Source organism: Oncorhynchus tshawytscha, linkage group LG08 (genome assembly GCF_018296145.1).
Source record: "Oncorhynchus tshawytscha isolate Ot180627B linkage group LG08, Otsh_v2.0, whole genome shotgun sequence".
In the NCBI taxonomy this organism is placed as follows: domain Eukaryota; kingdom Metazoa; phylum Chordata; class Actinopteri; order Salmoniformes; family Salmonidae; genus Oncorhynchus; species Oncorhynchus tshawytscha.
In genome coordinates, this window is record NC_056436.1 from 40,755,855 (window position 1) to 40,900,033 (window position 144,179).

The window sequence follows — 144,179 nt, forward strand, 5'->3', positions numbered from 1 at the left end:
AAGGGTTTTTCTTTATTCATACTATTTTCTACATTGTAGAATAATAGTGAAGACAGGAAAACTATGAAATAACACATATGGAATCATGTAGTAACCAAAAAGGTGTTAAAGAAAACTAAATATATTTGAGATTCTTCAAATAGCCACATTTTTCCTTGATGACAGCTTTGCACACTCTTGGCATTCTCTCAACCAGCTTCATGAGGTAGTCACCTGGAATGCATTTCAATTAACAGGTGTGCCTTTTTAAAAGTGAATTTGTGGAATTTCTTTCCTTCTTAATGCATAAGAGCCAATCAGTTGTGTTGTGACTAGGTAGGGGTGTTCAACAGAAGAGCCATGTTTGGTAAAAGACTAAGTCCATATTATGGCAAGAACCGCTCAAATAAGCAAAGAGAAATGACAGTCCATCATTACTTTAAGACATGAAGGTCAGTCAATATGGAAATTTCTAAAACTTTAAAATTGTCTTCAAGTGCAGTTGCAAAAACCATCAATCTCTATGATGAAACTGGCTCCCATGAGGACCACCACATGAATGGAAGACCGAGTTAGCTCTGCTGCATAGGATACAGTGGCTTGCGAAAGTATTCACCCCCCTTGGCATTTTTCATATTTTGTTGCCTTACAACCTGGAATTAAAATTTATTATTTTGGGGGCTTTGTATTATTTGATTTACACAACATGCCTACCACTTTGAAGATCAAGAATATGTTTTATTGTGAAACAAACAAGAAATAAGACCCAATTTTTTTAAACTTGAGCGTGCATAACTATTCACCCCCCAAAGTGAATACGTTGTAGAGCCACGTTTTGCAGCAATTACAGCTGCAAGTCTCTTGGTGTATGTCTCTATAAGCTTGGCACATCACAGCAATCTTTAAGTCATACCACAGATTCTCAATTGGATTGAGGTCTGGGCTTTGACTAGGCCATTCCATGACATTTAAATGTTTCCCCTTAAACCACCATATATACTGAGATCATGTGACACTTAGATTGCACACAGGTGGACTTTATTTAACTAATTATGTGACTTCTCAAGGTAATTGGTTGCACCAGATCTTATTTGGGGTCTTCATAGCAAAAGGTGTGAATACATAGCCACGCACCACTTTTTTTTAATTTTTATTTCACAGTTATTTTTTAAATTTCACTTCACTAATTTGGACTATTGTGCACTAATTTGGACTATTTTGTCCATTAGATGAAATACAAATTCAAATCAATTTCAATGACAGGTTGTAATGCAACAAAATAGGAAAAACGCCAAGGGGGATGAATAATTTTGCAAGGCACTGTAAGTTCATTAGAGATACCAGCCTCAAAAATTGCAGCCCAAATCAATTCTTAAGAGAGTTCAACAGACACATCTCAACATCAACTGTTCAGAGGAGACTGTGTGAATCAGGCCTTCGTGGTGGAATTGATGCAAAGAAACCACTACTAAAGGACACCAATAATAAGAAGAGACTTGCTTGTGCCAAGAAGCACGAGCAATAGACATTAGACCAGTGGAAATGTGTCCTTTGGTCTGGAGTCCAAATTGGAGATTTTTGGTTCCAACCACTGTCTTTGTGAGACATGGTGTGGGTGAACGGATGATCTCTGTATGTGTATTTCCCACCGTAAAGCATAGAGCAGGAGGTGTGATGGTATGGGGGTGCTTAGAATTCAAGGCACACTTATCCTGCATGGCTACGACAGCGTTCTGCAGCTATACGCCATCCCATTTGGTTGGCGTTTAGTAGCTCTATCATTTGTTTTTCAACAGGACAATGACCCACCACACCTCCAGGCTGTGTAAGGGCTATTTGACCAAGAAGGAGAGTGATGGAGCGTTGACCTGGCCTCTACAATCTCCCAACCTCAACCTGAGATGTTTTGGGATGAGTCGGACCTCAGAGTGAAGGAAAAGCAGCCAACAAGTGCTCAGCATATGTGGGAACTCCTTCAAGACTGTTGGAAAAGCATTCCAGGTGAAGCTGGTTGAGAGAATGCCAAGTTTGCAAAGCTGTCATCAAGGCAAAGGGTGGCTATTTGAAGAATCTCAAATATAAAATATATTTTTATTTGTTTAACACTTTTTTGGTTACTACATGATTTCATATTTGTTATTTCATAGTTTTGATTGCATCACTATTATTTTGCAATGTAGAAAAAAGTAAACATAAAGAAAGGCCCTTGAATGAGTCAGTGTTCTAAAACTTTTGACCGGTAGTGTATGTTGAAAATGTATGTTAAAAGCAATGTTTGTGTCTTTAAACCGTTACACAGACTTTTTTTAGTTAAGATGCCCAAGTAATAGTTGTATGAACATATGAGACAAGTTGAACAAACACATAATTTGATGTTTACTGATTTTTTTCTAAAGTTGGCGCTAGGTTTGGGCCAACTAAACATTTTAAATTCAGTTAACACTTTAACCGAAAAGGTTAGTAAACTAAAATAGGCTGTGGAACCAGTTACTTAATAATAATTAGTTGAAACAACTGTATATTTTTTTACGGTGTGTCCATCAACTATAAATAGAATAGAGTAAGATCCTTATCTCCGTGTAACAGTTTCACAATGAAAAAGAAACGTACATTCTGTACACACTAGTGTATGCAAAACAAAAACATTAAAAAAACACATCATCATGTGAGGAAATAATCGCATCAAATAAATTAGATTATTGATATGAAAAAAACTGGTTGAATCAACTTTGTGTCCATGTCATTTCAACCCAAAAAATATGTTAGATGGCGTCGAAACAACATGGAAAACTGATTGGATTTGCAAAAAGTCCTCAACGTAAGGGCATTATGCATCCCCCCCCATTTTTAACCTAAATCCAATGACATGGTGAAATGTTTTGTTGATATCATGTTGAATTCACGGTAGTTGACAACTCAACCAACGTAAATCCAAACTAGACGCTTAACTGACGTCTGTGCCCAGTGGAAAATGTCATAGCCAGCCAATGTACAGAAGTAATTGTTTCAGTCGAGTCTGGTTTGGATAGCTCTTACTAATGATGTGTAGCGGATCTGAAATGCAACGGTCAGTCGCGAAGGGAATAACGCGCAATGCGCCGTGAGCCACCATAATCCCCAAATGGGAGCCCTTGCGAAACACAAATAACAAATCAGTTGTATTCACAATTTATTATAATCGGCTTAAGTATATATGACATATTAAATCTGAATTTGAGTATTGCGCAACGTTAGCTACTGTGTAAAAATGGTGTATCCTATACGGTGTCCCCATAATTCCATCATTACATAAAGGTTTATCGTGCCCTAAATTGCATCATATGAATGCATTTACACATATAACACCACACAAGGGTATCTGTATTGTATGCTGTATTGTATAGAGCAATAATGCAAACAAAATAGGAGATGGAAGACATATGTTCAGGATATGCAAAATCTGAAGCGTAAGAGTTTATGGAAAGCTTTTTTAAAGTCATCATTGGACATGGTATATATAATTGGATTGATTAACGAGTTGAGATAACCAAGCCAGGTGAAAAAGTCAAACATCTCGGGGTAAAAACAAGTTTCACAGGCGGCCACCACCAGGGTGTATATGAAAAAGGGCAACCAGCATATAATGTATGCGCCTAATATTATTCCCAATGTTTTGGTCGCTTTCCTCTCTCTAGCAGCTGAGATCTTTTTCTTCTCCAAAAGTGCGTCGGACACGGTTACTTTCACATGGTTCTTACTTGCCAAGGACCCCGTGTCACTGAAGTGGGTATCGTGTATTTTACACTGAGAAGATGATGTCGATGCCACAGATCCAGGGGAGTTGGTGATCAGGTGCGCTGAAGTGAGTCTTTTCCCTACCTTTTTGGGTGACTGTTTCAAAATGATCTTACGTGCTTCTAAGTATATCCTTCCATAAAGCACAATAAGCAGCAGAGTAGGGATGTAGAATGCTCCAAACGTGGAGTAAATAGTGTAGAAAATGTGATCCGTGTTGACATTGCATTCAGTTAACTCCTCCGCTTTCACCTGGCGCCAGAAAAGCGGGGGCAGGGAGATGGAGATAGCGATGACCCAGGTGGTCACGATCATTCCCGCAGCGCGCGCTGGCGTGCGCTTTTTGGAGTACTCAACCGCGTCTGTTATTGCCCAGTATCGATCCAAAGCGATTACGCATAAGTGAAGGATAGAAGCAGTGCAACATGTTATATCTGAGGATAACCAAATGTCACATGTAACTTGTCCCAAAGTCCAAGTGTGACTCACCGTGTACAGGACGCATATTGGCATCACCAGAATGGACACCAAGAGGTCGGTGACAGCTAAAGACGCTATGAGAAAGTTTGCTGGAGTGTGCAATTTCTTAGACTGATAAATCGTTGCAATGACAAATGCGTTGGATAAAGTAGTAGCGAGTGTGACAACGAAGAGAATCACTGCCAACCCGGTTTGATAAGCCAAACTCTCATCATTTTCATCAAGCTCTGGAGATTCTGTCCCATTGGTATCGTTTGTGATATTCATCATTTGTCCATATAATGCAGGCTGGAGTTGACTTGAGGGCTCCATCCCCTTAGTCGTTTTTCTCCATCACTGATTGATTCCTCATTTTGAAACAGTGTGGTCAGTCCAAAGAGAAGGGATATTCTTCTTATGTTGCCAAGTCTCTAACATCCATTTTTTTCTTAATGAATTTCAATCAATCGAGTAAAGTATTTTGGGACAGGAAAACATTGTTGTCCGTTTCTTCTTCATTTTTTTTTCATTGCAGAAGCGACCCTATTATAATTGTTGATGTAAAAAAAAGGATTTTGAAGTAAATATCCATTATGTTCTCTGGAGAATGTATAACAACGTCTGTCCTCAACTGTTTTAACAGTTTAGCTATCTAAACAAAATAAATAGCATGTATATAGAAAGTTTATCAAAATAAACATTGAGACTGATGAAAGACCAATGACTTGCAGCCATTTGACAAATGTTGCAACTGCAAGCTTACCATTTGCATTGTAATCCTTGTCTCCTGGAGTTGTCTTACAGGCTGCTTCAGTTGAATGGTGAGGAGACCTCCACTCTTGGTTTTATACAGCTGCTGCCGCCTGCCTCTGACTGCAAACATTAACATGCAGCATTGATCACAGGGATTCTTCTGGAGAGGTGAGCACATCTCCACTGGGTCATAGTGCCCTGCCATTTCTACCTGTCACCATGAGTCATGTATTTGCCCTTTATCATTAATATCCATGTTTACTAGACCTATATTGAACCTGAACAACACATAAACGATAGACTACTAGAAATAAAACAATTTCAACATAGAATAGATCCATCACTTCCTACATCTGTCAAATAATTGGCCCACTCATGGTCTGAGTAAATACATTACCAGAGGCATTGTATACATTTACTGCATTTAGACAATAGGCCTACATATCACGTCAAATCATTCATTTAATTTCCAACACATATAGTAGGCTACAATGTTCTTAAACATCATAAAAGTCAACACCAGCCAACTCCTCCATTATATGGACATATGATGAATATCACAAACGATACTAATGTGCTGATTGCTGGGCGGTAGTTTGCAGGGGGCTATGCACCCCATCAAGAAGTTGGAGAATTTAGCATTTTCCAAACACCTGAAACAGCTTTTCCTTCAATCTAGAGCCATAATCATTATGCTTAATTCTATGTAAAAAATACATGTATTTTTCTGCATACAGTATCTAAGCATACCTCTTGAGCTGTCTGCATACTCCTGACTGGTGTTTTTTTTTTAAGAAACTAAATATGCTTCTCTTCATCTCTGCTTAAATCTGGGTAAAATACCAACATGTACATGTTTGTGAGAGTATCATCTTTCCATAGAGTGGTCATAGTTGTTTGTAGAACGTTCGGACGCTACAGACGTTTTGTGAGAAGACCAATTTTCGGGATTTTATCCTGGTCTGACAGACACCGCTGTAGATCGACCACCTTCCACTGAGATGCGAAAGGTCAACATTGGCAGATGCTGTGAATTGAGACAGTTACAGTATCTCTGGCTTAAACTGACGGATTTTGATGAGGATTTCTTTATTATGCTAAGTACATTTCCGTGGGGCGCGGAAATCAGCTTTAGGGCGTTTTAAGGAAACTAAATATGCTTCTCTGCATCTCTGCTCCAATCTGGATAAAATATTGAAAGGAATGTGAGTTTTATTCAGTACATTTGGTAAATGCTTGCTTTTCTAAAGTATTTTCTAGACAAACTAGCTACTTTGACTTTATTGATAGTTAGTTATGAGGTTGGAAGATTAGGAACCTATCTTGGCTAGCTAAAGCCAACTTCATAAAATTGCTAGGTGGCTGGTAGTGTCTTGGTCAGTTTCTCCATAATTCAAAAGTTTCGGTGTAATAACAATGTTCATGCTGGTAATAATAAACATGCCCAAGGATCGCTGTGCCCTTTTGGTGCAGATACAATGGATTTATATGGCAATTTAGTTATTCTGTTTCATAATTTGCAGAGACTGAAAACGTCATGTCATGTAAAAAAAGGTCTGGAAGCAAACATTCCAGCATTATTATTTTTTATATTACATTTTTTCCAATACGATATGGACCATTGGGCCTGCAACAAATGTTTATAGTACATGTAATATATTTGTGAAAGGGGGCACATCAAAGGCATAACTTATTGACTTTTTTCAACTAACGTGAATTCAAAGTAAAAATCAACAACAAATGTCACCATGTCATTGGAATTAGGTTTAAAGTGGGGTGAAAAAAATACGGAATGCCCTAACGTTGAGAAGTTTTTGCAAATCCAATCAGTTTTCCACGTTCTTTCAACATCATCATATCGATTTTTTGGGGGTTGAAATGACATGGAAACAACGTGGATTCAACAGGTTTTTGCCCAGTGGGTTATTAAGAGACATTATTGATATTTCTCACATCCCACTGCCAGTGCAGTAGACGAGGATCTGAAGATCAATTCCATCCAGCACATTTATGACCCATGAAGTATATGAACCAGTCATGCCACTGCAGAGATGGAGAGACTGCCTTTCATCACCTTAGATAAAGGCACAAGAGGCATCATGTCAGCCATATTGTGTATATATAGCAGAAAAGTGTTCAAATAGTATGTATTTTCTTTCAAATACTTTAGCTGCCCTTTATTGAGCCTGACTTACGAAATGGAAGCATTGGAATAGTCCCAGAAGTGCAAACCTGTTACCCCAACTATCTGGCATTCCATGCAGGCTCAGTCAAACTTTGCTGATTGACATGTTGATTGTAGACCAAGTTTGAAGTGTACTGGGTAGCTCAAGTATTCAAATGACAATAGAATGGATTGAGCTGCTCTTTCAAGCAGTCTTATTTAACAAGGCCAATTTCTCTGTTCTGAACTAATATATGTCAAGGGGGAAATTACTTTTACATTTCTTCACATTTGGTTCAAAGGTTCAGAGCTCCCTTTGATTTCCTTTAGTCAACTGTTCAAACTCTGGTTTGACCTCTAACAAAAGCATAAGATATTATGGTGGCAAACAAGCCAATGGGAACTTTTTCAAAATTGTTCAGGAATGACAAAGTCGTGCCAAATACATCATAGTTTGTCCACTGGGCACAGACATCAATTCAACGTCTATTCCAAGTTGGTTCAGCGTAATTTCATTGAAATTATGTGGAATCCGCGCTGATTCAACCAGTGTGTGCAGAGCGGATAGTTATCTAATTTCAAGGAGGAACCATAAACGTCTTGACACTGGCTTAGTGCGGAGAATTTAATGAGATTCTCCACACTTTTTGGACTGTCTGCGGTGCATCATAACTGTGAGTACAATTGTAAACTGTACTACGTCTAAGCTACCTTTTTATGACACGAAGGGCATGTTAGTACAAATACAATTCATAAAACAGGTCGCCACAACTTGAACCGACTCACTGGTAACTGTGGCTTAGACGTAGTACAGTGTGTGAGGGCACACACAATGAATTAGCAGCAAGGCAAGAAATAATAGCAAGGATTCAAGACTTAATTGTCAGGACCCGGTAACGAACCCGGGTCTCCGGAGTGAGAAACAGTCACTTAACCAACTGAACCACGAATAGTCGGCAGAACCCAGAAGATAAGGCAGACACAGCAGTACTTGATTGGAGTATTTAATAAAGTAAAAAAGGAAAGTCCTTCAGGCAAACATATAACTCCACAACGTCAAAAGTAATTCCACTAGAACAAAGGTAATCCTCCAAGACAAAAAGGTAAATCCACAGGGTGGTATGTATAGCATGAAAAAACCTCAAAGGATACTCAAAAATGTATAAACAAGAACAAAAACAGAATTCCACAAGAGAGTCCAACGGGAGCAACAAAAGTTCACAGCATACTAGGGCTGGGTGCTAACATACAAACACAGAGCAAAGAACTGAGGAAAACTAAGGGTTTAAATACAATCAGGGGAAACGAGGCACAGGTGCAAATAATAACAGGGAACAAGGGAAAGCAAAAGGGTCAGTCTAGTGACCAAAGACCGGAACAACCCTGGCCAAATCCTGACAGAATCCCCCCCTAGGAACGGCTCCTGACGTTCCTACCAGCTTTCTCGGGGTGGAGGGTCCTGAACTGACGAATGAGGTCAGGGTCCAGTATGTCTTTAGCAGGAACCCAGGAGCGCTCCTCGGGACCGTAGCCTTCCCAGTCCACCAGATACTGCCAGGACCGCTGCACCCGGCGGGAATCCAGTATCCGATGGACGGTATAAGCCGGCTGGCCTCCGATGACATGGGGCGGAGGGGGAGGTCTGTCTGCCGGGACAAGGGGAGAAAAAACAACAGGTTTTAATAAGGAAATGTGAAACGTGGGATTCATCTTAAGGGATCTGGGTAAGTGTAGGCGATATGAAACTGGGTTAACTCTCCTGGCAACCTTAAAGGGACCGATGTATCTTTGGGACAGCTTGCGAGACTCCACCCGTAGTGGTAAGTCTCTTGTGGAGAGCCAGACTCTCTGGCCGGGGCGCAGGGTAGGCCCGGGACGGCGACGTCTGTTGGCTTGTTGTTGGTACCTCTGTGAGGAACGCAGAAGATTAAGACGGGTCTTCCTCCACATAAGCCGACAGCGTCTGACGAACTTCAAGGCTGAAGGCACTCTGACTTCTGCCTCCTGGTCTGGGAACAATGGAGGGGCATAGCCAAACTGACACTCGTGCGGGGACATACCAGTGGAGGAGGAGCGCAAGGTGTTGTGCGCGTATTCGGCCCAAACAATGAAGGACGGCCATGTGGATGGGTTGTTATTAAGAGCCATACATCGGAGGGTGGTTTCCAGCTCTTGATTCATCCTCTCTGTTTGGCCGTTGGACTCCGGGTGGTACCCTGAAGATAGACTGGCAGAGGCCCCCATGAGTTGGCAGAAGGCCTTCCAAAACCTTGAGGCGAACTGGGGACCTCTGTCGGAAACCATATCTTGAGGAATGCCGAAGACTCGGAACACATGGTTAATTACCAACTCAGCCGTTTCCTTGGCAGAAGGTAACTTAGTCAGGGGGACGAACCTGGCCGCCTTTGAAAACCTGTCGATGATGACTAGGATAGTAGTATTGCCATGGGACGGAGGAAGGCCAGTAATAAAGTCCAACGAGATATGGGACCAGGGTCTGTGGGGAACAGGTAAAGGAGTCCTTGAGGGCGGAGGTGAGAAGATTTGCCCTGGCAGCACACGGGGCAGGCCTTGACGAAAGTGGCAACGTCTTCTCTTATGGTGGGCCACCAGAACTTACGCTGGATGAACTCCAAGGTGCGACCTACGCCCGGGTGACAGGTGAGACGAGAGGAGTGCCCCCACAGAAGGACCTGAGTCCTCACTGCCTTGGGGACAATTGGCAGGACCTCCTTTCGGGCCCGGTTCGATAGCTTGAGCTCGTCTCACGGTATCCTCAACTTGCCACGAGATCGGGGCCACGATCTTAGCAGCAGGAAGGACAGGCATGTCCGTGTCGTCTCGAATGGCAGGAGCGTAGACTCGGGACAGGGCATCCGGTTTGAGATTCTTCGACCCGGGCCGATAGGTGAGGATAAACTGGAATCGATTGAAGAAAAGAGACCATCTAGCTTGTCTGGAGTTCAACCGGTTCGCCTGCTGGATATACTCCAGATTTTTGTGGTCCGTAAGCACCTGAAACGGGTGAGAAGCCCTCTCGAGCCAGTGTCTCCATTCCATCAATGCCATCTTAACCGCTAGGAGTTCACGATCCCCCACATCGTAGTTCCTCTCAGCCGGGGTAAGCCGGTGTGAGAAGAAAGCGCACGGGTGGAGCTTCTTGTCTTCACCCCTCTGAGACAGGACAGCTCCAACACCAACCTCTGATGCGTCTACCTCCACCACAAATGGTTCATCCGTAGTCGGTAGTATCAGGATGGGAGCAGAGAGGATGCGCTGCTTGAGTCCTTGGAAGGCCGTCTCAGCTTCTCTTCCCCACAAAAACCTTGCATTGCCACCCTTGGTTAAAGCTGAGAGAGGGGCTGCCACCAAGCTGAAGTTCTTGATGAACTTGCGGTAAAAGTTTGTGAAGCCCAGGAAACGCTGAACCTCTTTAACGGATTTGGGGGTGGGCCAATCCGCTACCGCCCCTACCTTCCTGGAGTCCATTTGGATTCGACCGGGTTCCACTACAAATCCCCGGAATTGTACTCGGGATGAATGGAATTCACATTTTTCCGGCTTAACGTACAGATGGCTGTCTAGGAGGCGTTTGAGTACTTGTCTGACATGCTTTGTGTGTTCTTGAAGGGAGCTCTAAAAGATGAGGATGTCATCCAAGTAAACAAACACAAATATGTTAAGCATATCCCTAAGCACATCGTTTATGAGCGCTTGGAACACAGCTGGGGCGTTGGTCAGGCCGAAGGGCATCACCAAGTATTCGTAGTGACCAGTAGGCGTGTTGAAAGCGGTCTTCCACTCGTCACCAGGTCTGATCCGCACAAGATGGTATGCGTTCCGCAGGTCAAGCTTAGTGAAAACAACTGCTTCCTGGAGCAGCTCGAAGGCTGTGGCCATAAGGGGTAGCGGGTAACGGTTACGGACGGTTATGGCATTGAGTCCCCGGTAGTCGATGCAAGGACGTAATCCACCGTCTTTTTTGGCCACAAAGAAAAACCCTGCTCCCGCCGGGGAGGTGGATGGACGCATGAGGCCTGCTTCCAGAGCTTCCTTGATGTAGGTATCCATAGAAGCTCGTTCGGGAGGAGATAGGGAAAAGATCCGACCCCTGGGGGGGCAAGTGCCCGGAAACAGGTTGATGGGGCAATCGTAAGGTCTATGGGGTGGTAGCATGGTGGCCCCCTGTTTGCTAAATACCAGTTTGAGGTCATGGTAACACTCAGGAACTCGGGACAGGTCGATGGATTCTAAAGACTCGGAAGTAGAACTCGGGGAACTCGGGAAAATACAAGTAGCTTGGCACGTAGGACCCCACTGCTTGATAGTGCCCACAGACCAGTCGATGTGAGGGTTATGGCTGTGAAGCCAGGGGTATCCAAGGACGAGAGGGAACTCGGAACAGGAGATCAGATGAAAGTTCATCAATTCCTGGTGTTGGGAAACTGAAAGTCGCAAGGAGGTAGTGACATGAGTGACAAGTCCAGATCCCAAAGGGCTTCCATCCAATGTAGTAACCCTCATGGGGTCACTTAGAGGTTCAGAGGGAACGCCATTCTCCTTCGCCCAGACACCATCCATGAAGTTACCTGCGGCTCCAGAGTCTACCAAGGCTTGAAGGTGAAGCTTGTGGTTGTCCCAGGAAAGGGTGGCTGGAATGAGCAGACGGGAGTTGGACGGATGGGAGGAGGTTATGTTTCCTGTTACAGTTCCCCCCGGTCTGCACGGGACAGAGCGTTTCCCTGGAGCCCGGGACACGTGGAACGGAAATGGCCCGGTTTGCCGCAATATAGACAGCGTCGCTCCCTCATCCGGCGGTCTCTCTCAGCCTGGGAGATGCGTCCAATCTGCATGGGTTCCGGTGGAGCCAGCGAGGATAAAGGTGGGGACTCGGAGCTGGGACTGATAGGGGCTAGAGGTCTACGGTTGAGTTCTCTCTCTCTCAGACGCTGGTCAATGCGTGAGGCCAACTTGATCAGGGACTCGAGATTGTCCGGTGGTTCCCGAGTGGCCAGTTCATCTTGGATAGTGTCGGAAAGGCCCTTCAGAAAGCACACCGTGAGCGCCTCGTCGTTCCAGCCACTCGCTGCTGCCACCGTGCGGAACTGGATGGCATAGTCCGTCACGCTGCGCTGACCTTGGTGGAGAGTCAGGAGCTGTTTGGCTGAGTCAGGACCACTGCTAGGGCCTTGAAACACTCGTTTGAATTCCTCAGCAAAGGCAGAGTAGCTGGCACAGCAGGGACTATGGGCATCCCACACAGCAGTACCCCAGGCCAGGGCTTTTTCCGACAGCAGGGTGATGATGTATGCGATCTTGGACCGGTCGGTGGGAAACGACGAGGGTTGCAGCTCGAAGGAGAGAGAACATTGGGTGAAAAACCCTTTACAAGCACTCAGATCACCTGAGAACCGTTGGGGAGGTGTAAGACGAGGTTCAGCCAGGGGGTTAACTGCCACGGGTATGTGAATCTGAGGCACTGGGGCGGGAGCTGTTGCCGGGGTAAGTCGATCAGATATCTGCTTTATGGAAGTCAGCATCTCCGACAGAAGATGAGAATGTCTAGCCATGAAGGCCTCTTGCTGAACCAGAGCGGCTTCGTGGTGTTGGACAGTCTCCTCGTGGTGGGACAGCATGGCAACAGCATGTCAGGACCCGGTAACGAACCCTGGTCTCCGGAGTGAGAAACAGTCACTTAACCAACTGAACCACGAATAGTCGGCAGAACCCAGAAGATAAGGCAGACACAGCAGTACTTGATTGGAGTATTTAATAAAGTAAAAAAGGAAAGTCCTTCAGGCAAACATATAACTCCACAACGTCAAAAGTAATTCCACGAAAACAAAGGTAATCCTCCAAGACAAAAAGGTAAATCCACAGGGTGGTAGGTATAGCATGAAAAAACCTCAAAGGATACTCAAAAATGTATAAACAAGAACAAAAACAGAATTCCACAAGAGAGTCCAACGGGAGCAACAAAAGTTCACAGCATCCTACGGGCTGGGTGCTAACATACAAACACAGAGCAAAGAACTGAGGAAAACTAAGGGTTTAAATACAATCAGGGGAAACGAGGCACAGGTGCAAATAATAACAGGGAACAAGGGAAAGCAAAAGGGCCAAAAAGCACAATGGGGGCATCTAGTGACCAAAGACCGGAACAACCCTGGCCAAATCCTGACATTAATCCTTGCTCTTACTAAAAAATATACATTATATGTGTTACGATAAATGAGTGAGGAGGTGTGGAGTCAGGCGCAGAGAGCAAAAGATGTGGGAAAAAACACGCTTTAATGTCCCGGAAACATAACATGAACCAAAAGTAGAAAAACAAATGATCAGAAATATAAACGGACAGCGTGAAACCCAAATACAAACAAAAATACACTCAAACAACAAAACAGACAAACAAGCCCGCACGAAACAGAAGCGGGCTGAACAAACTATATATAACCCTACCCTAACAACCAAACAAGAAACAGGTCATACCAATCAGACAAAACCAAAGGAACACAGAACAACGGATCGGTGATAGCTAGTAGACCGGTGACGACGACCGCCGAGCGCCACCCGAACAAGAAGGGGAGTCACCTTCGGTAATATTCGTGACAATATGGGGGATTGGAAATGATGCAGACAATTACATTGATGCAAGCCACAATTTATCTGCGAAATGAAAGCTGATCCACCCCCTAAAAATACAGATCTTCTTTTTCAAGGCTTTATTGAGATTTATGGGGTATCACACTGTAGAAGGAGCACTGAGTAGCCTTTCAAAGTCATCAAAGGTATTACCAAGAGTGGTGTCTCCTTGATTGGAAAACCAAAGGCTTACCAGTATTGTAGGATTTTCACCACTCGTCCATGACAGATGTGTCTCAATCTAAAGAGATTGCTGTGAAAGATAGGGACAGATCCCGAGTAGACAGCCATACCCTCTGCCCGAGATAATAACGGGAAGCCGGGGTCCGGTGGTGGTCTGCCTGTTGTCGATACCTGGAGGTGGTCTTAAGAAGAGCAGACCGGGCTCTCTTCCAGGTTTGGCGACAGTGGCGTACAAACATCTGGGCCGAAGGTATGCTGACCTCTTCCTCTTGCTCAGGGAAGAATGGGGACTGATAACCCATTGAACACTTGAATGGCGAGAGACCAGTGGCTAAGCAGGGAAGGGTGTTATGGTCATAGTCCACCCACACAAGTTGCTGGCTCCAGGTAGTGGGGTTGGCGGAAATGAGGCAACAAAGTGTTGTCTCCAGGTCCTGATTGGCTCGCTCCGACTGGCCGTTAGACTGGGGGTGAAACCCAGAGGACAGGCTGGCTGATGACCCAATGAGTGTGCAGAACGCCTTCCAGAGCCGGGATGAGAACTGAGGACCGTTGTCGGAGACCATGTCACCGGAAGTCCATGGATCCGGGAGACGTGCTGCACCATGAGCTGGGCCATCTCCTTGGCTGAGGGTAGCTTGGGGAGGGGAATGAAATGGGTTGCTTTGGAAAACCTGTCCATTACCATAAGGATAGTGGTGTTGCCATCATATGGACTGAGACCAGTGACGAAGTCCAGGGATATTTGTGACCAGGGACGGTGAGGGACAGGAAGTGGTTGAAGGAGGCCAGCCGGAGCTTGCAGAGGAGTCTTATTCTGAGCACAGACAGTGCAGGTGGCGACGAACACGGAGACATCAGGAACCATGGTGGGCCACCAAAAGCGTTGTCGCACAAAGGCCATGGTCCGACGGGTGCCAGAGTGGCAGGCAAACCTGGAGAAATGAGCCCATTCCAGAACCAGGGAACGGGCAGCGTCTGGGACAAGCATCTGGTTAGCCGGGCCCACCCCAAGACCCGGTACTCTATTCCCCAGATGAGTTGAATCGAGTGAAAAGCAGCGCCCATCAAGCTTGGAGTTGAGATGCTTTGCGGTGTGGAGATATTCCAGGTTCTTGTGATCCGTCCACATAATGAATGGATGTTCTGCCCCCTCTAACCAGTGCCTCCACTCCTCCAATGCCATCTTCACTGCGAGTAGTTATCGATTTCCCACATCACAATTCTCCATGGCATTAAGATGATAGGAGAAGAAGGGACCTGGATGCAGCTTTAGGTCCAGTGCAGAATGTTGGGACAAGACTGCCCCCACTCCGATGTCCGAAGCATCGACCTCCACTTGGAATTGACGGGAGGGGTCCAGATAGATTAATATGGGTGCTGTGGTGAAGCAATGCTTTAGGTCCAGGAACGCCCGGTCAGCAGCTGGGGACCATCTGAACGGGACCTTGGGAGAGGTGAGTGCTGAAAGGGGGGAAGCCAGGGTGCTGTAAGCCCGGATAAAATGGCGATAGAAATGGGAAAATCCCAGGAAGTGTTACAGCTGCACTCTGGATGTGGGTTGAGGCCAATCCACCACGGCTCTCACCTTTCCGGGATCCATCTGCACATTACCAAGGTCAGAAATCCAGGGAAGTGTCAGAAAGATACAAAATGGCAGGCATGCTCAGGGTCAGGGCAGGCAGAAAGGTAAAAAACGGAGAAACTAGAAAACAGGGATGAGAGAACAGGAGTGTGGGAAAAAATAGGCTGGTAGGCTTGATGAGACAAGACGAACTGGCAACAGACAAACAGAAAACATAAGGACTAAATGCACAGGGGATAATGGGGGAAATGGGTGACACCTGAAGGGGGGTGGAGACAAGCACAAGACAGGTAAAACAGATCAGGGTGTGACAGGCACACTACGTTACCGCAGAATCTACAGGGAGCGCTAGGCAGTTCAAGCCCCCTTGGGTGCTGCCATAGATGTACAGTGCCTTTGGAAAGTATTCAAGACCCCTTGAATTTTTCCACATTCTGTAATTTACAGCCTTATTCTACAATTCATAAAAATAAATAACAAATATTTTGGAATCTACACACAATACCAAAGTAAAAATAGGTTTGTAGAAATGTTTTCAAATGTATTAAACATAAAAAACATAAATATTATTTCTACTTAAGTATTCAGACCCTTTGCTATGAGACTCTAAATAAATTGAGCTCAGGTGCATCCTGTTTCCATTGATCATCCTTGATATGTTTCTACAACTTGATTTCCACCTGTGGTATTTTAAATTGATTGGACATGATTTGGAAATCCACACATCTGTCTGTATAAGGTCCCGCAGTTGACAGTGCATGTCAGAGCAAAAACCAAGCCTTGAGGTTGAAGGAATTGTCCGTATAGCTCTGAGACAGGATTGTGTCAAGGCGAAAAGTACCAAAACATTTCTGCAGCATTGATGGTCACCAAAAACAGTGGCCACAGTGGCCTCCATCATCCTTAAGTTGAAGAAGTTTGAAACCACCAAGACTCTTCTGAGAGCTGGCTATTGTCCTGTAGCCCATCCCAGTCTTGTGCAGGTCAACAATTTTATCCCTGATGTCCTTACACCCTCTCTGGTCTTGGCCATTGTGGAGAGGTTGGAGTCTGTTTGATTGAGTGTGTGGACAGGTGTCTTTTATACAGGTACCAAGTTCAAACAAGTGCAGTTAATACAGGTAATGAGTGCAGAACAGGAGGGCTTCTTAAATTAAAGAAAAACTAACAGGTCTGTGAGAGCCGGAATTCTTACTGGTTGGTAGGTGATCAAATGCTTATGTCATGCAATATAATGCAAATTATTTACTTAAAAATCATACAATGTGATTTTCTGGATATTTGTTTTAGATTCCGTCTCTCACAGTTGAAGTGTACCTATGATAAAAATTACAGACCTCTACATGCTTTGTAAGTAGGAAAACCTGCAAAATCGGCAGTGTATCAAATACTTGTTCTCCCCAATGTATATTTTTTTATTTAACCCTTATTTAACCAGGCAAGTCAGTTAAGCACAAATTCTTATTTACATTGACGGCCTACCCCGGACAACACTGGGCCAATTGGGCTATAGGACTCCCAATCACGGCTGGTTGTGATACAGTATGGAATCAAACCAGGGTATGTAGTGACGCCTCCAGCACTGAGATGCAGTGCCTTAGACCGCTGTGCCACTCGGGTGCCCTTTCCAAGCTTAAAAGGATAAACATTCACACACAACCCCATGGGCCAGAAAAGGTTGAATACATTGGCCATACTGTCAATCCATCATGACTTCTGCCGCGTTCAAAACAACTGGAAACTCGGAACTGGGAAATCTCAGACTTCAGTGAGTTCAAGACAACTGGGAAATCTGAAAAAACAAGCTCTGACTGGGAAAATACATTTTGAATGGTCGATCTCAAGCCTCTTTCTAAAGTTTTGACCTGAAGATCTCTGACGTCATGATTCAACCTTGATGACGAGAAAAGCATCTGGACATCAGACATCAGAAATTACTCACCTCAAATTGGACGAGGAGTCCTTCTTCAATGAGTCGGACTCAAGGGATACTACAGACACCCAACCAGGCCCAGATTCATTGGAAAAGGAAACTTAGGTTTTGCAGAAAGAGATAAGGATGCATTGTGAGGATCAGGCGAGAAGTGGCTAATCTGCCCTTGCCTTCCGTTATGCTAGCTAACTTTCAATCGCTGGAAAATACATGGGACGAACTGAAAGCACGTATATCCAACGGGTCAATTAAAACTGTAATATATTATGTTTCACCGAGTCGTGGCTGAACGACGACATTAAGAACATACAGCTGGCAGGCTATACACTCTATCGGCAGGACAGAACAGCAGCCTCTGGTAAGACACGGGGCGGGGGCCTATTTGTAAACAATAGCTGGTGCACGATATCTAAGGAAGTCTCAGGGTTTTGCTCGCCCGTGGTAGAGTATCTCATGATATGCTGTAGACACAATATGTACCTAGAGAGTTTTCATGTGCATTTTTCGTAGCTGACAACATACCACCACAGACCAAGGCTGGCACTAAAACTGCATCAAAGAGCTGTATTCCGCCGTAAGCAAATAGGACAACGCTCATCCAGGGGCGGTGCTCCTAGTGGCCGGGGACTTTAATGCAGGGAAACTTAAATTAGTTTTACCTCATTTCTATCAGCATGTTAAATGTGCAACCAGGAGGAAAAAAATTCTAGATCACCTTCACACCACACACAGAGACGCGTACAAAGCTCTCCCTCACCCTCCATTTGGCAAGTCTGACCATAACTCTATCCTCCTGATTCCTGCTTACAAGCAAAAATTAAAGAAGGACAATACACTGACTCGGTCTATAACAAAAGTGGTCAGATGAAGCAGATGCTAAACTACAGGACTGTTTTGCTAGCACAGCCTAAAATATGTTCCAGGATTCTTCCGATGGCATTGAGGAGTACACCACATCAGTCGCTGGCTTTATCAATAAGTGCACAGAGGACATCATCCCCACAGTGACTGTACGTACATACCCCAACTAGAAGCCATGGAATACAGGCAACATCTGCACTGAGCTAAAGGGTAGAGCTGCCACTTTCAAGGATCAACTGGCAAGTGTCTGCACTGACATTTTCAACCTATCCTATCCTTGAGTCTGTAATACCAACATGTTTCAAGCAGACCACCATAGTCCCTGTGCCCAAGAACACTCAGGTAATCTGGCTAAATGATTGCCAACCTGCAGCACTCACGTCTGTAGCCATGAAATTCTTTGAAAGGTTGGTCATGGCTCACATCAACACCATTATCCAAGAAACCCCAGACCCACTCCAATTTGCATACCGCACCAACAGATCCACAGATGATGCAATCTCTATTGCACTCCACACTGCCCTTTCCCACCTGGACAAAGGAACACCTTTGTGAGAATGCTATTCATTGACTACAGCTCAGCGTTCAACACCATAGTGCCCTCAAAGCTCATCACTAAGCTTAGGACCCTGGGACTAAACACCTCCCTCTGCAACTTGAAGATGAACTTCCTGACGGGCCACCCCAAGGTGGAAAGGGTGGGTAACAACACATCCTCAACACGGGGGCCCCTCAGGGGTGCGTGCTCAGTCACCTCCTATACTCCCTGTTCACTCCTGACTGCACGGCCAAGCACGACACCAACACCATCATTAAGTTTGCCGAATACACAACAGTGGTAGGCCTGATCACCAACAACGATGAGACAACCTTCGGGAGAAAGTCAAGAAACTCACCGTGTGGTGCAAGGACAACAACCTCTCCCTCAACGTGATCAAGATAAAGGAGATGATTGTGGACTACAGGAAAAGGAGGACAAAGCACGCCCACATTCTCATCGACAAGGCTGTAGTGGAGCAGGTTGAAAGCTTCAAGTTCCTTGGAGTCCACATCACCAACAAACTAACATGGTCCAAGCACACCAAGACAGTCATGAAGAGGGCACAACAAAACCTATTCCCCCTCAGGAGACTGAAAAGATTTGGCATGGGTCCACAGATCCTCAAAAGGTTTTACAGCTGCACCATCGAGAGCATCCTGACAGGTTGCATCACTGCCTGGTATGGCAGCTGCTCGGCCGCCGACTGCAAGGAACTACAAAAGGTAGTGCGTACGACACAGTATATCAAAGGGGCAAAGCTACCTGCCATCCAGGACCTCTATACCAGGCGGTGGAAGGCCAGTCAGAGGAAGGCCCTAAAAATGGTCAAAAACTCCAGCCACCCTAGTCATAGACTGTTCTTTCTGCTACCAGAGCACTAAGTCTAAGTCCAAGAGGCTTCTGAACAGCTTCTATCCCCAAGCCATAAACAGGCTGACTACACCGCTCGCATTGCGTGCGCGAGCGTTGCAAAATAAATTTAGAATTTATTATTATTATAGAATCTATATTATTCAATTATTGCACCCACACTGCTCGCGTGCGCCAATGAGCGTCTGTTTTGCCAAGGGCTGAAATAGAAGTCAGTTCTATTTCTGACGCAGATCGCGGATCATGCTAATCGCAGATCGTGCTGATCGTGCTGCAAGTCCTGCCTCTCCCATCTCCTCACTGGTTTATAGAAGCAGGTTATACACATGTGGGTGACTGAAAGACGAACGAGGTCAGTGGCAGGAATCCACCTAATTTATGAAAGTTGGCAATCGCAATATAAAGTCAAGAGAAGGAAAGGCCTGGAAGGATGAGAGATGACTAGAAACGATTCGGTTGACCGTTTTTTGTGTGGATTAATTGGTGGAGTAGATGACCTTTTGCATTTCAGGTAAAATAACAACTCAATGTTTATATCCCAGGACAAGTTAGCTAGCAACAGCAAGCTAGCAAACCCTAGTTTTGATATCAAGCTGTCACTGTAACAATGAATAAACATTGCATCTTTTCCCAACATTTTGGTATGCCACTCAGTACATCTGAGATGAAGTGGCCATCTTAGCCTGACCTAAAATACACTCTTGTACTCCTGAACAGCTATTTGCATTGCCCCCTTCCCTTACGCTGCTGCTACTCTCTGTTATTATCTATGTATAGCCACTTTAATATCTCTACCTACTGTACATATACATAATTACCTCAATTACCTCGACATTGGTGCCCCCCGCACATTGACACATTGACTCTGTACCGGTACCCCCTGTATATAGTCCTGCTATTGTTATTTACTGCTGCTCTTTAATTATTTGTTATTCTTATCTCTTACTTTTTTAGGGATTTTTCTTAAAACTGCATTGTTGGTTAAGGGCTTGTAAGTAAACATTTCACTGTAAGGTCTACTACACCTGTTGTATTCGGCGCATGTGACAAATAAAAGGACCTCCATGCCACCTTCCTCCACGCCTCCTTCCACCACCTTCCTCTTCAAGTGAGCATAGCACAACAACAGTCAGTTAAAACATTTATTGTTTGCTGCTGCATATATTATGTAATATACCAGGGAGATATGTATATTGTAGCTAAGAAAGTAATACTAAGTGTATGTTGTGTAGTAAACTGTTAGTAGCCCATGTGCCTCTCTAATAACTTGGTCCCTTTCCCCCTCAGAACTTGACTTGGTGGTGCACATGTAGCCTATAGCCTGTTTTAGAGAAATGTCATCATCTAATATTTTAAGAGCCTTCTTTGTCTGCTTATATGCCCACTTTATTTATCCTTCGGTTCTGACTTGGTGTACAGGGAGAATACTGTAAGAACGGCCCATGTTCTAAATTCTGTCACTGAATATTTCAAAGTGCTGAACAGATAGTTGTATTGACTACGTCCATCTTAACTCGCTCATTAATGTCTTAATCGGAATTACAGATTTCCTCTTATCCGCTCATCGTTCCCTTATGCCATAGTTTGTACATCTCAATTGTTATAGGCCTATTGATTATATAGGTGTATCTCATTAGTATCTTATTGATAATTTTAGGCAATGTTGTAATGATTTCATTGTTTTGCTCACTTTGTGTATTATAATTATCTCATGTGCTTTTCTTGATGAGGAGTAGATACTATATAATGTCGTTGGGTCTGTAACCATGTTTGCCAGTGACAGTCTCTTCCCATTCAAATATTTGTTTTCAACAAAAAGTTCAAGCCTTCTAAAATACTTCAAATGGTAGGCTAAACGAGTCTCCCTCCCTCCCTCTCTCTGTGTGTGTGTGTGTGTGGTGACTTAAAGAAGAGTAAAGTTAAGGCCTCAAAATCTTGCTGAATTTATCTGAACTAACATCTATCTGAATTTATGTCGGTGTCCATTTTGAAAGTGCTGAACGAATAGGCCTACCTCGTCGCAGTTCGTTTGCTTGCAGTTGCTTATACTTATAGCTACAGTGCTTCCTCCTTTAGAAGTTGCGTCATACTGCGGCACACCTTGCGAGCTGCTGCAGCATTCTGTGGCACATTATCTGTTTGTCGGACATTTTTTTTGTTAATGCAAGTTATTGCTAGTTTGACCAGAGGGCATCTTTGAGAAGCATTTGATAGTCTTCCATATTGCAGGCACGCGGGAGACCGGGCTTAACTGATTCCATATGTGTTATTTCATAGTTGTCATGTCTTCACTATTATTCCACAATGTAGAAAATAGTAAAAATATAGAAAATCCTGGAATGAGTATGTGTGTCCAATCTTTTGACTGGTACTTGCTTAATTAATTGGATTAATATTATGGTGTTTCTATTCCATGAAAAACAAAAACCCTCTGGGTAAATATGGTGCTGTACAACATGACGGTCGGCAGTACAGTACTGGACTATTTAGCTAAAGTATCCCTGTGTCGTGCGGACAGGAGACCGGAGTTCAATCTCCTGACGGGGAGGAAGGACTAGGCTGTCCTTGTAAATAAGAATCTGTTCTTAACTGATTCCATATGTATCATTTTCATAGTTGTGATGTCTTCACTATTATTCTACAATCTAGAAAATAGTCAAAATAAAGAAAAATCCTGGAATGAGGAGGTGTGTCTAAACTTTTGACTGGTACTTGCTTAATTCATTTGAATAATATTATGGTGTTTCTATTTCATGAAAAACGGAAAACCCGCTGGACGAGAGCACACTGGACGTTCGGGCCGAGGAGTAGGGTTGATTTGAGCGTTCTGGCCTTACAATGGCAGTCAAGCACCCAAGCTAACGTTGGCTAGCTTGCTAGCTACTTCCAGACACAAATGAGACCACTCTGACCATTTTACTCGCCCTAGCAGAACTGGGCGGGACATGGGCTATAAAACTCTTCAAACACGCCCTCCTCTCCCTTCCTATATAAAGCCTTGACGACAATATAACCTCCTGTTCCGAGGATGTGGGGGCGACTGTCCGATGTCCGAATGGTTCAGATAATAACTACAGAACGAAGCCAACATCAGCCTGAGCTTTGGTTGAGAATGGTATGAACTTTGAACTCTTATTCACTACAGAAGTGATACCTCCTAGCCATTGAGTTAGCAACAGCTGCTGCCAACGAGGGTTAGGAAGGAACAGACAGAGTATGCCGTCTATCACACTACGACGTTACTACAACGTATCCAATTGACCGCCAGAGACATTCTTCAAAGGACAAAGGACTCGGTTTGGCAACACGGCCTTCCATCTACCACCAACCTACCGAAGCGCAGCTCAGAGTAAATATTTATTGCATTTTCTTTTTCCAAATGGGCAGTAATTTAGAATGCATAAGATACTGTATTTACGATAGCACAGAGCTTCTTCCTTTGTTACTCAGTCTTCCCGCTCTTTTCACTCAAACCCAGCCCCTTTTCTTTTGTGTAACAAACTGTCATATCTGTTCCGCCCGCTAGGGACGTTTTCCTTTATGACGTAATTTGTAATCAAGTTATGATTTAATTATGTGTATGTGTAATTCTGTGTGATTAGTTAGGTATTTAGTAAATAAATAATTAAACCCAATTTTGTATTGCTGATTCAACTTGTTAGCCAGGGTTCGTGCAGATAACCAAGAATTTACAGCTTTCAGATGAGACTGAATTAAGATGACGATTAATATTGACTGCTATTGATGTAAAATATTACTAGGTCTTTAAGAGTTTATTCGGAAGATAACAGCTCTATAAATATTATTTCGTGGTGCCCCAACTCTCTAGTTAATTACATTTACATGATTAGCTCAATCAGGTAATATTAATTACGGAGAAATTATTATATACAATAGCATGTCATATCACTTAATTCGGCATAGCCAAAGACACGACACTGCTAGGATGTATAATGTCTCCATCAAATCTAAGAAGTTATTTTAACTTTTTTATTCTTACTTATTGGTAGACAAATTTTCAATGATGTATGAAATTGGAGTTGTTCTTCATCAACTGGTAATGCATAAATAAGGTTAATAGGTTAAACATTCCACTTTTAATTCCAATGCTTTTTTTCAAGACACAACATTGTCATCTTTGGCAGTATAGATGGATTTTCAAGGAAGGTAAGTATGTTATTTTGTATGCATATTGCATATTTCCCAACACCTAATGAACAACCACAATAACAGCCTGGTGTTAAGCTTTCTGTGCTTTTTTGACGTATCCTGAAATTGACATCTGCTTCTTTAGATTGAATGGTTATTTCTCAGTTATTGTTTTCATATCTACAAAAAAATAAGCTATTTTCTTTACTTTCAGAGTGCGAGCTGATCAAGGGGTCGAAAATGTAGATATTGCCAGATGTACTATGTTCACTGTCTGAGGAACAGGCCGTGGAAGCTTTATTGCTGGCGAAAGTGTCCATAACCAGAGGTAATTAAACTGTTCTGTGTTCCTTTTCTCTCTTCCTCTCTGCCTGTCTTGTTGTACATGGAACCTGTCTCACATGCATTAATTTAAAAAACCTTAAGATGTCAGCTGCTAATTTTAAGATTTACACCACATCAACACTCAGCTATTTTCACTGGACTATCAAGCCCCTGTTGCTGCCAAATGTATTGTCACTAATACAGATTTGTTTTCTTTTGAGCATTCCAGATTCAGCAGGTGGAGGATCTGCTTTATCAGGAAGGTAATCAGGAATCTGTAAACACTGACAATCGGGTCAGTGTTCCTGACATCCCATGCCTGTCACGCCCTGACCATAGAGAGCCTTTGTTTCTTTATGGTGTAGTAGGTCAGGGCGTGACGAAAGGGGGTGTTCTAGTTTAACAGTTCTATGTTGGTGTTTTGGTTTGGTTCCATATTAGAGGCAGCTGATGATAGTTGCCTCTAATTGGGGATCATATTTAAGTAGCTGTTTTTCCCACCTGTGTTTGTGGGATATTATTTTGTGTTTTGTGCATGTGCATTGTTAGTTGATTGATTTATTGTTTTTGCTAAGTTTCACTTTATAATAAATATGTGGAACTCTACATCCGCTGCGCCTTGATCCGTCTCTCCTCACGTACGTGACAATGCCCCCTGTCTACTGAGAATCTTGCTGTGCTGCAACGTCAAGTGAACCCTACCACTGACTCCTCATCTTTTGGTCAGGACATATACACACATGCTCTTCGATTAGTTATGAGTCTCCAGTCTTTTTAGGTGCAGTCCTCCCACACTATGTCAGATATTGTTTTAGCCCCAGTGCCACTCTTGATAATGGCAAACATTTGTATTTTTTGGAGGAGGGTGAAAGGATTGCAGGCCATGCTGTCAAAGTGAGAGAGTAGGCTATTCTGGATAGAGCAGGTTTTTGCCTTAGCATTACCCAGCTGATTCAAATGATCAAGTCATCAAGCTTCAAGTGGTATTGATATATTCATTTGTGACACTATCCTTGATATGATCCTGCTATTGCCACATGCTACACAAGCACATGTATCTATCTATCCAATGTTATCATGATTTGTTATAAGGGATATCATACTTATATTATACAGGAAGAATTATTAAAGAGATGCTTTACATTGAAATACAGATAGAGATGTAGTAGTACCAGAGTTAATGATCCAAGGTCAGTTTTGCATTTCACCTGATGATGAAGACTGACCGTGTTAGCATGATTAAGCTTTGTTTAAAACAATTCTATCTCTCTATCCATCTGTCTCTCGTCTGCAGGTATGTTTTGATGTGAGAGAGGAAGCCAGTCCCGTCATCGACACCTTCGGGCTGACTGTGAGCCCAAGGCTGATTAGGAGACACCGCAAGAGACACTATGTAATTGTGATGAAGTGAGAGAATATTAGAGTAGCACTGTAAATTCATTAATCATATGCTGTCTTCCCTGCTCCTCTGTTTGACCTCTTTCCTATTCTGTCTTCTACACCTCTTTCCCCACCTCCTCTTTCTTCCTCTGTTTTATAATGCACACCATATGTGCATTGAAGTACAGAATGAACTTGTACTTAGAATATTATATTATTAATTAATCAATTATAATATTTATAATGCATGTATTATGTATTTATAACACCTGGATAATGAACTTTCAATAAAGCATTTCACATTCTCCACTGGTTGAAATGAAGTATCTCATTGGAATACTACACCAAATGTTTGTCTCTACATTAACTAACATATTCCCCTCAATTGTAAATTTTTTTGCCTGACTCGTTATGACGTTAGAACTACTTACATTTGCTCCCACCGTAATGTTTTGCCAGCCGTCTTTGCTGAAGAAAGTCACCAGGGACGTGTGGCTCACGTCAAATTCGTCATTGGAACCACTCGATATGATTGGTTATATAAAAACCTCGGGACCCAAATGCATAATGAGTGCTCTTAACTCCCCCTCGCGGTGGTCTGGTGCAATGAGGCCGTGACGCTGGGTACCTCTAAATCCCATGGTGTAAGCTCGCAACTTTTAAAGGCGGAACCACTGTAAGTGTTAATGATATAAGAATAAGCATTGTGGATTTACTAGAAACATACTGAACATGTAATAATGTTTGTGGATGGTTCAAAAGTCAAAACTCATTTTGCAGTTCGTTATTGTTGAAGGAGATTGCGGTTCTTATCGACTTCACAAGGAGTCAGTAGTAACCATATTTGTTTAAGCAAGGCAGTCATATCAGCTATGGTTTTTAAAACAGGCTGTAAATATGGCTGAATTAGCTGTTTCACTGCCAGACAAGGCTCCGCTGATAGCCAGGTAATGTGGTGGTAATGATTCATTCCATGGTGCTGAAAGGAAAGCCCTGCTGTTGGACAGCTTTATGTAGGCACAAACAGTTTGTGGGCACCATTTGCCACCGTATTAGTGCAATTAATGTATTGTTTAGTCTTGTGCAGTTGCTTTGCTGGCATGCATCTAAAAAACATTTTTTTGTTTGCCCCACCAACATTTACATGCTAAAATCGCCACTGGTTTCAATATAGGTAATTGCTCAGTACATTTCAGACAAATTCACTTGTCAATGGCATCAATGGATGTGATTTGGTTTCCTAGAAAACATCAAAGAATTTTTTTTTCCTTGCAGTCATATGACATTTTGCATTTGAAGTAGGAATACAGTGTAATTTTTCTCCCCACTCTAATTGGCTTTACAACACATAATGATATATTCACGAGGGGAAGACTGGCTTTTAACCCAGAAGAGTCTTACGTTACAGCCTTATTCTAAAATGGATTAAATCCATTTTTCTCCTCATCAATCTACACATAATACCCCATAATGACAATGGAAAAACAGGTTTGTAGAATCTTTTGCAAATGTATGAGAAATGTCAAACAGAAATATCACATTTACATAAGTATTCAGGGCCTTTACTCAGTACTTTGTTGAAGCACCTTTGGCAGCGATTACAGTCAATCAATCAAACAATCAAATGTATTTATAAAGCCCTTCTTACATCAGCTGATGTCACAAAGTGCTGCACAGAAATCCAGCCTAAAACCCTAAACAGCAAGCAATGCAGGTGTAGAAGCACAGTGGCTAGGAAAAACTCCCTAGAAAGGCCGGAACCCAGGAAGAAACCTAGAGAGGAACCAGGCTATGAGGGGTGACCAGTCCTCTTCTGGCTGTGCCGGGTGGAGATTAAAATAGAACATGGCCAAGATGTTCAAATGTTCATAGATGACCAGCAGGGTCAAATAATAACAGTCACAGTGGTTGTAGAGGGTGCAACAGGTCAGCACCTCAGGAGTAAATGTCAGTTGGCTTTTCATAGCTGATCATTCAGAGTATCTCTACCGCTCCTGCTGTTTCTAGAGAGTTGAAAACAGCAGGTCTAGGACAAGGTGGCACGTCCAGTGAACGGGCCAGGGTTCCATAGCCGCAGGCAGAACAGTTAAAACTGGAGCAGCAGCACGACCAGGTGGACTGGGGACCACAATGAGTCATCAGGCCAGGTAGTCCTGAGACATGGTCCTAAGGCTCAGGTCCTCAGAGAGAAAGAAAGAGAGAGAGAGAGAGAGAGAGAAAGAAAGAGAGAGAGAGAGAGAGAGAGAATTAGAGAAAGAGAATTAGAGAGAGCATACTTAAATTCACACAGGACACCGGATAAGACAGCCTTGAGTCTTCTTGGGTATGATACTACAAGCTTGGCACACCTGTATTTGGGGAGTTTCTCCCCTTCTTCTCTGAAGATCCTCTCAAGCTCTGTCAGGTTGGTTGGGGAGCGTCACTACAAAGCACAGCTATTTTCAGGCCTCTCCAGAGATGTTAGATCGGATTTGAGTCCAGGCTCTGGCTGGGCCACTCAAGGACATTCAGAGACATGTCCCGAAGCCACTTCTACTCTGTCTTGGCACAGATCTGGGGTAAGTCCTCACTAGCATGAAAACTAAATACAGGCAGAGACTGTGTGTCGAAAATGTTTTAAGACTGAGATTCTTTCCAATACAACCCTATATTGCAGAGTTATGTGCATCCTTTCAACTACACCCTTCTCATTAAACTGTGGTGAGTTATTCACAATTTTCGATGAACAAATAAGGTTTTATATGTAAGATGGTTAAATAAAGAGATCAATTATTGATTATTATTATATTATTATTTGTGCCCTGGTCCTATAAGAGCTTTTTGTCACTTCCCACGAGCCGGGTTGTGATAAAAACTCATTCGTATGTTTAATAAATGTATCGTATAGTAGTGTGTGTGGCAGGCTTACAATGATGGCAACAACAAAAAAACATTTGAGAGTGGGCTGACCCTGGTGCTAGAGGGGGTACTCAGCTGGAGGTTGAATGTTTGAACTATAAAACGTTTGGGAACCACTGTTTTAGAGGATAATATATACAGAAACATTTTCAGAAACACCATGACATCCCCTCTCTAGTAATGTAATAGGATCCCTATGGTCCAGTCGGTGTTCTGTACCTTGGACACGACAGAGAGCTCATACAGACAAATGTCAATTTGACGTTGAGAGGGACCTTATCTCTTCCCCATGGAGGAAGTGAGATGAGTCTGTCATGGCTATGCCCTCTGGGTGCTCTATGGGGTACCGTCACAAATGTTCCCCGGGCATCTCTTTCTACTCTGCGACAAAGGGTTTTGATACGATCAATATTCTCCCTTTGTTCCTCTAGTGCTGTCACATAAGTGTCTCAATCAAAAGAGACGGCTAAGAAATGAATTGTTTTTAGGACTGAAAGTGTTTTCCTAAAAGGCGAAAATTAAATAGATGTCAGTTGGACTTCTGAGAAACTAGCATGTTGTTCCAATGTAGGTCAATGTAGGTCCGGGAGGGACAGAAAAGGCCCAAGCATCCTCCTACGAAGCCAGAAACTGGACACCTAGCCATGGCCCGGGACTGGAAGATGCTTGTCGATATTGGCCAGAAACTCATTTTTCCACCTGAGATTACTTCTACCAACCTTAGGCCAGACACGGTACTCTGGTCCCCTTCACGAAAGGCTGTATACATCATAGAGCTCACAGTCCCGTGGGAAAATTCTGTTGAAGAGGCCTACGAGCGTAAGACACTGCGTTACACAGAGTTGGCAGCAGACGCAACTCAGCGTGGCTGGAATGCAAAAGTCTGGCCAGTTGAAGTGGGATGCAGAGGATTCGTGGCTTCTTCCACCATCAGGTTGCTGAAAGAACTTGGACTCCATGGACAGGCTCTGCGGCAGACCGTCAGAGCAGTTTCTCAAGCAGCTGAAAGAGGCAGCCAGTGGCTATAACTCCATGACCCCCCACCCCCACCTGAGAACCCAATTCAGATCCCTCCAACTTGAGGAGAGCAAATGAGGTATGCGGTCAGCTGTAGGGCTGGCTCAGGGAAGAGGACGCCCCTGCCTTGCATAGTCCCGTGGGACATCTTAATTGGGCATGGGACACAAGCTAAGGCTTGATCACCCTTTAGCTGGCCACCTTTGATGAGGGTGTTTAGTGATTAAAGGCCGAAACACCCACTGATTCGAAGGCACACTACTGAGGATGTGTCTTAAAATTGACATCTTAACCCAGTCTAATAAATAAACCTCCCATGCCACTCTGTCAACATCACGGCAAATAGTGTGTAGCTCGACCACCTTCCACCGCAAACTGATATCTCTAGTTTAAATTTTTTTGTTTTATGTTACTCAGATTAGACTAAAGATATTAATTAAGTTTGAACAAAAAGAAAAACAAAATAAAATGTATCTAAACCACATTGTCATGACTGTTCTTTCTCATTTGACTCCCCTGCCAGCCTGGACCCGATCCCTTCCCCCAAATCCCTTCCTCTCATTTCCCACTGTGTGAGTGGGACTCATCGTTGTGAACTCATAGTCTCCAGATCTGCAAGGAAGCTTGAAGCCTATGAAGAACTAAAAGGTCCCACAAGCTGTAATTCACAGCCTCAGTCAGCCACGTCATAGGACACATACTGTAGGTATACATTTTATTCAATCTCTGTCCCCACTAAAAGCCCGACAGTATGTAAACAAAGTTGTAACAACAAAGTTGTCTCCTCTGTCCTATATTTCTGCAAGTAATGTACAAAGAAATGTACCTAAAATATCATCTCTCTGGTTATGTTTTGTTTAATATATAAAGGATGAATTTCATGTTTTTACCATCCATTAAGGAAAAAACCCAAGTATCCATGAATCACAAAAAAAATCCTGTGTGTGTACCTAGCTCAGTTGGAAGGTAGGCCTTGGGGAAAGTGACCCACTTCAGGTGCTTTAGTGAGTAGAGTAAAATCACAATGGCTATCTTGGCAATTCACTAAATACATTAGGAGCACAGCAGTCAGAGCAGTAGCATCCACTCTTAGGCAGGATGTAAAAAGTGCTATTTTTAGGGAGGCAGTAACCACATAGAGGCCGAATACAGTTGATTCCCTTAACATTTTTTCCCCGTTTGAGGGATATAACATTTTCATAGCCCTTGTTTAGATTTCTGTATATATTTGCATGAGATTGTTGAAAATACTGTATTATTTTCATTTTGTACATCACGTCTCCAGGCAGGGTTTTTATATACTGAGTGTTCAAAACATTAGGAACACCTGCTCTTTCCCTAGTATAGACTGACCAGGTGAAAATGATGATCCCTTATTGATGTTAGCTGTTAATTCCACTTCAATCAGTGTAGACTAAGGGGAGGAGTCAGGTTAAAGAAGGATTTTTAAGCCTTGAGACAATTGAGACATAGGCTGCGGTCCAAACACTTAAAAGACACACCCTCGTCCATTTATGCCCTTGGGGGAAATCCCCATCGCCGTCTTGGAGGGTGGTCCAAATGATTAGCCAAGCAAGGGAAGTTTGCAACGAAAGCCCCTCATGCCTCGTTTTCAGTCGGCTTTGCGAGTGTACAACTTTGTTCACTCCGGGTCCTGAAACTCCCCATAATTCAATTCGTGACCATTGTACAGTACATCCGCAAAGTCCGCGAAAACTTAAAAACAACATCAATAGAGTTGTCAACATACAAGTGTAAGTAAAAATGAATGCAAATAAGTTAAAAGTACATTTGTTTTTGTTTGGTTAGCTTTTGGAAATTGTAGAAATAAAAATGTTCCTTCTTCAGAAGTTCCAGCTAGTCAGGCTAACTTTAGGTAGCTAATTCATTTGCTAGCTATCATAGGGCAGGCATATATTAATAATTATATACTTAATATAAGTACACACGCACTCATAATTGAATGTAGCGCATATAAAGCACCCACAAGCTACCAGTGGCTGAATACAAATTAAAATCAAATCAAATTTATTTATATAGCCCTTCGTACATCAGCTGATATCTCAAAGTGCTGTACAGAAACCCAGCCTAAAACCCCAAACAGCAAGCAATGCAGGTGTAGAAGCACGGTGGCTAGGATAAACTCCCTAGAAAGGCCAAAACCTAGGAAGAAACCTAGAGAGGAACCAGGCTATGTGGGGTGGCCAGTCCTCTTCTGGCTGTGCCGGGTGGAGATTATAACAGAACATGGCCAAGATGTTCAAATGTTCATAAATGACCAGCATGGTCGTATAATAATAAGGCAGAACAGTTGAAACTGAAGCAGCAGCACGGTCAGGTGGACTGGGGACAGCAAGGAGTCATCATGTCAGGTAGTCCTGGGGCATGGTCCTAGGGCTCAGGTCCTCCGAGAGAGAGAGAGAGAGAGAGAAAGAGAGGATTAGAGAACGCACACTTAGATTCACACAGGACACCGAATAGGACAGGTGAGGTACTCCAGATATAACAAACTGACCCTAGCCCCCCGACACATTAACTACTGCAGCATAAATACTGAATACAAAATCATCGCGGGATGATGAATTTTCGACCAAGTGTGTTCCATTTAAAATGAATTCCTTCGTTCCTTGCCCTGCAAGTGTATACCCGTCAGACATCATGATACGTCATCAGAAGTGTCCACTTAATTTCAGGGCTGAGGGGATAGGGTGTGTATTTTAAGTGTTTGAACCGCAGCCATTGAACCGTGCCATTCATATGGTGAATGGGAAAGAGAAAAAATGGAAGTGCCTTTGAATAGGTTATTGTAGTAGGTGGCAGAGGCACTGGTTTGAGTGTGTCAAGAACTGCCACGCTTCTGGGTATTTCATGCTCAACATTTTCCTGTGTGTATCAAGAATGGTCATCCACCCAAAGGACGTCCAGCCAACTTGACACAACTGTGGGAGGCATTGGAGTCAACATGGGCCAGCATCTCTGTGGAACGCTTTCGACACCTTGTAGAGACCATGCCCAGACAAATTGAGGCTCTGCTGAGGGCAAAGGGGGGTGCAATTCAATATTAGGAAGGTGTTCCTAATGTTTTGTGCACTCAGTGTATTTAGGATGACTTTTTAGTTTTGTTACTGGCTCATGCACATATTGGTTCACAGTTGTAGTGGAATGAATCTAGGTTGAAGAAAACAAAGGTTAAGACAAGATGATTCTAATATCCCATAACTCTTTACATAAATGCGAAAAAATGCTTCCTCATCAGCCTGGCTTCAAACTTAACCCCTAACCCTAACCAGCGTTAGCCACCTAGCTCAGGAATTAATTTGTAAACATTTTAGAAATCTTTTTATTTAACTAGGCAAGTCAGTTAAGAATAAATTCTTATTTACAATGACAGCCTACGCCGGCCAAATCCCTAACCCGGACGACACTGGGCCGATTGTGCGCAGCCCTATGGGACTCCCAATCACAGCTGGTTGGGATACAGCCTGGAATCAAACCAGGGTCTGTAGTGACACCTCTAGTACTGAGATGCTGTGCCTTAGACCGCTGCGCCACTTGGGAGTCCATTACCATGCTAATGGAGGATTGACATTAACAAATGAATACATACCATATGAAAATAAATCTATCATACTACACTGAACAAAAATATAAATGTGTTGGTCCCATGTTTCATGCCAAGATAATCCATCCACCGGACAGGTGTGGCATATCAAGAATCTGATTAAACAGCATGGTCATTACACAGGTGCACCTTGTGCTTTGAACAATAAAAGGCCACTCTGAAATGTTTTGTCACACCACAATGCCAAAATGTCTCAAGTTTTGAAGGAGCATGCAATTGGCATGCTGACTGCAGGAATGTCCACCAGAGCTGTTGCCAGAGACTTGCCAGAGACGTGAATGTTAATTTCTCTACCACTCTACCATAAGCTCCCTCCAACATCATTTTAGAGAATTTGGCAATACGTACAACCGGCCTCACAACCGCAAACCATGTGTAACCACGCCAGCCCACAGCTGGCTTCTTCACCTGCGGAATCGTCTGAGACCAGCCACCCGGACAGCTGATGAAACTGTGGGTTTGCACATCCAAATAATTTCTGCACAAACTGTCAGGGAAGCTCATCTGCGTGCTCGTCGTCCTCACCAGGGTCTTGACCTGACTGCAGTTTGTCGTCGTGACCAACGTCAGTGGGAAAATGCTCACCTTCGATGGCCACTAACACGCTGGAGAAGTGTGCTCTTCACGGATTAATCGCAGTTTCAACTGTACCGGGCAGATGGCAGACATGGCGTTGTGTGGGCGAGCGGTATGCTGATAACAACGTTGTGAACAGAGTGCCCCATGGTGGCGGTGGGGTTATGGTGTGGGCAGGCATAAGCTACGGACTTTGCATTTTATCGATGGAAATTTGAATGCACAGAGATACCGTGGCCCATTGTCGTGCCATTCATCCACCGCCATCACCTTATGTTTCAGCATAATAATGAACGTCCTCATGTCACAAGGACCTGTACACAATTCCTGGAAGCTGAAAATGTTCCAGTTCTTCCATGGCCTGCATACTCACCAGACATGTCACCCATTGAGTGTGGGATGCTCTGGATTGACGTGTATGACAGCATGTTCCAGTTTACACCAATATCCAGCAAAATGTGGGAGAACATTCCACAGGCCACAATCAACAACCTGATCAACACTATGCGAAGGTATCTGTGACCAACAGATGTATATCTGTATTCCCAGTCATGTGCAATCCATAGATTGGGGCCTAATGAATTTATTACAATTGACTGATTTCCTTATATGAACTGTAACTTAGTAAAATCTTAAAAATTGTTGCATGATGGGTTTATATTTTTGTTCAATGTAAATGGTGGGAGACAGATTTACATTTAATATTTTACGTCTACCCCCGAGTCAAGGTTGATAGGTCAGTAATGCCTGGGGTCACATTACATAGCTAAGTCAATAAACTGGATGCACACAGTATAGGGAGACAGTTAGTGAGTGGTCTCCGTAGCTGACCGAAAGTCATTGGGAACTTTGTTTCACCTTTGCAGTCTTGATTTCAATTTCAAGTTCGAACAATCATATACTTGTCAGATACTTAACCTGGAAGGCATGCAAAAACATTGCAGAGAGGATCAAATATAGGCCATATGATGAGCTTCAGATCCATGTGACTGGTTGAAGTCTTAGTTGTGTGAGGATGACATATTGTATGGTGCTGGCTACGCCAGTCAAATCCTTCTCCGAAGGGAGAAGGGGACTATTTTCAACTGGTTCCTTTTGAAGTTTCCTAAAACTAATGACCAGACTGGGGAGTTGAAGCTGCCCAGTTTGAGACTGCTATGTCATTTTATGCAGCCCTACATGGTGGTCTAGTACGATGGCCGCGAAGAACAAAGTAGCTTTTTAAGATTTTTAATAGAGCAGCTCTACAGGGTGTAACAGGAGTACTCCTAATGCTTTAGCCAGAATGCATCGGAGGACCATTTCCTAAGTGCACATTTTCATGAGTAGTCTTGTGTCGCAGGAAATGAGCTGATCGGCTTTTATTTATGCTAGGATGTCATGGTATGTGACAATGGATCATTGAAGAGTCAATGTACTCATTGGCTGCGTTTACACAAGTAGCCCAATTCTGATTTTCAGATTTTTTTTTTACACTTAATGGTCTTTTGCCTGATCAGATCAGCTCTTTTGACAATAATTGGGCAAAAGATAAGAATTGGGCTGCCTGTGTAAATACAGTATAGTGTCAATAGTGGAACTTTTCTACACTTTGTTGAGGATAAAGCGCATGATGATATATCAAGATGTCACAGGTGTGATGAATGCCCTCATTTATTATTATTTTTGCGTATGTGCTCCTAATTTAGTGTTTGTTAGTTGATTGATTAATTGAGACTTGTGGTTACTTCCGTTTTTCCTTCTTACTTTTGAGGTGTGGCCACCCAGGGAAAGGTGCAGGTAAGAGGGAAAGGTGCAGGTAAGAGGGAAGAGGTGGCAGACTGTTTTTTTTTTTTCTCAATCTCTGGAGAGACCTGAAAGTAGCTGCGCAGCAATGCTCCTCATACAACCTGACAGAGTCTGAGAGGATCTGCAGAGAAGAATGAGAGAATCTCCCCAAATACAGGTGTGCCAAGCTTGCAGTGTCATACCCAAGAAGACTCGAGGCTGTAATTGCTGCCAAATATGCTCCAACAAAGTACTGAGTAAAGGGTCTGAATGCCTATGTAAATGTGATATTTCTGTTTTTTATTTCTTATATAGCAAAAAATGATAAACCTGTTTTTGCTTTGTCATTAGGGTGTATTGTGTGTTGATCGGGGGGGGGACTATTTAATCCATTTTAAAACAAGGCTGTAACCTAACAATATGTGTCAAGTCTGAATACTTTCACAGTGCCTAGTGAAAGTCTACACACCCCTTGCACAGTCTTCACATTTTGCTGCCTCAGAATGAAATCTAAAAATGGATGAATTAGATTTTTCCCTTGTACACAACCTACTCCACATTTTCAAAGTGAAAGAAAAATTTGAGAAACTTTTCCTAATTAAAAGTAAAAAAAGAAAGATGTCTTGATTGCCGATGTCTTCACACCCCAGAGCTAATATTTGGTGGACACACCTTTGGCAGCCATTACAGCTTTGAATCATTTTGAATAAGATTCTACCAACTTTGCACAACTCTTAGAGCAACTTAAGAAGAGTTTCATTCCAAAACGCTATATATCATTTTTTTTTCGAAATTTTGTTAAATTAGCTTCTTTTTTGTTTAAAGAAATTATGAAAGAGATTCGTTTTTTAAAACTATTTTCTACATTTATAGAATAATAGTGTAGACATCAAAACTATGAAATAACACATGGAACCATGTAGTAACCAAAACATTGGTAAACAAATCTAAATATTTTATATTTGAGATTCTTCAAAGTAGCCACCCTTTTCCTTGATGACAGCTTTGCACACTCTTCACTATTATTCTACAATGTAGAAAATAGTAGAAATAAAGAAAAACCCTTGAATGAATAGGTGTGTCCAAACTTTTGACTGGTACTGTAAGTATTCACATCCCTGAGTCAATACTTTGTAGAAGCAACTTTGGCAGTAATTAAAGCTGTGAGTCTTTCTGGGTAATTCTAAGAGCTTTCCACACCTGGATTGCGCAGCATTTGCCCATTATTCCTATACAGAATTCTTCAAGCTCTGTCAAATTGGTTGTTGATCATTGCTAGACAACCATTTTCAGGTCTTGGCATAGAGACTTTCAAGTAGATTTAAGTCAAACTGTAACTCGGCCACTCAGGAACATTCACTGTATTCTTCTTCCAATGTAGATTTGGCCTTGTTTTAGGTTATTGTCCTGCTGAACAGTGAATGCATCTCCCAGTGTCTGGTGGACAGCAGACTGAACCAGATTTTCCTCTAGAATTTTGCCTGTTCTTAGCTCCATTGTTTTGTTTTTATCCTGAAAAACACCCCAGTCCTTAACGATTACAAGCAAACCCTTAACATGATCCAGCCACCACTATGCTTGAAAATATGGAGCGTGGTACTCAGTAATGTTGTATTTGATTTTCCCCAAACATAACACCTTGTATTCTGTAGAGGTTTACTTCTTTTCCATCTGTCAAATATTGTGGAGTAACTACAATGTTGTTTTCTCCTATCACAGCCATTAAACTCTGTTTTCAAGTCACCATTGGCCTCATGGTGAAATCCCTGAGTGGTTTCCTTCCACTCCATCAACTGAGTTAGGAAGGACTCCTGTATCTTTGTTGTGACTGGATGTAAGTGTAATAACTTCCCCCGGCTATGGAGAGAGCAGGAGGCGGACCCTCTGCTGTTCTGTCCCTCCCTCCGCTGAAACTAATGCTGTGTTCAAAACAACTGGGATCACTGACATCATGATTTGACAATAAAAAATAAAAAAGACTTCCCAGTTGTCTTGAAAGCACCATGACCATCAGATGCAGGTACCATACACAGTAGATTGGTGGCACCTTAATTGGGGAGGATGGGCTCGTGGTAATGGTTGTAGCGGAATTATTCTCCACTGGTCCAGTCCAGTAAAATAAAAAAGCAAATTATTTCAATTTATGCTCCGCAGTAGCTGGCAAGTGCTACACCAACTGAACAAGTTTTTTTATATAATGGTCTGAGAAGTACAATATTGGCAGGCCAGCCATATAGTCAATATGCTGTGTATTAGGCCTACTGCCCAAACCTCATTTGTACAGAACTGTTTTTATTAGGTTAATGTTACATTTATTTAAGTCATGTAAAAAAAAAAACATTCTTGAGTGATAGATCTCGGCTTGCTTTTTGACTGCGAAAGTGATCTTGACTCAGAAAAAGTTGGTGACCACTGTTGTAGAGGCTGCAACAGGTCAGCACCTCAGGAGTAAATGTCAGATGGCTTTTCTTGAAAACCGAGCATTCAGAGGAAAATACAGCAGATGTGGGAGAGAGGGAGGGAGAGCAAGAGATGGGGAGAGAGCAGGTCGAAAACAGCAGGAGGACCGGGTCAAGGTAGAACGTCCGGTGAACAGGTCAGGGTTCCATAGCCTCATGCAAAACAGTTGAAACTGGATCAGCAGTATGACCAGGTGGAGTGGGGATGGGGACAGGCAGGAGTCAGGTCAGGTAGTCCTAAAACATGGTCCTAGGGCTCAGGTCCTCCGGGTGGGGAGAGAGACAAATCCAATTTTATTTGTCACATGGGAGAATTAAGAGGGAGCATACTTAAATTCACCTGACACAAGACTGAATCCAAACATTACACTGTTGATTTGTGCAATTTACTTTTACTGTACATTTGTTTATAACGAAATCTGAAAATACTCTGGATACATTCAGGAAACATGATAAGAATATTATCGGAAAATGTGGGCTAGGTGCAACATAAAACAAAACATTTGACAGGGGTTTGAGTGAGAGGTCAAACTGGTGTCTCCAAGTGGCCACACACCTCTCCAATGTGTGCATAGTTCCTAAGTCATTTCAATGCAGTCTTCAACTATGTGGTGTCAAGGAACTGAAGCAAGCACACTTGTATTGTGGTTGTTTTGAACACAGGCCTGCATCACACAATTACTGTTGTTGTTTACGCAATCCACAAACAGTCCATTTATAAATCGCAATCTGGATCAGGTGGGCATCATTTAAAAGCTTGTTCTATTGCCAAAATGACTAGCTAAATGAACAAATATGATCTTACAGTGTTAGGCATTCACAGGGAAATTCAGAGGAGCAGATTCTAATTTTGCTGCACATAGAATGGAGTCATGGGTGCATTCAGATGCGCGGTCCGCAGCAATTTTTTTTACAATACAACAAACAGGCTCATTCTGTTCAGGACAACCCTGGGTATAACACAATGTCATCTTGTAACTGTAATCCAAACATAGTGGTCATAATCGTTGACGCTGCATATTACATGCATTTTATGATATGCACATTTGGCTTGCTTAATTTACAGTATTTCCCTCACTCAGACAACAAAACATTTGCAAAAGGGAGGGGGGCAACTTGTCGCGCACAGTGCTCAAGTTCAGAATGGCTGTCAGTCGAAACCCATACAGCACTGTGAAGCGGAGACCCTGAGCTCTGACGTTATCTATAGCATGTTACTGTACAGCCGCTGCGTACAGTGTCTAAATCTGCAAATGAAAAGGATTAACATGGTCCTCTCACACCAGCACAGTCTTGAAGAAGGTGAGACAGCACCTCTTCCCCCTCAAGAGGTTGAAAAGACGTGGCATGGCCCTTCAGATCCTCAAACAGTTCGACAGCTGCACCATTGAGAGCATCTTGACTGGCTGCATCACCGCTTGGTATGGCATCTGCACCACCCTCGATCCCAAGGCGCTACAGAGGATGGGGCGGATGGCCAAGTACATCACTGGGGCCGAGCTCCCTGCCATCCAGGACCTCTATACCAGGCAGTGTCAGAGGAAGACCCGGAAAATTGTCAAAGCCATAGACTGTTCACTCAGCTACTTCACGGCAAGTGGTACTGGAGCACCGAGTCTGGGACCAAACGGCACCTAAACAGCTTCTACCCCCAAGCCATAAGACTGCTGAACAGTTAATCAAATGGCTACCCAAACTATTGCATTGACACTTTTTTGCAGTCTTACACTGACTCTATGCACACTCACTAGACTCTACCTGCACACTCACACATACAGTTGAAGTCTGAAGTTTACATACACTTAGGTTACAGTCATTAAAACTCGTTTTTCAACCACTCCACAAATTTCTTATTAACAAACTATAGTTTTGGCAAGTCGGTTAGGACATCTACTTTGTGCATGACACAAGTCATTTTTCCAACAATTGTTTACAGACAGATTATTTCACTTACAAGAAATTTGTGGAGTGGTTTAAAAACTAGTTTTAATGACTCCAACCTGAGTGTATGTAAACTTCTGACTTCAACTGTATATATATTCCCTAATGACATGTGTATGAATAGCTAACAAGGCACTCGAAAGCCACAACATGTCAAAGTCAACATAGAATACACATTGGGCTCCCGACTGGCACTGTGGTTCGAATCCAGGCTGCATCACATCCGGACGTGATTGGGAGTCCCATAGGGTGGCACACAATTGGCCAGCGTCGTCCGGGTTTGGCCGGGTTAGGCGTCATTGTAAACAAGAATTTGTACTGACTTGCCTAGTTAAATAAAGGTTACAAAAATAAAATAATAAAACAATTGGTGCACACTTCACCACAGTGTTCTCCACTCTATATAATATAGGTTTATAGATGTGGTGTTTATTTGATGTATTGCTAAAATAAAGGTTGAGGTTCTTACTGATATACATATTTTTTAAATCTTCAATAGTGATAAAGACTGACTTCGAAGAGACTACATCTAAATCCTCCATCCCCCACTTAGTCTGACTGCTGTTCTCTCTGGCTCCACTACAAACCCCCGCCCGGCCATCTAGAGGTGTGAATACCCAGCCAGTACCCAGCCAGCCTACAAGTAGAGGATGGTAAGTGCTTTACAGCAGAAAGAGACTTGGGACTTGGGTCCAGCAGCACAATCTTGTGTAGAGGGTGTTCTAAATACTGTAATTGTAAATAGTGTGTACATTTTATTTATTTTTACTTTGTGTGTGTGTGTGGTTTGTGGTGTGTTCATTTATGACATTAGATCAGTGATGGCTGCTAACTTGGCCCTTATCTTAAATATTTCACTTCTATGTTTGGAGACATTGGATCAGCATTCTTGTCACGTCTCCTGTTAGTACAATTTATGTAGGGAAGCTAATGATCCATAATGTGTGACATTCCTGGGAGTGTGTAAACTTCTATTTTTTAGTAGCGTAGCATTTTTGTATGTTTTCTAAAGTTATGTTCTTGAAAATGTATCAATTTATCAATTCGGTCACTTGGATACTTTTGGGCAAATCGTGAAGGACACCTGGGTGACTTCAAACTAAATATCATGTAGCTTACTCATTCTTGAAGTTATCAGTCTTTGCACATATACTGTTGCCCTCTTGTGGACACCATCTAAATTACCTCCAGCTTCCAAGCTGAATGTGTGGCTTTTCTCTTGCATTTCAAAGATGGTACAAAAACATTTTTAACAGTTTTTTTTCTTTATATTTTCTTTTACCAGATCTGTGTTATATTCTTCTACATTCATTTCACATTTCCACAAATTTTCAAAGTGTTTCCTTTCAAATGGTATCAAGAATATGCATATCCTTTCTTAAATGCCTGAGCTACAGGCAGTTAGATTTAGGTATGACATTTTAGGTGAAATTTGAAAAAAAAGGGGCAGATCTTTAAGAGGTTTTAAGTCTCCTCAAGTTCCCGTGTTATTGGGATTTTCCTGACTCCAGCAACACAATCCCCTCATTGACTGGTCTGCTGGTGCCATCATGGGTTGGAGCCCGTTCTGCCACGCCCATTGCCTGAAGTCAGCGCAGCCTACCCCGGGATATCTTCCTGGTTTTAAGTCTCCTCAAGTTCCCGTGTTATTGGGATTTTCCTGACTCCAGCAACACAATCCCCTCATTGACTGGTCTGCTGGTGCCATCATGGGTTGGAGCCCGTTCTGCCACGCCCATTGCCTGAAGTCAGCGCAGCCTGCCCCGGGATATCTTCCTGGAGGCTCGGAAGTTGCCCCGGACCTCTCCGCCTTTCCCACAGAGTACCTGGAACTCCGGGAGGTGTTCAGCAATGCCCGGGCCACTTCGCTTCTGCTGCACCAACCATTTGACTGCAGGATTAACCTTCTCCCAGGCACCACTCCACCCTGGGGACGACTGTACTCTCTGTCGGGTCTGGAGACCAAGGCTATGGAGACCTACATTGAGGACTCCCTGGCTGCAGGGTTCAACCGTCCTTCTGCCTCCCCACCCGGCGCAGGGTTCTCTTTGTGGAGAAGAAGGACAAAGCCGTTCATCAACTGCCGGGGTCTCAATGACATCATGGTGAAGAACCGCTCCAGGGGGCCACCGTGTTCTCCAAGCTGGCCCTACAGAATGCCTACCACCTGGTGCGGATACAGGAAGGGGACGAGTGAAAGTCTGCCTTCAACACGGCCAGCGGTCACTACGAGTATCTGGTCATGCCATTTAACCTTACCAACACTCCTGCTGTGTTCCAGGCTCTGGTTAATGACGCTCTCTATGACATGTTGAACCGGTTCTTCTTCGTCTATCTAGATGACATCCTTGTCTTCTCCCGCTCCACCCAAGAATATGTGCTCCACGCCCGACAGGTTCTCCAATGCCTCCTGGAGAACCAGCTTTTTGTAAAAGCAGATGTGTGAATTCCATCGCTTCACCATCCCCTTTCTGGGTTACATCATCACCTCAGGGAGTGTACAGATCGATCCCGGAAAGGTGAGAGCTGTGGTGGATTGGCCTCCCCTACATCCAGGGTGCAACTGCAACATTTCCTGGGATTCAGCAACTTTTATCGCTGCTTTATCCAGGGTTACAGCACCCTGGCTCCCCCTCTGTCTGCACACCTCTCCCAAGGTTCTGTTCAAATGGTCCCCAGCTTCTGACTGGGCGTTCTGGGATCTAAAACACCACTTCACCACAGCTCCCATCTTCGTTCATCCTGACCCGTCCCACCAGTTTGTGGTGGAGGCTGATGCTTTGGATGTCGGAGTGGGGGCTGCCCTGTCCCAGCGTTCTGCCCTGGACCTCAAGTTATACATCCCTGCTCCGCCTTCTGCCACCGCCTCAATGCCACAGAGAGGAACTATGATGTGGGGAATCTCGAGCTTCTTGGGGTGAAGATGGCATTGGAGTGGAGGCACTGGCTGGAGCGGGTGGAACATCCGTTCATTGTGTGGACTGACCACAAGAACCTGGAATATCTCCGCACCGCCAAGCGCCTCAATTCCAGGCAAGCTAGGTGGGCCCTGCTGTTCACCCGGTTCAACTTCTCCCTCTCATACCGGCCAGGATCCAAGAATGTCAAGCCGGATGAGCTGTCACGCCGCTATAGCCCCATGGCTTCAAACCCGGAAACCAAGACCATCCTTCCCACGTCATGCCTGACGACTGCACTCAGCTGGGGAATAGGGGAGAAGGTTCGTGAGGCGCAGCTTTCCCAGCCAAACCCCAGGGAGGCCCAGATAACCAGATGTTCGTTCCTGACACGGTCTGCTCCTTGGTCCTGGAGCGGGCACACTTCTCCAGGTTTGCCTGCCACCCGGGACTTTGTGTGACAATGCTTTTACTGGCCTACCATGGTTCCTGACGTCTCCCTGTTCGTCACCGCATGCACGATTTGTGTACAGAACAAGACTCCTCGGCAAGCTTCGGCTGGACTCTTTCAACCTCTGCCTATCCCTCACCGCCCCTGATCTCACATACCCCTGGACTTTGTCACGGGTCTTCCCCCGTCTGATGGCAACAGCGCCATCCTGACTGTAGTGGTTCAGTTTTCCAAAGCCGACCCCTTCATTCCTCTCCCCAAGCTACCCTCTGCCAAAGAGATGGCCCAGCTCAAGGTGCAGCATGTCTTCCGGATCCATGGACTGCCAATGGACAGGGTCTCCGACCGGGGTCCTCAGTTCTCGTCCCAGAAGGTTGATGACAGTCCATGGAGCTGGCAGAGGCGTCATGCCCATAGGGGGCAACGGGGTCCTGTTTTGACATTTTCCGATGTTAAATTAATTACTAAACTTAATTTTTAAGCCCAGGTTGGCTTTACCATGATCAAGGAGGAGAAGCTGACACATGATGCTGGTGAGCTCATTGGGTAGGGTGGCAGAAGTTAGTTTTGAACAGAACAGGAGACTGTTCAGGAGGGTGCAACGATACAGAACATTCACATGGAAATTGTCATGTAAGATAGGGAATTACGTGAACTCTAATGATTACATTTCACCTCACTGAATATACTGTACTTGATTAGCACAATTGTAAATGTACTGAGGCCCTGTTGGTATAGACATTTTATGAGAAAAATAAGATCCCCTGTGCCTCATGATAAATGGCAAATAGGATCATGTAGTAACTATTTTCAAAGATTAACATCTGAATGAAAAGTCCCAAATGAGAAATCGACCAGTGAGTGTCACTGAAGAGTAACAGCTGGTGTTAGAATTCATTAGCATTGTGGGTACTCTGGCCCTGTTAAACACTTCAGAGTTGTTTCACAGACCCAATGCAGGTCTTTGACAGAAACTTCTGTATTGGTCACCTCAGGATCTGCTGTTTTAAGACTGTAATATATGACATTACAGATAATAAATAAATGGCCTTCGATTTCCAGTAAATATCTGTGAAGAGACTTATACATAAAGCATCCTAGTTATAGGAACACTTGAGTACTTGACAGAAGTGAATTATCACAGAAGTGAATTATCGCTTCATGAGTACAGGCTTTAAATACTTGACGACTTTGCTTATGTGCCACACAGGCTTAAAAAATATGCCATTAAAATGCATTAAACATCTTAACAGAATGACCTTGTTAATGAATATCTTTTTAGCTAGTAATTGTCTGTGACCTTGATGCCTGACCCCAAGCCACACAGTGAACCATTACTGTACTGCATGTGTTTGAAATCAAATGATTCTAATCTAACCTTGCTATAGCAAAAAGATGAACCTCCACTTTTCTTTACTCTTGCCTATAGGTGATGTGGACCGCTCTGTTTTCTCCAACTATATCACTGAGATGAAGCTGGCTTACCCAACCGTGAAGGGCCTCAATAAGTTTAGCAACCAACTGTCTGACTCTGTTACTGCTAGGTCTGCTATGGGGCCTATCCACACGCCTGAGAGACACTGTCCACAAGATTACAATATGTCTGCTTTATGTGGTGGTGTGGCACATACCAGTTTTTCTATTTTTGTAAAAAGGCTGCTGTTTACGAGAAAGCAAAGTATACTATATCAATCAAATGTATTTTTATCTGCATTACTATAGATTTTTTCCATATGCCGGTACAGGTAACTGCCAAAATTAAGGAAACACCAACATGAAGTGTCTTAATAGGGCGTTGGGTAGGTGCTTTTAGCAACGCTAGTGTATTTGCATACACTAGCGTTGCTTTCAATTGTATTACACAAACTGTCGGTGGGTAGGATAGTTGGTCATTATGACGGGGGAAATTTGAGGCAAAATATGTAAAGGACCTTTTTTTGTCCACATATGGCACACTTGCAGGACTTTTATTATGACATGATGTAAGCTGAGAGGTTGGTCTTACAACAGACCCACATTTGCAAAGTCTGTTTAATAATATGATCCTTTAGATATTTTGTCTCAAATTCCCCCGTCATAATGACCAACTGTTTTTGCCCACCGGCACTGTAAGTTGAAATTCAGGCTTCCCGGGAACTGTTTTTGCACAACCCAAGACAATTGAAAGCAACACTAGAGTATATACAGTGGGGCAAAAAAAGTATTTAGTCAGCCACCATTTGTGCAAGTTCTCCCACTTAAAAAGATGAGAGAGGCCTGTAACTTCATCATAGGTACACTTCAACTATGACAGACAAAATGAGAAAAAAAAATCCAGAAAATCACATTGTAGGATTTTTAATGAATGTATTTGCAAATTATGGTGGAAAATAAGTATTTATTTACACTGACTTTCAACTCCCTCCAAAGATTTTCTATGGGGTTGAGATCTGGAGACTGGCTAGGCCACTCCAGGACCTTGAACTTGCACAATTGGTGGCAGACTAAATACTTTTTTGCCTCACTGTAAATACACCATTAGGCCACCACAAGCACCCAGAACAGCTGCAATGCACCTGAGCATAGATTTGACAAGTGTTTGGAACTCTATTGGAAGGATGCCACAGCATTCTTCAACGAGAAATTCCATAATTTGGTGTTTTGTTGATGGTGGTGGAAAACGCTCCCAGGCACCACTCCAGAATTTCTATTGGGTTGAGATCTGGTGACTGACACAAACACACCATTTAAACCCCTACGATCCTTTGAGACCCCCCTTTCAAAGTCACTGGGATCTCTTCTAGCCAAAATAATGGGTAACTTCGCATTTGTATACATGACCCTCAGCATGATGGATGTTAATTGCTTATTTAACTCAGGAACCCACACCTGTGTGGAAGCACCTGCTTTCAATATACTTTGTATTCTTAATTTAAAAGGGTTTCATTTATCTTGTCAGTTACCTATAAGTACAGCTAAGTGGAAGAACTGCCAAGAAAATTTAGTTTTGTCACTTTTCTAGAGCCCTGTATATTTCTTGCAGCTTTTTTTCCACTCAGTAATGTTGACTGACATGTTCATAAAGGAATATAAAATATTTTAGGCAAAAACTTTGATATTCATTATTATTATTCATTATGTTTCACCTCAAGTGTTGACAGACCGATGGAAGAATCTAAAGAATCCTGTTCCACATCCCTTTCTGAAATACCCATGGTATTAAAGCGTCCCTATTTCGAAGGCTTGCCGAGAAGGGAAGACTGCATGTTGCTAATGTCTACCGCAGAGTGCAGACTCAAATGAGTCATGGATCTGAACACGTATTGATATAGGCCAGACAGGAAACCAGAAACCACGTGGGGAAGTTGACAAAATCAGTGACCAAGTTTGGACAAGCGTAGTCGGATTAATGTTATGAGTCTTGACAGTCAGGAACATCAGGATGTTTTTTTTATTTGATCAATAAATATTTTATTAGCATAATCATGCTCATCTTCAAAACACATTTTTCCAGTGTTATACTTTTACGAATCTGTATCTTAGGAAATTGTCAATGGTAAAAAAATGACAGGCTAAGCACAGCTTACAGTAAAAATGATCACAAGTGCAGCGGTATCAATGGTTTAAGTGCTGTATGTACACAGTCTATTGCACATGCAACAGATAAAGCAAAGACTAAAGCGAGTCCCCATCCTCTTGCTACATCCATGGAGCCATGTTAGGAGTCTCCTTCTGTCCCAGCTGCTGGTGGAAAAAATAAATCAAATCCATGAATTAAAAATACAATGTATAACACAATGATTACTGCTGGAATGATAATAGGATGACGGTTCAGGCTTTTTACACAATGCACTTATACTTGTCGGTCGGTAGACCAAAATGTTGGCCTTTCAATTAAGTGAATTAAACATTTCAAGTAAGTAGTGTACAGAAACGTCTTGTAAATCGAATTTCATGTTCCAGCACACCTCTTACCAGATATGCGGGCGTCTCCCTTTTGAAGTTAAATTGAAACAATCCATTTACCTTGTTCAGTTCAGGAAACAGCTCTAGAAGAGCAAGGTCCAGTAAGACATAGGTCAACTGAGGAAAAATGATGCAGAAGGATCATTAGAATGACTACAAAATTCCTAAATTCCTAAATGTGTTTACTGCAGTCTAAATCATACAGTACTGTACTAAACACACTGTTCTCATTATGTTTTAGGTTAGCTGCCCATGAGTTACATACGTAGCTCATTTGTAGCAACCTTATACTGATGTTACACATGGTCTGTCTGAAATAATAATAATAATAAGCTGCCTTTCTGGTGTTTACATGTAGGATAAAAATTCACTGACTAACTGGACTTCACAAGCCTCCAACTACTACAATGCCTGAGGACCCTACAATGCCTGAGGACCCTACAATGCCTGAGGACGCTAATGAGCTTTCACACTTCAACCAAGTCAGTTTTCGTGCATTTGAAACAATGATATATGATAGTATTCTTTTCAACCCTGCATTCTCCTGTACTTTGTGTGATGCTAGTTGTAACTTTAGATGCCTCGCTGCATTGTCGTACCTGTTTGTTAAGAACAGGCTGTTGTAGTCCATCGAAGAGCAGGCGGACCCCCTCGTACCTGGCCTCTTCTCCAATACACTTGCCCAGGAATTCTGAAGGGAAAACACTCATCATCTTAGAGGGTCAAATCAATTGACTTCTAATAATACATTTTGTCTTGACTTAATAGCAAAAATTAAAAACACTTTTTCAACTACATAGAACCCAAAATAAGAGCTAATAGTCCTCGCCAAGTTTCCCACTTTAACTTGAGATGTACTTCATGAAAACATCTGAACCTAAGAGATCTACTAAGGACCTGGAATGTATTTCGTCATTTCCTCAAAGGTCTTCTTGGCCCTTTTCTGCTTATTTGCCAAGGAGCGTGGCTCACTGTTTTCACAGAACACAGCATCTAGTACACAAGGACAAACATCAAAATAAGAGTCATATCACTCATTGCTTTAGTATATAATTTTTTTTTGTTACAAAACAGAAGGATAATAATAGAAAATAATATAAATAAAATGTAGAAAAAGTAGAAATTGGAAGAAGAAAACAGGTCGGAGGTAAGCTAGCGACCTCTGAGCAAGGTGATGAGAGAAATGAGGCGGTGCTCCTGGAACACCTTGTCCAGTTTATGCTGCAGGTAGTGGTCTGTGTATGCCTCCAGGGTGTTCTTTAACAGGATCCTCCCGCCCATCAGCAGGTGGTGCAGCCAATCAGGGATGCGAAAGACCACTCGACCTGCCAATGACAGTCAAGCAGTGGGAGAGTGATGAGATGCTAGGTTACGTCCAATCAATTATTGATTTTCTAAATAGGTATAGGATTTATGTAAGGTGACAATAACACTGATTTACCCTCTGATTGGCTAGATAGAATTTCCACCATATTGTTTTCACCTACTTAATTCTCTCATATCTCCACTAGTGCCTAGTAGAGAACAATTTAGTATTGAGCGTTACATTCCTGCACTACTTTGTCGCTGGATAAACAAATGCTATGGGTGGGGCCGACTTACCCACAAACATCAAGTAGTCATACACTCCTTCCACAGTGATCATCTCCATGAAGTAGTTCTGGTTATGTTTCTTCTCCGTGCTCTCTGATCGGTTGGCGTTGTTCTTGAATAGTTCATTGAAGAGCTAGGGAGTTCAAGCAAATGTCAACAACACTTTAAAAATGGAGGGGAATAACAAAATAACAACATGTGAAAACACACCCAGCAGTTATATTTAAAGGATCTGTTCCAATTTGGCTGAGCATTTAAGTGGCTCTCCTAACTAGAAACACGAAACACTTGTCAACTAAGGTAAGAGTATGTGAGTATGGGAGTCTAAGCATGCCAGACACAGATCAAAAAAGTATTTGCATCTCTTCCAAATATTTCATGTGCATGTGCAACCTTCCCCCACCCCAACTCAGCAGGCTAGGTAAGCCAAATCAAGCGCACCTAAAATATTTGAAAGAAATGAAATACCCTTTAGACCCAGGTGTAGTGTAAGCCCACCTTCTTATCATTCTCTGACGTGGGACTGAGGATGGTCAGCTCTGGCCGGCTGGGTTTGGGCTTGGGCGATTCACAGGAGTTAAAGAAGGAATTGAGAAATGGCTCCAAATGCTGCCCTTTCTGAAATGGAAAAAAACACAGGGGAGATTCCTTATAGGTTACTGTGAAAGCACTCGTAAACAGTTAAATGTGTTATTTGACATTTGAGTCACTGGATCCCTGCTGTTCATTCATTTATTTCAACTGGCATACTCTAATAACATAGCTGACATGACTTATACGTGGATTCCACAGCCATGTGTGGCTTACATTCCTAAATGACTATGCCAGGAATTATTTTACAAGGAAGCCGCCACAACGTTCTTTCCCAACCCATGTCGAAAATGGATGACTTACTTCTTTTATCAGTTTGCTGGGCACTGATTTGATGATCTTCCCTGTCGGAAAATAAACAATGTTAAACTCAAATGAGTTCAACAGGAGAGCAGGTTGTGAGAGATGTTACTAACATAGAACTCTTGGCCACGTTACAATGACCATAGGAGTCAGCAAGATGGCACAAACGTATCTGAGACGAGGCTACTTAGCCAGTGTTGCATACCTAGATTGACATCAGGGAGCATCTTGTCCACAAACTGAGAGTCCATACTGTGAGGGGAGAGGAAGTCTGCAAGCAGCTGACTGTTGCTCAGCTCAGGGTGTTGGAGCAGTTTCTGGAAAATAAACAGAAGGATTCAACAATCTTCACTTTGTTGACATATTCAGTGAGGGCTGGCATAGAATAGCACTTTGTTATTCATTTGTAACAATGGAAACGTGTCCTAGGCAGCACACATACTTGAGAAGCTGGAACCAGTTCAGGGTCAACCACAGTAACCCTATATTTGGGGTTTGGTGGTAGATTCTGAACCCAGCAGCCCTGGGATTTGAACCATAAACCCTCTGGTTGCTAATACCTCTCTAGCCTCTACATCAGCTACATAAGCTGACATAGATCCATTGGGAGAGACCAGCTATTTACCGAAGCATGGCCTCTCTGTTGTAAGGTGAAGTTTCCCCTGGACGCTGATCTTGAGTCAATTTTGTACTGTCCTTACTAATGTTTAAGGTTAGGATTCGGGGAGGGGAAGCTGATCCTACATCAGTACCTATGGGAAACGTCAACCCAGCGCTTATTTAGTCCATAATGACTACCTACCTGGAGGTACTCCTGGAACTCCTCCCGCTTGGAGGTCAAGAACTCATAGTTCTTGGGGCCGATGATTCTTTTGGAAGGCAGCTGGGCGTCTGGGAATGAGCCTGTTGTGACAGAGGAGCACAAAATAAAAACTAATCCTGGATGGGAAGGCTTGAAGACAATCAAACAATGTGAAAATACTGTTATAACTATTCTTAGAAATGGGTGGAATTATTCAGTGCGAGAAGAAACATATGGCCAATGTTCGAGATTCATGTGTTCTGGCTGTCGATTTACAATGGACGATGCGATGAGTGGTTACAGGGACTGAAACCTGAAGAAATCATCTAAAACATGTACTTACCATGGAACTCAGTGAGTTTTGATTCAAGGACATAAAATTCCAGATATCTTCTGTACACAGACCAGTGCTCGGTCTCATGACCCACTGTGAAATACAAAGGGGAACAATACATCAATATTAAGAGTGGACATACGGTCTTCAGAAAGTACCCCTTGACTTTTTCCATATTTTGTTGTGTTACAAAGTAAGATTAAGATGGATTTAATTGTCTTTTTTTGTGAACGATCTACACAAAATACTCTAATGTCAAAGTGGAAGAAAAAGTCTAACAAAATGACAAATAAAACACTAATATACTATCTTGATTAGATAAGTACAGTTGAAGTCGGAAGTTTACATAAACAAGTTTTAATGACTGCAACCTGAGTGTTTCAACCACTCCACAAATTTCTTGTTAACAAACTATAGTTTTAGCAAATCGGTTAGGACTTGTTAAGTGGTGATCCTAACTGACCTAAGACAGGGAATTTTTTACTAGTATTAAATGTCAGGAATTGTGAAAAACTGAGTTGAAAAGTATTTGGCTAAGGTGTATGTAAACCTCCGACTTCAACCCCCAACATGTTAGAAAATCACCTTTGGCAGTGACTATGGCTGTGAATTTTCCTGGGTAAGTCTGTAAGAGCTTTGAATACCTGGATTGCACAATATTTGCACATTCTTTTTAAAATTCTTCAAGCTCTGTTAAGTTGGTTGCAGATCATTGCTAGACAGTCATTTTCAAGTCTTGCCATACATTTTCAAGACGATTTAAGTCAAATCTGTAACTAGGCCACTCAGGAACATTCAATGTCATCTTGTAAATAACCAGTGTATAGTGCCTTCATAAGGTATTCAGACCCCTTGCCTTATTCCACTTCGTTACGTTAGACTTATTCTAAAATGGATCAAATAAAATACTCAGTAATCTGCACAAAATATCCCATAATGACAAAGCAAAAACAGATCTTTTTGAATTTTTTGCTCATTTATTCAAAATAAAAAACAGAAATACCTTATTTACTTAAGTATTCTGGCCCTTTGATATGAGAATTGAAATTGAGCTCTAGGTGAATCCTGTTTCCATTGATCATCCTTGATGTTTCTACAACTTGGTAGGAGTCCATCTGTGGTAAATTTAATTGATTAGATATGTGCTTTTCCAAATCATGTCTGTCTATATTAAAAGGTCCCACAGTTGACAGTGCAGGTCAGAGCAAAAACCAAGCCTTGAGGTCGAAGGAATTGTCGGTAGAGCTCCGAGACAGGATTATGTAGAGGCACAAATAAGGGCAAGTATCAAAAAATGTCTGCAGCATTCAAGGTCACCAAGAACACATTCTTAAATGGAAGAAGTTTGGAAACACCAAGACTCTTCCTAGAGCTGGCTGCCCAGCCAAACTGAGCAATCAGGGAAGAAGGGCCTTGGTCAGGGAGGTGACCAAAAACCCGATGGTCACGCTGACAGAGCTCCAGAGTTCCTCTGTGAAGATGGGAGAACCTTCTAGAGCGACAACCATCTCTGCAGCACTCCACCAAATCAGGCCAGTATGGTAGAGTGGCCAGACGGAAGCCACTCCTCAGTAAAAAGGCACATGACTGCCCGCTTGGAGTTTGCCAAAAGGCACCTAAAGACTCTCAGACCATGAGACACAAGATTCTCTGGTCTGATGAAACCAAGATTGTACTCTTTGGCCTAAATGCCAAGTGTCACATCTGGAGGAAACCTGGCAACATCCCTACGGTGAAGCATGGCGGTGGCAGTATCATGCTGTAGGGGTGTTTTTCAGTGGCAGGGACTGGTAGACTAGTTTGTCTCGATCCTAAGGGTGATCAAAGCAGTCATCAAGGCAAAGCTTGGCTACGTTGAAGAATCTCAAATATATTTAGATTTGAAACACTTTTTTGGTTACTACATGATTCCATGTGTGTTAATTCATAGTTTTGATGTCTTCACTACTATTCTACAATGTTGAAAATAGTCAAACTAAAGAAAAACCATGGAATGAGTAGGTGTGTCCAAGCTTTTGAATGGTACTGTATGCAAATGTGATATTTATATATTTTTTAAATATAAATTAGTAAAAATGTATTAAAAAAAATGTTTTTGCTTTGTCATTATGGGGTATTTGTGTGTAGATTGATGAGGGGAAAAAAACAATTGAATCAATTTTAGAATAAGGCTGTACCCTATCAAAATGTGGGAAAAATCAAAGGGTCTGAATACTATCCGAAGGCACTGTATATTTGGGCATGGTGTTTTATGCTTTGTGTATGGTCCTGCTGAAAGGTGAATTTGTCTCCCAGTGTCTATTGGAAAGCCGACAACCAGGTTTCTCTCTAAAATGTTGCCTGTGGTTTGCTCTATTCAGCTCATTTTTCATCTTAAAAAACTGCCTAGTCCTTGCAGATGACAAGCATACCCATAACATGATGCAGCCACCACCATGCTTGAAAATATGAAGAGTGGTACTCAGTGATTGGATTTGACCAAAACATAAAGCTTTGTATTCAGGACATAAAGTTAATTTCTTTGCAACCTTTTTTTTAGCAATTTTACTTTAGTGCCTTGTTGCAAAAATTATGCATGTTTTGAAATAGTTTTATTCTGTATAGGCTTGCTTCTTTTCACTCTGTCAATTAAGTTAGTAGTAGTTGTTGTGACCATTAAACGGTTGTAAAGCGACCACTGGCCTCATGGTGAAATCCCTGAGCGATTTCCTTCTTCTCCGGCAACTAAGTTAGGAAGGACACTGGTATCTTTGTAGTGCCTGGGTGTATTGATACACCGTCAAAGTGTAATGAATAACTTTACCATGCTCAAAGGATTTTCCGTGTGTGCTTTTTTACCCATCTACCAATAGGCGCAATTCTTTGCGAGGCATTGGAAAACCTCCCTGGTCTTTGTGGTTGAATCGGTGTTTGAAATTCACTGCTCGACTGAGGGACCTTACAGATAATGTTGTGTGGGTTACAGAAATTAGGTAGTCAATCAAAAATCATGTTAAACACTATTATTGCAAACAGAGTTCATGCAACTTATTAAGCACATTTTGACTCACGACATTTCAGCTTTTCAAAAAAAATAAAAAATGAAAAACATAATTCCACCTTGAAATTATGGGGTATTGTGTGTAGGCCAGTGACAAAACAAATCTCCATTTAGTCCATTTTAAATTCAGGCTGAAACAACAAAATGTGAAAAAAAGTCAAGGGGTGTGAATACAGTAGGCCTACATACTCTAAATATCTCGGCAAAAATCATCCCTTGTGTATCTGTTTTGCTATAAATGGGAAGCTTATAAGGTACTTGAAATATGTGATGGAAAGAAAAAGTTGATGACTGACAGAACACAGAGGAAGTTATGTAATAGAGTTAGAGTTGTCATCGAATGACTTGCATTATGTCAGCAACAGGCAGCATGATGATAGATAATGAAGCCGAATTTCATCCAGTGCTAATGGAGTATAGAACAGCCTTGTTTAGCCATTGTAGATTTAAACATATTCAAAAAAGCCCTTTTAGACCCATATACAGTTGTCGGAAGTTCATATACACCTTAGCAAAATACATAATTTTTTTCACAATCCCTGACATTTAATCATAGTAAAAATGTGTCTGGATTTTGCACTCGCGCATTGTGCCTTTGGAATAGTGACCTAAACGCGCAAACAAAACTGAGGTATTTGGACATAATCGAACAAAACAAACATTTCTTGTGGAAGTGGGAGTCCTGGGAGTGCATTCCGACGAAGATCAGCAAAGGTAAGTGAAGATTTATAATGCTATTTATGACTTTTGTTGACTCCACAACAATGTTACACATATATTGTGTAACATTGAGTCCTGGGAATGTCATCTGATGATTCATTTTATCTATATTTCTGCTTTTTGTGACACCTCTCTTTGGTTGGAAAATGGCTGAATGCTTTCTGTAACTAGTTGCTGACCTAACATAATGATATGTTCTGCTTTCGCAGAAAAGCCTTTTTGAAATCGGATACTGTGGTTGGATTAACGAGAAGTGTATCTTTAAAATAGATCCCAGACCAGCCTGTAGGTAATACTTAAGCCCCTGGGCCTAGTTTCACCTGTAAGCCACACAGATCCCAGAGCATCCTGTGAATCTCACCTGCCTTCCTGTCGTTGCGCTCCACGTCGATACAGAACACGGGGATCCTCTCCCTCTTGATGTCATCATCGAAGAAGTCTATGTAGGGGATGGTGATGGTCCAGGCTGAGAGATTGCGAGGGGTGCTGGGGGTACTGACGGCCTCCATGGGGGAGTCATCCTCCAGAACCATCATGGCCTCTTCCACCTGACAGAGCCCAGCCACAGACAGAGGGCGGTCAGAGATAAGAGGGTGAAGGTCAAAACAATGAATGACAGTCAAAGTTTGGTATGGAATCTGGGCCTCTATTCACAAAAAGGTTCTCAGAGTAGGCTATTGCAACACTCCTATCAGCTAAAAACAAGAAACGGCTTCAGTGGGCACGCGACACTGGACAATTGAGGAGTGGAAAAACATTGCCTGGTCCAACAAATCCCAATTCTGTTGCGTCATGCTGATGGCAGGATTTGGCGTAAGCAATATGAGTCCATGGACCCATCCTGCCTGGTGGCAGTGGTGTAGAGGTGTGGGGAATGTTTTCCTGGCACACATTACATGCCTTGATACCAATTGAACACCACAGTGTATCTGAACATTGCTGCTGCCCAAACCCAATAGAGCATCTTCAGGATGAGATGGAATGGGCTGTTCGCAGGATGAATGTACCACCATACAATCTGCAGCAACTGCGTGATGCCATCGCATCAGCATGGACAAACAACCCTGTGGAACATTTCCGAAACCTTGTAGAATCCATGTCCAAAATAATTGGTCCTCTAACTCAGATGGTAGAGCATGGCTTTGGCTCGTGCAATGCCAGGAATGTGGGTTCAATTCCCAGGACCACCCATATGTAAAATGTATGCACGCATGTCTGTAAACCGCATCTACTGAATATCATGTATTATATATAATAATTCTGGCTGATCTGGACGCAAAGGGGGGTCCGAACCAGTACTAGACAGGTGTACCTAATAAACTGTCTGGTGCATGTATATCAGCACTCCTACTCCAAGACTCTTTGTGAATACGTGCCTGGTCTGTGGTCCCATACATGGTAAAGCTTGTGTGAAGCCGCACAGAACCACAAGGTAAAAAGGGAGACACACTGCAAAGGTCCACTGATCGAGTGACATATACAAGACATACTAGAATAAACAACAAAGTACAGGATGTAAAATGGGAGATGTATTCAGTGACAGCAGCTCTAGTGGGGGTAAAATATAGCTAGAATGTGAACTATCTAGTGGGTCAGCTACGGAAGGCTCTGGGAGAAGAAGAAGAGAAACATACGGAGGTCGGCTGTGCAATGCTGTGGGAATGATGATGATACCTAGTCAGAGGGGGCAGGGCAGTGGTCTCTGTCAGTGAATCAAACATGATCATAAACCATTTTTAGTTGAGTTCAACATTATATATTTTCTGAGCAGAAATGCTAAATATTTCCCCTTTGGTGAATTTGTGGCAGGGTGTTCACCATTAACATCAAGTAGAAATTATATACCAACAAAAAGTTCAACCTAATTGTTGTCTGTTTAGTACAAAGAAAGAAACACATCATGGTATTGAAAAAGCAAACATACAGGCCAGTACAACACCGTACGATGTATATGGGCACTGGGCCAGAACAAAAAGAGTACCTCTGATGCTGAAATTGGGTCAACAGGCCCCCCATTCCAGTTTATTTATCTACCTGACCGTGCAATTGTAATCTATTAACCAGATTTCCAATGAAAAGGTTAGTGAAAACTCACAACCTTAAAAAATGATTCCTCTTGGCAATCAGTATTGCTTCATAAAGTCTCTGGCGAATTAATTTCAAAATTCAAATTATCAACAACAAAATTCAAAAAAGTAGAGTCCCAAGCCCATCTTTCATATTCAAGGTACACTCTGCGGGATGACATCATCATATACCATATGGATTCAACAGAAACCATATCTACCAAGACTTCCATAGTTTCACCTCTACCATGAATCCTTCATTTCCTGTGTGTGTGTGCGATCCTAACTAATCCTGGCTCCACACTGCAGCCCAGTGGCCACACACTACTCACCATGTCATCCTCTCCCTCCACCAGTCCGTAAGAGGGCAGCATGGCTCCCTCCATGGTGGTGCTCTTGAACACCCCCTTGATCTTGCTGCCGATGCGGCCAATCCCAAACGACTCGCCCCGCTTCGAGGTGTTCCTGCAGGCCAAAGAAGAGAGATTGTTTAATTTTGTGACAATGCAGGAGTTGTGCATGGCTTCAGCACATCACATGCAGTGTGGGTGCAGGACTGGAAGACAGAAGGGATACTGTATATGGTTTGGGGTTGAGGTGGGGGAGGTAGAAGCCAGGGTAGCCACACCAGACCACAGATAACAGTGAACACTTCTATAAAATAGAAGTGGATGAAAAATCATTGACGAGATAGGATGAAAGTGGCTTGGGGTATACACTCAAACCACACTCATTGGAAAACAAACTAATGTTCCTTTAGCCAAGTAAAAAAGTACAATTACAACAGACACTTTGTGAATGACTGATGAAACCACACACTGTGTAGTCACCCTAAACAAAAAATTAACACTGAAAGGCAACACAAAATTGACATATTCAAATCAAGACCCAGAACTGTCACAAACAAGGAGGCCATGCTGGTAGGGGAACAAATCAAGAAACATTAGCACCACAAGACAAGTACCCATGCATAGGAGATGGGAGGCGAGGGGCGATTTATAGAGGGGGAATGTAGGATACACACAGGCCTCGCAATGGACCCCGACTTACTTCAGCGAGCCAGGGCGTGAGGTTAGACAGCCATAAGAGCCGGATGGGAGGGCTACAATGGACTGGACATGAAGGTGGTGGTTAACAGATGCAGGTGAGGAGGAACCAGGGGTGCTGGACGGGGACTCAGGGCTCTGGGCATAGTCCCACTCCCAGGAGCTTTAGAGCCATCAGTGTGTAAGGCATGGAACATCCAGAGGGATGGATGGATAAAAAAAAAAAAACAAGCACTGTCCAAGATGGTGGATATAGGCGAGCAGTTGGTGAGAGAGAGACAGACAAGGGGAGGGGGTTAGCGACAGGCCCAGTGTTCACGCATGGGGGTGCCGAAGCAGAAAGTGCCATTCTCTACTTTAAAAATTCTCCTCGTTCACCTCCTCCTTTCTGACAACCTCACAGTCCATGCTGCCTTGACCACTGCCTTTATAACAAAGACTGTTCCTACGAGAGAACAAGAACTATTCCCCACCCTACCTTCCTTTTTGCTGCAAGGGAGCACAGATCTGTGCAACAAAAAAAAATACAATTTTTCTAACTTTTCTTTAACAATGTGCGTTATAAAAAGGAGGGGATTGTTTATACATAGAGCAGTTGACTAAACTCCACCAGGGTTTGTTAAGTTTGTTACAAAGGCAGTATTCTTTTCCTCAGACTGCATTCAGGCAAGTATAGTTACATATCTTGCGTGCAGTGTTAACTAAGCAATGGACAGCCATTGCTGAGCACCATACTGAGGGGGCATACTCACCGGATGTCATCCAAACTCAGGCTATTTCTGGAATAATAGCAGGCACAAGGAGTTAAAGATGACAGGCCACTCAAACACACTACCAGACGACAGACACTGACTGAACTTAGCCACTGAGACAGGTGTGTACAGATAAAAGTTCATCTTTATTTAGCTTGAGTAGTATAAGTCCAATTTTAAGTCTGTACACACCTGGACGGCTCATAATAATGGCTGGAACGGAGCGAATGGATTGGCATCAATGCGTTTTGATGTATTTCATGCCATTCAACCTTCGCACTCCAGTCATTACCACGAGCCCATCCTCCCCAATTGAGGTGCCAGCAACCTCCTGTGATAGAAACCCTGGTGAATGTAATATGGCACAGAAGAGCTTCGGATTTCCCTTTTGGTCCAAAACCAAATTCTGATGGGAGAATTTACGTACTTGTGAGCACAAAAAGGATCCAAAAAGCTCAACTGTGCCTTCGAGATTAACTAGTCTACCGACACCACGGGTGCACAGTAAAGACAAGCCTACATTAAGAAAAGACAGAACATAGACACAATATAGATACAAACATTGTTCTATGGCCATGGAAAAACAGCACCCACCTGCTCAGTTTAGAGTTCCTGGCGGGGGATTCGGCCCCCCTCAACAGTTGCCTGAAATACTGGGAAAAGGGGCAGGGAGGAAACCAGTCACACATATTAGGACCTCCTCCCCTCCCTGACTATCTATTTAACACTGAACAAAGTACCGTGGTCGGGTCCCGGCGTTTTTCCTGATCATTTGACATGAACAGGAAAAACACCAGGCCATAACCATGAGATCTAAAGACTCTTACGAATAACTACTTTCCAGATACTCTATGTATTCAGGGATCGGTAGAAGCCGACACTATTTCACCTCATGTTTCAGTATGATAATAAAATGAGGAAATCTGTATAGTGTAATGCATGATGACTTGCTGCACGAGCTCATTGGTCAGTCGTGTGTCCAGTATTGATGACATGATCTCACGTGTGTTTGTGTGTGAGAGACCAGGGTTGCAAAGCTACCTGTAATTTACCAACTGCAACCAGTTTGACGCCAAAACATTGACAACAAATACATCGTTTAAAAAATAAAACAAATAAAATCCCCAGGTGTGTAAAACAAATATAAAAGTATATTTTATGGTGAGACCCTCAAAATTAAAACACCAATGGTATTCAATAATTTATTATATATATATATATATATATATATATAATATATATATAATATATATTTTTTTTTTAAATATTTCCTTATATGTAAATGTTACACTAAACAAAAATATAAAAACGCAACAATTTCAAAGATTTTACTGAGTTACAGTTCATATAAGTAAATCAGTCAATTGAAATAAATCAATTGGGCCTAATCTATCGATTACACATAACTGGGAATATAGATACGCATCTGTTGGTCAGACACCTTAAACAAAAAGGGTTGTGGATCAGAAAAGCAGTCAGTATGTAGTGCCTAATTTGCTTCATGCAGTGTAACAGTATCTCTGTGCATTCAAATTGCAATCAAAAAATTGCAATTGTGTTCGTTGTCTGTAGCTTATGTCTGCCCATACCGCCCTCATGGGGCACTCTGTTCACAACGTTGACATAAGCAAACCACTCGCCCACATGAAGCCATACACGTGGTCTGCGGTTGTGAGGCAGGTTGGATGTAATACAGAATTATCTAAAACGGCGTTGGAGGTGACTTATGGTAGGTGAAATGAACATTAAAATTCTCTGGCAACAGGTCTGATGGACATTCCTGCAGTCAGCATGCCAATTGCACGCTCCCATTGTGTTGTGTGACAAAACGGCATATTTTAGAGTGGCCTTTTATTTCCCCCCAGCACAAGGTGCACCTGTGTAATAATCATGCTGTTTAATCAGCTTCTTGATATGAAACACCTGTCAGGTGGATGGATTATCATCAAAGGAGAGCTGCTCACGAACAGGGTTGCAGACAAATTTGTGCACTAAATTTGAGAGAAATAACCTTTGTGTATATGGAACATTTCTGGGATCTTTTACTTCAACTCATGAAACCAACACTTTACATGTTGCGTTTATATTTTTGTTCAGAGTACATGTGATAAGGCCACACAAGAGGGCCAGAGACATGATAGACACCTGTGGTAATCTGAAGTACCCAAAAGGGCCACTAGATGTCTTGTGATAGATTACATAAAATCCTTGAAAGACACAAATTCTGGTAGACTTTGAAAGTTTTCAGTAATATACCCCCCCTTTGCAACCCGAGTCCTGACCTCGTCGCTGTGGCAGAACATGGGGGTGAAGACGTTCTCCAGCAGGGACAGGACATGCTCGTAGGCCTCGAACAGGCAGCGCATGGTCTGCAGCTTCACCACCCCGGCATAAGGGCCCTCAGCAACTGGGGAGGGAAACCTACCACATGAGCATAACCTAACCAAGCTGCCATTTGTAATAATGAACATTCTGTTAATAAAACTGTTCATATGGCTATTTATAAACAGTACTTATAGACATTCTGTTGATAAGGCTGAAGATACAATATTAAAATCCATATCTGAAGGAGAGGATACGGTATTATAAGTTCTCAAAGAGAAAATAACAAAAAGCTATGACTGAGCAATGACAAAAGCCATGACGAATACAATGATCGTGCCTTAAAACGGGAAATGTCAAACAAGTCCCTATGACTCACTATTTTTGATCTCCTCGACAATGAAGGGGTCAAAGCGGATCTTGTCGATGCTCTCATCCAGGCAGTAGGTCTCGTAGATCTTTTTCACCTCCTCGTGGAGCATCAGCGTCTCAGAGTCCGACAGCTCCGGACATAGGATCTTGTCGTTGAATTCCTCTGGTGGGGATGAAGGGAAAGGTCCAGCTAGAGTTAACCCAGGGTTGATTAGGCAACAAATCGGAAGCAAACTAATAGTACACGCACAACCTACCAAAGCAACAAAAAAATAAATACATATCCACACGGATTCCATCGGGCCCAGGTTATTTTATTTAAAAAAATAATGTTTTGCCCAGATCATCAGCCTCAGCCTGACAGCTCAATTCTCTGTAGAAAGCTATAACTCAGATTTAAGAAGTTGATCAAAGTAAATCAGACAATATGTAGTTAATTGTGAATGTAAACAGTGACAATGTCTCCTTGAGAATTAATTGACGAGAGGGCAGCCGTTCATTTGTGCAGAAACAGAGTTTAATGGTTAGAAGATGTGAAAGATGGCTATCATTACTTTAATGGTTTTGCAATGACCTCTGGATAAATAAAAAAAATGACTTGATGCCTGAGTAAGGAATTCAGCTTGCTTCTTAAAGACGGAGCTGAAGAGCCTTTGAATCACAAAAGGAAGATTGCTGGGTTAAATCCAGAGATTAATATTTATTTTCTAAACCAGATATTCTCGTCGTTCTAGATTTATTCAGATGGGGTGCAAACCATGTTGTATTGTCCTTTACAAATCATTTAAAATAGCCTCCCAGACAATCAACTACTGAATTAATATTAAAAGAAATTAACTCTGGAGTAAAGATATGTTCAATTTCCAACAAGGTGCTCTGGGTTTGGGAGTTGAAATCTAAAATACAACAGTTTGCATGGTGATCTGATAAAGTAGAATGGAAGATCTAAGTACTCTGTAATAATGGACATAGTGACAGAGGACAAAATGTAATCAATCCTTGAGTAATACTGATGTCTCTGATAAAAGAAAGTAAACTCTTTAGAAGATGGATTTTTCGGTCTTTCGGTTTTTCGATTGGATCTATCTAAACATGGGTTAATAACTGCAGGCATGTGTGCTTCTTTGACCAAATTTAAAAAAAAAAAAAAAAATATATATATATATATATATATATATATATATATATAATTATAATAAAAAGGACAATTGAATCCATATATTAGATAGTGAAATTAAGGTTTTATCAAATATGTCTGGAGCATACAGAGAGATAAAGGATCCTGCCTTCACTGTCATTCCAGGAGTCTGTAATGCTGATATCGAGAGTTCTACAAACTACCACACACCTCTTGCCCTACTAAGGGCAGAAGAAGCTACTACATTGAAAAGGGTACTGCTACATTTATGAACATCCTCTTTCAACAGATGTGATTATTGTATTAAAGTAATATCAATATTTTTCCTCTGAATAAAATCAAGACATAGTGCTTGCTTAGTTCCAGTTTTTGATTTCTTGGAATCCCAAAGGGGAAAAAAAAAAAAAGACTAGTCATAAGTATCGAAAGAAAAAACACAGAACAATAGGATCTGATTGTCCTGTATTTCAAGTACATACCTATATTTATACAGTGTATAAAAACATTAACAATAAGAGCTCTTTCCATAGCATAGACTGACCAGGTGAATCCAGGTGAAAGCTATAATCCCTTATTGAGGTCACCTGTAAAATCCACTTCAATTAGTGTAGATGAAGGAGGAGACAGGTTAAAGAAGGATTTTCAAGCCTTGACACAATTGAGACATGTGTGCCATTCAGAGGGTGAATGGGCAAGACAAAATATTTAAGTGCCTTTGAACGGGGTATGGTAGTAGGTGCCAGGTGCACCGGTTTGTGTCATGAACTGCAAAGCTGCTGGGTTTTTCACACTCAACAGTTTCCCGTGTGTATCAACAATGATCCACCACCCAAAGGACATCCAGCCAACGTACGGACGGACGGACTCGGGAGAGGCGAAGGTCGAGAGCCACGCATCCTCCGAAACACAACCCAACCTAGCCGCACTGCTTCTTGACACAATGCACCGTACACCTGGCGACCTGGTCAGTGTGCACTGCACACCGGCCCACCACGGGAATTGCGAGTGCGCGATGAGACAAGGATCCCTGATCCCAATCCCTGCCAGCCTAACCCGGACAACTGTGCGTCGCCCCATGGGCCTCCTGGTCGCGGCCGGCTGCGACAGAGCCTGGGCTCGAACCCAGAATCTCTGGTGGCACAGCTAGCACTGCGATGCAGTGCCTTAGACCACTGCGCCACGCGGGAGGCCTTAGGAAGGTGTTCTTAATGTTTTGTACACTCAGTGTAGGTCACACAACAATCCATTAATGCTGCCTGCTCTTTCCCTTTCCCCATGCATTGGTGATATGCAGATGCCGAGTCACACCCCCGTGGGCACCAGATACCCCCATAACAGGTAGTGGCTTCTGCAGGAATGATATAGCGTCGCTACCCTCCTGGGTCTCAGAAAGCGAGACCAGGCGTAGGGATGAGCGGCATGAATAATCCTCCATCTCGGCTAAACAATCCGTCATGCCCTGGATGTTCTCCGCATCGATGTTGATATCATGGTGTTCACGCTGTTCCGCTTGTATTGTCTGTGCGGGCTGATTGTGTTGTGCCAGACTGGTTTACCTTCGCAATTTCAATCTCACATTGAGTGAATTTCATCTTGAATGATTCAATGTCTGCGAAGATGGCGATCACTGTGACTTTAGTCGTTTTTACATCAGTGCACATTTTGGATAGACTCTTTTAGCTCAGCAAGCCTTCCCGACATCAGGAGCAAGTGCGATAGAACCAACTCCTCTTTGACGGGGAGCTGCGTCCCTGTAGACCCATGTACAGAGGGATGCTAACAGCTTCCATTTCGTATCTTCTTGATTTGTAGATGGAGACGGAGTAGCCGGCTCCAACATTTTGATATTTCTCTTGGCAGGCATTTCAGCGCTCATTCTTGTACGTGATTAGTTCAGACGGTCAAAAGAACACTAGAATTAGCATTTAAAAACTTTGCAGAAGAGTGAGCAAAACTCCTATGCCACCATCTTGCTCGTAAATAACACGTCGCTTTCATAGCGTATTACTTTTAATTATTAGGGTGTACTAATGGTCAAGTCTCAAAATCGATATCCATCTTACCTCTATATTGTTTTATGTCCTGCGGATTCGAGAAGAATGATCAACAGGAAAGTGTCAGATAGCCAGTAATGTAATTTTCCAGATTTTTGACAAACATGTTTTACCTCTGGCCTCCATTGATTTATTAACCCTAATTCTGGTCATCCTACAAGGGTAAAAACTCCAATAACTTTGAACGAATCATGATACAGACATGAGTTTTGGACCATTTGTTTTCTTAGAAAAGTATCTACACAATTAACATATTTTAACCATTGGTCAAAAGATGCTTTTTTGATTGGACACCCTACACTTATCCATTTTCCTTTAGACTGTCAAAACACTGGGAAGGGGGGAGTTTCTGGGCCAGGACATAGTTGTCAGTCTGTATTCATCTAATGCTGGGATAATGGCGAATGGCCAAAGCCTGCTTACCCACAGTGAGGCAGAACTGGAGAACATGCACGGCCCCCTCCTGCTTGAGGAAGTTCATGAAGCGGAAGAGCAGGTCCTGCTGCTCCCTGATCTCCTTCAGCTCCAGCTTCAGCACCTGAGAAAGAGGGGAGAAGATGAGTGGTTTGGAAGGGCAGTATATGGGGAGAAGAGGGGGAAAGGATGGGTTACTTGGCTACTTACAGAGGGCTTCTTGTTGCGAACGTCAGAGTACTTGTGCAGGAAGGGAACCAAGGTTGAGCTGGGCTCCATGGCGGCCTCGGGAGGAGAGTTGTTGATGAATATGAGAAGCAAATGGTTCACGGTGTCCTAAAATGGGAATGAGTATTGATTTACAACAGAAAATCTATGCCCAGTCTGGCTTGTTTATGTCCTGGGAAAGACTTGCAAATCACATCAAGCCTGAAAACAACAATCCTATACGAATCAGCTATGGGTCAGCTATCAGCTATACGACCACTCCTCATCATAGTCAAACGCTCCCTAAAACACTTCTGCGAGCAGGCCTTTCTAATCGACCTGGCCCAGGTATCCTGGAAGGATATTGACCTCATCCCGTCAGTCAAGGATGCCTGGTCGTTCTTTAAAAGTAATTTCCTCACCATCTTAAATAAGCTTGCCCCTTTTAAAAAATGTAGAACTAAGAACAGATATAGCCCTTGGTTCACTCCAGACCTGACTGCCCTTGACCAGCACAAAAACATCCTGTGGCGGACTGCAATAGCATCGAATAGTCCCTGCGGTATGCAACTGTTCAGGGAAGTCAGGAACCAATACACACAGTCAGTAAGGAAAGCAAAGGCTAGCTTTCAAACAGAAATTTGCATCCTGTAGATCTAACTCCAAAACGTTTTGGGACAATGTAAAGTCCATGGAGAACAAGAGAACCTCCTCCCAGCTGCCCACTGCACTGAGGCTAGGTGACACAGTCACCACCGAAAATTTCAATAAACATTTCTCTACGGCTGGCCATGCTTTCCTCCTGGCTACCCCAACCCCGGCCAATAGCTCCGCACCCTTCGCAGCTACTTGCCCGAACCTCCCCAGCTTCTCCTTCGCCCAAATCCAGATCGCAGATGTTCTGAAAGAGCTGCAAAACCTGGACGCTTACAAATCAGCTGGGCTAGACAATCTGGACCCTCTCTTTCTAAAATGATCCGCCGCCATTGTTGCAACCCCTATTACCAGTCTGTTCAACCTCTCTTTTGTTTCGTCCGAGATCCCTAAAGATTGGAAAGCTGCCGCGGTCATCCCCCTCTTCAAAGGGGATGACACTCTAGACCCAAACTTTTACAGACCTACAGTGCCTTGCGAAAGTATTCGGCCCCCTTGAACTTTGCGACCTTTTGCCACATTTCAGGCTTCAAACATAAAGATATAAAACTGTATTTTTTTGTGAAGAATCAACAACAAGTGGGACACAATCATGAAGTGGAACGACATTTATTGGATATTTCAAACTTTTTTTTTTTTAAGCGACTTACAGCTGTAATCGCAGCAAAAGGTGGCGCTACAAAGTATTAACTTAAGGGGGCTGAATAATTTTACACGCCCAATTTTTCAGTTTTTGTTTGTTAAAAAAGTTTGAAATATCCAATAAATGTCGTTCCACTTCATGATTGTGTCCCACTTGTTGTTGATTCTTCACAAAAAAATACAGTTTTATATCTTTATGTTTGAAGCCTGAAATGTGGCAAAAGGTCGCAAAGTTCAAGGGGGCCGAATACTTTCGCAAGGCACTGTATATGCATCCTGCCCTGCATTTCTAAAGTCTTTGAAAGCCAACTTAATAAACAGATCACTGACCATTTCGAATCCCACCGTACCTTCTCCGCTAAGCAATCCGGTTTCCGAGCTGGTCACGGGTGCACCTCAGCAACGCTCATGGTACTAAACAATATCATAACCGCTATCGATAAAAGACAGTACTGTGCAGCCGTCTTCATCGACCTGGCTAAGGCTTTCGACTCTGTCAATCACCGTATTCTTATCGGCAGACAATAGCCTTGGTTTCTCAAATGACGGCCTCGCCTGGTTCACCAACTACTTCTCAGATAGAGTTCAGTGTGTAAAATCGGAGGGCCTGTTGTCCGGACCTCTGGCAGTCTCTATGGGGGTACCACAGGGTTCAATTATCAGGCCGACTCTTTTCTCTGTATACATCAACGATGACGCTCTTGCTGCGGTGATTCCCTGATCCACCTCTACGCAGACAACACCATTCTGTATACATCTGGCCCTTCTTTGGACACTGTGTTAATTAACCTTCAAATGAGCTTCAATGCCATACAACACTCCTTCTGTGGCCTCCAGTTGCTCTTAAATTCTAGCAAACCCAAATGCATGCTTTTCAACCATTCGCTGCCCGCACCAGCCCACCATCACTACTCTGGACGGTTCTGACCTAGAATACGTGGACAACTACAAATACCTAGGTGTCTGGCTAGACTGTAAACTCTTCTTCCAGACTCATATCAAACATCTCCAATCCTAAATCAAATCTAGAATCGCCTTTCTATTTTCACTCACACCACCAAACTTACCCTAGTAAAACTGACTATCCTCGACTTTGGCAATGTCATCTACAAAATAGCTTCCAATACTCTACTCTGCAAATTGGATGCAGTCTATCACAGTGCAACCCATTTTGTTACCAAAGCGCCTTACACCACCCACCACTGCGACCTGTATGCTCTTGTCGGCAGGCCCTCGCTACATATTCGTTGCCAGACCCACTGGCTCCAGGTCATCTATAAGTCTATGCTAGGTAAAGCTCCACCTTATCTCAGCTCACTGGTCACGATAAAAACATCCACCCGTAGCACTCGCTCCAGCAGATATATCTCACTGGTCATCCCCAAAACCAACGCCTCCTTTGGCCGCCTTTCCTTCCAGTTCTCTGCTGCCAGTGACTGGAACAAATTGCATAAATCGCTGAAGCTGGAGACTTACATTTCCCTCACTAACTTTAAACATCAGCTATCTGAGCAGCTAACCGATAGCTGCAGCTGTACATAGTCCATCTGTAAATAGCCCACCCAATCTACCTACCTCATCCCCATATTGTTTTTATTTACTTTGCTGCTCTTTTGCACACCAGTATCACTACTTACACACCATCATCTGCTCATCATCATCTGCTCATCTATCACTCCAGTGTTAATCTGCTAAATTGTAATTACTTTGCTACTATGGCCTATTTATTGCCTACCTCCTCACGCCATTTGCACACACTGTATATAGACTTTCTTTTTTTTCTATTGTGTTATTGACTGTACACTTTTTTATTCCATGTGTAACTCTGTGTTGTTGTTTCTGTTGCGCTGCTTTGCTTCATCTTGGCCAGGTCACAGTTGTAAATGAGAACTTGTTCTCAACTAGCTTACCTGGTTAAATAAAGGTGAAATATTTGTTTTTGTTTTTTTTACATATGTTTTCTAAATTAAACATGTTTCATGGCTACAAAGCACTTACAGGATCAGCCAGGTAGTCCAAGGCGGGGAGGAAAACAGAGCCAGCCAACACCTCTCTTATCAGAAGAGTAAGCGATCTGAGGATAGTGGAGAGACGGGTATGAAAGAGAGAAATGGGAAAACAGAGACCGGGTTCATATACAGTTAGCATGAAACAGAAACTCCCCAAAACAAGAAGGCACTATCTGAACAACTAATAAGAAATGCTAAATTTTGTTTTCTGTCATAAGTGTGCCCTAATGAACTCAACCCAGGAGACAATGACCTATATTGCCTCAAGAAATATGGTGCCATGTTACCTGCAGTCAGAGGCTTTGGGGGGCAAAATATAGGGGAAGAGCATCTCAGTCAACTTCCTGAGGTAGAGGAGCTCGTCTCTGCGACTGCGTAGTGCCACGTGCAGGTCAGGGCCGTACTCCTCCAGTGCTGCTTGCTGTAGATACTCAGCGTTCTTCACTAGGGGGTAGATACAAGTCAAGGTCCACTGGTCAAAGTTCCACTCTTTGGAAAGAACTCTGGCAGTAAAAGATATTTAAAAATTAAGATGATTACCTTTTTGCCTTGCTTTGGTTATTATTTCAATGTGCTTCATGGAAACTTTAAGCAGTTTGGCCGTGATAAGACCTGGTATATCAACCTGAGAAAGAACATAGGACATAAATATTATAAAAATATATATATTTAAAAAAATCTGATATCTAGAATAGTCTAAATCCTGTTTCACCTTTTGAGTTCGGCGTACGAGCACAGCGGCAAAGAAACGCAGAGTCACTCTCAGCTCATCCACAAACGCCTCATCATCTGTGATATCCCTTCACAGGAGAAAAAAAAAACAGGTCATATGTCTGCATATACCATGCCAGAGGATGTATTTAGTGCAACATGGAGCACTTGTGAATAATATACAGTAACAAACCTATACCAGGGATACACAAAGTTTTCAAGAACCAGTTCCAGAACCTTGAAACAGAGCAAAAACATATCACATCTTAGATTGACAGCACTTTCCAGAAGGCACAAAATAAAATGATTTTTTTCAGTGTCCCATACCTCAGATAGAGAGGCATCCACTTTGGAGGGGACTTTCAAGTCCAGCCATGGTTGATAGTTCTCCAATAGTAATGTTGGTCTGTCAATAGAACATTATTTACATAGAGCACCAGTCAAAAGTTTGGACACACCTACTCATTCAAGGGTTTCTCTTTATTTATTTTTTACTATATTGTAGAATAATAGTGAAGAAATCAAAACTATGAAATAACACATGGAATCATGTAGTAACCAAAAAATAAAAAAAGTTATGAAAATAGATTCTTCAAAGTAGCCACCCTTGCCTTGGTGGCAGCTTTGCACACTCTTGGCATTCTCTCAACCAGCTTCATGAGGAATGCTTTTCCAACAGTCTTGAAGGAGTTCCACCATATGCTGAGCACTTGTTGGCTGCACTGTAAAACATTTACTGTACCATTTCCATCACTCTGCGGTCTGACTCATCCCAAACCATCTCAATTGGGTGAAAGTCAGGTGATTGTTGAGGCCAGGTCATCTGATGCAGCACTCCAACACTCCCCTTCTTGGTCAAATAGCCCTTACACAGACTGGAGGTCATTGTCCTGTTGAAAAACAAATGATAGTCCCACTAAGCCCAAACCAGATGGGATGGAGTATCGCTGCAGAATGCTGTGGTAGCCATGCTGGATAAGTGTGCCTTGAATTCTAAATAAATCACAGACAGTGTCAACAGCAAAGCACCCCCACACCATCATACCTCCTCCTTGCTTTACGGTGGGAAACACACATGCGGAGATCATCCGTTCACCTACTCTGCGTCTCACAAAGACACGGCGGTTGGAATCAAAAATCACAAATTTGGACTCAGACCAAAGAACAGATTTCCACCGGTCTAATGTCCATTGCTCGTGTTTCTTGGCCCAAGCAAGTATTCTTCTTATTGGTGTCTTTTAGTAGTGGTTTCTTTGCAGAAATTCGACCATGAAGGTCTGACTCACGCGGTCTCCTCTGAACAGTTGATGTTGATGTGTCTGTTATTTGAACTCTGTGAACCATTTATTTGGGCTGCAATCTGAGGTGCAGTTAACTATAATGAACTTGTACTCTGCAGCTGAGGTAACACTGGGTCTTCCTTTCCTGTGGCAGTCCTCATGAGAGTAATCATGGACTGTGATTTCTCTTTGATTATTTGAGCTGTTCTTGCAATAATATGGACCAAATAGGGATATATTCTATACCACCCCTAACTTGTCACAACACAACTTATTGACTCAAGTGCATTAAGAAGGAAAGAAATTCCACAAATTAATTTTTAACAAGGCACACCCGTTAATTGAAATGCATTCCAGGTGACTACATCATGAAGCTGTTTGAAAGAATGCCAAGAGTGTGCAAAGCTGTCATCAAGGCAAAGGCTCCTTCAAAGAATCTCAAATATAGAATATATTTGGATTTGTTTAACACTTTTTGGTTTCTACATAATGCCATGTGTTATTTCATAATGTTGGTGTCTTCACTATTATTCTAGAATGTAGAAATAGTAAAAATAAAGAAAACCCCTGGAATGAGTAGGTGTGTCCAAACTTTTGACTGGTACTGTACATATTGGCAATTAACTCCACTTTTTGTTTTCAATTAGTCTGAAATATTGATAAAACCATGAGTTCATTCTGTTGTCTCATCTAGCCAAATTACTAAAACTACCAATGTGGGACACTTTCAATTCCATTATGTGCTCCAGTATACCATTTTGCCACTGGGGGTGCAGTAAAAACGCACTGGTGATAGACAAAATCAACAACTCCAGTCAATGAATGTGAACATCAAAATAGTAAGCTGTATTGAATTCCTACGCTATTTTGTCAAACTAATAGAGAGAGATGAACAGTAAACTCACAGAGACCCAACAGTAGGAACATCAAGCAGTATTATTCACTCTCAATCCCACATAAATACAATAAGGCCAACGTCCTAATCAACATTCATTCACATGCAGTACTTTTGGAGCAGTGATCTCACCTGTGCCTTTTACACTTTATTTTCCCGCAGACTGCACAGCTGTGACCCAAGGGAAACAACTCTTGTTGGTCCTGCTAACAGATACAATATCACCCTCTATCAACCTGGACTATAAGTAAATATATGGTTAAGGGTAGAGGTCGACCGATTAATTTGATGTCGGACCTAATTTTCATAACAATCGGTAATCTGCCTTTTTGGACGCCGATTGTGGGCGATTACATTGCAATCCACGAGGAGACTGGGTGGCAGGCTGACCACCTGTTACGCGAGTGCAGCGTCAAAAGGACCTTGTGGCTGCAAGGAGCCAAGGTAAGTTGCTAGCTAGCATTAAACTTATCTGATTAAAAAAAACAATCAATCTACACATGGTTGATGATATTACTAGGTTAACTAGCTTGTCCTGCGTTGCATATAATCAAATGCGGTGCCTGTTAATTTATCATCGAATGAGCCTACTTCAATTTCGTCAAACGGGTGATGATTTAACAAAATCGCACTCGCGAAAAAAAGCACAATCCTGGCACAAATGTACCTAACCATAAACATCAATGCCTTTCTTAAAATCAATACACAGAAGTATATATTTTTTAAAACCTGCATATTTAGTTCAAAGAAATTCATGTTAGCAGGCAATAGTCACTAGGAAAATTGTGTCACTTCTCTCGCGTTCAGTGCAAGCAGTGTCAGGGTATATGCAACAGTTTGGGCCGCCTGCTCGTTGCAAACAGTGTTTCTTCCTAACAAAGACCATAATTAATTTGCCAGAATATTTATTTAATTATGACATAACATTGAAGGTTGTGCAATGTAACAGCAATATTTAGACTTAGCGTTGCCAACTGTTCGACAAAATAAGTAATGGTTCCGTATTTCACTGAACGACTAAACCGGATTTGACCATATCAAAGGACCAAAGGCTTTTATTTCTGTGTGTTTATTATAATTAAGTCTATGATTTGATAGAGCAGTCTGACCGAGCGGTGGTAGGCAGCAGCAGGCTCGTAAGCATTAATTCAAACAGCACTTTACTGCGTTTGCGAGCAGCTCTTAGTAATGCTTGAGGCACAGCGCTGTTTATGACTTGAAGCCTATCAAGTCCCGAGATTAGGCTGGCAATATTAAAGTGCCTATAAGAACATCCAATAGTCAAAGGTATATGAAATAGAAATGGTATAGAGAGAAAGGCGACACGTCACAATTCCTATAATAACTACAACCTAAAACTTCTTAACTGCGAATATTGAACCACCAGCTTTCATATGTTCTCATGTTCTGAGCAAGAAACTAAAACATGAGCTTTTTTTTTTACATGGCACATATTGCACTTTTAATTTCTTCTCCAACACTGTGTTTTTGCATTATTTAAACCAAATTGAACATGTTTCATTATTTATTTGAGATAATAAATAGATTTTATGTATTATATTAAAGTTAAAATAAGTGTTCGTTGAGTATTGTTTTACATATACAAAAATATATATTTAAAAAATTACATTTTCAGATGAATAGTTATCAGCTTTTTCCGGTCCTCCAATAATCGGTATGGGCGTTGAAAAATCATAAAATCGGTCGACCTCTAGTTACAGGTGTATATTTTCTGTACATAAGGTAAACCTACCTTGGTCTTTGGCTTTATAGACAGTAAGAAATTAGGCAACAGAGTCTCTGGGCCAAGAGAGCAGTAGAATGTGACAACTCCAGCCAGGAACGACCAGAAAACCATAATAATGTGCAGATATCTGTGAATTCAATGACATTTTACACATATGCTTACATTGGGAATGTATTGTGACTCATTAGTCTACCTCAGTCATTGCTAAATCGATATGCTAACTCAAACTGATATGCAAATACTGCCTATTCGTGATTCTGAGCATCATGCAATAGTCTGTTTTATTGTAGACAGGCCTACAATCTGTAAACGTGTGAAACATTGTAAGCATACAGTAGGCCTATTTGTACCTACCTGTTCAACAAAACAGTGGATAAGAGCAAGACAAGTAGAAGGAAGCAGAATACTGGATACTGGCGGCCCAGTTCTCTCAATAGGTCCAGCTTCATCCTGTGCCTCATCTTCTGCAGGTAGACTCTGATGCATCCCATTGTCAGGATGGACAACGTACACAAGTAATTATAATCACGTAATTATGTTGCACTTTCACTGGAGAGCAATGGAGGACCTTCCATGATAAACACTGCGACAAATAAGTGCGATGTTAGAAACGTCATATACCTAGGCTATGCAGAATAACGGTGCAATTTGATAATTTGTCGTCTATACTCACCACAATCCAATATGCAGGATTAGCCAAGCTAGATAGTTGATGTATGAAACGCTATCTATCATCACGCTAGCCAAACGTCAACATCCTCTCTCTATACTGCACGCAGCGCGCTCATAGACATGCGCACGGTCTTTGACTTGTGCAGGGCACGCGCCAGTCTGCCGTAAACCTGTGTCGAGTCAGTAAAGGCTTCTCATGCGTTCACCGTCTATATACTTCTGAATATCATTATTATCAATGTCCACCCAACTTCACCATGTGTACGTATTTTCGTCGTTAAAATAACTGGACAGTCAGTCGTCGTCGGGCTGATGTCACATCCGGTTCATTATGGGATCGTGCAACATTCTTGCCCGTTATTTTTTATAGCCCATTTCACCTGCCAACATAACGGTGAATATACAGTATTCCAAAATGTAATCACATTGCTATAGTACTGATTTCGTGTTGTGGCAGGCTAGAAGCAAACGACTAACATGCGTGGCAGCAGTACTCACTGTCAGCGAAGTGCTTATTATAACTGAAAGTAATTATTCAATTGAAATCACAGGATAGTGACGTTACACATGCGCCTCTGGTTAAAGCCTCCCTGGGAATGAGAAAGTGATTGTGTGATGCGCATCAGAAAGCTATTAAAAAAAGCTATAAACCCAGGGTATTTACACTATAATCAGTGCATAAAATGTGTGACATGGTTTAACAAGATGTCATACAGAGAGTAAGACACAGATAGAAATCAAAAACTTTATTACAAAAATAAGTTACACTCACCTCCATTTTACAGTATAAAACAATTTATTTGCAGGAATGCAAAAACGTGGTTGGCCACCAACAATAGTTTAAAACTGCTAACATTTTTTCAAAAGGTGGTTGTAATTATTTTATTGAGGGAGTTAACAGTGTACAAAACCGGATGAATAGTTCAGTCTCCTTTTCGCTATACATGGAATACGAATAACAGCTGCAGTATCCCTTTTACCACTGTATGATCACGATCCCCTTCGAAACAGCTACAGGCACACATGCTCGCTGGCTGGGCAGTATGGCAATTCCTTTTTAATCAAAAGACTTGATTACATAGTAGCTGGCTTAGAGTTAGAGGGATCATTCAAGATGTCACATGATTGGGATATTTATTTTACAGTAAAGGGGATGGTACTGAACATAATTCTGATCTATTCTAAAAACAATAAAAAATAATTGGGAGTGGCAAAGGGACACTGCAGGGCTTTTTCAAAGGCAGTTGACACCCTTGTTGATGTTCAAGCCTTTACAAAAGTAACATTTTCCAAACTATACAACCAGTAACTACAATAATCTGAAGAAGCAAGGTGGCTTATTCAGTTCAAAATAGGATAAAAGCAGGGCTTGTTCAGTCTCATCATATGAGATTATTTTTGCATGCCCAGTTTGACTGTTTGCCATGTCAGAGCTGCAGCAAGTCCTTTCGGTTGTGCTGCTGCTCTTGTGCATATTTTGTAGGAAACAAGCCCTGCTTTCATCAATATAGTTTCCCTATTTACAGTACAGGCCGGGTAGTTTAATCCTCTGTACTGAGGTAGTTAACCAACCCTTTAAAAAAGACAAGTTCTGAAAAGAACCACTTTCCTGGAATGCCTGACTTATCCATGCCAGCTGGTTACACCTAAAACCTGCAAATGTTCTCTTCAAACATCCAAATCAAACAATTAAGATTAACAGGGATATTCCAACAATAAAAATTGTGATTAGCACAAAAATATACAATAGCATCAAGCTCCTTTGAGCCACTTCAAACTAAGAAACTTAAAAAGTGCAAATTCTTCAATAATTATTTAAAATGGCATTTTTTGGGGGGTGTGGGCATACAGGGGGAGGCAAGTTTTTCTAAATAATCCGCTGATTGTTTAGGTGGCAGTTTGGGGGAGATGCTTCTGTAAGGCTGGAATATTGGACCATTTTGCTGACTTTTCCATCCGTATCCATTGCAGCTTCTGGTGTAACCCAACACAGTAAGTCAGTCTTCATAGTGACAGGTCAGGACCGGCCTCGACCCCTTTTCCCTGCTGACCAAGCAAATAGAGACAGAATTGGAATGGAATTCAAAATAATAATAAAAAACAAATCACAACACAGAACATAAACATGACTAATGACATCCAATCATGTAAAATTACATTTAAAAAATATATATATATAGATTAGGGTGACCCTAAATCTGCAGAGGAGCAGACCTTTCAGTTGGTGCTCTGAAAGGTGACACCTGTCAAGGTTTCGACCTAAGGTCAAAAGTCAGGTGTGTTTTCAAATGTTACGCATACATACCCATCACTAATATCCATCACTAATTTGAGGAAGTCTTCTAAAGACATGGACAGAAATAAATAAAAATATCAAACATGTCCAGTCAGATCTTCGCAGTAAACTATCAGCGTAACCAGAGTTAATCCAGGACAGAATATACATATTTTCATCATTTGGACACTGAAAGCCAAATACATATCTGTACATTGAAAATTACCAATTGAATGTGAGGCTCAGCTTTCAAAAGACAAGGAATAAAATGGTGACGTCTGCAGACCTGCCAACATTGAATCATTTTTACAAGTATCACTTCAGCGTGGTGGCGGCACCCCCAGCTCCCATTACAGCACGCGTCGACACCCACACTGCTCAAATCATAGGCAAATGCGCCTCCTTTTTTTGTGCTAATGTTGGCAGAAGACTGGCTCAGTAGGAATGGTAGACTAGACTGTTATGGGTACTTGGTAAGTGGCTGCTCTTCAGTAGATAACTAGAAATATGTTTAAATGTACAAAATCAGGGCTCTCCCTAGGATTTTCTGACAAGGTGGTGCTGATGTAGGCTGGGTAGGGGGTGGTCCAGAGGAAGTTAGAGGATTTATCATTTTTTTAAAACCTGTAACTGCCATTTCCTGAAACATAGTCTTAAAGTACATCAAACAATGTAGTCAACATAAGTCTTGTTTGATCCTAAAATTAAAAAAATTCTGTTAAATTTAGGGGGTTGATTATTCTAATTAATACGTGTCTTTATGTGGATAGTCTAGTGAAAGTGTAAAACGGGCTTAATTTAGTTTGGGGAGAAAATTCTGAATATAATTAAATTACTGGATGCAATGTAACATTCAGTAGTCTGGTTTACTGTAGGCTATTTGGTATATGAAACTGAACTAGGCCTTTGAGCTTGTTTCAGATCTCCATCCCTGACATAATCTGTCAAATTAGGTCGGACTACTAGGCTGCCATTCATTCAACATACCTTGGTCATTGGCGAACTACCTATTAGCACGTCATTAGCAGCCTACTGTTGACAGCTATATCAAGTGGACAGACCAAGAACTGACTAATTAACATAGGCCTACTACACTTGAACATAACTTTCTGTGAAGGACGGTATTAGCGTAACAGTTCTCTCTGCCATGTCTATTGCCATCCACACAGCGAACTACCGCAACACTTCACCGTTTCCTTGCTCATCAATGCGCTCGCGCCTACTACCATTGCAGAGATCAAAGCATGTGCGACCAAGAAAGTGTTCTCGCTAAACGCTGTAACTAACATACAATTCTGGAAAATGTAGTCGGCAAACAGTTCGTTCTCCATTTTCCCCTCACACATCAGTAGTATCAATGGATGAAGTGGATTGGTTCAGTTGTCAAAAACCACAATGTGCCAACTAGAAGCCTATTTATTTTAGGGTTGTTTTTCGTACCAGCGTACTTTGACATCAAATTGCATACATGGTACGCAAGATACATGCCTGTTGGCAGGTCTGCATCTATATGATTCCTTACTTTCAAGGCCTATATTTTACACAGAATGCAAATTGCGAACTACAGTCAATTTATGCCATAAGGAAGAAATTAATGCAGGCTGAAAACATTAGTTTAAGGTTATTCAAGTGTGTGTCTGGGGGGGGTGGTAAGTCCTGCCCAAATAGTATGTTTGCATTTTTGTGTAGCTGATAGCAACCATTTGCCAACACATCTAGGCCCTATTTACCCAGTGCCCCTTTGGTCCCCTGCACACCTCTGCTCGATCCAGGGCCACTTCCACCTCGCTGAGAAAAGCCACCCACTCTGCCCCTGGGCGTGGCAGCTCCACGGCCCCGGGAGGATAGGGTGGCACCACCACGGGCTCCGCCTCGGGCCCCTCCTCGTCCTCGGCTGGGAGCTTGGAAGTCCTCATAGCCGTAGTAGGGGTCTTCATAGCCACCCCGGTAGTTGTGGTAGTCGTAGCCATAGTAATCGTAGTAATCTTCATAGCCGTAGTAGTCATGGGGGTAAGAGTAGCCTCCTCGGCCGCCACCTCGTCCCCTGCCTCTTGTGGGAGGTGGCATGTGAGGTGGGCCGTAGTAATAGTAATCGTCATACCTGGGGAGAGGATATTCTCTTGTTTAGTAACTGTACAGGACGCATTTGCGCTTGTTAGATCACGTTAACTTTTCTATTCAATCATTCAAAAGAAATCAATGGTGAAAGGCCGCCCAACAACGAAACTATAATTTTGGCCCGTATTTGCAGGTCTCAAGTAATTGAAAATCAATTGTCTTTGCTTACATTTGTGTCTTAGCCGCTTGTCTCTGGGCTTTGCGTTCTTTCCTCTTCTGGTCAGGTGGCTTTGCAAAGACTATTTCAATGTGCTCTCCCTCCAGGTCTTTCCCATTCAGGTCGGCCAAGGCCTGTCAAAAGAGGCAAGTTGAATAACTACACAAAAAACAGCCATTGTTACCAGTTTTGTGATACATTGGTGAGAGTAATATAAAGACTCCAGCATGTACCTTGACTGCACCGTCTCTCTCCTCAAAGTGGATGAAGGCGTAGTCTTTCAGCTTCTTCACCCGCTCCAACTTGCCAAAATGACTGAAGGCCTTTTCAAGTATTTCCTCCGTTACAGTGCTCGCAAGGTTTCGGACAAACAGCACTTTCACCTGGAAGGAAAATGGTAGTGGCTTATCAATTACACTTAAAGTCTGTGTCTCTGTCCTGTCTCATACACTGGTGGTTACTTCCATTCTTACTCCCTGGTAAACAACGTCGAAATCAAATCAATGTTAACTCGGAAATATTTCACAAGTTTAATGGATGGACAATACAAAAACAATTTATCACAGGCGAAATGAGTCCTGTTAACTTTGCTCCACTTACCTTGGCCATGACCTCAGGATCAGGGTCTTCTATGGGGTCAGCCCACTCCACAGTCACCACGTTCGCCCACACCTTGACCTTGCCACTCATCAGCCGGCGGCGGGCCTGAGCGGCAGTTTTGTGGTCTTCATATTCCAAGAAGCAAAAGCCTCTGTTCTTTTTCTTGTCTTCTGGCTGATGGTACAGTATGACATCGTTAAGACCCTCTGTTGAAAGAGAGGCAGAAGGGGAAAGGCATAAAAAGGTATCCTAGCTGAACAGTGACCGGTGCACAAGAAAGCTTGCTCCATCTCCATGCAAAATGCTAAGCAAAAAGGAATGGAACGGAGTTACTCTAGAGAGTACCTTACTAAAACAGTTGGCAGCAGAACAAAATATCACACATTCATGGAATGTTTCCTTTGGTTTAGTCAAAACATTTAGTGTCCCCTTTCTTTGACACATTTGTTCTCTTTGGACAAGTCTTGAGACCATGGATTTGTGCCTAGTTAAGTGCAAAGTGTCCAGTCAGATCTTAGCGGTAAACTATCAGCGTAACCAGAGTTACTCCAGGATAGAATAGATGTATTTCATCATTTAGACACTGAACCCTGACATTGGAAATGAGCAATTAAACTGTTGAGCAAATATAGCCCAGATTTACATAGCATACCATACATAAACCCAAACTCAGACTAAATGCAATCTAACACACTAGCGGTTGATCATGATTGCTGCATTCAGTAACATAAGGCAATGTTTAAACATGGTTGTCAAAGTCAAAGTAAATATAAATCTTTGTCAAGACCGAATATGAGTGGCCAAGCAAAATGTCAATTTGTCCCAGAAGATCATTCAACAAAAAGAGGTGCTGCTTACCCGTGACTTTGGCAAATTCTTCCACAATCTGCTCTTTTGTTTTACTCTTGGGGATGGAGCCAACGAATAGTCTATTATTGGCCACAGAGATGCACACACCAATGTGTTTGCCGGGTCGAATTTCATTGTTGTTACACTGTGGAAAGAGGGGAGTGGGTATGAGAGAGTGCATGACATGTCATGATTGGGTGGGCTAAATTCTCCATTCCTATCATGAGAGAGGATTTCAACAAGTGGTACATACCAGCTTGACAGCCTCCTGCGCCGCCTCTTTAGTGCAGAAAGTGACAAAGGCGTAACCTCTGTTCAGGCCACTGAGGGGGTCCATCATCAGACGCAGGTCCCAAATGGGGCCGGCTTTCTCAAACAGAGGGACCAGCTCATCCTCAAATAGATCTCTAGGGATCTTGCCAACAAAAATCTGAGATGAAAGCAAAATTAGGTTAACTTGGTGTGAAAGAAACATTGGGCCATTGTTACGCAATAAATCTCCAAAATACAGTCAGATCTTAGCAGTAAAACAGCGCAATCTGAGTTACTCCAGGAAAAATGACACATTTTCATTATTTGGACAGAATGCAGAAACACTATCATACACACTTAAGTAAACTATAACACACTAATCAAATACACCATTGAATTATTGTAGAGACATACCTCTGTACCAATTGTGGGCTGTGCCCCTGTGTGAGCAGAATCTGGAGGGGGGCCTCCATACTTCCGCTGACCTGTTGTTACATCGAGCGTGTAGCCAGTTCTCTCCAGCAGGGCCTGTTTATTGAAATAACATGATTGAAGTCAAACGCCTTCCAGAGAACAACTGCACAGTATATGATAATGATGACATGTTTCCATTATCACTTCAAGAATGTTCGTTAAAACCATACTTTGATTTTGGCCTCATCTGGTCCTTTATTGGAGTCTGAGACTTTGGTACCCTGTTTCTCCCTCTGTCTATATGTCTTCATAACTCCACAAAGAAAGGCACTTTTGTTCTGTCGATGAAAGAAAAATCGGTACACTTTAGAGGGCGAAATGGTAGCATTTGATTTCAAGACGTGATCCCATATGCAATCAATCCACCATCCCTCGCCATACATACCTGAACATGTGAGAGGTCGCTGTCCTTGAACTGCAACAGAACTTGCAGAGCACCTTCTTCGTTGAACTCTTTCAGAGCCTCAATCGCTCTATCATCTAGGTCACTGTGCGATACCAAACCTGAGGGACATCAAAAAAACATTGGTTACTAGCAGGAACAGAACTACGGGATGACATCTTTTCAAACGGGTCTAGCCACAATGCATGTTTGGGGGTATCAAAGTTAATTTATTTCTGTGACTTCTTTAGGGATTGCTTAAATTTGAATAATTTGCATAACATAAATCAGAGAAAAGGAACCATCTCAGGAGACCGATATTTTAAAATGGACAAAGTGCATTGAGTAAAAGCACTTTCTTCAACCTCTGCAGAACTCATCACAACAGACATGATGTTTTAACTTGATATGGCAGTCCTGTGCACTGTACGCCCCTAATGAGCTTGTGCACATTCTGCTCTTGGAGGGCCCATCACCTGTCCCAGCCACCGACAGCTGCTGCCATTGTTGCTGCATGTGCCCATCTGGCTGCACTCTGCCTGAGACTTTCCAGAGACCTCTGCTGAACTGTGGCCTAACTCTTTGCTCATCTGTGCTGCTACACTTTAATTATTGAGAACACAAAGTGTCCATGACACCAGTGCTCTGCCCAGATATACCTTTAAGACAATGGACATGTACCCAAAACATTTATTTCACATCGATATTGGTGGTGTATGAATTCTCTTTTGTCCATTACACTGCAGTACCCATTTTGGTAGGAAACCACAAAAAGTTGCTTGAGGATCCCAATTCCCACATTCAAAGTTAATGTAAAATATGACAGCACATGCAATAGCAAAAGTATAATTTGTGTACGAATATGCTGGATATTCAATGTGCCTTACCTGCTATGTAAATTTCATCTAGTTTTTCAGCAACTTTCTGTGGTAAACCAGCTTCTAATAAAGTCTGGAAGTGTTCAGAATGGGTAACTGCAGCAGTGGTGTCCATTGGTTCTTCTGGACCATTTCCATTAATATGTTCTGTGGCCATGTCTCCAGAAATCTGTGCAAATGCAATGAGCCAAATTAATCCTGGTTCAAGTGCAAGACTGTTGATAGCTTTTTTGGGGGGAGGTGTCATGTGCAACAGGCACACATGTGGGTTCATGTGGTCCATTAAGAGTGGAATCAGGTCACATTTCAATTACGATATTGAAATTTACATGTCTGTATCAATTTTGAAAATGCTGACACCCAATAAAAGTATAAATTGCTATGTATGATAACTGCATACCGTATACTTATTTTCGTTTGCATGTGCAATGTATGAGGAGAGTTAGCATAGGCTACATGGTGAAATGTGTACACGTAATGACACATTTCCCGCCTTTGACTGTGTTAGAATAACAACTTGGCACAACACTATGGCTGCTAACATTACGTTAATCTCCCGCTGCGTACAATGGCATGGCCTGATTGCTAAATTATAAATTAGCCTACTGATTGCAGACTTCAGCACTAACTAGCTAGCTGATACACGTGTTCCTTCGGTAGAGTACCGCGACAGAGTTTCTAAGCCACCCGTTTCCGGTAACTAATAAGGCAATCCGCAAGCATTTGTGCAGGAGCAAATTACATGGTGTGGCAGACTAACGTTACATCTATCTAATTAAACATTTTGATAACGTGTCGCAAACCACTGATAGCAAATTTGGCTAGTTAGGGTAAAGGAAGCAGTCTAACGCGAAGCCATTTCAGTTTGTTCTCATGCAAAAAGTATTAATTGCAGCCAACTAACGTAACGTTTGCGAACTAGCTAACGTTTACCCAATTCTCTAGCTAAACCTGACAAGCAACATCGTTACGTTTTCATATTTAACTTAATAATTTAGCTAGCTATAACCACAAGTGTTCAGACATTGTTAGCCAACGTCACCTAGCTGCGTTATCCATAACGTTAGCTACCCAGCAGCCAGCTAAATAATAGCACGCCAAGTTCAATAATCACGGTCCTCCAACCCTGTCAAGTCACAATAACAAACCTAGCTAGTTATCCATACTAGCTAGGCAGCGTTAGCGGAGTGACGACCAAATGTTTTGCTAGCCAAATTGGTTACGCTAAACTAACGTTAGTTCGCGAGTTGAATCAAAACTATCTGACAAAGGCAATTATCTCGAAGTTTACACGCTCAGAGGTTAGCTCCCTGGTTGGCTGGTTCAGTTGGGTAGTGACAACGATCAAGTCATTCATGATGTAGCATAATTATTCCACTTGGCTGAGTTAACTAGCGACACCATTAAAACCGCGAAAGCTCATATGTAGTTTGATGGTTGACTTAATTCGGCTCGACATGTCCATATGTGGAGCAGAGAGAGGCCTTGTAGTATGGTAACTAGCTAGCTTCGTGGTTTGTCAACGTGCCGCCACATAGGGAGAGTCCATTTTCAAAAAGCCGGTCTGGAGAACCCGTCCCAACCACCCGTTTCCACATTGTTTGAAACACCACACGCTCAACTACTTTAGCTATAAATTGTGCTATGATCACGTGACCAGTTAGTAGTATTCATCATACCTGCCGATGGATCACCAACTTGTATGGTGTTGATTATTTCGGAAGGAAATTTTGATAATTACAAGAGGAAAAGTGTACAACTCCCGGCACTAGTTCGGCTCCACTCATTCACTCTTGAGGATGTAAAATGGCTGCCACGTTCACGCTGCGAGTTTTGTCTCGTCAATGGGGTTTCTTAGACACCCATGCACGGGCTTGCCTTCTATGCCTTTACTCTACAGTAGATTGGGAAATGATTTGTATGTAGTGCTACAGTGATATTTTGCCTCTGATTTTGCATTAAATGGCTTGAATGACAAGAGAGAGGCGAGGATTAAAACTCAACATTTCTGTAAAGCTTTTGAACAATAGGCTATCATAACAATGTTCAGCACCTTAGCCTAAAGTATTGTTAGAATTCTAAATATTTGTTAACAGTATATCAGTCGTTTTATGTTTTGGGTCCATTCGGGAAGTTTTGGAATTGAAAAATATCCAATGAAATTTAAATTGTGGAACTGTACAGTTCTTGAATTAAAATGTGAAACTATTCCTGAAATGCCAGATTTTACATTTAATAAACCTTAACCCTTTTCAAATATTTTATAAACTGGTTGGCTGTTCTTGAGACCATTGTGATGGCTAACTTTATTACCATTTTTTAGACATAACTAGTGTCTCAAATAGTGTCTCAGTTATGTTTTTACACAGTTCAGATTCTATTGAATTCCACTGAATATTTTAGAAGAACAATCAGGCACACTGATTTGTGCAAACCCCTGAGGCGTAGAGGCCGGTATTGTTCTCTCAGTCAAACTGTCCTGGTAAATCAGCATGGGTTTTAATCACTAGTGCACACTGAAAACGTAGCAAAACGGAAAACACCTGTTTCTTATTGGACAAGTTCAGTCTGTTTTCTTCAGTTTGGTGCCTATAATGAATATGACCCTGCTTCTAGTGAGTTGAAATCATAATTGGTTGAGAGAGAGCCGTAGTAAAGAAACACCCTTGAAAATGCCTTTTTCCACCACAGCGTGTCACCCTCTTCATTGGCTTGTTTCACACACTTATGATGTGAACAAAGAACTTCAACAAAACAAACAACCAGGCCTATACAGTGTTCACAAAACCCAGTATAGTTTGAGTAGATGAGGATTTGCTGATGAACAGCTTTGATAGTCATTGGTTCTAAAAAAAATATATATTAAAAAAAACTGCTAAACTGGCACTTGTGAGCACATGCTGGATTTATGCTTTTCACTCCTCCGACAGACCTTTTCTCAGTAAGGCTAATGCTTGGCTTTATCAAATTTTTATCCTCTAGCCTCTATCCTATCAAGATTGCATGATACTCCACCACAATCTTATCACTTACTGTTGCTATGAGGAGTTGGCTCGAATGCCCAGAGTTTCATATTTTACCAGAGCAATTTGAGCATGACCTTTCCTCATTCATAAGCTATGGAGCATGAGCAAAGGGCATGACCAATGTCATTATGCTGTGCCCCTGTCATTCATGAGCTCTAGGATCACCATTTGAGGAAGACAGGACCCTAATGATAGGTTTGTACCTAATTTATTCACTTGGCAGACAGAAGCCTTATGGATAAAGGAGCCGTCATTGTAAAATATGCCATTTTTTCTGAATATGTCACACTCATAATCAATTTCCGTTGCTGGAAGGGGTGGTTGGAAGGACTTTCTGAGCTTCATAAATTTGCACATAGGCCCACTATATGCCCCCACACCGCAGTGCTTTATCGACAGGTAAAGCTGAGCTTGGTGACCTGACTCTACAGCAGTCATATCCGAAAACTCTCCATATCTCCTAGGGTTTGCTTTCCACCGTCCCTCTGGAATGGGAATCCTTGCACAGATAGAGCTAAGCATAAGTTTGTACTACCGTAGGTATAACATTGTTTTATACTCTAGTTATTACAAAGCATTAGTTACACTAATTATTAACAACTGCAGCATTGTTATTCAATTACAAAAGTACACAATTCTCCATCAGCTGTTGAGTTTTGTCATTTACGAACTGTTTATATTGTGTATGACAAGCTAAAAGTATGACTGTTTGGACAGTTTAGGATGGTACCTACGAATTAGGGCTGAGAATTGCCAGAGATCTCACTATACGATATTCTCACGATACCAATAGGATATGTATTGCAATTATCACGATTCTTATGGGTTGAGATTCGATACTGTGATATTTACGATTCGATGTTCCAAACATATTGCTCACGATATGTCTGCTGCAGACGGACGACAAAGAGACATGCGAAAACGGGTTTTGATCAGTCATGGAAATAAAAGGGCTGAAAATAATTTGTCTCCCTGTTTAAAAAGAAGATGGAGAACAAGCTACACTACATGACCAAAAATATGTGGGCACCTGCTCGCCGAACATCTCATTCCAAAGTCATGGACATTAATATGGAGTTGGTACATTCTTTGTTGCTATAACAGCCTCCACTCTTCTGGGAAGGCTTTCCACTAGATGTTGGAACATTGATGCTTCCATTCAGCCGCAGAGCATTAGTGAGGTCGGGCACTGATGTTGCGCCATTAGTCAGTGTTCCAATTCATCCCAAAGGTTGAGGTCAGGGCTCTTTGCAGGTCAGTCAAGTTCTTCCACATCGATCTCAACAAATCATTTCAGTAGTGACCTCACTTTGTGCACAGGGGAATTGTCATGCTGAAACAGGAAAGGGCCTTCCCCAAACTGTTACCACAAAGTTGGAAGCACAGAAATGTCTAGAATGTTATTGTATGCTGTAGCGTTAAGATTTCCCTTCACTGGAACTAAGGGGCCTAGACCAAACAATGAAAAACAGCCCCAGACCAATATTCCTCATCCACCAAACTTTACAGTTGGCACTATGCAGTCGGGCAGGTAGCATTCTTCTGGCAATACGCCAAACTCAGATTCGGCCGTGGGATTGCCAGATGGTGAAGCGTGATTCATCACTCCAGAGAATGTTTCCATTGCTCCAGAGTCCAATGGAGGTGAGCATTACACCACTCCAGCGTACGCATGGCATTGCGCATGTTGATCTTAGACTTGTGTGCGGCTGCTCGGCCATGGAAACCTATTTCACGAAGCTCCTGAGAAACAGTTATTGTGCTGACATTGCATCCAGAGGCAGTTTGGAAGTCGGTAATGAGTGTTGCCACCGAGGACAGACTAATTTTAAGCTCTACGTGCCTCAGACGTCCCGTTCTGTGAGCTTTTGTGGCCTACCACTTTGCGGCTGAGTCGTTGTTTCTCCTAGATATTTCCACTTCACAATAACAGCACTTACAGTTGACTGGGGCAGCTCTAGTAGGGCAGAAATTTGATGAACTGACTTGTTGGAAAGGTGGCATCCCATGACAGTGCCACGTTGAAAGTCACGGAGATCTTCAGTAAGGCCATTCTACTGCCAATGTTTGTTTATGGAGATTGCATGGCTGTGTGCTCGATTTTATACACCGGTTAGCAACTGGTGTGGCTGAAATAGCCGAATCCACTAATTTGAAGGGGTGTCTACATACTTTTGTATATATAGCGTATGAAGGGAAAATACTGGAGTTTTGGTGCAGGTACAGCAAACTAGCGCAAAACTAATATTCCGATATTGTATAAACGATACGATACAATATATCGTGAAAAATATCGATTTTGCCCCCCATCACTACTATGAACAAGTCATTTGTGTAGAGAAAGTAAGTGATTAACTATTTTCAAGTATTGTAGGATAAATAGATTTGATTAATATGTTTTCCCCCTATGCTATGGGCTTGCTATATCATTAATCATTACTCTCCTCATCTTACAGTTTAGGCTGTGCATTTGAAATTTAAATGATGATTTGGCAGAAGGACTTTAGTTCTTTTAGTTTCTGTTCAAGTCCCCTTTGATCTTTTACATTAGATTAAAAAACATAATAAGTAGCATGAAAGTCAAAGAGTTCCTTGAAAGTTGTCAGCTCTATTATGTGTAATGAGCGTGTTGGCTCTGATATGCATTACTCTAGCTCTCGAGAACCCAAGGCAGTGCATTACTCTTGCTCTCGAGAACCCAAGGCATTAACAAGGCATTCTGCTTCATCCCAAAGGTTCTCAGCTATAAGCACAGTTTACCGTTGGGATCATGTGAACTACGATCCCAATGCTCTGTTTTAACATTTAGAAACGTCAATAATCATTGCTTGCGATACGGCTTTTGAAACATGTAACTTATTTTTCATAACAGCGAGAAAGAATCTTTCAAATAAAAATATACATTTATTGTAGCAGGTTTGCACAGATCCATCCAACCAAATCTCGCTTAGGGCCCCCAAAAGGCTAGAGCCGGCCCTGCATATGGCTGTGTGCCTCCAGCCAAGGAACTACGCTTACACACAGGTGTTCAAGCACGTTAGATAGCTCATTAGCACAGGTGGTCGCCTCTGTCTTCCGTAAACAAGCGCTGTAACATGGAGATATGGCAGTGAAGGAAAACTAACCCTAACTCTATAAAGGTGTGTAGTAATTGAACTTTTAGTCTAAAAAATATATATTTCTCAGTGATATGAAAGATATGTTCCTTGTGTTTCCAAAACCGCACCGCAAGCGTAAGCGTTGCGTGTTAATGCTCAGAATGCGCGTAGGGACTCTTAACAAAACTCTTCCAGACAGAAGATACCTTCATGAATAGACACTAAAGGTAACTATTGTCCACGAGAGGGCTATGCATTACTCCAGCTTTTTGGCCAATTGAGTAATGTACTGTATGTGCTATGCATTAACAGTTTTTCTACCAACCAATAAGAATAATACATCTACAAGACCCTGCTAGGTAAAGTCCCCCCTTATCTCAGCTCGCTGGTCACCATAGCAGCACCCACCTGTAGCACTCGCTCCAGCAGGTATATCTCTCTGGTCACCCCCAAAACCAATTCTTCCTTTGGCCGCCTCTCCTTCCAGTTCTCTGCTGCTGATGACTGGAACGAACTACAAAAATCTCTGAAACTGGAAACACTTATCTCCCTCACTAGCTTTAAGCACCAGCTGTCAGAGCAGCTCACAGATTACTGCAGCTGTACACAGCCCATCTATAATTTAGCCCAAACAACTACCTCTTTCCCAACTGTATTTATTTATTTATTTTGCTCCTTTGCACCCCATTATTTCTATCTCTACTTTGCACATTCTTCCACTGCAAATCAACCATTCCAGTGTTTTACTTGCTACACTGCTCAAAAAAATAAAGGGAACACTTAAACAACACAATGTAACTCCAAGTCAATCACACTTCTGTGAAATCAAACTGTCCACTTAGGAAGCAACACTGATTGACAATAAATTTCACATGCTGTTGTGCAAATGGAATAGACAACAGGTGGAATTTACAGTCAATTAGCAAGACACCCCCAATAAAGGAGTGGTTCTGCAGGTGGTGACCACAGACCACTTCTCAGCTCCTATGCTTCCTGGCTGATGTTTTGGTCACTTTTGAATGCTGGCGGTGCTTTCACTCTAGTGGTAGCATGAGACGGAGTCTACAACCCACACAAGTGGCTCAGGTAGTGCAGCTCATCCAGGATGGCACATCAATGCGAGCTGTGGCAAGAAGGTTTGCTGTGTCTGTCAGCTTAGTGTCCAGAGCATGGAGGTGCTACCAGGAGACAGGCCAGTACATCAGGAGACGTGGAGGAGGCCGTAGGAGGGCAACAACCCAGCAGCAGGAACGCTACCTCCGCCTTTGTGCAAGGAGGAGCAGGAGGAGCACTGCCAGAGCCCTGTAAAATGACCTCCAGCAGGCCACAATTGTGCATGTGTCTGCTCAAACGGTCAGAAACAGACTCCATGAGGGTGGTATGAGGGCCCGACGTCCACAGGTGGGGGTTGTGCTTACAGCCCAACACCGTGCAGGATGTTTGGCATTTGCCAGAGAACACCAAGATTGGCAAATTCGCCACTGGCGCCCTGTGCTCTTCACAGATGAAAGCAGGTTCACACTGAGCACATGTGACAGACGTGACAGAGTCTGGAGACGCCATGGAGAACGTTCTGCTGCCTGCAACATCCTCCAGCATGACCGGTTTGGCAGTGGGTCAGTCATGGTGTGGGGTGGCATTTCTTTGGGGGGGCGCACAGCCCTCCATGTGCTCGCCAGAGGTAGCCTGACTGCCATTAGGTACCGAGATGAGATCCTCAGATCCCTTGTGAGACAATGCTGGTGCGGTTGGCCCTGGATTCCTCCTAATGCAAGACAATGCTAGACCTCATGTGGCTGGAGTGTGTCAGCAGTTCCTGCAAGAGGAAGGCATTGATGCTATGGACTGGCCTGCCAGACTGTCCAGGAGTTGGCGGATGCTTTAGTCCAGGTCTGGGAGGAGATCCCTCAGGAGACCATCCGCCACCTCATCAGGAGCATGCCCAGGCATTGTAGGGAGGTCATATACAGGCACGTGGAGGCCACACACACTACTGAGCCTCATTTTGACTTGTTTTAAGGACATTACATCAAAGTTGAATCAGCCTGTAGTGTGGTTTTCCACTTGAATTTTGAGTGTGACTCCAAATCCAGACCTCCATGGGTTGATACATTTGATTTCCATTGATCATTTTTGTGTGATTGTGTTGTCAGCACATTCAACTATGTAAAGAAAAAAGTATTTAATAAGAATATTTAATTCATTCAGATCTAGGATGTATTATTTTAGTGTTCCCTTTATTTTTTTGAGCAGTGTATATTGTATTTACTTCACCACCATGGCCTTTTTTTGCCTTTACCTCCTTTATCTCACCTCACTTGCTCACATTGTATATAGACTTATTTTTCTACTGTATTATTGACTGTATGTTTGTTTTACTCCATGTGTAACTCTGTGTTGTTGTACGTGTCGAACTGCTTTGCTTATCTTGGCCAGGTCGCAATTGTAAATGAGAACTTGTTCTCAACTTGCCTACCTGGTTAAATAAAGGTGAAATAAATAAATGAAATAATAAACTGAGAAAGTACATTGAAGGACAGCCCGAAGATACTGTACCATCCAGGCCATATTTGGGCCTGAAGCTGCATGACACATCATAAATTGATCCAAGTATTGAGTCATATTAACATATTGTTGACATTAATGTTTTATGTCTTTCTGTGATACAAATTACCTCTAAATTATATGGGACTAGGGGTTAGGTCTAACTACAGTCTCAACCCACTGGTTATAGACGTCAATTTAAAGTCTATTGCACATTGTTTCAACGTCAAAATGATGTGGAAACAACGTTGATTCAACCAGTGTGTGCCCAGTGGGAAGTCACTACAGCCCACATGATTTTGAGCTCTTGTCAGGGCTAGTCATCACTAAATTAATTTAGTGGTGGAATAACATAACACATACAAAGCTGAGGCTGATCATAACCACTGATTCTGTTTCATGACGTGGCTTCATGATGAATACATTACACAAAACCTTAGTCCAATCACATTTTATGCATTCCAGTAATGTGAAACTCCTTTGAAATTCTGTTCCTTTCAAACAAACTTATTGAGGAAATAGGTGAGATCTAGGTGAATACAAACTCAATGAATGCCTGGACCCAACGTAGGCCAATATTGAGAAGTTTAAAAGCCTTGCTGATAAAATATTTTTTTTAGTCATGTGGCTATTTGGCTAGGAACTAACTAACTAATGTTTGGTGTATAAGATTATAATAATGTGAATTGAATTGAATTGCCAACCCCAAGATGTCTGCTGCCTTCTGAGGCACAGTGGGGATATTTACATTACAGAGCTGATAGACTGGGAACATGATGGAACATAATTTATCTAACGTGAAAGAACACTGGACCAAGATCAATGATGCAAAGAACAACTCTTAAAAGAAGACCTCTAAAGGCGATCGAAGGACATCAGAGTTTAGCTCCAGCAATTCAAAGAGCTTTGCCTACAAGTCAGCATATAAAGTTGAGAGATGACAGAACCTCTCCTGATTTATACTGGCAGTACCTCCTCACTGATCCAAGAAAGTCTTTGGAAGTCTGGGAGCCAGAGGCAGTGCTGTTGTCTCCATGTCAGAAACAAACGTTTACCCTTGCTGATGGCCAGTCCCGGGGGCACTTGGGTAATCACACTGACCTACAAATTTCTTCCTAGGTGACCTTCGAATGAAAAGGTCTTGGAACTTTGATGTTAATGTAATGGTTGATGTAATGGCCAACTGCCATCCACTATTAATGGCACCTGACGTTGAGGTACGAACATAACTCAAACTGGATTTCATCAGGAGAACAGGCTGTTCCTGTCAAGGGAAGCATATTCTCTTCTTTATCTGAAGTGGCTCTTAATGTACTGGCAGAATGATGGGCCTCCTAACTGCATGCTGTGTCATCTCCACCAATGCTTAGACTTTCTGGATTACATTTGGGATGTAGGGACCCATGTATTCGACAGAACAAAGCCAAACCAAATTCATCTAAGCATTGCTGTCCCTGTAAATTGGGACTTCTTTGTGTCCTTCTCAAATCGCAACATTATCAAGCAACAAAGTTGAAGTAACACCTTGGTTAGGCTACATAAAATATGCATGGTCGTGCCAACATCCACAATTATAGGATATAGATAATTCCTTGTCCATGACTTCTGAAAAAAGTAATAATCCATGCATTTAATTACTAATTTCATTCAGACCCAATGGGGTGAAACAGGAGTAGACACTATCATTGAGCTGAGTGATAGCTGTGATTGATATAGGTGACAAAATCTTCCCTTAATTGAATTAACCACAACTCTACTCATCATCATCCACAACGATGAGTATGGAATTTTAGGCCAAGGGCTGTTGAAACAGTTTAATGTATGATATTTCACGCCTGAGCCCTCTACTCTGTGGCTGGAGGTGGTATAAAATTAGAGAGGGTAGCTATTTCCCTCACACTGACAGCCTCAATCGAGCAAGTGCAAGTACATGGACACGCTATGCAGCCGAAGGCCTGGAAACCTACTCTGAAGTCAATGAAAGAGGCCTTGGCGAATACCTTCGGAAGGGGCAGGATTCACCACGGCACGGTGATGCAGAGAGACAGGGTTTTGTAATGTTCATCATGCATCACAATTAGTAAGTGTTTATGACATGAAAGCAGACAGCGTTGTCAAGATCTCTATTCAGTCAGTTTGCCAATACGTATTTTCATTCAGTGCTTTATAGAACTGGATCATTCTATGAATATTGTCAAAAATAACAATTTATTTAACCTTAATTTTAACATTCTGTCATAAAGAGCTGATATTTAACTTCTTAACAGACATCTCAAGAGTTTAAATTAAGAAGAATTACTATAAAAGTAAATAAGCTCAGCAAAAAAACAAACATCCTTTTTCAGGCCCCTGTCTTTCAAAGATAATTCGTAAAAATCCTAATAACTTCACAGATCTTCATTGTAAAGGGTTTAAACACTGTTTCCCATGCTTGTTCAATGAACTATAAATAATTAATGAACATACACCTGTGGAACGGTCGTTAAGACACTAAGCTTACAGACGGTGGGCAATTAAGATCAAAGTTATGAAAACTTAGGACACTAAAGAGGCCTTTCAACTGACTCTGCAAAACACCAAAAGAAAGATGCCCAGGGTCCCTGCTCATCTGCAAGAACATGCTTTAGGCATGCTGCAAGGAGGCATGAGGACTACAGATGTGGCCAGGGCAATAAATTGCAATGTCTGTACTGTGAGACGTCTAAGACAGTGCTACAGGGAGACAGGACGGAAAGCTCGTCCTCACAGTGGCAGACCACGTTTAACATCACCTGCACAGGATCGGTACATCCGAACATCACACCTGCGGGACAGGTACAGGATGGCAACAACAACTGCCCGAGTTACACCAGGAACGCACAATTCCTCCATCAGTGCTCAGACTGTCCGCAATAGGCTGAGAGAGGCTGGACTGGGGGCTTGTAGGCCTGTTGTAAGGCAGGTCCTCACCGTCGCTGGACCAGACGGGACTGGCAAAAAGTGTTCTTCACTGACGAGTCGCGGGTTTGTCTCACCAGGGGCAATGGTCGGATTCGCGTTTATCGTCGAAGGAATGAGCGTTACACCGAGGCCTGTACTCTGGAGCGGGATCGATTTGGAGGTGGAGGGTCCGTCATGGTCTGGGGCAGTGTGTCACAGCATCATCGGACTGAGCAAGTTGTCATTGCAGGCAATCTCAACGCTGTGCTTTACAGGGAAGACCTCCCTCATGTGGTACCCTTCCTGCAGGCTCATCCTGACATGACCCTCCAGCTTGACAATGCCACTAGCCGTACTACTCCTTCTGTGCGTGATTTCCTGCAAGACAGGAATGTCAGTATTCTGCCATGGCCAGCGAAGAGCCCGGATCTCAATCCCATTGAGCACGTCTAGGACCTGTTGGATCGAAGGGTGAGGGCTAGGGCCATTCCCCCCAAGAAATGTCCCGGAACTTGCAGGTGCCTTGGTGGGAGAATGGGGTAACATCTCACAGCAAGAACTGGCAAATCTGGTGCAGTCCATGAGGAGGTGATGCACTGCAGTACTTAATGCAGCTGGTGACCACACCAGATACTGACTGTTACTTTTGATTTTGACACCCCCCCTATGGTCAGGGACACATTATTCAATTTCTGTTAGTCACATGTCTGTGGATCTTGTTCAGTTTATGTCTCAGTTGATGAATCTTGTTATGTTCATACAAATATTTACACATGTTAAGTTTTCTGAAAATAAACGCAGTTGGCAGAGAGAGGACGATTCTTTTTTTGCTGAGTTGATATTCAATGTGCGGGACAAAATTGAGGCTATGATAAAGAAGTTGGAGCTCTTCTCTGTCTCCATTAACAAGGACAACACACAGGTATTTTCATCATTGTATTATTTTTTGTGTGCAAATGAACTCAAGTTTACGGACAATGTCAAATGTGATATATCGAAGCACCTGAGTGAGCTGGGTGCGCAATTCCGCAGGTACTTTCCCGAAACGGACGACACAAACAACTGGATTCGTTATCCCTTTCATGCCCTGTCTCCAGTCCATTTACCGATATCTGAACAAGAGTGCCTCATTGAAATTGCAACAAGCGGTTCTGTGAAAATTTAATTTAATCAGAAGCCACTGCCAGATTTCTGGATTGGGCTGCGCTCAGAGTTTCTTGCCTTGCCAAATCACGCTGTCAAGACACTGATGCCCTTTACAACCACGTACCTATGTGAGAGTGGATTCTCGGCTCTCACTAGTATGAAAACTAAATACTGGCACAGACTGTGTGTGGAAAATTATTTAAGACTGAGATTCTCTCCAATACAACCCTACATTGCAGAGTTACGTGCATCCTTTCAAGCACACCCTTCTCATTAACCTGTGGCAAGTTATTCACAATTTTCGATGAACAAATAAGGTTTTCTATGTAAGATGGTTAGATTACGAGCAAAATTATTGATTATTACTATATTATTATTTGTGCCCTGGTCCTATAAGAGCTTTTTGTCACTTCCCATGAGCCGGGTTGTGACAAAAACTCACACTCATTCTTATGTTTAATAAATATATCGTATAGGGTGTGTGGCAGGCTTACAATGATGGCAAAAAAACTAAATTTGAGATTGCGCTGACCCTGGTGCTAGAGGGGGTAACCAGCTAAAGGTTGAATGTTTGAAGGGGTACGGGACAATAAAACATTTGGGAACCACTGTTCTAGACGATTCTGTGCTTCCAACTTTGTGGCAACAGTTTGGGGAAGGCAATTTCCTGTTTCAGCATGACAATGCTCCCGTGCCCAAAGCGAGGTCCATACAGAAATAGTTTGTTGAGATCAGTGTGGAAAGACTTGAATGACCTGCACAGAGCCCTGACCTCAACCCCTTCGAACACCTTTGGGATGAATTGGAACACAGACTGTGAGCCAGACCTAATCGCCCAACATCAGTGCCCAACCTCACTAATGCTCTTGTGGCTGAATGGAAGCAATGTTCCAACATCTAGTGGAAAGCTTTCCCAGAAGAGTGGAGGCTGTTATAGCAGCAGAGGGACAAACTCCATATTAATGCCCATGATTTTGGATTGAGATGTTCGACGAGCAGTTGTCCACATAACTTTGGTCATGTAGTGTATATGAGAGAACGAGAGATGATAGTGTTCTTACACTTTTCCTGCCTAAGGACTCTGAAAATGCACATATAGTCAGGTCCAAAATGTATAAACTATGCCTAGCCAAAAACCTGGTTGCTTCTGCCAGTTGTCTGAAACTTGATCACAAGTGGATCTTCTAGCAAGACAATAAACCGAAGCACACATCAAACTCCTCAAGGAAATGGTTAATTGACCACAAAATCTGCTTTTTGAAATGGCCATCTCAGTCTCCGGACTTGAAAACCTATGGATCTGGAAATATTCTGTATGGAGGAATGGTCTATGATCCCTCCCAATGTGTTCTCCAATCTCATAAAACATTTTAGAAAAAGGCTCAGTGTGTCACACCCTGACCATAGTAAGCTGTTTATTCTCTGTGTTGGTTGGGGCGTGATAGTGACTTGGGTGGGTCATCAAGATGAAATGTATTTCTATGGTGGCCTAATATGGTTCCAAATCAAAGGCAGCTGTTTATCGTTGTCTCTGATTAGGGATCATATTTAGGTAGCCATTTCCCCATTGTTATTCGTGGGATCTTGTTTACAGATAGTTGCCTGTGTGCACCAGTAGCTTCACTTTTCGTTTGTGCTTGTTTTGTTTTGCTGAGTTTCGGTTTATATGAAATATGTGGAACTCTACACACGCTGCGCCTTGGTCTAATCATTACGACGATCGTGACAGAAGATCCCACCAACAACAGACCAAGCAGCGTGCCCGGGAGATAATGGCATCCTGGTCTGTGGAGGAGATTAGGGAGAGAACATCCTGGACTTGGGACGACATTATAGCAGGAGAGAAGAGCCTGCCATGGAAGCAGGCGGAAGCAGCGAAGGAGGGACAGCGACGAAGTCGGGGAGGTAGGCCACAGAAACCCCAATAATCTTTTTTTGGGGGGGCACATGGAGCAGTCGGCGGAACCGAGGAGTGAACCAGAGCCAGTCTGGTAGAAGAAGGAGAATTCGGAGGAGAGAGAAATGGGGGAGTTGTTGAGTTGGTGGAGGACGCACGGATTTGGAATAAGGGAACGTGTTGTCAGTTTGGTGCCACCTGAGTCAGCTCCCCGTACTCGTCCTGAAACGTGTGTTAAAGTTCCGGAACAATTGATGCCGGCTATACACACCAGGTCTCCAGTGTACCTTCACAACCCAGTGCGTCCTGTGCCAACTCCTCGCACACTCCCTCAAGATCGCTTTCCCAGGCAGGTGTGTCCTGCTCCTGCTCCTCGCACTCTCCTTCAAGTGCGTGTCCCCAGTCAGGTCCGTCCTGTTCCTCTTCCCCGCACTCGCCCAGAGGTGCGTGTCATCAGCCCAGTGCCACCTGTACTGGTCCCACGCATCAGGTCTCCAGTGCGCCTCCACAGTCCAATACGTCCTGTGCCTCCTCCACGCACTCGCCCTGAGGTGCGTGTTACCAGCCCGGTACCACCAGTGCCAGCACCACACATCAGGTATCCAGTGCGCCTCCACAGTCCAGAGCTTCCGGCGACAGTTCCCAGTCCAGAGCTTTCGGCGACGGTTCCCAGTCCGGAACCTCCAACGACGGTCCACGTTCCGGAACCTCCTGAGACGGTCCACAGTCCGGAACCTCCTGCCTGGAACCTCCAGCGAGGGTTTGCGGTCCGGAGCCTCCAGCGACGGTCTGCAGTTCAGAGCCTTCAGCAGGGGTTCTCAGTCCAGAGCCTCCTGCGACGATCTACGGTCCGGTTCCTTCTGTTGACGATCCACGGTCCGGAGCCTCCGACGAACATCCACGGTCCGGTATCACCAGCGACGACCCATGGTCCGGAGCTTCCGGAGATGCGCTCCGCACTGGAACTGCCCCCGATGCCCTGTGCCATCCATCATAGATGCCCACCCGGACCCTCCCCTATTGAGTCAGGTTTTGCAGTCGGAGTCCGCACCGTTGGTGGGGGGGTACTGTCACGCCCTGACCATAGTAAGCTGTTTATTCTCTGTGTTGGTTGGGGCGTGATAGTGACTTGGTTGGGTCATCTAGGTGAAATGTATTTCTATGGTGGCCTGATATGGTTCCCAATCAGAGGCAGCTGTTTATCGTTGTCTCTGATTGAGGATCATATTTAGGTAGCCATTTCCCCATTGTTATTCGTGGGATCTTGTTTACAGATAGTTGCCTGTGTGCACCAGTAGCTTCTCCTTTCGTTTGTTTGTTTTGTTTTGCTGAGTTTCAGTTTATATTAAATATGTGGAACTCTACGCACGCTGCGCCTTGGTCTAATCATTACGACGATCGTGACACAGTGCCTTGATCCTCGCAGGGGGAGGGTGCCCGAGTATTTAAAATAGGGGTGCCAATAATTGTGACCCATTTCTTTTTGAGAAAAAAAGTATAATTTAAATAAAATCAAAAGTATTTCTTAGAGCAATTGTGTTAGTATAATATAATTTCCCCTTTGTTTGCATAAAATGTATTTTGCATTATTTATTTTATGCAGTCTTTTTTGCTCTTATTAATCAAGGGGGCAAATAATTTGTATTCATCAAATATCCTCTTAAGACCCACATTGCAAAGACAAGTAGGATTAGTAGCCACACAAGTAGGCTACTCATCCATGGACAATTTATATCTCATTACTGGTCTCCATATTCATTTATACAGCAGGATGCTTACTGAGGAAATTCAGACTAAGTACCTTAGATCAAGGATACCATCTGGGACTGGACCCACTATCCTTTCCAACATGCCCATGAACTGCTGACTAAGGGGAAAATGTTTTGGAAACTCACACTTTTCAGGGATCAGAGAATGTATCCGATTATGTCTCCTAGCTATTATGGAACATTAAGCATCAAGAAAGAGCCTGAATGTTGGCAAGCATGAGTTCAGGGATGCCATTTAGGTCAGTGACAGATGGGAAAAGAGCTACATTATACACTTATACAATAGTGTACTGGACTCAGACAGCTACCTTACTCAGCAACATTATTTTGGGCATTGGTTGGGATGACCTGCATATTGTAGGGGTAGATTCTCTGACTCAGGGATTTCCAACCTAGGGGGCGGGATCTTCATTGATTTGAGGGGTTCAATTAAAGATTTATATTTTAATATAGAGATTTTGTAGAGATTGTTTGAGATTGTTTATACCGATCTTAAACGCTGCATACATCCGAGATGCTTTAGGCTAAACACGCTGTAAAATGCCAGAGGAAGACATGACTCTTATGCACAGGGGAACATCTTGATTTCCATGACATTCAGAAGCTGAGTTAAGACCTTCTCAAGTCAAGGAGTCAAAGAAATTGGACTTGGTTAATCTTCATTTTTTTGGTACTTTTTACCCCCTTTTCTCCCCAATTGGTTATTTTGTGAATGTGAATTTCTCAAATGTAAAAAAAAAAAAGGGGGCCCTGGGGGGAAAGGTTTGGGAACCCCTGTTTTGACTATAACACTGACAATAGCCGATATCCAATGGGTGATCATTGATGCTCATCTGCATGAAGTTGATGTTCATTAGTAGTAATGTCATGCATATGTATGTGTTGCACAAATGAACACAAATGCTACTACTGTATTATGCACATACTTTTATGGCATGGCGGGAAAGTTCCATCCATCGCCAACGCACACACGTGGCTATGTTGCTAGCATCTCACGCTATGGAGTAGCCTAATGTCACATTCTGTACTCCAGGCGACAGAGAGCCCTACCCTTAGTCTGTTCGGAAAAAAATGCTTCCTCATTGGCGTGCGCGCGGCAGTTGGACAGTGTCAAACTCCTGCACTTGCGATTTCGTGCATTCCTCTGAAGTGTTGGATGTCCGTCTGACCTGTCCTTACTCCTGAGATGAGGAATATCTCGGGGTGCGGCCGCACTAGCAACTAATACTGCCGACTTCAGACATATTTGAGAGTCCCATCACCAACACACAACATTTGTTGTAATGGATACAGGAAGATTGAACAATTCAGAAGGTAGGCTATGTGCCCACATTGGTAGCCTGACTTATATTGCCCAATTTGGTAGCATATCATATTAGATAACGATTTTTCCCCCCTTATAGTTTCATTTGATCATAATGAGGCTATATGCCACTATCATATTATAAAATATAACATTTATATGTAGCCTATTTTTTTAATGTTGTTACGGTATGTTGGTTTGGGATCAGCTCTCGTTTTTGTGCTTTTATTTTGCTCCTTCATCTTCTTCATTTAATATTTGAATGCATTATGCAATTGCCAGAAGCAAAAATGGTAAGTAATAACCTCTACGATATAGGTTCTTGAGTTTAATGAGAAATATCAGGACCAACTCAAACAAGACGATCCCAAGCTTTCACCATGGCACAGGTGGTGCAGGTGCTGCGATGTCTAGAATAGAAGGCATGCATGCCACAAATGTGAACTTTAAGTTAAAGTCTTAACACCTGTACGTCCAATGTGTGCAAATGAAAAATAATTTAGGAAAAGTCAAGTAACACCCAGCACAAATATTTAATATATATCAACGGGAGTGACTGAGTGAACTGCATGTGTATGTTTGAGCAGTAGACAAAGTGATGAAGGGTGATGACCTTGTATGACCAATCTTTTTAGCATGAGTCATGTCAGTCACTTGTGGACACAATGTTTGCAGAGTATGGGGCACAGTATGACCATTGATGTTATGGCACAGAGCGGCTTGGATTCACTTACAAAATGAAAAAATCGAACTCAGCTCAGCTGCTGCCTTGACCAAGTAGTTGAAAAGCAATAGTGTAAGCCACACTATGTAATGGCAGGTATTTCCACTCAACAAGGTGGTTAAACTTGAAGAGCTACTAGCTGACATTACATAATTATGACACCATTCAATTATTTGAAGAACACTGATTGCACAGGGCAGATATAAATTCTTTATTTGAAAGGGAAAGTGGCATATGCACAAGAAACCTGTCACGACTTCCGCCGAAGTTGGTCCCTCTCCTTGTTCGTTCGGCGGTCGAAGTCACCGACCTTCTAGCCATCACCGATCCACTTTTAATTTTCCATTGGTTTTGTCTTGTTTTCCATCACACCTGGTTCCAATTCCATCAATTACATGTTGTGTATTTAACCCTTTGTCCCCCCCCCATGTCCTTGTCAGTAATTGTTTGTTGTAGTGCTTGTGCATGGTATGCTGGTATTTACCGGGTTTTGTTTGACCCATTTATTATTATTATTCTATTGACGGTGGTTTATGGTTATTAAACTCAACCGTTGTAAATCAGTTTCCGCTCTCCTGCGCCTGACTTCTCTGCGGACAGTAGCATCGCATTACAAAACCATTTGAATATTGTTCATATTAGGCTTCCCTTGCTCAATGGATACACACATCAGGCTAGACGTGTTTGTCAATTGTCTTTTCATAATTGTTGTTTTTGTATCAACAGTTGAAACCTTTGGAAGTGTCACTCTGACTGAAATGTGTTATTTTTAACATGGTTTTTAAAGCCCTGTATGCAAAACAGCCATCTACTCCTGCTCCTTAGTACGTAATAATACAATTGTGTGTGCTCCCCATACTCCTAAATTGAGTTCAAATCAAATCAAATCAAAATCAAATCAAATTTTATTTGTCACATACACATGGTTAGCAGATGTTAATGCGAGTGTAGCGAAATGCTTGTGCTTCTAGTTCCGACAATGCAGTAATAACGAGCAAGTAATCTAACTAACAATTCCAAAAAAAACTACTGTCATACACAGTGTAAGGGGATAAAGAATATGTACATAAGGATATATGAATGAGTGATGGTACAGAGCAGCATAGGCAAGATACAGTAGATGATATCGAGTACAGTATATACATATGAGATAAGTATGTAAACCAAGTGGCATAGTTAAAGTGGCTAGTGATACATGTATTACATAAGGATGCAGTCGATGATATAGAGTACAGTATCAACGTATGCATATGAGATGAACAATGTAGGGTAAGTAACATTATATAAGGTAGCATTGTTTAAAGTGGCTAGTGATATATTTACATCATTTCCCATCGATTCCCATGATTAAAGTGGCTGGAGTAGAGTCAGTGTCATTGACAGTGTGTTGGCAGTAGCCACTCAATGTTAGTGGTGGCTGTTTAACAGTCTGATGGCCTTGAGATAGAAGCTGTTTTTCAGTCTCTCGGTCCCAGCTTTGATGCACCTGTACTGACCTCGCCTTCTGGATGGCAGCGGGGTGAACAGGCAGTGGCTCGGGTGGTTGATGTCCTTGATGATCTTTATGGCCTTCCTGTAGCATCGGGTGGTGTAGGTGTCCTGGAGGGCAGGTAGTTTGCCCCCGGTGATGCGTTGTGCAGACCTCACTACCCTCTGGAGAGCCTTACGGTTGAGGGCGGTGCAGTTGCCATACCAGGCGGTGATACAGCCCGCCAGGATGCTCTCGATTGTGCATCTGTAGAAGTTTGTGAGTGCTTTTGGTGACAAGCCGAATTTCTTCAGCCTCCTGAGGTTGAAGAGGCGCTGCTGCGCCTTCCTCACGATGCTGTCTGTGTGAGTGGACCAATTCAGTTTGTCTGTGATGTGTATGCCGAGGAACTTAAAACTTGCTACCCTCTCCACTACTGTTCCATCGATGTGGATGGGGGTGTTCCCTCTGCTGTTTCCTGAAGTCCACAATCATCTCCTTAGTTTTGTTGACGTTGAGTGTGAGGTTATTTTCCTGACACCACACTCCGAGGGCCCTCACCTCCTCCCTGTAGGCCGTCTCGTCGTTGTTGGTAATCAAGCCTACCACTGTTGTATCGTCCGCAAACTTGATGATTGAGTTGGAGGCGTGCATGGCCACGCAGTCGTGGGTGAACAGGGAGTACAGGAGAGGGCTCAGAACTCACCCTTGTGGGGCCCCAGTGTTGAGGATCAGCGGGGAGGAGATGTTGTTGCCTACCCTCACCACCTGGGGGCGGCCCGTCAGGAAGTCCAGTACCCAGTTGCACAGGGCGGGGTCGAGACCCAGGGTCTCGAGCTTGATGACGAGCTTGGAGGGTACTATGGTGTTGAATGCCGAGCTGTAGTCGATGAACAGCATTCTCACATAGGTATTCCTCTTGTCCAGATGGGTTAGGGCAGTGTGCAGTGTGGTTGAGATTGCATCGTCTGTGGACCTATTTGGGCGGTAAGCAAATTGGAGTGGGTCAAGGGTGTCAGGTAGGGTGGAGGTGATATGGTCCTTGACTAGTCTCTCAAAGCACTTCATGATGACGGATGTGAGTGCTACGGGCGGTAGTCGTTTAGCTCAGTTACCTTAGCTTTCTTGGGAACAGGAACAATGGTGGCCCTCTTGAAGCATGTGGGAACAGCAGACTGGTATAGGGATTGATTGAATATGTCCGTAAACACACCGGCCAGCTGGTCTGCGCATGCTCTGAGGGCGCGGCTGGGGATGCCGTCTGGGCCTGCAGCCTTGCGAGGGTTAACACGTTTAAATGTCTTACTCACTTCGGCTGCAGTGAAGGAGAGACCGCATGTTTCCGTTGCAGGCCGTGTCAGTGGCACTGTATTGTCCTCAAAGCGGGCAAAAAGTTATTTAGTCTGCCTGGGAGCAAGACATCCTGGTCCGTGACTGGGCTGGGTTTCTTCCTGTAGTCCGTGATTGACTGTAGACCCTGCCACATACCTCTTGTGTCTGAGCCGTTGAATTGAGATTCTACTTTGTCTCTGTACTGGCGCTTAGCTTGTTTGATAGCCTTGCGGAGGGAATAGCTGCACTGTTTGTATTCAGCCATGTTACCAGACACCTTGCCCTGATTAAAAGCAGTGGTTCGTGCCTTCAGTTTCACACGAATGCTGCCATCAATCCACGGTTTCTGGTTAGGGAATGTTTTAATCGTTGCTATGGGAACGACATCTTCAACGCACGTTCTAATGAACTCGCACACCGTATCAGCGTATTCGTCAATGTTGTTGTCTGACGCAATACGAAACATCTCCCAGTCCACGTGATGGAAGCAGTCTTGGAGTGTGGAGTCAGCTTGGTCGGACCAGCGTTGGACAGACCTCAGCGTGGGAGCTTCTTGTTTTAGTTTCTGTCTGTAGGCAGGGATCAACAAAATGGAGTCGTGGTCAGCTTTTCCGAAAGGGGGGGGCAGGGCCTTATATGCGTCGCGGAAGTTAGAGTAACAATGATCCAGGGTCTTTCCACCCCTGGTTGCGCAATCGATATGCTGATAAAATTTAGGGAGTCTTGTTTTCAGATTAGCCTTGTTAAAATCCCCAGCTACAATGAATGCAGCCTCCGGATAAATCGTTTCCAGTTTGCAGAGAGTTAAATAAAGTTCGTTCAGAGCCATCGATGTGTCTGCTTGGGGGATATATACGGCTGTGATTATAATCGAAGAGAATTCTCTTGGTAGATAATGCGGTCTACATTTGATTGTGAGGAATTCTAAATCAGGTGAACAGAAGGATTTGAGTTCCTGTATGTTTCTTTCATCACACCATGTCACGTTGGCCATAAGACATACGCCCCCGCCCCTCTTCTTACCAGAAAGATGTTTGTTTCTGTCGGCGCGATGCGTGGAGAAACCCGCTGGCTGCACCGCTTCGGATGCGTCTCTCCAGTGAGCCATGTTTCCGTGAAGCAGAGAACGTTACAGTCTCTGATGTCCCTCTGGAATGCTACCCTTGCTCGGATTTCATCAACCTTGTTGTCAAGAGACTGGACATTGGCAAGAAGAATGCTAGGGAGTGGTGCACGATGTTCCCGTCTCCGGAGTCTGACCAGAAGACCGCTTCGTTTCCCTCTTTTTCTGAGTCGTTTTTTTTTTGGTCGCTGCATGTGATCCGCTCGGTTACACTGGTTGTAAGGCAGAACACAGGATCCGCGTCGCGAAAAACATATTCTTGGTCGTACTGATGGTGAGTTGACGCTGATCTTATATTCAGTAGTTCTTGTCGGCTGTATGTAAAGAAACCTAAGATGACCTGGGGTACTAGTGTAAGAAATAACACGTAAAAAAACAAAAAACTGCATAGTTTCCTAGGAACGCGAAGCGAGGCGGCCATCTCTGTCGGCGCCGGAAGTACGAGGGCAAAATTGTTACATTCAGGGCTTTATGCTGAGTATTGACATTGATGTCATGGGTCTGCAATGAGTTAGGATGCTGAGCATAACTGCCTCCAATATGACTGAATATTTGGCTCACTGATTTACTTGGCTCAAAGATTCCCTGATCAGTTCTGCCACCGTGTGGAAAAAGGTCTGAGTGATCTACTCATCGAGAAGAAGTGACATTTTGAGTACAAATAACTTAAACATGTATCTTATTCAATTTACTGTGTTATACATAACTTACTCAAATCAATGTTTTTTCACACAAAAAATAATAATAAATAATAAACCCCAAATATATTTTTTTCCCCTTCACAGTTGGCTCCAAATAAGGGAAAGCATGGAAGTAAGAGAGAGAAAAGGATCTGCATTGGACTAGGGACACAGCCAAATGTATGCTAATGAGAGAAAGAGGAATATATGATGGATAGTTTAAACAAACTGCATGTCAGAAACTGCAGGCTGCTTTTAAATGAAACCAGAGAATGATATGGTGCTGGTTGTGACCCTCCTCAGCATTGTGACCCTGATCACTGCCTTACTGAACATTTCAGTCATACTTGCGATCATGAACACCAAAAAACTCCACATGCCCGCCAACTACCTGATCTGTTCTTTGGCTGTCACTGACTTCCTGGTGGCCATCTTGGTGATGCCCCTAAGCGTCCTCTACATCGCCACAAAGAGGTGGATGTTGGGATGTGTAGTCTGTGAGGCGTGGCTGAGCGTGGACATGATCTGCTGCACCTGCTCCATCCTGCATCTATTTGCCATCGCCCTGGACCGCCACTGGGCCATCACCAACGCCCTGGAGTACGCCTGCAAGAGATCCCCGCGCCGCGCTGCCATCATGGTCACCATCGTGTGGACCATCTCCATCCTCATCTCAGTGCCGCCTCTGTTCTGGAGGCACAGCGGGGATGACAACTTTGGTAACTACACCAAGTGTATCATCGAGCATGACCACATTGGCTACACCATCTACTCCACCTTAGGGGCCTTCTACATCCCCATGGCCCTCATTCTCATCCTCTACTACAGGATCTTCATTGCTGCCCGGACCTTGTACCACAAACGGCGCTCCTCTGGGAGCCTGTGTAAGTGGAGAGCTAGCAGCCACAAATGCCTCAGTAGCTGCCGCATCGCACCAACGTCTCTCTGTGCGTCTGAGCTGTCTACCTCGGATCCCGTGCTAAACACAGAGCTGAATAGAGTCAACGATCCCACCGGCCCAAGCCAGGTAGCGGGGAACTGGGGGACTTGTGATGAGAGGACCCAGATCTGTGCCTCCAGAGAGAGGAAGGCTGTCCGCACACTGGGCCTCATCCTGGGGGCTTTTACCCTATGCTGGCTGCCTTTCTTTGTTAAAGAGTTGCTGGTGGGCATCCAGGTGTTTCATGCCTCAGCATAGGTGTCGGACTTCCTCACGTGGCTGGGATATGTTAACTCACTCATCAACCCCCTGCTCTACACCAGCTTCAATGAGGACTTCAAAAAGGCTTTTAAGAAACTGCTCCGATGTAACAAGCGCAAATAGGACTGCTTTCTTGGCTGTGTCTGGGCTGATTGTTCATTGGCTGTAGAAAATGTATTAAAGAAGCCAATTAACATTCTGAATCCTAGAATACAATTACTGTAAGAGTGGAGTAAAGAATATTTATGAGTCATGACATGATTGCGCCATAAGCTAAAAAGAGCCTTTAAATCTCAGGCATTTCATGTGCTATCCTCAATGCTTATTGAGTTACATCTGCCAGGTCTAGTCTCCAACGCAACCAGGGCCGGGAGATTTAAAAACACACCGGTAAACAGAAACATGAAGAGATAGTACTGCATCTTAAAGGGGCAAAAAGCAGTTTAAACAATAACAAAGCGGACACCCCACCACTTTTTTTGGTAAACAGCTGAAGGATGGGGCTGGAGAAGTGTAAACACTCAAATTCATAGACAGAGCAATGGATGCAAGGACTGACCATCCATGATATCAACATTATAGTTATATCTATGTTTTGAGACTATAAAGGGTTTGTTTACAATTACTTTGTTTACAAACAATGGAGTAAAACAAGCTTATATTTTGGGTTCTGATGGGGTACAACAGTTGAATTATTACCTTTAGATGTTATTTGATACTAGGAATGTTGTCATGTGAGATGATCAAGCTTTATGTAGCTGAAGATATCAATCCCAACTCCTATACCGAAATAGCTTATCATTGTCTTACCCTTTTCCCTTCTTTTGCAACGCAGCATGTGGCTTCAGAGGCGATGTTCTTTGGGACCAACATGGTTTTCTTGGACCGTAGTGGGGTTGGATAAGCTCTGGAGAAGCAGCAGCCTGTACACTGGTAGATAGGGGCACACGGGTTTGAGAGGGGGGGTCAATATTAGGAAGGTGTTCTTAATGTTTTGTACACTCAGTGTTTATCACAAATATAAAAGTTAAAAAATGTATGTCGCAATCACAGATTGCCCCTTTAATATTCAATGTTCATTATTTCACATACAGTATTCATTGCTTGCATTCATGTTAGCTCTGTCCCAGAGGATTACAAAGCTCGGCCAGGGACTAGTCCTCATGGTTTATATAAGAAACCCCATTTATTTCATGACAAATCTTTCACTTTTGTGTGTATATATTTACTTATTTTTTGGGGGTTACAATCCTGCATGGAAAGAGGAATCAGATATTCAAAGTATTAAAAATTACTTTAGATTTAATGATTTACAAAGCAAAAGACCATGAACATAAGTTAAACTACTGAACCAATGACCCTGCCTCGCCCTCTGAGACATAACAGCAGTTATCTAGTAACAGCATCCCATCTGTTTAAGGGATTAAAAGCTCCCATCCAGAGTCAGGATGGAAGGATGGAAGTGTGTTTTGACTTGTGACCGCGCGTGTGCTGTACCTTTTTTCATTTCAAGGATTATGAGGCAGGTAGCTAAGTGGTCAATGGCTCGCAGAGATCACTGATAAGGTTGGAGGGGTTCACTTAATCCCCGTTGAGCACATGGGCAGAGGGACAGCAGTATAAATGTTAATAGTGGGAGCAGTAGGCTCTTCACTGAACGCTGAACAGGCTTCCACCAAGAGACACATTCAACAGGTAATGCTTTTTACACTCAATATATTGGGTTTCCATTGTATTGTTTCACTGTGCTGTTTTTGTGTTTATGAGTTTTCAACTATGGTTTTCTTCATTTTTCTTGTCAGGTTATTGCCACCCGCCACTATGATGTGCTTGTTTAAATTAACTGGAGTGTCCCTCATCCTGTCCATACTTCTGAATATCGCAGACTCTTATCCAAACAGCGACATGACAAACAGTACGTTTTACGTGACATTACTTTGAAAGTACTGTTTTTATTAATGGTCTACATGTTCTGGAAACAAAATGACCGGTGAGTTGTTCTTGGAGTAGGTTGTCATTAGAGAGAATATAAATTGGTACATGACCTCCTTACTCCCAAAAAGTGTGTGCTTACAAGGAAGAGAGACAACACATTGGTGTTGCATGGTGCATCAAGTTTACAGATCAGACTGTTCAATAGATTTTCTATTAATTTATGTCTTTATTATCTTTACAGTGGGCTGTGAGGAATGCAAACTGAGGGAGAACAAAGTCTTCTCAAACCCGAGCGCCCCTGTCTATCAGTGTACAGGCTGTTGCTTCTCCAGAGCTTATCCAACCCCACTACGGTCCAAGAAAACCATGTTGGTCCCAAAGAACATCACCTCTGAAGCCACATGCTGCGTTGCAAAAGAAGGGAAAAGGGTAAGAATGACTAGCTATTTCGGTATAGGAGTTGGGATTGATATCTTCATCTAAATAAAGTTTGACCATCTGACATGACGACATTCCTAGTATCACATAACATCTAAACGTAATATTTAAGATCAACTCAAATTTACCAAATGTGTGTTTTTTAAACCATCTCTCTGTCTCTCGATTCTCTCTCTCTTCTCAGGTGGTGGTCGACAACATCAAGCTGACGAATCATACAGAGTGTCACTGCAGCACTTGTTATCACCATAAGTCATAAACTCTCTGTGAGGGCTGGAAATCTCCTTGTTTGCAGAAGTAAAAGCTTGGCACCAGATACTATATATTTTTTAACTCATTCCTGAAGTTCCTTGTGTTTTAAAAGCCCAGTGCAGTCAAAAATGTGATTTTCCTGTGTTTTATATATGTTTTCACACTACGAGGTTGGAATAATACTGTGAAACTGAAAATTATGATAATGCCCTTTTAGTGTAAGGTGTTTGAAAAGACCACCTGAAATGTCAGCCTGTTTTGGTGGGATGGATTTGGGCCTGCCTGGTAATGTCACCAGACGGTAAATTAGTTAATAGACAAATAAGAGAGTTCCAAACTTCTCTGCCAATAACAGCTAGTTTAAAATGTTCCCCTTCCACTCAGACCCCTCCCAGGCAGTCCTAGCAAATTCTTGCTTGAGAAATTGCTCTTTGCTAAGAAGCTATTTTTGTTTATTTTTGACCATTTTAATTGAAAACAATCACATTAAGATACTTAATTGTTACCCTGAAATTATGTGATATTGCAATAAAAACAACTGCATTGGTCCATCAAGGGAAATCTCATATTAGGAAATCATTGTGATCCACCAAAGGGTATAGTCTGCTGAGAATATTTATAGTGCTCTAATGGTCACAATTATATAAAGTTGTATTCCTGTACTGTGTTGATCAACAAAAGACTTTACTGTATGAATTGAATAATTATTCAAATGTCCTTAACATGCATATTATTTTGACACATGATCTCTCCTCTGCTTCTTTTTTGAGAAACTAATGCCTTGAGTAAAACCAATGGTTTATGGTTTTACGAGAAATAAAAATATTGTTCCTCTCCCAAACTACACCACACTCAATAGCATATGGATCAACATAAAATGTGCATAATGACACAGCCTCAGGTAGTCCTAGTGGCCATACTATGAGTTTATATTTCCTCAAGTAGCCTAACAAGCTGTAGGTTTAAGCATGATATTTACTAAAATACTTCAGAACTTTGTAGTATTAGATTGCATGTGGGGAACATTATTCGATTACCACCACAGGTCTTGGCTGATGGGCAATGCGCAATTTGTAGTCTAGGTTATATCTAGTAGGCATATTAACATCATTGTCAACATCTTATTTGAATCTTTCAATTAATAAGTAATGTATTATGTATTTTTGGTTTATCTTATTTTTATATAAGGTCATGCACGCTTATGCCGGTGACACCGATGTAGCGCTTTTATCGTCGTCTCTACCCTCCCCCTGTCCGTGCGTGTGCAAGTCTGGCAGCGTAACATCTGTGCGTACGCGGTCGTGATTGTTGTGAAGATGGCGGGGGGAGAGACAGAGAAGGAATATGACACAAGGAAAGCTATCGAAGGGCTCCGAGAACGGTTCCAGGAATTGACCACAACGCTAAAAGAAAGCTCGGAATCACTGTCTGAGGCCTCTTTGCGTTTCTGCCAGGAGTTCTGCCAGGTCAGCATTTTTTTCCTTCCAACTACCCATCCTAGTGGTTTGCAGTCTTCCATCCAGCTTCCAGCCTGATGATGCGCGTGTACGTTAGGTACAACAATGTAGCTAGCTCGCGCTAGCCACATCAGAACATAAAAAACACAATTACTCCCCGTTTTAACTTCCAACGATAGTAGTTAGTGAACTATATACATCATACGTATTTTCCGATATTTAGTTAATTCCCTTACTTTCGAATTATACCCGAGCATCACTAATTTTCCCAAGCTAGTTAGCGAGTTGCTAGTTGAATGCTGGCTGGCTAGCTAGCTAGTTAAGGCTCCTTAATGCTGGGAAGAGCTAGTTAGCGTTTTGTGCAGACTTGTATTCACATGCTCTAGCTGTTAGTGTTTTAGGTTTTGCACGAGACGAAACATAATTCATCCATGTAAACGTCCATATTTTACTTTAAATTATGGCAACATAACGTTTTCCCTTTCGTCCATTGTGTTTGTGGATCAATATTGAATGTGCCTGCAAAAGTATTCTATAGGGCCTGGTCAACCTAATGGTATTCATTTTCATGCACAGCATAGGTTAACTACGTATGCATAGTTTTAATTGTTAGAAAAACAATATCAACGCATCGGCCTGTTTGGGTAGGTTTATTCGGTTTTGTGCTTGATATATATATAGTCTGTTTTTTATGTGTAATGTGGCAAACCTGGTGGGCCTTGTTTGAAGCCCCATCTGTGCGAAGTGATTAATTCATTGGTCCCATTAGGGATTATGAATGAACTTCAATCTCATATCTGGCTCCATTTGGATATAAAACGACAATAGTGTTTTATCTGACACTGACTGTAATAAGAATACACACAAGATTGGCTAGATGGTTACAAGGCTAACTTACTAAAACACAGGGTTTTCTCTGCAACCTCTAAATACCTGGTCATCTCAAGATTTGTGTGTGTTTATTATCATGTGCTGAGAAATACATTTTTTATTTATTTTCATATGTTGGAAATGCAATGAAATATCATGATATGTTAGGCTACGTTTAGCAATAGCCTGAGTTGTAGTCTATTTAGGACTGTCCTTCTTAGAAGACCCTTACTCATTGAGCAGAGATTAGGCTTCGACTGGGGGAAGGGATGACAGGCAGGGAGAAGAATGTCAGTGCTTGTAGCATTCAAGTTAGTCTCACTCTCAACTTTGAATGTTGTCCTGCATGGGTAGCCTATGAACTACTCCGTGTGGTTTAGCCTATTGTAGGCTACTGCATGAATTCCATTTGGCCCACACTGTAGGCTCCAATCAGGAGCCGGGCTTATAGAAGTCCAAGCAGCCTCCTGTATAAGGCTTGTGTAGCTACAGTGCCTTCAGAAAGTATTCAAACCCCTTGATGTTGCACATTTTATTATGTTACAGCCTGATTTTTTTAAATGGATTAGATGTTTTGGTCACTGGACCACAATACCTGACAATGTTTAAGTGGAATTATGTTTTTATATATATATTTTTTTTTTAACAAATTAATCAAAAGCTTAAATGTCTTGTCAATAAGTATTCAACCCCCTTTGTTATGGCAAGCTTAAGTTCAGGAGTAAGAATACGATTAACAAGTCACATAAGTTGCACTCTCTCTGCATTAATAGTATTTAACATGATTTTTGAATGACTACCTCATCTCTACCCCACACATACAATTATCTGTAAGGTCCCTCGGTCGAGCAGATTCAACCACAAATACCAGGGAGGTTTTCCAATGCCTCGTAAAGAAGGGCATCTATTGGTAGATGGGTTAAAAAAACAAGACATTGAATATCCCTCTGAGCATGTTATTCATTACACTTTGGATGGTTTATCAATACCAGTGGTGGAAAAAATACTCAATTGTCATACTTGAGTAAGAGTAAAGATACCTTAATAGACATTGACTCTAAAATACACTTAAATTATTTTTTACTTTTGATACTTAAAAGCAAACCAGACGGTACCATTTTCTTGTTTTGTTTAATTTATGTATAACCAGGGGCACGCTCCAACACTCAGACATAATTTACAAACTAAGCATGTGTTTAGTGAGCCCACCAGATCAGAGACAGTAGAGATGACTGGGATGTTCTCTTGATAAGTGTGTGAATGAGAAATCTTTTTCTGTCCTGCTAAGCACTCAAAATGTAATGAGTCCTTTTGGGTGGTGGAGTGAAAAGTACATTCTTTTTTTTTTAGGAATGTAGTTAAGTAAAAGTTGTCAAATACCCTAAACTACATCAGTAAAAATACTTTAAAGTACTACTTAAGTACTTTACACCACTGATCAATACACCCAGTCACTACAAAGATACAGGCGTCCTTCGTAACTCTGTTGCTGAAGAGGAAGGAAACCATTCAAGTAATACTGCAAAAAAAACATCCAATAGAACACATTACTGAGTACCACTCTCCATATTTTCAAGCAGAGAGGTAGCTGCATAATGTTATGAGTATGTTTGTAATTGTTAGACTGAGTTTTTCAGGATAAAAAAGAAACGGAATGGAGCTAAGCACAAGCAAAATCCTAGACGAAAACCTTTTCCAGTCTGCTTTCCACTCAACACTGGGAGATGAATTCACCTTTCAGCAGGACAATAGTTTAAAACACAAGGCCAAATCTACATGAGTTCTTCCCAAGAATACAGTGAATGTTCCTGAGTGGCCAAGTTAGTTTCGACTTCAATCTATGGCAAGACCTGGTTGCCTAGGAATGATCAACAACAAATTTTACAGAGCTTGCAGAATTTTGAAAAGAATAATGGGAAAATGTTGCACAATCAAGGTGTGGATACTCTTAGAGACATACCCAGAAAGACTCTCAGCTGCAATCGATGCCTAAAGAGCTTCTACAAAGTATTGTTGAGTTGACTCAGGGGTAGGGCTGGGTGATATGGGCAAAATATCAAATCATGTTATTTTATGTTTTTGAATAATAAAAGTTATACATTTGCTTCATGGGTAGTGGGTGGCAACATCCATTGAAATCCTTTAGAATGTGTCTTTCTCAACTCTGATTTGTTTTATACAGTTCAATTCAACTTCAACCAAATACATTTCTGCATTTCCTGCACTAATTTGAGATCATTTTCACACTGCCACGTAGGGTTGCACGATATGGGCCAACATCCTAGGCCTTATTTTTAACCAAATGTTGCAATTGTGATTTGACTTGTGAATTAGAGAAACACTTGCGTGAGCTGTTGGAATGATGGAAATATAATGATTGTTCTCCTTTTAGAGCCAAATCAAATTTTATTTGTCACATACACATGGTTAGCAGATGTTAATGCGAGTGTAGCGAAATGCTTGTGCTTCTAGTTCCGACAATGCAGTAATAACGAACAAGTAATCTAACTAACAATTCCAAAAAACTACTGTCTTATACACAGTGTAAGGGGATAAAGAATATGTACATAAGGATATATGAATGAGTGATGGTACAGAGCAGCATAGGCAAGATGCAGTAGATGATATCGAGTACAGTATATACATATGAGATGAGTATGTAAACCAAGTGGCATAGTTAAAGTGGCTAGTGATACATGTATTACATAAGGATGCAGTCGATGATATAGAGTACAGTATCTACGTATGCATATGAGATGAATAATGTAGGGTAAGTAACATTATATTAGGTAGCATTGTTTAAAGTGGCTAGTGATATATTTACATTTCCCATCAATTCCCATTATTAAAGTGGCTGGAGTTGAGTCAGTGTCATTGACAGTGTGTTGGCAGTAGCCACTCAATGTTAGTGGTGGCTGTTTAACAGTCTGATGGCCTTGAGATAGAAGCTGTTTTTCAGTCTCTCGGTCCCAGCTTTGATGCACCTGTACTGACCTCGCCTTCTGGATGACAGCGGGGTGAACAGGCAGTGGCTCGGGTGGTTGATGTCCTTGATGATCTTTATGGCCTTCCTGTAGCATCGGGTGGTGTAGGTGTCCTGGAGGGCAGGTAGTTTGCCTCCGGTGATGCGTTGTGCAGACCTCACTACCCTCTGGAGAGCCTTACGGTTGAGGGCGGTGCAGTTGCCATACCAGGCGGTGATACAGCCCGCCAGGATGCTCTCGATTGTGCATCTGTAGAAGTTTGTGAGTGCTTTTGATGACAAGCCAAATTTCTTCAGCCTCCTGAGGTTGAAGAGGCGCTGCTGCGCCTTCCTCACGATACTGTCTGTGTGAGTGGACCAATTCAGTTTGTCTGTGATGTGTATGCCGAGGAACTTAACTTGCTACCCTCTCCACTACTGTTCCATCGATGTGGATGGGGGGGTGTTCCCTCTGCTGTTTCCTGAAGTCCACAATCATCTCCTTAGTTTTGTTGACGTTGAGTGTGAGGTTATTTTCCTGACACCACTCTCCGAGGGCCCTCACCTCCTCCCTGTAGGCCGTCTCGTCGTTGTTGGTAATCAAGCCACCACTGTTGTGTCGTCCGCAAACTTGATGATTGAGTTGGAGGCGTGCGTGGCCACGCAGTCGTGGGTGAACAGGGAGTACAGGAGAGGGCTCAGAACGCACCCTTGTGGGGCCCCAGTGTTGAGGATCAGCGGGGAGGAGATGTTGTTGCCTACCCTCACCACCTGGGGGCGGCCCGTCAGGAAGTCCAGTACCCAGTTGCACAGGGCGGGGTCGAGACCCAGAGTCTCGAGCTTGATGACGAGCTTGGAGGGTACTATGGTGTTGAATGCCGAGCTGTAGTCGATAAACAGCATTCTCACATGGGTATTCCTCTTGTCCAGATGGGTTAGGGCAGTGTGCAGTGTGGTTGAGATTGCATCGTCTGTGGACCTATTTGGGCGGTAAGCAAATTGGAGTGGGTCTAGGGTGTCAGGTAGGGTGGAGGTGATATGGTCCTTGACTAGTCTCTCAAAGCACTTCATGATGACGGATGTGAGTGCTACGGGCGGTAGTCGTTTAGCTCAGTTACCTTAGCTTTCTTGGGAACAGGAACAATGGTGGTCCTCTTGAAGCATGTGGGAACAGCAGACTGGTATAGGGATTGATTGAATATGTCCGTAAACACACCGGCCAGCTGGTCTGCGCATGCTCTGAGGGCGCGGCTGGGGATGCCGTCTGGGCCTGCAGCCTTGCGAGGGTTAACACGTTTAAATGTTAACCATGACTGGGCTGGGTTTCTTCCTGTAGTCCGTGATTGACTGTAGATTGACTGTAGACCCTGCCACATGCCTCTTGTGTCTGAGCCGTTGAATTGAGCTAGAATATAATAGTGGGCACTTTGAATAGTGTTTGACATGACGATGCCAGAGAGGAGTTATTGTGAAAGGGTAGGAACCAAAGTGTTGATAAGTGTTTCCAAGGGGACCCTATAATCTTTGGCTACATTGAATTTTTTCAATTAGCTACTTCATGTAGCTTACTTATTCATGCTTTGCGTATTCCTCTTTGATTTAAAAGATACTGTTGCACAAACATGCAGATTTAGGTCTATACCATCACTGGTATAATCAGGCTGTATAGCTAATTAGGTTATCTTACTCAGTACATTTATTAGCCAGCTAGCCAGCTAACTTAGCATTAGCAGCAAAGAAGATTTAGGCCTAACTTGCTAAGAAAAGACAAACTAGTTGTTTGCAGATGTAAGAAACACAAATTCAGTGTAATTGTAGAACGCTAGTGGATTTATATTAAGAAGCAAAGTGAAAACGGCATCATTGTCGTCAACATTGTTGCATGTGCTGCGTTGACCTTGCAGACTGAACGCAAGTTTTCGAGGAACAACAAATGCGCTCCTTGAGTGACAGGGGGCGGGGTTAGATCTGTGTGGAAACCAGCATGGAGAGCAAGAGCGGAGAGAGATGACTCAAGTAGCGAAGTAAACTATAAAAATGGACACACGGCGTATCCCATTTAACAAACCAAACATTCAAATACTGTTGTAGAAGGTAAAGTAAAAACTCAAACCGGTCCGTGCATCAATACCTGTATATTGTAAAAAACAGTTTACCGCCCAGCCCTACTCATGGGGTGAATACTTATGTAAATAAGATATTGCTGTATTTCATTGTCAATAAATTTGCAAACATTTCGAAAAACATGTTTTCACTTTGTCATAATGGAGTATATTGTGTGTAGATGGGTGAGAAATATATTTCATACATTTTGCATTCAGGCTGTAAAACAAAATGTGGAATAAGTACAAATAACTTTCTGAAGGCACTGTATGTTGGTTCATCTTTCATTTTTTTTATTAGACCACATATATGAGGTGAATGTTCGCAGTCCAACAAAGTGTTCTTTACTAGTGATGCACCGATATGACATTTTTGGCCGGTAACGATATCCCATATTTTCCTTGCCAAAAAACGATCCTGATAACTGATATTTAACATTTTAGAGGCCTTTTAAGCATTCTAGTACAGTTAAATAGTTAACACACATATGGACGCAGTCGTCTAAGGCACTGTATCTCAGTGCAAGAGGTGTCACTACAGTCCCTGGTTCGAATCCAGGCTGTGTCACATCCGGCCGTGATTGGGAGTCCCATAGTGCGGCGCACAATTGGCCCAGCGTTGTCCGAATTTGGCCGGGGTAGGCCGTCATTGTAAAAAATAATTTGTTCTTAACTGACTTGCCAAGTTAAAGGTTTCACACACCACACTGACCAAAAGGTTATTTTGTCATTTAACTATGTCCCCATTACCAATAAAACATAATCAAAACCTATTTCTTTCACTTTCTTGCTGTTTCGTTGTTCAGTCGTTTCATTCTCATCCAGGATTTCTCATACTATGGAATGCTGTTTGCGTCATTATTTGATGTGTAAAATAACACTATTTGACCATTCAGGACCTGAATATGACTGCATGTCACATAATGAATTAACGTTCATAATTTTCTGTAGTTATTACACATTGATTACACTATCACTTGTAATTCATGTCACAACGATTAATCGATACGTATGCTATGATGCTGGTAAAGTTGTCTCGCGCACCTACAGTGCTGGTCATAATTTTTTTTTAAAGCTAGCTAGCTTGTGGATGCAAACAATGTTCTTCCCCAGAAACATAGCAAAAACGACAATCTGTTTCAGTAGCTACAGTTAGCTAACTATATAGCTAGGTGTCATCAAAAATAACCCTAATTTATAAGACGGTTCTTATTTGATTAATGGTGGTCGGACCCATCTATGTGAAGCTAGCCACAATAAGGATTAGCCACAATAGTGGATTTTGCAGGTAGCCATCAAAATAATATTATGTCATTGACAGTGATGCAAATTAATACAAATAGTAGATTTATGCCATACTTGAATAGATGATGCTAAACGAGGTTGGAATGTTATATAAAATCAACAAAAGATAATTTGACATCTGAAATCACACTGGATGTATTATACTTTAGAATTGCATCGGGGGCTTACTTATTTCACTGTACAGCCTTACCCTATGTCATTGATCCACAATCCATAGGTATCAGTCTACTCCATAACACCCAGAGAACATTAGCGTCGTAGTTCTTAATGAATTGAGCCACATTTGTCACCCTATGTGTATTGAACACTATTCCCCAGGAAAAACAATACTGCGTGGATGTTTTGGAGTCTGATAACTCTGAGGAGGATGTTGGGAAAAAATATTGGGTATTGAGTAGACTGATACCCCATTTCATTGATCCCCAATCCTTAGGTAAAGCTGTACAGTGCAATATGAATGTCAATACACACAACAGGCTGACTGGGGAGGTGATTTCACAGTCACAGTCCTGCGATAAGAGCTACAATGCTAATATTTGCGTCAACTCTTAACAGTTGTGTTCTGTGAGTGTCACTGAGTAGGCTGATAATTAGATTGCTTCACATGCAAACCTTGTTTAACATTATCTAGTCGAAATATGGAATGATTACACCAATTGTAACCTTCTGCATCACTTTCAAAGAGGTACTTTTATTTTGAAGCCAAACCGTAAATTCCACTATTGTGCCTAATCGTTATTGTGGCTAACTTCACAACACATAATCCAGACCGGCCTCGTCTCACTAGCCAGATGAAGCTAGTTGGCTGTTTCTAACGTTACCTTAGAGCAATGGGTTTAAGTAACTGACTAGCTGTTCATTTTCAAGAACTGAATTTTAATAGGCGAACAAGTGGCTACCTAGCTAAAACTTACTCAAAAGAATTCCTAAATCATTGCTAAGAATAATGAAAATGACTGCAGTTTGTACTGGTCATTGTTTTCAGGTTGGTTGTATTGGTGCTAGCTAGGTACCAAGCTAAAGCTAGCTACCCCAGAAGTTGCGGTCAAACAAATAATGCTTCATTACCAACGCAGTATTTTAAAGACGTCGTTCGTTGCCGGTGTTTGCTCGTTTGCAGACTTTTTTTTTGTACAGCTTTGACAGTGCTACTGATAGTAGTAGTTGCGCTTGGCTTGCACGTGCAAATTCCTAACACACAACATTCTATAATAGAACTGTCATTTGACTTATTTATTTTTTTGACACGCGAAGACTCAAATGGCATTCCATGGTATGTCGTGAAGTTTATAGCAGTGCTATTACTGTGTAACTCCGGTAGGGCAACATCTGAAAAATAGCGCACTTGGTAGTGTATACCGGTGCTCAACCAGAAAGCCAACATCACCCACGACAGAACAGTTGATTGTCAAGGGCAACGAATTACGTTATCTTGCCGTTAATGAATTTCACCTTTGCTGTCTCTCTGAAATTTTCTTACTCTTTCAATTGCCGGCCGACTTGTTACCTACTCGATTCACACAGCAGATGTGGGCTAGGTTAGGAATGCTGTTTTGCACATGTAGCGCATGCCGTCATTACGTCCTGTACGTTATATAGGTACGCACGTCAGCTTTGACATCGGTTTTGCACATCGGCGTTAAACTAGACATCGGGCCGATACAGATGTTTGCTTTTTTGACAAATATCGGACGATTTTCCTATATTTTCACCGATATATTGTGCATCCCTATTCTGTACATTAGTGAATGACATAAATATGCCTACAGGAGACTGCACTAGGATTTATATGGTGCACTCGGAAAGTATTCAGACCTCTTTTTCCACGTTTTGTTACGTTACAGCCTTTGATTAGGAAAATTATTTAATACATTTTCGATAATCTTCACACAATACCCCATAATGACAAAACACAGGTTTTTATGAATCTTAGCAAATTTTATATAACCCGCCCCCCCTGAAATATCACATTTACATAAGTATTCAGGCCCTTTAAGTACTTTGTTGAAGCGTCTTTGGCAGCAATTACAGCCTCAAGTCTTCTTGGGTATGATGCTACAAGCTTGGCACACCAGTATTTTGGGATTTTCTCCTCCATTCTTCTCTGCAGATCCTCTCAAGCTCTGTCAGCCTTGCAGCGACGCTCCCCATCCAACCTATCTTCAGGTCTCTCCAGAGATGTTTGATCGATTGGCCCAGCCAGAACCCGGACATGAATCCAAGGACATTCAGAGACTTGTCCCGAAGCAACGCCTGTGTTGTCCTGGCTGTGTGCTTTTGTTCATTGTCCTGTTGGAAGGTGAACCTTTGCCCCAGTCTGAGTACCTGCTCCAGAGCACTCAGGACTTAATCAAGGATCTCACTGTATTTTCCTCTTCATCTTTCCCTTGAGCCTGAGTAAGTAGTCTCCCAGTCCCTGCCGCTGAAAACCATGCTTCACCATAGGGATGGTGCCAGATTTCCTCCAGATGTGATGCTTGGCATTCAGGCCAAAGGTTTCATCAGACCAGAGAATCTTGTTTCTCATGGTCTGAGAGTCCTTTAGGTGCCCTTTGGCAAACTGTCGTGCATTTTTCTGAGTGCGTTCTGTCTTGGCACTCTACCATAAATACCTGATTGGTGCTGGTTGCCCTTTTGAATGGTTCTCCAATCTCAGAGGAACTCTGGAGAGCTGTCAGTGACAATCCTGTCTCAGAGCTCCACGTACAATTTCTTCGACCTCATTGCTTGGTTTTTGCTCTAACCATGCACTGTCAACTGTGGGACCTTCTTTTTTTTATATAGTCAGGTGTACCTTTCCAAATCATGTCCAATCAATTGAATAATCAAGTTCAAGTCCAATCAAGTTGTTGAAACATCTCAAATATGAATAATGGAAACAAGATTCACCTGAGTATCAATATTGAGTCTCATAGCAAATTGTCTGAATTCTTACAGTACCAGTCAAAAGTTTGGACACCTATTCATTCCAGGGTTTTTCTTTTATTTGTATTATTTCTACATTCTAGAATAATAGTGAAGACATAAAAAATTATGAAACAACACACATGGAATCATGTAGAAACCAAAAAGTGTTAAACAAAGGTTCATCGAAGAAGCCACCCTTTGCCTTGATGACAGCTTTGCACACTCTTGGCATTCTCTCAACCAGCTTCATGAGGTAGTCCCCTGGAATGCATTTCAATTAACAGGTGTTCCTTGATGAAGGTTAATTTGTGGAATTTTTTTCCTTGTTAATCCGTTTGAACCAATCAGTTGTTGTGACAAGGTAGGGGTGGTACAGTGGGGCAAAAAAGTATTTAGTCAGCCATCAATTGTGCAAGTTCTCCCACTTAAAAAGATGAGAGGCCTGTAATTTTCATCATAGGTACACTTCAACTATGACAGACAAAATGAGAAACAAAAATCCAGAAAATCACATTGTAGGATTTGTAATGAATTTATTTGCAAATTATGGTGGAAAATAAGTATTTGGTCAAAAACAAAAGTTTATCTCAATACTTTGTAATATACCCTTTGTTGGCAATGACAGAGGTCAAATGTTTTCTGTAAGTCTTAAGGTTTTCACACACGCTGGTATTTTGGCCCATTCGTCCATGCAGATCTCCTCTAGAGCAGTGATGTTTTGGGGCTGTTGCTGGGCAACACGGACTTTCAACTCCCTCCAAAGATTTTCTATGGGGTTGAGATCTGGAGACTGGCTAGGCCACTCCAGGACCTTGAAATGCTTCTTACGAAGCCACTCCTTCGCGGTGTGTTTGGGATCATTGTCATGCTGAAAGACCCAGCCACGTTTCATCTTCAATGCCCTTGCTGATGGAAGGAGGTTTTCACTCAAAATCTCACGATACATGGCCCCATTCATTCTTTCCTTTACACGGATCAGTCGTCCTGGTCTCTTTGCAGAAAAACAGCCCCAAAGCATGATGTTTCCACCCCCATGCTTCACAGTAGGTATGGTGTTCTTTGGATGCAACTCAGCATTCTTTGTCCTTCTATTTTGGTTTCATCTGACCATATGACATTCTCCCAGTCTTCTTCTGGATCATTCAAATACTCTAGCAAACTTCAGACGGGCCTGGACATGTACTGGCTTAAGCAGGGGGACACGTCTGGCACTGCAGGATTTGAGTCCCTGGCGGTGTAGTGTGTTACTGATGGTAGGCTTTGTTACTTTAGTCCCAGCTCTCTGCAGGTCATTCACTAGGTCCCCCCGTGTGGTTCTGGGATTTTTGCTCACCGTTCACACCGCACTTGTGATCATTTTGACCCCACGGGGTGAGATCTTGCGTGGAGCCCCAGATCGAGGGAGATTATCAGTGGTCTTGTACGTCTTCCATTTCCTAATAATTGCTCCCACAGTTGATTTCTTCAAACCAAGCTGCTTACCTATTGCAGATTCAGTCTTCCCAGCCTGGTGCAGGTCTACAATTTTGTTTCTGTTGTCCTTTGACAGCTCTTTGGTCTTGGCCATAGTGGAGTTTGGAGTGTGACAGTTTGAGGTTGTGGACAGGTGTCTTTTATACTGATAACAAGTTCAAACAGGTGCCATTAATACAGGTAATGAGTGGAGGACAGAGGAGCCTCTTAAAGAAGAAGTTACAGGTCTGTGAGAGCCAGAAATCTTGCTTGTTTGTAGTTGACCAAATAATTATTTTCCACCATAATTTGCAAATAATTCATAAAAAATCCTACATTGTGATTTTCTGGATTTTTTTTTTTTCTCATTTTGTCTGTCATAGTTGAAGTGAACCTATGATGAAAATTACAGGCCTCATCTTTTTAAGTGGGAGAACTTGCACAATTGGTGGCTGATTTAAATACTTTTTTTGCCCCACTGTATATAGAAGATGGCCCTATTTGGTAAAAGATCAAGTCCATATTATGGCAATAAAATAGCTCAAATAAGCAAAGAGAAATGACAGTCCATCATTACTTTAAGACATGAAGGTCAGTCAATCCTGAAAATGTCAAGAACTTTTAACGTTTCTTCAAGTTCAGTCACAAAACCATCAAGCGCTAGAATGTTACTGGCTCTCATGAGGACCACCACAGGAAAGGAAGACCCAGAGTTACCTCTGCTGCAGAGGATAAATTCATTAGTTACCAGCCTGAGAAATTGCGGCCCAAATAAATGCTTCAGAGTTCAAGTAACAGACACAACTGTAAAGAGGAGACTGTGAATCAGGCCTTCATTGTCAAATTGCAAAGAAACAACTACTAAAGGACACCAATAAGAAAGAGACTTGCTTGGGCCAAGAAACACGAGCAATGCACATTAGACCGGTGGACATCTGTCCAAATGTGTGATTTTTGGTTCCAACCGTCGTGTCTTTGTGAGATGCAGACTAGGTGTACGGATTATCTCTGCATGTGTGGTTGCCACCGTGAAGCATGGAGGAAGTGTAATGGTGTGGTTGTGCTTTGCTGGTGACCCTGTCTGATGTATTTAGAATTCAAGGCACAATTAACCAGCATGGATACCACAACAATCTGCAGCCTACAAGTTCTCAGTTATCATCTAGGCAAAGGGTGGTTACATTGAAGAATCAAAAATATATTTAGATTTGTTTGCTTTTCTTTGTTTACAACATGATTCTATTAGTTATTTCATTGTTTTGATGTCTTCACTATTATTCTACAATGTAGACAATAGTAAAAATAAAGAATCCCTTGAATGAGTAGGTATGTCCAAACATTTGACTGGTACTGTATGCAAACAAGGGTTTTCTGATTAATTTTTTTCAAAATTGTCAAACCTGTTTTTGCCTTTTCATTTTAAGGTATTGTGTGTAGTTTGAGGATTTACCTTTTTTTAAAAAAAATCCAGTTTAGAAGAAGAACTGTAATGTAACAATGTGGAAAAAGTCGAGGTCTGAATCCCAATTGCTGTTGAATGGAGCATCCCAGGACTGAGTCTCAATGGACTTCTGTATCAGGGCTAGGTTTTGGCTTGACACATTTCAAGACCTAAAGGAAAATGAACTCGCCAACAATTTCCAAGGGGTGCTGCTTGACAGGACTTTGCCTAATATATCTGGCTGTGATACCTTTTTGGTTGGTTCTTAGTCTGAAACGATGCACTGCAAAACATATTTTTTTAAAGTTTCTTCTGAACCACTACAAGCCAGAATGTTGAATAAAATGTATTTACTCTACCAGTTGTCGGTTCAGTTGGTCCTTTTGTTAATATACATTTTAGAAAAAATAACCACAGAAGTGTTAATAAAGCTGCAATATAACTTTTTGGGCGCACTGACCAAATTCACATAGAAATGTGTTTTCTATGTCTGTCATTTGCATTGAAAGCAAGTCTAAGAAGCAGTAGGTCTTTTCTATGGCGCTATTTCTATGATTCCTGTTCTGAAGTTTCATTTTTGAGTCTTCAAACAGCTGAAAATACAATATTTTTGGTTATATAAAATGTATTTCAGTGGTTTAAATGGTAGAATGGTTTTCTATGCTGTACTTGCTTGTTTCTGTCACAAACAGAAATTTGTCAAACTTACAATTTTAGCAACCAGAAAATGACGGAGAGATTTCTTTATAGGGCAGCTTTAAACCAACTTCAAAACAAGGGTCTCTGTGGCTCTCATGGTTTGTTTGTTCATTGCCAGAAGCAAGCGCACAAGATGTAAGTACATGTACGCGATGCACGCATGCTAACCGAAGTCTTGCAGGTCTTTACATGGGTTTGAGCATGTGCCAAATAATAGAAATCTCAACGCCGGTAACAGAGTTTGAAAAGGCGGTTTAGTACTTTCCTGTGGATATTTATTCTCAAATTTAGAGGAAGGTTACTCTCAGTTACCTGTGTGGATTAAATTCAAATGTAATTTTATTACAACATCTACAAGCAAGAATGTTTGAGGTAACGTTCCAATTTTGTGCAGTGCATTGTTTGACTGTATTAACATGGTTTGTGATACCTTTGGTAACAGCCACTGTTTTTGAGTAAAAGTCATACTGCATAAAAAATAACATCGCAACAGCTGTTATTGAAATTGTTTCGATACAATCGTATAAATGCCAACAATTTGTAAGTTGTGAGATTCTTTTTGTAGTTTAAATTATGAGAAATGGCGGTGGAAAAGCCTTTTTAATGCTCTAATATTGAAATAATACCCATCATATCAAAGTTAACTTGGCATCACGCAATATTGTGTGTGTGTGGTCCTCCCACTACGACTAGTGAAACCATGCACTTTATTAGGCTACAGATAAAATAAGTTATGAACTTCACAGGATGGTGAAAGTGCACTGATGAACTTGATGCTCCTTTCCAATAAATATTGAGGTGACATGATTATTGGCTCTGTTTGACAACTAATAATATTCTTGCTTCTTATCCATAATCTCATGTAGACTAGCCTACCCGCTGTATCTGTGGGCTGTTGGCTAGAGCGTACGTGCCAAGACTAGAGTGGGCACATTTGCACTAGGTCATCATTGCACTGATGTTGATCTATTTCAGTTTAGAATGTAATTTGTTTAATCAGGTGTGTTAGCTGTGGGGGGTGTGTGTGTGTGTGTGTGTGTGTGTGTGTGATACCAATCGGCCCTGAGGGCAGGAGTTTCCCATCCCTGGGCTAGAGTATAGACTATTATTTCTAGGGATGGGATGATGCCAGTATCACAGTATGTTTTCCATGGCAAAAATGTAAACACCAAGCAGGCCAAACTCTTTGGTCCTTTAAAAACCTGCTATACGTAAAATATTGTGAGCTATAGCTTGGAAAATAAATGAAATGTGACCCTGGATGAGGGCTCCGTTCATAAATAGTATTGTGGCTTACGAAACAAAACTTTAGCGAGTATGGTGATACTGGTGTCGTTCTGGCCCTGATTATTTCCCAATTGTTTTGGTAGTTGTGGTTTTCTCAATTTGCTTGGAAGGACTAATAAAGAAGGATTAATACTTAATGAAATTAGTCCATTAGTCATTTTCTATGATAATTGTCAAGTAGTTGGAAAGTTGAAAAAATACATACATTTAATAGCAAGCACTAATCAGCTTGCCACATTTTATGCCAGACTCTGAGAGCATGCCATGATGTTGTCATTTGTTTACAGATCCTTGTGGAACATGCAGGCCGATGGAAGACTGAGGAGGAGCCACTGCCTTTACTGGAGGCATACACAGTGGCCATACTCAGTTATGCGAAGGCCACGTCCTGTCTCTCCTCCGAATGTGAAAATGTGCCACTCGTTCTTGAAAACCTAGCAATGTGAGTACTCGAGATGGTCTGATTCATATGCATAGATGCTTCATGGAACCAGCTATGCATTATTTCAGATGGTGCTAGGCCTATGTTGTTGAATGACTGTTTGCATTCCACTTCTGCTAGTGCTACTGACCAATACAACTGTATCCTGCCTAGGGTTGTTATGGTGACCGTATTACCGCCACACTGGCGGTCATAATGCAGTCAAATTCCAGGTGACCGTTTAGTCACGGTAGTTAGGCTTTTCCAAACTGATGCTGCTGATGGTCGTTAGTAGCGTACCAAACTTGCTAACTGCCTGGTACTCCGCACTCTTGTCCCTCTAACTCTGACATCAATGCAAATGTAATCTAAAATCTAATCAAACACTTCTTGAGCTCATGTTGTGCAACATTTCTATAGGCTACACAATTGCGTGAGAAGTTGATGGCCTCTATTAAAAAGAGGATCCCATTACCTTTCTATTGGCTAGGTCTGCTATATTTATTTCTCAACTTTCCTAATATTAAGCACATTCCTTCTCTTTAAAACAGGAGTATAGCCTACCTCACTGGTATGAAAATGAACCACGGGAAAAGCGCCCTCCATTCGCTATTTAATTTCATAAATGTCATGTATTTTTTTACTCTGCCCCTGTTTCGAGACAGGTGCATGATAATGGTCCATTCTAAATCCAAACAAATTTCACCCATATATTATTTTGTATATGTAAAGACAAGATTGAATCAATAATAGTGTGATGGGTGACAATATTAGCCTACCACTTGTGAATTATGTATTACCACTTGTGAATGATGCCCAGCTCAGGGCAAGGAACAGCGCATGCTTTTAAAACTTTTGTAGCCTAGCCCATAGGACTATATGTTTTGATAAGGTTTGTATCACAACTAAAGTGGCCAAATAACTTAAATTGAAGCACATTTATCCGCTTTACAATGGATGTACGAGCCTAATTGGCATACATACACAGCGTGTGAGTCAAGTTTGGGGAAGATATTTTTATGGTGAAAATTGCACCTTTATGGGCCTCCCGAGTGGCGCAGTGGTTTAAGGCACTGCAGTGCTGTAGGTATCACTCCAGACCCGGGTTCGATCCCAGCAGTGTTGCAGCCAAATGTCTGTCTTTACTTGTAAATGGGTCTTCTCACAGGCTACATGACGGAGAGCCATGTGAGTGAGAGGTGCCGGGTGCTTCGGGCATGCAGCCGGGAGAAGGGAATTTTAATTATTATGTTCAGCCCAAGGGCACAACGGCCACTGGCCACAAAAGGCATGGATTTTTTTTAAAGGGACATTACGGCCACACAAAGGGGGTGCAGCCGGAAAATTCAAGTGCTTGTCAAATTGTGAATGCGAGACTGATGACATGTGTACAGCTTGCCCAAAAAAACAAAGCTGAGCTCATGCCTTTCATGCAACTTTTTAAAAATCATCATTAGTTGCATCATGCAGCCTTATAGCATGTATTTAAAAAATCTAAACATATAGCCCAACATTTGTATCATAACTAAATTAAGCAAACCGGAGTACCTGTTTCTTTATTAACCGCTCAACACAGAATAGTCTTGTGCGCACTCACTCAAATCATTTGGAGAAAATATTTATATTTTATTCAGCTATGTTCAATTGTATTCTTCATACTATAAAATAATGCCATGGAATTCTAAGCAAATCCTGTCTGCTAAATGAACTAGTGTAGCCCACAGCCATATGTCATAGCCAAATCAGGGCCTAACATACAGACAACACAGAGTATGCTATTCTGTTCTAATGAAATAGAATACATTTTCGTCAGACCTGTCTAAATAAATGGATTTATTGTGATGGTGTAGGCTATATTACATGGAATTACAAGACTTTAAAAAAAATGTTCCAAAGGTTCGCATCAATGGCTTGTAGGCTATGCGTGGAAGCCAGGAGATGCAAAATGTATTTGTTAATTAACGGTCAATTACCGTGAGACCAACCGTTATTTGCTTGACAATCACCGGCTGACAAAATGTCATGACTGCCACAGTCCTAATACTCTGAAGCGATGCGAACGTCGCAAAATTCATTTAGAAATATAGATTATTCAATTATTGCACCCACACTGCGTTACCAAGGGCTAAAATAGAAGTCACTATTTGTGACGCAGATCACGCAGCAAATCCTGCCTCTCCCATCTCCTCATTGGTTTATAGAGGCAGGTACCTATGTGCCATCTCCTCATTGGTTATACCCACGTGGGTGACTGAAAGACAAATGAGGTTGGTGGCGGTAATTCACCAAATTTATGAAAGGTGCCAATCGCAATATAAAGGCCAGAGAAGGAGAGATGACTGGAAACGATTTGGTTGACCATTTTATGTGTGGATTAATTGTCGGAGTAGAGGACCATGTGCATTTCAGGTAAAATAACAACTCAATGTATATATCCCAGGACAAATAAGCTGGCTAAATAGGACAAATTAGCTAGCAAGTGCAAACTAACTAGCTAAATTGCCATACATGTTTAATGCTTTTCGACCTGTCCCCAAATTAATGTCATTGGTTCAGAGTTTTTGATATTTTAACCTGTGTGTCGTGATCGTGTTTGGTGTGGGGGGACAAAATCCATTTATGCACGATTGCGCACGCGCGCAGCCGGTTTGGGTTCCGCGTAATCCTGCCTCATTCATTTCACAAGCTAAATAAATGAGGCTTTCCTTATAATAAGAGCTGCGGCAGAAGTGTGTAGTGCATCTTTCATTTTAGTCATCTGCACACAACTTTAGCAGCATTAGCATGAACCTTAACAAACTCATTGAATGACCCTGTTTTACTTGCAGGAGCTGTCTGGAGCTCCTTCTCTCACTGCCTGAGCATGTCCCTGGTGCCTTATGGGGGGAGTTTCAGTCCTCTATCAAGGTTAGTCTCAATGCTGCTCTTTTATTTTTAATCAACTTTGCATAAAACAGAAATGTATGGAGTGAACTTTTAAAAAAAATTTTGTACTGCCAATTCTCTCTAGGAAAAAGTGACATGGTGTCGCTTTGAAACTGAATTGGAATATGCATGCACATATCACAAACCCTATTTGACATAATTAGAGAATCTTGTGTTTAGAAAAGTTGTTTGGTCGGTATATCTGAAAAGTTTTATGAAGTTATTTCCTTTCATTTATAGTTGGCGCACAGCCTTTTGCAAGAAAATGGGAACACACAGCTTCACATGCTATCAGCTATGGCACAGGCGCCTGGTGTGTGGAACAACACCACTCTGTGCAGCATTCTGTCTAATGAGATACCTGAAATTGACAGAGGTTAGTTTTAGCCTACCTGTTTTTTTTCCTAATAGCAAAAACTTTCTACATGTGAGTTGACTGATTTTAAATGTTGTGGTGACTGCTCAGAAGTGCTATCTGTAATAGTGTTCTCTTTCACTACTCCCCAGTTAATGAGTTCCTGCAGATGGAAGGTCCTACACTCCTTAATATGCGAATAAAGCACCTTATAAAACAGAATCGAGCAGAGAAAGCAGCTGTCTTAGCGAAGGTGTGCTCGGAGTATCCAGAGTACGAAGGAAAAGGGAACTTCAAGCAGACATACTTTGTTTGCCTGTGTGTGACAAAAACACAAGAACAACTCATGCAAGAGGTGAGTGAATAGCATTTACATTAAGTCATTTACCAGGCAAGTGCATTCAAATAAGGTTGCTGACCCAAATGCTTGTCTTTTAATTACGGATGGAGATTTGCTGAAGAAATTAAACAACTCCTGTTTGATAATGATAAATGAAGATGACCCTAATGTAAAAAGATCAGCTGTGGATGGCAATGAATTACCATCATTATATGTTTTCTCTGTGCCAGATCACCCAGGTAGACTGTAAGGATGCATTGGAGATGATTTGTAACCTGGAGTCGGATGGGGATGAAAAAGGAGCCCTTTGTTTGTGCTCTGCTTTCCTCAAGCGGCAGCTTCTCCAGGGAGATGTGTATTGTGCCTGGTGAGTATTGCCCTCTTCATTTTCCACTCGCTCTCACAGTTTAGAGCGGATGTTGTGTTGACGACAAACTACCTCTTGTAAAGCCCTTCATGTGTAGCAGACCAATAATGATATACTTTTCTTCTTCTAGGGAGCTCACACTCTTCTGGAGTAAGCTTTTAATGCGGTCAGAGTCTTCAGGAGATTCATTTCTTGATCAATGCAGAAAGTTGGTCCTGCTATCAAGGAACGTCTGTCATATCCTCTTCCTCATCAAGGTTATCCAGTCCGAGGTGAAATTCTTTGTGTAAAATTGTATACGTTACTGCCTGGATATAGCCTGTAGCGATTTATATTCTCATGACTGACTTGGGCTTTATTCTTTTCTCAGGTTGGAGGAGTGGGACTGCCTGTGTGCATTGAAATGTGCATTCGAGCTCTACAAATGGCATCCAGTGACAACACAGACAGCAGGACCACCATCTGCAAAACTATTTCCTGCCTTTTGCCCACTGATTTCGAGGTGAAACAGGCATGCCAACTAACAGAGTTCCTCAATCAGCCTACTGTGAACTCATATTATGCTGTTGAATCACTCTATAATGAATCTGATGAAAAGCGTGAGGATGAGAATCTTCCAGTACCCAACTCACTACGCTGTGAGTTACTGTTGGCCTTGAAGACACAGTGGCCTTTTGATCCAGAATTTTGGGACTGGAGAACCTTGAAGCGCAATTGTTTGGCATTGATGGGTGAGGAGGCATCCATTGTGTCATCTATCGACACTCTCAATGACACTGATGAGGGACTTGAGGATGATGCCGCAGAAAAAGGTTCAGAGTTCAAAGACCTTGAGGATTTTATTTTGAACACAACAAATGAATTGAATGAAATTGCAGATGAAAAAGAGAAAAATAGGGAAGCTAAGAAATTAAGGGAGAAAGGGTTTGTTTCGGCAAGATTTAGGAATTGGCGAGCCTATATGCAGTATTGTGTTCTATGTGATAAAGAGTTCCTTGGCCACAGGATAGTCCGTCATGCACAGAAGCATTTTAAAGATGGGGTCTACACCTGTCCAATTTGTGCTGACAGCTTTAACACTAAGGAGATCCTTGAGCCACATGTAGCATCACATGTAAAGCAATCTTGCAAAGAGCGACTTGCTGCAATGAAAGCAACTAGGAAATTGCCCAAGCCAATGCAATCCACCAGCAGTCATTGGAATCATTTGAAAGATAGAGCTGTCGTTAATCTTGAGGCAGAGACAAATGTCAGTCCAAATGATGCTAATTTTCTGGATGGAAATCACAACAGTGCTGAAACTGTCAAAGTCAATACTCAAAATCCTGTACAAACTAAGGTCAGTCCTCCAAAGCCTGTACAAACTAGATATGAAGCTGAATTTACAGAGGATTGTGTCTGCCCTGTTACATACTGTCAGAAGGTATTCAAGTTTTTTCGGAGTCTTGTAACTCATGTAAAAGCCCACAAAAATGACGAGGAAGCAACACGTTTTTTGGAGATACAACGACAGAAGGTTGTGTGTCAGTATTGTCGTCGGCAGTTTGTTAATGCCAGACATCTCAATGATCATTTGCAAATGCACTGTGGTGCTAAGCCATATTATTGCATACAGCTGAATTGCACAGCCAGCTTTCACTGCAATTCGGAACTTCTCATGCATAAAAGACAACACACTGACTTTAAGGCAGGTTGTATGTTCCCAAATTGTGGAAGGATTTTCAATGAGGCCTACCTGTTGTATGATCATGAGGCACAACATTACCTTACATTCACTTGCAAAATAGCTAATTGTGGGAAGACTTTCTATTCACAGTCCCAGCTAAATTTGCATCAGCAGAACCATGATACAAATGAAGTGCCCATCACAAGTGAGAACCATCCTGTACCTAAAATGGAACCTTCCACCGAGTGCTCCGCTAGGCAAGAGGAAACCTGCTCTGCCTCTGTAATTCTAGATCAGAAGACTGCTAATGATTATGATAAGGAAGGAGTAGTTAAATCAGGTTCGTCAACATCAACAGTTCCTGAGAACCCAAACGGCACAGTGAAAATAAAACATTCAGTCGAGAGCATGTTGAATTCTGTTACCAATCCTAGAAAGGAGTTACAGAAGTGTTATGTTCCACTCATCAAAACTAAGCTCGGATTGGAGAATGCAAAACTATCTCCTGATGTCCCACTCCAAGACATGATTGCCAATTGTGAGGATCAAAATCACTGTGGAACCAATCCCTTGAAAGGGTATCCAAAAGAGGACCTGGATAACCAACCAACTCAAGCTGTTCAGAAAGTGTTACCACAGGCCCTTCCTCTACCAGAAATTAAGAGTGAACCCCCGTTTTTGCTACATCCATATGAAAGCACTCCTGCAATAACTGGTAGAGATGAAGACGCACATAGTTGTCCACTTGAAGCATGTGACCGCAAATACAGTACCCCTAAAAGTCTCTCCCGACATGTAAAGAAAAACCATCCAGACATTTTTGAAGACTGGAAACTGGCTAAGAAGTACAAGAAAGTTGCCAAAATAACTTCGAGAAAGGTTCCTTCCGTGAACAGGACTTCAAAGGACCAAACACCACTTCATCAAGTATCACAATGCAGAAATACTGGACTACAACAGTTTGAATATCCGATGGCATGTTCAAGTTTACCTGCTGTTTGCCCCCCTTGGGAAGCCCCACCAAATCAGACTGGGCTAATGCAGTCAGAGATGGGTGAAGTGTGGACATCTACATTGAACAATTGCTATGCAGATGTCTTCCATCTGAATGAATACCCCAATAAGAGTGTAACTCCTTGGCAATCAGAATCTCATCCAACTGGCTATCCATTAGAAAGGGGCAGAGAACATACACCAGCAAATATGCATGGCAGTGCCATCCATCCCATTAAATCAGAATCAAGTTTGATGAATCAGATGTCAGAATATGTGTCAAGCTCGCTTATGCTGGATCATGGAGGACACATGCACAGTGGAGGACAACACTATGGGATAATTAACTCTGGGGTTAATGCAGATAGTGTTGATGTTTCCCTAATGAGAAAAAACTATTCCAGTATGTTTTCCCAAGAAAGTAATGGTAACAATTTGTCAGCTGGAGGTTTCTTTGCTTCATATGTCCCAGATGAATCTTCCAATCTTAATTCAAGATCAAGGCCATCAACAGACATTCCAAGCAATGTATTGAGTCATGATGGCCAAGTAGCCCCAAGAAACACAGTGGAGATGACCAACATTGAGAACATAACCCATTTTACATCACCCAATTATGAGAATCAGATGAACAGCTCTGAAGATGACATGCTTCTTAGTCCACATGCTTCTATCCAAACTGATGTATCATATGATGACACATGTCATGCAGAATCTGAAGCTATCCCTGCAGATGACAAGAATGCTGTTCATGAGACACAGACAGTAAAACGCTGCAGACTCAGCAAGAGAACGAAATGGCCTGCTATTATAAAGGATGGTAAAGTTATCTGCCGAAGATGCTTTAGAGAATTCTCAAGCACGAAATCTCTCGGAGGTCATCTTTCAAAACGCTCCCAGTGCAAACCATTAGATGAAATGGATTTAACGGACGATTTGCCTACATCATTTCTCGACTTTCTCAATGACCCAAATGTTCCTGAAACCAATGGATCATCAAACAACTTGGTAAATGTTGAATTCCCACAGGATGTTGTTGGTAATCTCTCCACACCAAATACCTCTGATTTAGCACAAAAGGAAACCTCAAAACCACTGGATTCTCATTCATTAAACACCTTTCCTTCAGTTTTGACAGGTGGACAATCCAAACCCTGCCCAAATAAAACCGAAGTTTGGATAGAATTGATACAGTCAAAAAATAATGTCGGTAGTCAGCAGAAGGAGCGAAAGTCGAATGATAGTCTTGCTGAAAAAAGGTCAAATACAACTTCCATTGCAGCATGTCAAGATGACAAGGTTATAGAAATTCAAAATGCCTTACAAATGTTGGATTTAGTTGAAGCTGCACATGAGAAAAGTTTGCAGGAAAATTGTTCCTCAAAGTACAATGACCGCCAAAGCAATGCAATCTCAAGCGATAATGTCATGCAAAAAGATAGTGATCAAAGCATGACAACAAAAATGATTATGAAGGAGGACCAGAATCGTGACAATGGCCCCAAGCCGTTCAAGTGTGAAATTTATAATTGTGAATATGGGTTCATGACCAAAGAGGCGTTGTTCAGACACCTTGCTCGAGTTCATGATTATACAATTGAGATGATTGAGGACCTCAAGAAAACCCCAGTCAAATTCTCTCCATATCCTTGTCACATTTGCCCGAAAACATTTACCAGAACCACAGGCCTAAGAATTCACTATGAAAAGGTTCACCACCTGACGCAGGCAGAGATGAACAAGTTAAAGGTTGGAAGTCGCAAAAAAAAGTCAAGCAACTCTTCTATCAAAACAGAGGTAGAGAGTAGTAATGGAACTGGATCTTCAGTTGTGTCGACTTTAATCAAACAAGAGCCACTTGATATTGACATTGGCTGTCCAATGCAAAGCACAAATCAAGAGGGACATGCACAGTCCTCTGAGATCATTACAGCAGGAGATGTAGTACACAAGGATTCCTTCCATCAGTTAACAGTTGAGAGGTTGCAATCACCACAAGATACTCTGGAGGACCTTGACAAGTCATTTTACCAGTTAGAATCACCATCAAAGACAGGATACACCAAGAATGAGCCATCGATGACAGCCATGCAAATGAACCACACCCCAGTGTTGAAGCAGAAATTCGGTCAAGGTGACACTCTAAAAGAGCCAGAAGCAAGTTCAAACACAATTTTTTTTAGCCATGCAACAGAGGCAATATCCAGCCAGGCTTTGAAACCCTTACCCGAAAAAGCAGGTTGTTCAAAAAACACAATATCTAAAGATGAGGTTCATGTCCAAAAGAAAGAAAAGGTTCAGAAAAGGTTGGGGCTTCAACTGTGTGATGCTGACAATTCTTTCAGTCCATATAGGCCGTACCGTTGTGTTCATGAAGGATGCGCTGCAGCTTTTACGATCCAGCAAAATTTGATACTTCACTGTAGGGCTATGCATCAGTCATCCCTTCCCCTGCCTTCAGGAGACCTTGATACTGACATCCCTGGTCAACAAGCTGCTGAAGTCCAGAATAATGAAATCAGATGTCAAGTGAAAGACTGTTCAAGGATATTCCCGGGGATCACAACCTTAGTGCAGCATTACCTCTTGCTTCATAAATTCACTCGAGATAAAGCCACTGTTATGATGTCAAGCATCAAGGTAGGGACATTCCAGTGTGACCGGTCAGAATGTACACTCTCCTTCACCTCTGTGGAGAAATACATTGACCACATAAAAAACTTTCACAAGGAAATAAACATCTCTGAGAGAGGCAGTGTGGATCAGACTTTCAAGTGTGAGTATGATGGCTGTGACCGGGTCTACACTACAAAGTCAAACCTCCTTCGTCATGAGATGAAAAAGCATAATTTAATTTATATTCCCAGAACACAGCAACAGAGAACAGGCGTCATTCCCAACAATGGTAAAGAGAACATTGAAAACAAATTCAAAGTGAAGAAGAAAAACACTAAAAAGAAAGATGACAAATCACCTGACCACTGGACTAGCTTTGGAAAACCCTCTCTGAAATCTATGGATGAAGCATCTGCCATGTGCACAAAAAACTTCTCTTTGCAATACCCATGCATGATAAAAGGCTGTGATGCTGTTGAGAGGGCTGAACGGAATATATTCAGACACTACACCACACATGGACTCACTGAGAGATATATAGAGGATCAGAGAAGCCAGTTCATTTTCTGCAAAAAGTACCCACGCTCAAGATTCAAAGATGCAAACAAATCCGAGGGTATGTCAACAGACGCCTCCGCTGAGGAGACGGACCCTAATGAGAGTGAACCTGAGATTTCAAAGACCAACTGTCAGAGGCAAGAAGCGTTGGATGGTATCATTCAAGCAGAGGCTAAACTGTCAACTGATGCTAGTTCTGAATCCCAGTCTTCTACTTCGGAGGTCAAAAAGAGGGGGCGTCCCTTCAAATCGGAGCGGCGAGGTTTAGCTTGCCCGGACAGAAGATTGACTCTGCGAAATCGTCCAGCAGATAAAGTTTACCGGTTGACAGACACTTCAGACCAGGGCTTCACTGCTTCTCAAGAGGAAGAAACAGAGGATGGTGTTGCACTGGACACTTTGTTAAAGTTCCTGGAAACTTCACCATCGACCCACACTCCCAAAAGAAAAATGAGTGGAGGTTCAAGAACGGAGTTGCCATTAAAACAGCAGCGTACCTTTCAGCAGAAGACGGCCAACATTATATGCGAAACACCTGATATATTTATTGAAGCCTGTCAAAACCTTGTAGACTTCAGAAATCCTCTCAGTCTTCAATCGGTGAACAATGTGAAGATAGTAATGGACAAAACCTTTTCCAATGGTGCTGAGCTTTTGCTAAAACAACTTCAAGATATGCGACCCATGGTTTTAATAAAAAAAGTGGCTTCATAGTTGATGGATTGCTCACAGCCTGACGTTTTTATTTTTTACTCTTAACTCAGGATTAGAAAAGTAACATGCTGCAAACATATGTTAACATTGTTCAGATATCAAATGGTAAACTGTTTTCACCATTAAACAATTGAAGGAGTATTTTATACTTATTATGATTGATTTTAAGTTTGGGTAATGTATGTTAGTCATAAGAACCAGGTAATCTATAGGGAACATAGACTTTAGAACATGTTTGTATTTATGAGGCTTCTAGTACTAATTGTTTTTGCTAAATGAAGAATTTTAAGGAAAAACAGTTTTTATATATCCCTATGGGATCATATTTTTTGTTTATTTAAATGTTTCAACACTAGTATCTGTAATATTTACATGTCTTCCACAAAGTGTTAAATAAAATAACTGTTTGCCTTTGTAAAACTTGTTTGCAGGATGTTATTTACATTCAGTATTTTAAAGCAACTATGTGAAGACCCCATTTGATGTCATTACATTTGACTGGTGGTTTTGACACACACACACACACACACACACACACTGAGTTAAACCGCCATAACCCGGACCCTTATTGAAGGCATAAGAACTGACTTATAATTTGTAATTTATGTATTTATTCAGCTAGACCGTTTGAGCCCTGATTCCCTGATACCCTTCACATGGCATCATCTACTACTACCTCCATAATGATGATCAGGCAGTGCCTCAGGTAAGTAATGAAAGAAATGGTTTCAGAGCAGTGGGTTTATGACAAAATTACTCAAGACAGTGCACAATTTTTGTTAGTTTGGTTTTACTGATGTCCAGTCACATTATATTGTTGGGTGAGTGTTTTAAAGAATGATCAAAGATTGTTGAAACTGCTATAATGAACCACAAAGTCATAATATGGAAATGGTTCCAATCGTCTTTTCCACCATTTCTTTTTCCAATAGGGGATTTTAGAAACACTTCAGATGGGGTAGTGTTTTGTGTAGGCTTACCCAGGTGTAACGTTTTTATAACTGTAAATCTCTCTTGGAAAGGGTGACTTATCTATATAATCACCTGTATTTACCCCCCCCATTGAAATGCTAATGTGGCTATCATACAGAACTACAAATGCCTGTCTCAAGCTTCACATGATTATCTGGATGATACTGCCAAATTGAGGCAAAGGTAAGAATCTCTGAACTGTCTGTTAGAAAATGTGGCTATTTGACAATTCTGTGAACTGTCTTGAGCAAGTTTTATTATTTACACTAGCTGTTATCTAGCTAGCAACTAGCTCATGATTTTCTAGTCAGTAGCCTCAGGCTACAAAAAAAGGAAGCCTGGGGAAGTCCATCGCACAAAATCAGTTATAAAAGGGGCGGGAACCCGGTGTAAATCAGTGATGCCTTGTTTGGGCGAGATTAGTGTCAGGTGCAACAGTGTGTGAGGATGGCGGTGAGATCGGCGGTTTAAAACCCCATCAAAATATGTTCATGTATGCCGTGTTTGTGGTGAACAGAACAATTGTAACAGGAAGAAACAACCGTTTGGAAGGTAAAATCGTCTTCATTGCGATCAGACTACACACTGGCTTTTGAAAAGAAAGCAGGACCTGTCACGCTGAGTGATGGATTTTCAAAAGCAGTATGTGGCTCCTGTCGCAATCTTATTCTCAAATATAAAAGTGCCAATGACGTGGAAAGAATCAGCTGTTTTGTGAGGGAAAGAGTAAAGAACGAAAAGATGTGGTGCGGCTGTTTCGACCAGAAGTCCCAAAAGAGTGTCTGTTCAGCAAAGCACACCGGCAAGACCAGGCCTATTCAGGGACCCAGTGACAGATGACCAGCTGCCAGATATAGGAATGAATCTGCTACACGCACCGGTTTTTGGTGCATGACGACAACTAAAGTGATCACCGCATAGTTAAGGTGCTCTATCTTCGAACAACAAAGCTATCTACAGTGAACTGTTGTCAATGCTATAGGCCATGCAGCTACAGGTTAACTTTTTGGAGATTGTTTGATTATTATCCTTGTATTAATCATTGCACTCTTCATAGACTTAACATATAAAACAGTGTTGCACAAGTCCTACAGGCTCATGTGTAGGCTACATTTAATAATATATTCAGTTGATCACAGTGACAATTGCAGCCAAGATCATTTATACAGATTCTTTGACAATTCATTTTTTATTTGATTTTTAAATGTTACCTTTATTTAACTAGGCAAGTCAGTTAAGAACGCATTCTTATTGTCAATGATGGCCTAGGAACAGTGGGTTAACTGCCTTGTTCAGGGGCAGAACGACAGATTTCTTTTTTTACCTCGTCAGCTCGGTCCAACGCTCTAACTACTAGGCTACCTGCCGCCCCTGATGAAGTAACTGACAAAGCTCATTTTATGTGGCACAAACTTTATCATTGCAAATGTGTGGCATAATGCATGACGACAGTCTCAGATATTAAAACCTTATTTTCCTTTTATTTAAGGTCACTGTTGCAACTATGTCTGGTACCAAGTCATGAATAATTAGAGGTCCTTTGGAAAGAATTGGTATACCTCAAGGTAATCGGTCCAGAGCAATGCCAAAGTATTTGATGGAAGTTCCAGGTTTGTCAAAAGTTCTCAAGCATCCATTAAATATGGTGACTGCGGAGTGTAGACGATTTACCAGTAAAAGGGTGGACTTGATGCAACACACAAGTCCCTTAGCACTGAGTGAATATGTGATACATTTTTTGGATGAATGGAAAAAGTCAACCAAGATTACTGGAATTTTTGCAATGTGTGAGCACTTTCTCCATGGCTGGCTACAGGAAAAGAAAAAACCTTCAGAAGGCGCAAATAAGTGCACAATGGCCATGGCAACTGCCACTATTTTAAGGGCACATTAAAATGTATGTGTACACATGTTTGGTAATGCGCTTGTCATACATAATGGTGGGCCAAAAGAGATGCTTTGACTGACTCCATGCTCGGTGTCTGTGTCCAGGAAGAGTACATTGACAAAGTTGAAACCGATTCAGTCATGGGATAAGAAATGCCTCCAGTGGAAGATATACAGTTGATGTCGGAAGTTTACATACACCTTAGCCAAATACATTTAATCTCAGTTTTTCACAATTCCTGAAGTTTAAGCCAAGTAAAAGTTCCTGTCTTAAATCAGTTAGGTTCACCACTTTATTGTAAGAATGTGAAGTGTCAGAATAATAGTAGTGATATTATTTCAGCGTTTTATTTCTTTCATCACATTTCCAGTGGGTCAGAAGTTTACATACACTCAATTAGTATTTGGTAGCATTACCTTTTAAATTGTTTAACTTGGGTCAAACGTTTCGTGTAGCCTTCCACAAGCTTCCCACAATAAATTGGGTGAATTTTGGCCCATTCCTCCCGACAGAGCTGGAGTAACTGAGTCAGGTTTGTAGGCCTCCTAACTCGCACACGCTTTTTCAGTTCTGCCCACACATTTTCTATAGGATTGATGGCCACTCGAATACCTTGACTTTGTTGTCCTTAAGCCATTTTGCCACAACTTTGGAAGTATGCTTGGGGTCGTTGTCCATTTGGCAGACCCATTTGCGACCAAGCTTTAACTTCCTGACTGATGTCTTGATGTTGCTTCAATATATCCACAGAATTTTCCTTTCCTCATGTGATGCCATCTATTTTGTGAAATGCGCTAGTCCCTCCTGCAGCAAAGCACCCCCACAACATGATGCTATCCCCCTGTGCTTCACGGTTGGGATGGTGTTCTTCGACTTGCAAGCATCCCCCTTTTCGTTTCAAACATAATAACGATGGTCATTATGGCCAAACAGTTCTATTTTTGTTTCATCAGACCAGAGGACATTTCTCCACAAAGTACGATCTTTGTCCCCATGTGCAGTTGCGAACCGTAGTCTGGCTTTTTTATGACGGTTTTGGAGCAGTGGCTTCGTTCTTGCTGAGTGGCCTTTCAGGTTATGTCGATATAGGACACTCGTTTTTCTGTAGATATAGATACTTTTGTACCTGTTTCCTCCAGCGTCTTTACAAGGTCCTTTGCTGCTGGGATTGATTTGCACTTTTCGCACCTAAGTACGTTCATCTCTAGGAGACAGAATGTGTCTCTTTCCTGAGTGGTATGACTGCTGCGTGGTCCCATGGTGTTTATACTTGTGTACTATTGTGTGTACCTTCAGGCATTTGGATATTGCTCCCAAGGATGAACCAGACTTGTGGAGGTCTACAATTATTTATCTGAGGTCTTGGCTGATTTCTTTGATGTTCCCATGACATCAAGCAAAGAGGCACTGAGTTTGAAGGTAGGCCTTGAAATACAACCACAGGTACACCTCCAATTGACTCAAATAATGTCAATTAGCTTATCAGAAGCTTCTAAATCCATGACATAATTTTCTGGAATTTTCCACGCTGTTTAAAGGCATAGTCAACTCAGTGTTTGTAAACTTCTGACCCACTGGAATTGTGATACAGTGAATTATAAGTGAAATAATCTGTCTGTAAACAATTGTTGGAAAATTACTTGTCATGCACAAAGTAGATGTCCTAACCGACTTGCCAAAACTATAGTTTGATAACAAGAAATTTGTGGAGTGTTTGAAAAGTGCATTTTAATGACTCCAACTTAAGTGTATCTATATGAGAGAGAAGCTCAGCAAAAAAGGAAATGTCCCTTTTACAGGACCCTGTCTTTCAAATATAACTTGTAAAAATCTAAACTTCCATAAACAATTAATGAACATGCACCTGTGGAATTGTCGATAAGACATTAACAGCTTGCAGATGGTAGGCAATTAAGATCAAAGTTATGAAAACTTAGGACACTAAAGAGGCCTTTCTACTGACTCTGGAAAAACACCAAAAGAAAGATGCCAGGGGTCTCTGCTCATATGCCTGAGGCACATTCACGCAGGCTGCAAGGATGCATGAGGACTGCAGATGTGGCCAGTGCAATAAATTGATGTCCGTACTGTGAGACGCCTAAGACAGAAAGACCGGACGGACAGCTGATCGTCCTTGCAGTGGCAGACTATGTGTAACAACACCAGCACAGGATCGGTACATCCGAACATCACACCTGTGGGACAGGTACAGGATGGCAACAACTGCCCGAGTTACACCAGGAACGCACAATCCCTCTGTCAGTGCTCAGACTGTCCGCAATAGGCTGAGAGAGGCTGGACTGAGGGCTTGTAGGCCTGTTGTAAGGCAGGTCCTCACCAGACATCATCGGCAACAGCGTCGCCTACGGGCACAAACCCACCGTCGCTGGACCAGACAGGACTGGCAAAAAGTGCTCTTCACTGGCAAGTCGCAGTTTTGTCTCACCTGGGGTGATGGTCATATTCGCATTTATCGTCGAAGGAATGAGCGTTACTGAGCGTTACATCGAGGCCTGTACTCTGGAGCGGGATCGATTTGGAGGTGGGTACATCATGATCTGGGACGGTGTGTCAAAGCATGATCGGACTGAGCTTGTTGTCATTGCAGGCAAACAATGCTGTGCGTTACAGGGAAGACCTCGCTCGTGGTACCCTTCCTGCAGGTGGCTCATCCTGACATGACCCTCCAGCATGACAATGCCACCAGCCATACTGCTCGTTCTGTGCTTGATTTCCTGCAAGACAGGAATGTCCGTGTTCTGCCATGGCCAGCGACGAACCCGGATCTCAATCCCATTGAGCACATCTGGGACCTGTTGGATCGGAGGGTGAGGGCTAGGGCCATTCCCCTCCCCAGAAATTGCAGGTGCCTTGGTGGAAGAGTGGGGTAACATCTCACAGCAAGAACTGGCAAATCTGGTGCAGCCCATGAGGAGGAGATGCACTGCAGTACTTAGTATCTGGTGTGGCCACCAGCTGCATTGACTGTTACTTTTGATTTTGACCCCCCTTTGTTCAGGGACACATTATTCAATTTATGTTAGTCAAATGTCTGTAGAACTTATTCAGTTTGTCTGTTGAATCTTATGTACATACAAATATTTACACGTTACATTTCTTGAAAATAAACGCAGTTGACTGTGAGCAGACCTTTTTTTGGTGAGTTTGAGAACTACAGTACATACTATACACATACATTTTTCTAGCCATTAGGCTATGTAACTCCAAACACATTTTCGCTAAAAGCAGCTGTTTAGCTCAGGGGCCTTTTTCTTGCCATGGAACCCTGCCGAGAAAGACCTAGGGACCCCAATCATGTTAACCCCCCCCAAAAAATGATTCATTTGTCTTATCAGATGAATGATAATGGCAAGGAGAAGTAAGGAACATTTTCAAATGAATGGACTTGGTACATAGTTGGAAGAGGAAGTAATAACTCTAGCATACCTTTTTCTAGCTAATAGACTAACTCCCAATCTGATTTAGCTGGTTGAACAAAGGTGAGCCATGTGTTGGCAAAATATATGTCCATGGCCCTGTTTCCCGATAGCGATGGAACTTAGGCTGACAAGTGTTTTAAACATGCATCTTTCCAACAACGGCCAAAGATGTAACATGCGTTTCCCAAAACACCACGAAGAGCGCGCTTTGCTTAGTGAGATGTTGGGTAATGTGTCGATACTAATAGGATCGAAAGTGAGCACTGCCCTCAGATCAGCTTTCTCCATTCAAATCTTACCTTAACTTTTATAATTATTTCACAATAATGATGACGGATCATTAGGAATTTAATATTAGGAATTTAATATTAGGAATTTGACATGATTTATATCTTTGCATTTAATACATAAGTATATTTTAGCAATTGCATTTAATTTTGATACTTAAGTATATTTATTTAAAACCAAATACTTTTTGACTTTCTTACTCAAGTAGTATTTTACTGGGTCACTCACTTTTGTCATTTTCTATGAAGTTATCTTTTTACTTTTACTCAAGTACGACAATTAGTTACTTTTTCCACCACTGGTGACTTCCTAAAACGAAATGTGACAAAATACTAGAATGTTGTTTTTGGTCATTTGAAAGTTTTCCCCTCTGGGGCACCATTTTCAGCCATTTACTCTTAACTGCATGAATTGAACGTTGTCTGAGGACCTGTGGGGAGCCTACATGTTTTAATGCTCGGAAATTGAATGCTGATGAACAATATAAGAATTTTAACAATGACACACTTTTCTTGTGGTGCTTGACATGGAGAGGGCCTTTAGGGAATGGGAGGGCCTGTGGAGAGTGAGGCTTTGCGAGAGGTGGTCAACAAAATAATCATCTACTTCAACTACAGCCATTTCTGCACTTAAGCAAATGTTTAAACAAATATTTTTCATCAACCATCAAAGTTTTACATTTGGTTTTTGGATCTGAGATTACACTGCAAGTAAAACTTTAAATACATACTTCTATTATATGAAATATATGGCTGATAGCTGCGTCTACGTAATCACTTACAGTGCCTTGCGAAAGTATTCGGCCCCCTTGAACTTTGCGACCTTTTGCCACATTTCAGGCTTCAAACATAAAGATATAAAACTGTATTTTTTTGTGAAGAATCGACAACAAGTGGGACACAATCATGAAGTGGAACAACATTTATTGGATATTTCAAACTTTTTTAACAAATCAAAAACTGAAAAATTGGGCGTGCAAAATTATTCAGCCCCCTTAAGTTAATACTTTGTAGCGCCACCTTTTGCTGCGATTACAGCTGTAAGTCGCTTGGGGTATGTCTCTATCAGTTTTGCACATCGAGAGACTGAAATTACAAAAAAATACAGTTTTATATCTTTATGTTTGAAGCCTGAAATGTGGCAAAAGGTCGCAAAGTTCAAGGGGGCCGAATACTTTCGCAAGGCACTGTAGAACTTATGACCTCAAACAGTCTACAATCTATATGGCCTGCTTGAGAGGGAACGGGTCCCAACTACCAGGGATTGAAGCTCGTCCTGATAGCCCATCCCCTGGATCTGAGGAGAGACTTTCTCATCTCAGCAATGCTGGAATAGTATGCACACAGTGCAGTTTTTATACATGGCAACTCACACTAGCTGTCCTTTTTTATAAAATGCATATTGTGGCTACAGTATCAGTTTGCTACATTCATTTAATTTTGGAACTCTTTGCCAGTGTTTGCAATCATCAGGGCCAGCTTGACAGTGGCCAGGTCCTAATGTCGAAGCGACACTGACAACGACGACACTGTGTACAGCATGTGTGTGTTCTTCAGCAGTCTTGGGGGGCTTCTTCCAAAGTCACTCTTGGTCTCAAAACAAGGACATCTGCACCTGTTTAAGAACATGTAAAACATAGCATTGTGAATGTAGTTGTTGAACATATAATTTGTGGTGGGGGGTTGGGTGAGGTAGCCTGGTGGAACAAGACCGACACATGTATACCGCTCCCCAATAACGTAACTACCATCCTCCTTGGTAACTTTTGACAAGTCGACCC

The 144,179-nt window shown here is 42.3% G+C and overlaps 5 protein-coding genes and 1 pseudogene across 16 annotated transcripts; 3 read left to right on the top strand and 3 right to left on the bottom strand.

Annotated features, from left to right (window-relative positions):
* Positions 1-3,377: 3,377 nt before the first annotated feature.
* On the bottom strand, positions 3,378-4,748 carry LOC112257122 (5-hydroxytryptamine receptor 1B-like). Its single transcript, XM_024430683.2, has one exon. The coding sequence runs from the start codon at positions 4,543-4,545 to the stop codon at positions 3,403-3,405; it is 1,143 nt and encodes a 380-aa protein (XP_024286451.1). The 5' UTR covers positions 4,546-4,748; the 3' UTR covers positions 3,378-3,402.
* A 41,891-nt stretch (positions 4,749-46,639) lies between these two features.
* On the bottom strand, positions 46,640-73,836 carry LOC112256489 (sorting nexin-14). Of its 8 annotated transcripts, none has more exons than XM_042325547.1 (29): positions 73,536-73,834; positions 73,217-73,339; positions 72,869-72,989; positions 71,248-71,321; positions 69,268-69,346; positions 69,134-69,177; positions 68,942-69,029; positions 68,770-68,854; positions 68,517-68,673; positions 68,219-68,294; positions 64,928-65,053; positions 64,727-64,841; positions 61,119-61,274; positions 60,700-60,824; positions 59,012-59,070; positions 57,670-57,828; positions 56,952-57,084; positions 54,915-55,101; positions 50,803-50,886; positions 50,460-50,560; positions 49,863-49,974; positions 49,658-49,698; positions 49,262-49,381; positions 48,773-48,896; positions 48,331-48,495; positions 48,068-48,163; positions 47,770-47,861; positions 47,231-47,287; positions 46,640-46,948 (listed from the first exon to the last, which is right to left on the bottom strand). In XM_042325547.1, exons 2-29 carry the CDS (start codon positions 73,321-73,323, stop codon positions 46,904-46,906), a joined length of 2,928 nt encoding a protein of 975 aa, XP_042181481.1. In that variant the 5' UTR covers positions 73,324-73,339; positions 73,536-73,834; the 3' UTR covers positions 46,640-46,903. The 8 variants fall into 8 exon arrangements, 7 of the variants coding, with proteins under 7 accessions (XP_042181481.1, XP_024285555.1, XP_024285552.1 ...); XM_024429787.2 differs by having other exon boundaries at positions 71,248-71,318; positions 73,217-73,445; XM_024429784.2 differs by having other exon boundaries at positions 46,640-46,945; positions 73,217-73,445.
* A 429-nt stretch (positions 73,837-74,265) lies between these two features.
* Positions 74,266-83,356, bottom strand: LOC112256488 (heterogeneous nuclear ribonucleoprotein Q). Of its 5 annotated transcripts, none has more exons than XM_024429781.2 (12): positions 83,199-83,356; positions 81,529-81,688; positions 80,645-80,763; positions 80,430-80,537; positions 80,200-80,313; positions 79,787-79,963; positions 79,543-79,678; positions 78,685-78,890; positions 78,318-78,467; positions 78,097-78,218; positions 77,567-77,910; positions 74,266-75,577 (listed from the first exon to the last, which is right to left on the bottom strand). In XM_024429781.2, exons 2-12 carry the CDS (start codon positions 81,674-81,676, stop codon positions 75,552-75,554), a joined length of 1,650 nt encoding a protein of 549 aa, XP_024285549.1. In that variant the 5' UTR covers positions 81,677-81,688; positions 83,199-83,356; the 3' UTR covers positions 74,266-75,551. The 5 variants fall into 5 exon arrangements, with proteins under 5 accessions (XP_024285549.1, XP_024285548.1, XP_024285547.1 ...); XM_024429780.1 differs by having other exon boundaries at positions 74,266-75,580; XM_024429779.2 differs by having other exon boundaries at positions 77,540-77,910.
* Positions 83,357-98,887: 15,531 nt separating this feature from the next.
* LOC112256486 lies at positions 98,888-107,153 on the top strand (annotated as a pseudogene).
* A 143-nt stretch (positions 107,154-107,296) lies between these two features.
* LOC112256487 (glycoprotein hormones alpha chain 1) lies at positions 107,297-109,120 on the top strand. Its single transcript, XM_024429777.2, has 4 exons — positions 107,297-107,444; positions 107,552-107,664; positions 107,926-108,113; positions 108,307-109,120. Exons 2-4 carry the CDS (start codon positions 107,571-107,573, stop codon positions 108,379-108,381), a joined length of 357 nt encoding a protein of 118 aa, XP_024285545.1. The 5' UTR covers positions 107,297-107,444; positions 107,552-107,570; the 3' UTR covers positions 108,382-109,120.
* Positions 109,121-109,570: 450 nt separating this feature from the next.
* Positions 109,571-136,225, top strand: LOC112256485 (zinc finger protein 292-like). The gene is made up of 8 exons (XM_024429775.2): positions 109,571-109,840; positions 125,144-125,298; positions 128,106-128,184; positions 128,443-128,578; positions 128,710-128,912; positions 129,128-129,264; positions 129,395-129,536; positions 129,635-136,225. Exons 1-8 carry the CDS (start codon positions 109,691-109,693, stop codon positions 135,809-135,811), a joined length of 7,179 nt encoding a protein of 2,392 aa, XP_024285543.1. The 5' UTR covers positions 109,571-109,690; the 3' UTR covers positions 135,812-136,225.
* Positions 136,226-144,179: the final 7,954 nt, after the last annotated feature.

Excerpts from the sequence above, each read along its gene's own strand:
- LOC112257122 (XM_024430683.2), bottom strand. The coding sequence starts at position 4,545 with ATGGAGCCCTCAAGTCAACTCCAGCCTGCATTATATGGACAAATGATG.
- LOC112256488 (XM_024429778.2), bottom strand. The coding sequence starts at position 81,676 with ATGGCCACAGAACATATTAATGGAAATGGTCCAGAAGAACCAATGGAC. Across the intron at positions 80,314-80,429 it reads CAGATGAGGCCAAAATCAAA|GCCCTGCTGGAGAGAACTGG; the intron begins GTATGGTTTTAA and ends TTCAATAAACAG. Across the intron at positions 78,468-78,684 it reads ATCCTGAGGTCATGGCCAAG|GTGAAAGTGCTGTTTGTCCG; the intron begins GTAAGTGGAGCA and ends TTTTCCTTCCAG.
- LOC112256489 (XM_024429783.2), bottom strand. The coding sequence starts at position 73,353 with ATGGGATGCATCAGAGTCTACCTGCAGAAGATGAGGCACAGGATGAAG. Across the intron at positions 68,855-68,941 it reads TCGTACGCCGAACTCAAAAG|GTTGATATACCAGGTCTTAT; the intron begins GTGAAACAGGAT and ends GTTCTTTCTCAG. Across the intron at positions 64,842-64,927 it reads TTCGCAACAAGAAGCCCTCT|GTGCTGAAGCTGGAGCTGAA; the intron begins GTAAGTAGCCAA and ends CCTCTTTCTCAG.
- LOC112256487 (XM_024429777.2), top strand. The coding sequence starts at position 107,571 with ATGATGTGCTTGTTTAAATTAACTGGAGTGTCCCTCATCCTGTCCATA. Across the intron at positions 107,665-107,925 it reads AAACAGCGACATGACAAACA|TGGGCTGTGAGGAATGCAAA; the intron begins GTACGTTTTACG and ends TTATCTTTACAG. Across the intron at positions 108,114-108,306 it reads TTGCAAAAGAAGGGAAAAGG|GTGGTGGTCGACAACATCAA; the intron begins GTAAGAATGACT and ends CTCTCTTCTCAG.
- LOC112256485 (XM_024429775.2), top strand. The coding sequence starts at position 109,691 with ATGGCGGGGGGAGAGACAGAGAAGGAATATGACACAAGGAAAGCTATC. Across the intron at positions 109,841-125,143 it reads TCTGCCAGGAGTTCTGCCAG|ATCCTTGTGGAACATGCAGG; the intron begins GTCAGCATTTTT and ends ATTTGTTTACAG. Across the intron at positions 129,537-129,634 it reads TCAAGGTTATCCAGTCCGAG|GTTGGAGGAGTGGGACTGCC; the intron begins GTGAAATTCTTT and ends TTCTTTTCTCAG.